The sequence below is a fragment of the Gouania willdenowi genome, chromosome 12, assembly GCF_900634775.1.
Source record: "Gouania willdenowi chromosome 12, fGouWil2.1, whole genome shotgun sequence".
NCBI lineage: Eukaryota > Metazoa > Chordata > Actinopteri > Blenniiformes > Gobiesocidae > Gouania > Gouania willdenowi.
Window position 1 is genome coordinate 14642481 of NC_041055.1, and position 144179 is coordinate 14786659.

The following is a 144179-nucleotide window of genomic DNA, read 5'->3' on the forward strand; positions in this document are numbered from 1 at the left end:
GATTACCTCTGCCTCCCTGGACTGACCATGCCTATGAGAACAATAAATACTGGTACGATGCACCTGAGCTCCGCCTCCGTCCCTGCATTTGGGTCTGCACCCACACATGCCCATGACACTGATACTCTCCAATAATCTGCTCTGTTCCTGAATATTTACAGTATTTTAACATGTGAAAAAATGTATGTGAACAAAGACAGTTAAAACTTTAAAGGTAATATGTTCAGGTTTAATTTATCCAGACAACTGTTACTGAGGAAATCCAATTTGATCTCCTGACATGTTTCAACTGGCAACTGCTAGTCTTCCTCAGAGGCATCTGCTGATTGCTTTGACGGTTCCTTTGAAATTTCCTTGACTTGCGTGTAGTTGCCAGTCGATACATGTCAGGAGATCAGAGTGGATTTCCTAAGTCCCGATGACAAAAATTATCTTGCTGGAATTATTTTACAGGAAAACTTATCTTATTGACTTTTCTAAAATATCTGTTTTACTGGGTTGTCTCCACATTGCAGCGGCAACAGGATCATGGGAGATATGAAAACGCCAAACTTTAATTCCAAAGTCGCTAGTGAATCTGGTCACCAAGATGATAATGCACAACTCAAGCAAACTAGAAGTGAGATGACTATCAGTGAAGCTGTAGCCCCCAATGCCTCAACAGCCCAGAATATTGGTGTTAGCGTCCTTGTTAAGAACTTTTGGACTGCAGATCTAAGCGAACATATTGGACCGATGTCAGAGAAGCATCATCATTTCCTTTCGCACCCCCTTTCTGGTAATGGACATCTAAATGCTTTTGAGCCAAAAGCAGGAAAAGGTAGTGTTTACAAGAAGAATGGATGGAAAGTTTCAGGAACAGAAGGGCAAAAAGCTGACAACCAACTATCAAATATCCATCTGTACAGTCCTACCCCCAGTGCTGAAGAGTTTGATGATGATAATGAGGATGAAATAGTAGTTGATGACCCAACTGATAACCAAGAAAATCATGCTGCTAAATTGTCTGGAAATAATATTGTTTCCAACATCAGATCTCCAGAGGAGCCACAGGACCAAGAATCAGATGATGTCCAACAGGCCTTACCAGCATTCTCTGGGTTGCTGTTATTTACGAGCACTGAGAGTTCTGTTGTAGATGCCTTTAATAAGGTCTTGAGTAGCATAAATCCTGTCCCTGTTTATGTTCCAAACCTTTCCCCACCCAGTGCAGCAAGCATATCTCTTCACTCCAGAGGATTCAAATGCCTGGAGTGTGGAGACTCATTCGCTCTTGAGAAGAGCCTGACACAGCATCACGAATGCCGCAGTGTACAAATCGAGGTCACCTGCAACAAATGCGCCAAAAGTCTGGTATTCTACAACAAGTGCCAACTTTTGTTTCATGCAAGAGATCACAATGACAAAGTAGTTGTTATGTAGGGCTCACATCTAATCCTCAAACCCATCCCTGCTGATAAGATGATCAGTGCCATGAACTCATCAGGTCTTTCCATTGATTTAACCTCTGAAGTAAAGGTGATCACACCGCAAACCCATGGCAAAGTTTCTCAGACAGCATCACAAACTGCAGTCATTTCAGCTCCATGCAGTGCTCCTGTGGTGGCCGCTCTACCCTTGGAGGATGATGCATCAAAGCTTTGCAGGCACAGCCTAAAGTGTTTGGAGTGTAATGTAATGTTCCAGGATGAAAGCTCACTGGCCATGCATTACCAGCAAGCAGTGAAATCCAGAGGGCAGGTAGGTGAACACACTGAGAAACGATAAATTTAAACTTTCTTTAATCCACACAAATCTTTAGAGACAATGTTGACTGATCCTGTTGATGTCCTGTGTTTCTTCCAGAAAACTTGCACCATTTGCCAAATGCTTCTCCCAAACCAATGCAGTTTTCTGTCACACCAGCGAATCCACCAGCACAAGTCCCCGTACATCTGTCCTGAATGTGGTGCTAGCTGCTGCTCTGTTAATTTCCAGTCACATGTTACCAAGACATGTCTGCATTACACCAGGAGAGTCTGTTATTGGTGAGTTTGTATCATTTGACACAAATCATACAAAATCATATTTTACACTATTGCTTATGAAATCCTCATTATTTATGGTTGACTGACATCTGATTAAGATACATTTGGTAAATGTGGGTGGTGATATAGTATATGCTCATTATCGTAACATTAATCAGTTTCAAGAATATTTGAGCATATCATATCAACCTGTACCTAATAAAGTGGTCTGTGGTGACGCTCCTTTAGGTGGGCATATACTCTCTAAAGTATCAAGTCCACACCTTTAAAAGCAATACTTACAATGTTATTGGTAATAATGTTATGTTAATAATATTTGGCATCATCTGGTCAAAAATCCAGTTATTGTTCTGAGTGGACAGTGAATCTCATCTTCTTCTCCTGGCCCTGTAAAATTACATTTATTAATCCAGGAGCGTGAGGCTCCGAGAATCTGGATATCAGCCAATCAGAGATCTTTCTACAAACATGTGTGCTCCATGAACTGTTTTTGGCATTACTATTGGCTGCTCAACTGAAGTCAGATGCGTTCAGGTACCCTCGGTAGTAAAAGTGAAATGACGGACGTCCAAGCAGAAGTCTCCATAACAGCGTTAGACACAACAGTTACACAGCAAATTGAGAGGAAAAAGGCAGACCGATGTGGAGAAGCAACAGTTTAAATCTAAATTTAATCTATAATTTAACAACACAAGATAAAGTTCATACACTTGTCACTAGTCTATCTTGAGAAAAAAGTCACCAAGAGCATTCACAACAGACACCCGTAAGGGAGGTTCAGTTTCGGTTTCAAAATGGAGCGGAGAGAGGATTCTGCAAACTGCAGCTTTAAGCCTAACAGTTGCTTCAAATTAACACTAAAACTGTGAAGATCTGTAGTTCATTGAAAAAAATAATTTCAAATGGGTTACAAATTGTTATAGTTAATGCAATGACATTGGTATTATTTAGAATTCGATCAGAAAAGTTAAAAAGAAACATTTTTCTTTTACATAAATTGTACAATCCACTTTAATCTAACTTTATTCAATGCTATGAGTTAGTATTGTTTAGTGTTAGCTCAGCTTAATTTGATCTAAAATTAGTATTTCTTGTTCATAGTCTTCAACTACTTTATAATACCATGTCATGGACATTCATTTGTTTCTGATGGCATATATTGGCTAACAATATGATGACAAAATGACCGTCAACATATAGTCAAACTAAACAACCATTTCCTTAAATTCACATTTAAACTTAAAACTCACATTTCCTTAAATTAAATATCAAATATTGGATGTTGCTTGCTAACTACATGTTCTGTTTTGGCCTCCAGCTGTGTCCACTGCAGTGTGATCTTTGCTGACTCTTCAACTTTCAAGTCCCACATCTGCAACACTCACTATGCGATCTTCTATAAATGCCCCCTGTGCCCCTTGGCCTTCAAGTCTGCACTTGCACTATACTCCCATGCTAACACACATCATCCAGGAGTGAAGCCTGGACAACCCAAGTAAGTCCTCTGAACTGCATCATTGAAAGATAGCATGATTAGCTGAATTTTGCGTTTTCTCCTCATTTGAACTTCCTGTTTAGTTTATTGCAAAAGTAAATCATTATTTAGATGAACTGTAGACTAGTTGTGAATTATCGAGCTATAAGTCATGTTCTTTCTATCAATCAGCCTCATGCCAGGTCACCTAAAACCTGCCTTTTGTGTTTCCTACGGCCTGCTCAGTAAAATGATTTGTGGGTCTTAGATGTGGTGGATTAACTTGAGTTTATCTTTTCCATGCTGGAACCTTTCAATAACTTCATCATCAGCTGCACTGATGAGGAGCAGCTGTCCTCACAAATTTATGTGGATTTAATGAGTCAAAGGAAATTAAAATGATGAAACTATTTACAATCTTTTTTTTACAGCTTAATTATAAAACAATAATAATCATATCTGCACAGTATGAACTGTAGGTAATTGTTTTGGTGGAAGATGTGGGAGGAAAAACTTCTGCTTTGAGTATTAAAACATTTTTCTTTAGGTTTGTGTTCATTTTTAAATGTTCTGTTTTCCAGGGTAAACTATATGTGCTCCATGTGCAACACAGTGTTCACGATGCAGTCACTCATCGTCTCACACTTGGACCAGCATGTTGGTAATAACAAAGTTTCTGTTTTCAAATGCCCCGACTGCTCCAAGCACTTTGCACATAAGCCGCTAATGCTGGATCATATCAAGGTGAGCATAATGGAAATATAATGGGTGGCTTGATGCAAATAATTACCTGTTTTAATTTCAAATGTTTCAAAAAACAACTCTTTGTGATCACTTTCTGTATTCTATTTTTGATTCTATTCATTTTGGAATAAAATTTGAATACCTTCAGTAGATTTGATTGGTAATATTAAAAGTAGCAGCAATCAATGGTGTTTTTTTCAGTAATGACTCAATTATTAATCATTATTCATGTTTTTATCTTGAACTATTGCAATGCCATCATAACAGGAAACAGGAGCTCCAGTTGTCTGTTGGTTAGAACTGTATAGTCTGCATTAAGAGCTCTAGTTTTGAAAGGCAACACATGAGAGTTGGTGTTAGCAAAGTAAAAAATGTTGTGCCATCTGTTGAATTTAACAAGGCCTTTAAACTTTAAGTGTATTCTTTGTAAATATGTGTTTGTTACTTAAAGTCTTGCCCACACAATTATCAAGTAGCACAAATAATGAGGTGCACAATGTTAAATGCATCAAATGATATTTCTTACACTCTCAATTTGGTTTTCAGGCAATCCATGGAACTCTAAAAACCGTTGAGGGCCCACCAAACTTGGGTATCAATGTTCCTCTCAACACAAAGCCCACAAATTCTATGAGCACCAATGAAAAAGAGGGAGAAGGTGTCAGGAATGAAGACAAAGGGCAAAAGAAATCCAACAGTAACAGCCCGGCTGACTTTGAGAACCCTCCCAGTCCAGGATACATGTGTGTGTACTGTACGAGCGTGTTCAGTACCAGACAGATGTTTGTCTCTCACATGAGGCGAGAGCACAGGAAGGTGGGAGGAGACATCAACCAAGTAGTTCATGTCAAAGAGCTTTTAGTGTACATTGGATGTTTTTACTTCCAAAGTCTGTTTTTTTCTTGTCAAGCATTGATTATATCATCTTTTTTCTTACCGCAGATACTAAAAAAGATGTATCCGTGCCAACTGTGTGACAAGTTTATCAGCTCCCTTCACAGTCTCGGCAGACACAACCGGCTCAAACATAAGGGGCAGGGAAATGTGAACACCTGCTCGTGAGTACAGTCATCACTGCACCTGCACACTGTGCAAATTCAGTTCATATGATTTACTCAAATGAGCTGATTAGGCATACGTATAATCAAGCAAAATGACATGGGTCAATGATGTGACATAAATATTCTGTCCATCTGCATTTCTTACAGTTAAAAACAAGTTTAACTGCATAAAAAGATACCAAATTAGTAGTAACGTAGTGTATATGCATTCACTTTGACTTTTTTTTTTGGTTAATTACTAAATTACTTCTGTAATTTATTTTGTTATTCAAAGTGTCAAAATATCATGTGGTGCGACTGTCTGGCCATGACTGCGTTTTTAAAAAAATCTTTAAAATTACTCTGAATCTATTCAAATTGTTATGGTCCTGCAGTGGCCATTTTGCCCTTAGGTTTTTTGTCAACAACTTCTCCAGATATAATGTATACATAAATTTCTTTAGAAACAGTTGATCTAGTAAACTACTTTTGTACTTCTGTTTGTTTTTAACATTTTCTTGTGTGTGCACTCACTTTGATTTTTTTGTTACTTGCTAAATTATTTCTGTAATTTATTTTGTTATTCAAAGTGTCAAAATATCATGTGCGACTGTCTGGCCATGACTGCTGTTTTGAAAAAAAATCTTATAAAAATCTTATAGTTCTGCAGTGTCAGAAATTAGCAAGGGCCACGGGCCATTTTGCCCTTAATTTTGCCAAGAATGCCCCAAAAACCTGGTTCCACGAGCACAAAATTGCCCTTTAGTTTTTTTGTCAACTTCTCCAGACGTAAACGTAAAAATAAAATAATAGCTACCGTACTATGATACTTCCAAACTTCTCTGAAAAAGAAAGGGTGAACTTTTCCTTAATTTGCATTGTGCATTTTAATCTATAAAAATATCAAAGCTCTAACTATATTTTTTTCCCGTGATCCCAATAATTTTTAAAATGACCACATTTTTTTGACTATGGGGCAAAATTACCTCCATTATGTATTTTCATTACATACCCTATAGTCCTGTATAAGATTTCAAATTATTTCTAGATGCCTTTTTTATTTAATTTCATGCAGTTAAATCCCAATACGTCATTAACCCAAATACAAAAAGTCTCATTGGACGTAAAAGATTGAATTCATTCAATTTTTAACCTAATTAGGAAATATCAAACTATATATGTGTGTACAAGTTGTTTTGGAAAACTGTTTGCAAAAAGTTTAATGTGTGTCATGTCATTCTGCATTAACAGGCCTGTTTGGACTTACAACCATGAAAGAGGCTAAAGCTGAACATACCCAAAGTTTACAGGTGTGCCGTCTACAACTTCACCACTGAAAACATCACCGCCTTCAAAGAACACATCCCTCATCACAAGTCTGACGGCTCCTAAGATCAGTGCAGGGAGTGCGGCCTGTGCTACACCTCCCACTGCTCCCTGGCCCAGCACCTCTTCAGAGACTTAAAAAATTAGTCTCATTCTCAAAAATTGTCACTGAAGCAACTCACCCAGCAGATAATCTGTTACACTATATACTGGATGGAGTGCATATAATCTACTGTAAATTTGCAATATATTTTTATTTTATTTATTCAGTTTATTTCCGACATGGTTACATTCACTTTTTTTTTTTTTTTTTTTTACATTTTTTGTACATGCCGAAAAAGGAGACGAGAGAAGCAGTTTGCTTATCCGGGTCCCGTCCCCTGTTTTACCATCGCAGATTTACATGGGTTTACATGTCTCTCTGGTCAAAACATTCTTGATTTCTTCTGAACGTCCTTTTTTGTGTATTCTCATCTGTAGTCAGTGTTGTCCTCTATCTTTGTTTGTGTTGGCCTTGTTCCCTGCCAGACGTTGTTAGCATTCCTCCAGTTCAAGAATAGTTCCTCTTTCGAAGGTGTTTGGAAGGTTCTTCCCTTTTCATCCACAATGTCACCTTGTTTTGTCTCTACATCAAGGGTAATCCAGCTGTTGTTAGTTCTATTGGCAGTGTTGTATTTTCCACTGTCTGATGATGGGATCAGATCCAACTTGTATAAACACATCACCACATCCCAGTTCACAAGCAAAGTAGTATTTTAATGTAATATATCTTAGTTCATAAGCGTGTTTCTAACTGCTGTTGTTAGTTTTATTGGCAGTGTTGTATTTTCCACTGTTAGATTTAACTTGTATAAACACATTATTATATCTTAGTTCATAAGCAAGGTAGTAATTTCATTGTATATAAAAAAAATCATGTTTCTAACTGCACATATGACAATAAACACTTTGAATTTAAATTTAATGTAATCCTTAATCACCCCACCACCTAGCAATTAAAATGAATAAATGACAGACCTTTTTTACTCTTGGTTTCCACATTTAATTCGGTCTCCGTAAAATAATCACAGTCTGAGTTTTGTTTCCAGTGTTTATATAGATCTGGGTCCATATCCATGATTACCATCAGTAATGTTGTTGTTTAGGTGGATCCTTCGTATTTTCCCAAGTTGTCCATCGTTTTGATGAGAACTGGTTTTCCGTCCTCTTCTTCCTGGATGTAAATCCTGCAGTTTTTTGACCACGTCTTCACTATCTTTCCTTCTTTTTTTATTTGGCGTGCTTTCCATGCAATGCTTGCATTTTGTTTCGTCAGGTTTTCATTGATGTACACCTTCGTTCCCTTGAGTTTGTTTCCTTGCTTGATTATTTCTCCTTTGAATTTTATATTCGTGAAGGTTATTTTTACAGCTCTGTTATCATTTTTCTTTGGCAGGAGATGGCAGGAGTTGATGTTGTCAGGGTTCAGGACAATGTCCTTCGACTTCAGGTAGTCAACGACCTGTTGTTCAATCGATTTTGTTTCTTCGTCACTCCTGGGTTTTATCTTTAGGCCTGTGATGATGACATCTTTCTCTCTTTCCTTTTGTTCCAGCTGTTCAACCCTCGCGTTCAACAATTTTATCTCTTCAGCATTTCTTTCATTCTTTTCTTTCAGTACCTTTGTTTCGCTTTGTAGTCTTTCCAGTGAATTTTCCAGCGTCTTTTCCAACGACTTTATCTCGGCAGATAGGTTTTGTAGACCCTCGCGTATCATCTCCTTGACCTCTTCCAAACCCGAATTGGGTTCTGAAGGGCCTCCCTGCGGTTTTTTCACCATTTTCCTTCAGTCTGGGCCCAGTTTTTCAGGCTGTTCAGGCTGTTCAGCTGTAGCCAGCTGTAGCCAAGGTCGTGTTATCGGAGCAAAGGAAAACACGTCTGCTCTCACCAAAGACCAGAGAATATATATACAGTATGCATTATATGTCAGTGGCAATAAATGTCTTAAAATAAAGGTGATGTTTTTACAGACAAATCATTTTAAAATTTTTATGAGGAGTCCTTTGAATAGAACCAAACGTTGTATGTGTATCAACCCTTACACTATCAGCTGCTACTGCTGGAAGAAATATCAATCAATCAATCTTTTATTTGTATAGCACCAAATCATAACCAATGGTATCTCAAGACAGTTTACAGTAGAACAGTCTTAAGGACGGACTCTTCATTTTATGTCTCCACACATATGCATATATACGTATATACACATACATATGTATCCCACACCCAACATGAATTCATCATGGCGGCAAGGAAAACCATCTGTTAAGCAGCAGGAACCTTGTGTGGATCCCATTCCTATGATGAACAGCCATCCACGTTATGCTGTGTTGGGTGTGTGCAGAGGAAAGGGTGGAGACAGAGTTGTTGAGACTCTGTAACTCCACACTGAGGATCCCACGGACCTACAAGACAAAAGCCAGAAGGAGTACAGGAACAAACACACAAGGGAAGAAGCAGACATACAGTGACGAAAATAAGTATTTGAACACCCATCTATTTTGCAAGTTCTCCCACTTAGAAATCATAGAGGGGTCTGGAATTTTCATGGAAGGTGCATGTCTACTGTATGAGGGATAACCTAAAAAGAAAAATCCAGAAATCACAATCTATGATTTTTTAACAATTTATTCGTGTGATACAGCTGAAAATAAGTATTTGAACACCAACGTTAATAATTGGTAGAGTAGCCTTTGTTTGCAATTACAGAGGTCAAACGTTCCCTGGAGTTCTACACCAGGTTTGCACAGACTGCAGGAGGGATTTTGGCCCACTCCTCCACACAGATCTTCTCTAGATCAGTCAGCTTTCTGGGCTGTCGCTGAGTAACACGGACTTTCAGCTCCCTCCAAAGATATTCAATTGGATTTAGGTCTGGAGACTGGCTAGGCCACTCCAGAACCTTGATATGCTTCTTACGAAGCCACTCCTTGGTTTTCCTGGCTGTGTGCTTTGGGTCATTGTCATGTTGGAAGATCCAGCCACGACCCATCTTCAATGATCTGACTGAGGGAAGGAGGTTTTTGGCCAAAATCTCACAATACATGGCTGCAGTCATCCTCTCCTTAATACAGTACAGTCGTCCTGTCCCATGAGCAGAAAAACACCCCCAAAGCATGATGCTACTACCCCCATGCTTCACAGTAGGGATGGTGTTCTTGGGATGTTACGCATCATTCTTCTTCTTCCAAACACGCATAGTGGAATTATGACTAAAAAGGTCAATCTTGGTCTCATCTGACCACAAAACTTTCTCCCATGACTCCTCTGGATCATCCAAATGGTCATTGGCAAACTTAAGACGGGCCTTAACATGTGCTGGTTTAAGCAGGGGAACCTTCCGTGCCATGCATGATTTCAAACCATGACGTCTTAGTGTAATACCAACAGTGACCATGGAAACAGTGGTCCCAGCTCTTTTCAGGTTGTCTGGGCCAAAATTGTTAGTTATGTTTATTAACATATTTACTCATAGACCTTATTCTTTTATAGGCTTTAAGTTGAGACTTTTCATTTCTGCTGTCTCATGTTTTCTGCTCTCTTCTCGAGGCCAGCTTCCCAAAACACATTTTATCTCTCAGACACGGAGGCATCACACAGTCACATGTCACACATACACACCCCATACACATCCATTCACACACACAAACACATAAACGCACACACCTCCACTCACATAGCAATCAGCAGATGCCAAGAGAACTGGTTGTTTTGACCCAAAGAAGGAACTGTCTCTTTTCTCCCTCCCCTCACCTCCTCCACTCTGTCCTTATCTCCCGGGGGGGAGGAGGGAGGGGGAACTGCAGGGATATACGTGATGTGTCAGAACTGTGTGTCACTCTGCCTTCGAACGTCCGGCCGGACGGTCACTAATTTTTGTTCCACTTTGTTCCATCTTTGTACTTTTTTTACTTAGTTTCATAATAAACCTTTTTTATAAAATCATCAATGCTTCGCCTGGACTCCATCACTCAACCAGAGTAATAAATCATGTCTCCAAATGAGGTCAACCGCAAATTTTGCCGTAACAAGGTCATTGACCAAGTCCTGCCGTGTAGTCCTGGGCTGATTCCTCACCTTTCTTAGCATCATTGAGACCCCACGAGGTGATATCTTGCATGGGGCTCCACTCCGATTGAGATTGTCCGTCTTGTTTAGCTTCTTCCATTTTCTAATGATTGCTCGAACAGTGGACCTTTTTTCACCAAGCTGCTTTGCAATTTCTCCATAGCCCTTTCCAGCCTTGTGGAGTTGTACAATTTTGTCTCTGGTGTCTTTGGACAGCTCTTTGCTCTTAGCCATGCTGACTGTTTGGGTCTTACTGATTGTATGGGGTAGACAGGTGTCTTTATGCAGCTAACGACCTCACACAGGTGCATCTGATTCAGGATAATACAGTAGAGTGGAGGAGGACTTTTAAAGGCGGACTAACAGGTCTTTGAGGGTCAGAATTCTAGCTGATAGACAGGTGTTCAAATACTTATTTTCAGTTGTATCACACGAATAAATTGTTAAAAAATCAAAGATTGTGATTTCTGGATTTTTCTTTTTAGGTTTTCTCTCATACAGTGGACATGCACCTTCCATGAAAATTCCAGACCCCTCCATGATTTCTAAGTGGGAGAACTTGCAAAATAGCAGGGTGTTCAAATACTTATTTTCTTCACTGTAGAGGGAGTGTTAGAGAGAGGAATGGGACCCTCTCTGGTCCCTCTCTAACCTAAATGACCTCTTTCTTAACGCCCTCTCCAACCGAGCATGCCAGACCCCCCCGGCAGTCTATGCCTATTGCATCTTAACTATGAGCTATGAGCTGGTTCCTAACTAAAAGCTTTACCAAAGAGGAATGTTTTGAGCCTAACCTTAAAGGTAGAGAGGGTGTCTGCCCCCCGAACCATGGTTGGTAGATGGTTCCAGAGAACTTAAGTCTAATTGAGAGAATGTACAAATAGGAACATATACTGGTTATAGTGTGAAGTGCACTAATACAAATTGTTACATGATTTAAAAAAAATTTCTAAACTCTAACCTAAAACTCTTTCAGCCTACATCATTAGATCTCAATGGTGAGACTGACATGAAAACTGCATTCATAACTAAAGTAGCTACAGTGTGTTAACGCTGCATGTAAAATAGCGTCAGATAAAGTTTAAAATCACAAATAAAAATGATTAAATGTATGATTTTTTTTTCCACTAAAATACTTTAACTACGATATGCCTAAACTGTGTCGTATTTGACTTTGGAGAAAGGACTTCAGGACTCGAAAGAGTGCAACGGAAGATTATCAGAATGGACATTTTAGCTCGACCTACTGATTGTCACGATGGGGTTTTATTTTGGAGGGCAGGCAGGAGATCTTGGACTCGCTTCCAGCAACTTTCTCCTGCTGATTGGACCAGCTGCATCTGATAACCTGCTGAGTATAAAGGTGGAGGCTTTGCTGCAGTTCAGTGCTGGGACATTGCTACTTTTGCTGTGACTATGGTTCTTGGTTTTTCCTTTTGGTGCTTTCTGATTACCTCTGCCTCCCTGGACTGACCATGCCTATGAGAACAATAAATACTGGTATGATGCACCTGAGCTCCGCCTCCGTCCCTGCATTTGGATCTGCACCCACACATGCCCATGACACTGATACTCTCCAATAATCTGCTCTGTTCCTGAATATTTACAGTATTTTAACATGTGAAAAAATGTATGTGAACAAAGACAGTTAAAACTTTAAAGGTAATATGTTAAGGTTTAATTTATCCAGACAACTGTTACTGAGGAAATCCAATTTGATCTCCTGACATGTTTCGACTGGCAACTGCTAGTCTTCCTCAGAGGCATCTGCTGATTGCTTTGACGGTTCCTTTGAAATTTCCTTGACTTGCGTGTAGTTGCCAGTCGATACATGTCAGGAGATCAAAGTGGATTTCCTAAGTCCCGATGACAAAAATTATCTTGCTGGAATTATTTTACAGGAAAACTTATCTTATTGACTTTTCTAAAATATCTGTTTTACTGGGTTGTCTCCACATTGCAGCGGCAACAGGATCATGGGAGATATGAAAACGCCAAACTTTAATTCCAAAGTCGCTAGTGAATCTGGTCACCAAGATGATAATGCACAACTCAAGCAAACTAGAAGTGAGATGACTATCAGTGAAGCTGTAGCCCCCAATGCCTCAACAGCCCAGAATATTGGTGTTAGCGTCCTTGTTAAGAACTTTCGGACTGCAGATCTAAGCGAACATATTGGACCGATGTCAGAGAAGCATCATCATTTCCTTTCGCACCCCCTTTCTGGTAATGGACATCTAAATGCTTTTGAGCCAAAAGCAGGAAAAGGCAGTGTTTACAAGAAGAAGGGATGGAAAGTTTCAGGAACAGAAGGGCAAAAAGCTGACAACCAACTATCAAATATCCATCTGTACAGTCCTACCCCCAGTGCTGAAGAGTTTGATGATGATAATGAGGATGAAATAGTAGTTGATGACCCAACTGATAACCAAGAAAATCATGCTGCTAAATTGTCTGGAAATAATATTGTTTCCAACATCAGATCTCCAGAGGAGCCACAGGACCAAGAATCAGATGATGTCCAACAGGCCTTACCAGCATTCTCTGGGTTGCAGTTATTTACGAGCACTGAGAGTTCTGTTGTAGATGCCTTTAATAAGGTCTTGAGTAGCATAAATCCTGTCCCTGTTTATGTTCCAAACCTTTCCCCACCCAGTGCAGCAAGCATATCTCTTCACTCCAGAGGATTCAAATGCCTGGCGTGTGGAGACTCATTCGCTCTTGAGAAGAGCCTGACACAGCATCACGAACGCCGCAGTGTACAAATCGAGGTCACCTGCAACAAATGCGCCAAAAGTCTGGTATTCTACAACAAGTGCCAACTTTTGTTTCATGCAAGAGATCACAATGACAAAGTAGATGTTATGCAGGGCTCACATCTAATCCTCAAACCCATCCCTGCTGATAAGATGATCAGTGCCATGAACTCATCAGGTCTTTCCATTGATTTAACCCATGGCAAAGTTTCTCAGACAGCATCACAAACTGCAGTCATTTCAGCTCCATGCAGTGCTCCTGTGGTGGCCGCTCTACCCTTGGAGGATGATGCATCAAAGCTTTGCAGGCACAGCCTAAAGTGTTTGGAGTGTAATGTAATGTTCCAGGATGAAAGTTCACTGGCCATGCATTACCAGCAAGCAGTGAAATCCAGAGGGCAGGTAGGTGAACACACTGAGAAACGATAAATTTAAACTTTCTTTAATCTACACAAATCTTTAGAGACAATGTTGACTGATCCTGTGTTTCTTCCAGAAAACTTGCACCATTTGCCAAATGCTTCTCCCAAACCAATGCAGTTTTCTGTCACACCAGCGAATCCACCAGCACAAGTCCCCGTACATCTGTCCTGAATGTGGTGCTAGCTGCTGCTCTGTTAATTTCCAGTCACATGTTACCAAGACATGTCTGCATTACACCAGGAGAGTCTGTTATTGGTGAGTTTGTATCATTTGACACAAATCATACAAAACCATATTTTACACTATTGCTTATGAAATCCTCATTATTTATGGTTGACTGACATCTGATTAAGATACATTTGGTAAATGTGGGTGGTGATATAGTATATGCTCATTATCGTAACATTAATCAGTTTCAAGAATATTTGAGCATATCATATCAACCTGTACCTAATAAAGTGGTCTGTGGTGACGCTCCTTTAGGTGGGCATATACTCTCTAAAGTATCAAGTCCACACCTTTAAAAGCAATACTTACAATGTTATTGGTAATAATGTTATGTTAATAATATCTGGCATCATCTGGTCAAAAATCCAGTTATTGTTCTGAGTGGACAGTGAATCTCATCTTCTTCTCCTGGCCCTGTAAAATTACATTTATTAATCCAGGAGCGTGACGCTCCGAGAATCTGGATATCAGCCAATCAGAGATCTTTCTACAAACACGTGTTTAGAATTCGATCAGTAAAGTTAAAAAGAAACATTTTTCTTTTACATAAATTGTACAATCCACTTTAATCTAACTTTATTTAATGCTAGGAGTTAGTATTGTTTAGTGTTAGCCCAGCTTAATTTGATATAAAATTAGTATTTCTTGTTCATAGTCTTCAACTACTTTATAATACCATGTCATGGACATTCATTTGTTTCTGATGGCATATATTGGCTAACAATATGATGACAAAATGACCGTCAACATATAGTCAAACTAAACAACCATTTCCTTAATTCACATTTAAACTTAAAACTCACATTTCCTTAAATTAAATATCAAATATTGGATGTTGCTTGCTAACTACATGTTCTGTTTTTGCCTCCAGCTGTGTCCACTGCAGTGTGATCTTTGCTGACTCTGGAACTTTCAAGTCCCACATCTGCAACACTCACTATGCGATCTTCTATAAATGCCCCCTGTGCCCCTTGGCCTTCAAGTCTGCACTTGCACTATACTCCCATGCTAACACACATCATCCAGGAGTGAAGCCTGGACAACCCAAGTAAGTCCTCTGAACTGCATCATTGAAAGATAGCATGATTAGTTGAATTTTGCGTTTTCTCCTCATTTGAACTTCCTGTTTAGTTTATTGCAAAAGTAAATCATTATTTAGATGAACTGTAGACTAGTTGTGAATTATCGAGCTATAAGTCATGTTCTTTCTATCAGCCTCATGCTGTCACGATGGGGTTTTATTTTGGAGGGCAGGCAGGAGATCGTGGACTCCCTTCCAGCAGCTTTCTCCTGCTGATTGGCCTCCAGCTGCAATTGATTAGCTGATGAGTATAAATGTGGAGGCTTGGGGTCACTTCAGGGCTGGGACATTCTGTCATGGGCATGTGTGGGTGCAGACCCAAATGCAGGGATGGAGGCGGAGCTCAGGTGCATCATACCAGTATTTATTTTTCTCAAAGGCATGGTAAGCCCAGGGAGGCAGATGCAAACAAAAAAAAACACAAAAAGCAAAACCAAGAAGCGAGGGTAAACAAGAATGTCCTGTTGGGGCAGAATAATTAGTTATGCTTAATAATATAATTACTTATATATTTTAATCCTTAAGCCTTGGGGTGTAACTTTCCATTGTGTGACTTTCATGTCTTAAACCTTGCTGGGTCAAACTGCCTTGTCAAAAGCACACAATATCTCCCCAAAACAATAAACGCACAAGGACGCATAGGCATTCTGTGTGCGTACTCACATGCTCACACAGTCACATGTCACATAGCACACCCCATACACATTCATTCACACACACAAACACAAACGCACACTCCTCCGTCTCTAAGACAACCGACAGATAACCGAACTGGTTATTTAGACCCAAAAGAACAAACTGTCTTTCTTTTTTTCACCCTCTGTCCTCACCTCCTCCCTCTGCCTCTGCCTCTGTCTCAATCTCGGGGGGGGAGGAGGGAGGGGGGAACTAAGGAGAGATATACGTGGCTTTAATATTGTGTCTCGTCACTCTGTCTTTGGATCGCCTGGCCAGGGGGTCACCATTTTTGTTTCGACTTTGTATTCTTTTATTTAGTTTAGAATAAACTATTTTTTATATAAGATCATCAATGCTTCTCCTGGACTCCATCATTCAACCAGAGCAATGAATCATGTCTTCAAATGAGGTCAACCGTAAATTCAGCCGTAACAATTGGCGATCACAAACAGGACCATCTTCTGTCCACCCCTCGGACAGAGACTGGATCACGAACCATCGGTTGAACCTCAAACACCAATTCGGACTAAGGTAAAGCTGCCTTTATAAATATATATATATATATATATATATGTAAATTTTCATTTACATATATATATATTCGCTCTGTGTTGATTTTTTTTGGAACCAGTCAAGCATTGTATTGATTTTCAGCTTTGAGCTTTGATTTTGATCCTCAGCTGTTCTGTGTTTTGACGCAGTGAATTGCCATGAGAAAGGCTCAAATGGTTGAGGTTCTGTGCTTTTTAATGCTGTAGGTTCCCTCTGTTTTTCTTCGGGCTCGGATATTTTGTTTCGGCATAAAATACGGCTGGTCATTATTTACTTTGGTTTTGTTCGGTCACCCACAGACAGCCTGTGAGGTCCTGACCATAGATAGACGGGCAACCAAAGTTTCCAAAACATCCCAGCGGTGCCATGATCTGAGTTCACCTCTGTACCGAAAGCAAAATAGATTAAAACCCCGAATCTAACCTAAATTGTGTTTCTGTGAATCAAACAGATGAACAACCCAATAAACAAATAATATATGCATACACATATACAATCTTGGTATGATGTGAACTCAGATCATGTGAGTTTTACTTTTTTTTTTTTTTTTTTTTGTAGGTGTTTGGCTTTAAGGCTCTCATTTTGGAGAAAGCCTGCTTTGGGTTTTTTTGTTTTGTTTTTCTCTCGCGGTGAGAAACACACACACACACACACACACACACACACAAACAACAGAGAGAAAGAGAGAGAGCCAAACGCACCCACGCACAGAGAGAGAGAGGGAAGCACGCACAGGCACGCGCACGCACAGAGAGCCACACCCAACAGAGAGAGAGAGAGAGAGGTGGCGCCCCTCACTGGCCAGTTTAGTGCACTACACACTTGTGACACAACATTGTGATTTTTCACCTTGCCCCCTGCCGACAGAATAGTGCCATTACACACAGACACTATTTTTATTTTTATTTTAAATTTTATTTTGATTTCATGTTTGATGGGTTCACTCTAGAATGACTATGAGCAACACACACTCAAACACACACACAGATGAATACAGTATTTCATTTTATTTATTTTTTTAATATTACTGTTATCATTATTATTTATTCTATTGTTGGCTTTGTGGTTGCCCCCTGAAGAAACGACATCTTCAATGAAAGAATGAAATCACCTTCAACTCTTACGCTAATGAAATGTCAACATCATTCAAAGGACCAAGCATCAGAAGGAAAAGGACAATCAAAGGTGTGTGACCTTTCAGGACTCAAGGACTCAACTCCCATTCAGCAAAGCAATGCTGAAATAACTCGTTCAGTCCCAAGTCAACTCTTCATCGTCTATGAATGGGATTAACACATCCTGCCCCATCATCAAAGACTGAGAACCTGTGGGCGTCGGAGTGGACACTCCCCCACCAATGAGTTGCGAGTTAAACGCCACGACTACTGCCTGAATGATGCGCAGCAACTGCAGACTGGTCACACGTCTGCTGGAAATCTTCACCAAAAAAGACACTGTTTCAAAAACCACAAGGATACCAAGCAACAAGAAGTCCACCACAGCCTTTGGTGGTAGTGCTAAATCGCTTTAGCCTTGAACTTTGGCATGGAGGGGGACAACTAGCAAATAGCCAACAAGCTTCTCCTTCGCACAATACTAACCCCTCTATCTTCTGACTGTGCACTAGATTATTTTGTTTTCATTTATTCTCTCACACGCAGACAGACCAGACATACAGTCACACACCCACATTCATAACTATGAGAAACACAGTTTGCCACATGAGATCAAGTGTGCCCATCATTTATCTTTGCTTTTATTCATTATGTTGCTCATTTATTTATTTACACTGCTTTTGCCTTTATGAGAAAAGAACAAACAAAAGGGGAAGAAAATAGTGTTACTGATAAGGTTGTTTTTGTTTGCTTTTCTTTCATTTTATACTCTTGCTGAGGGAGGCCCCCACAATGCAAGATATGGTTACATCCGCTGAAGACAGAGCCCTCTGTTGCCTCAGCTTTTGGAGCTGAAGTTTTAATTTTTATTGGCCATGATTTTTTTTGAGCTTTCACGTTTTTCTCCTTTGTTATTTCTGAACGATTCTTCTTTTTCTCTTTGGTTTTTACTCAATTTCAGGAAAATTGAGACAGAGATTGAGGACTGCAGCCTCAACCAAGTTTAAATTTTGACATTTTTTGACCGATACCCTCGTAAACAATCTGTACCTTACCCTTTTTGAAGCTGCTTGCGACAGACAGCCTAGTTCAACATTCATTGTTTTCATTTTGCGCGCCTCCCCCTTACCGCGTCGTACTGTCTTGCCGGCCCAAAGCCACTCGACAGCAGGGGGGGTACCAAATTTTTCCTGAGAAAAAAAATGTCCCATTAGTTGCTATGAGTACATAGGCAATTACTTTTCAAACAAGAAGTCCTGGTTTAATGTGCAGAAAAAGGATAAACCTTGCTAGGGAAAGCGCTCTTCGGGGGATAGTGGTCCACCTGATTTGATACATGCTTGGTAACCGAAGACCGTTCTGAACAAATTTCTATGTTCCCTTAGAGTGAGGGTTATTAGAGGTTGCGTGCTCCGTTCAATCTTAGAGGTGCCCAATAAAAGTCCTGACAGTCTGCGTTGGTGTTTGTTATTGTTGTTCTCCCCAGTTAGCCGGAGGTTAGAGAGTTGTTCTCCCCAGTTAGCCGGAGGTTAGCGAGTTCTCCCCAGCCCTATATTTTACAGAGCCGGAGGTCGAGAGTTGTTTGTTATTGTTGTTCTCCCCAGTTAGCCGGAGGTTAGAGAGTTGTTCTCCCCAGTTAGCCGGAGGTTAGAGAGTTCTCCCCAGCTTTATCTTTTACAAAGCCGGAGGTCGAGAGTTGTTGAGTTTGTTGAGTTAGACACAGCTGTGCGATTCCTGCCTGATCAGCAGATGAGCAGACTGTCAGTACCTCGGGCGATAATCTAAGTGTAGACTCCGCAAAGGCGGAAGTAAAAAGGAGCGTACCTCTTAGTAATCAGATGATACCAGTAAAAAGCAATTAATTAACACTAAAAGGTTGCCAAGCATGGGGGGGCAATAAGAGCTCATTGACCCCGAGAGACGAGGTGGACTGGCTATCGCCATTGGTGAGTTAGATGAGACCTATATTCTACTTAGACACTATGCAACAAAACCTTGTGAATGCATGGACGTGAAAATTGAGGCATGAACGTGTGCGGTGCATGAGTGACTGAATGATGACACGTTACGTATGCCTGAGAGAACCGCGTTGTGAGTGCGAATGTGCCGTGGACGTGTCATTGAGTGATTGACCGATGAATGGCTGTTTGACTACACATGTTCCTCTGTTTCACCTTCCTTTCCTCCTGGGTTTTGATGCACTGGATCTTCTCCCTGTTTTTGCCAATTATGTAGTGGGGTGTTCAGAAAACACTGCTGCTTGTTAAAAGAACTATGGTTTTAGGCCTTGGGCCTTCTAAAAAGTTTACCAGGTTTTAAAGGGTTTTTTCTGGGTGTTTAAAAACACCAAACGACATTTTTTATATATGATACCACTTTCAGTGGAATGACTGGCTTTGACCTTGACTGACCTTACATGTTCAGTGTCCATGTTTTTTTGTTGTTATATGTGTATACTCGTTGTGGTGTGCACTTGTCTATGTCTTCGTCTTAGTTGTTGTTATTGTGTAGCTTTTTCCAAAATACAGGTCGCTGGCTGCATACTCAAAGGAGACGAATCAGATCCAACTAAAGAAAAGAGATATTTTAAATTATTCATTTAAGTCTTAATGTTTTCCTCTCTTTCTGTTTCTGAGTGTTTCCTAACAGAAAATGCCACCGCCTTCTCGACTCCGATCCTACCTCTTCGCCGCCATGCCTGGTCACTGCTCTTATGATGAAGGATGAGAATTAAAGGGAAGTATTGTCCATAACTGTAACTGGGAAGCAAAGGGGAAATAGAAATAGACACGTGACAATATGACATATTGTGGATGTTCTAACATAATATCTATTCCAGAGACTACAGAGACTTCCAATCCAACTGCAAAAGTGGGGACAGATCTTCAAATTTCCAAAGGGAGCGTACAGTTGACCCTGGCTTTGACCTTTTAAGGCTGAGGAGGAGGAGGTCGAGGAGGTTGAAGGGCACAAAGGCAGGCGGACACAAGAGAGAGGAAAACGGAGACACATCCAAAATGATCAGATAAGTGATTTTCCAATGATATTTATCATATGGTTTTAAGAATCCAAATGTATTCTTATGTAAAAAAGGGAAGGGAGGGGCCAACGTCCCTCTGATTTCTTGATTTATATTTTATCATAGGAAAATATACCTCAAACCCTCCAACCATTTTCTTCTTGTTCCACCAGCACTTAGCGTGCAAGACCATAAAACACCTTAACTGGGTGTAGACACTTTTAAGGGAAAAATTAAGTGTTCTCAACATTGGGTTGGTGGCCCAATCTGGGTCGCCTGAGATTTAAAAAAGGGTCCTCCTGAAATTCTTGATAATTGATTGAAATAAGAGATAGTTTAAAGTTAAGTAACTTCCAAGTATTTAAGGAAGCTCTCCAAACCGTGCTGGGGCTCGTCACCCCTACGAATGGGATAAATACAGAGAGCAAAAGACAATATGATTGTTCGACTCAACTTAACTTTAATTCTGTCTAACCTTAAAGGGCCAATAATCTTGCTAAACTCTGGTTCAGACACAGAATAGGAGACACTTTTGCCACCAATTGACCTTCAAAATTAAGTAAATTACATCTCAAATAATAATTATGAGGGAAATGAATGAAATAAATGAACTAACAAATTCAGCTCTATAAAAGAATTAGGCTATGTGAATAGGTGTGGAGTGTTAACATTATTCAGAATAAATAAAGGATAGAATAAGATTTCTCCTTCACAAATAAGTGATAGCAACGAAAAATGAAACAAACAATTTAAATAAATAAATAACATTATTTATTTATTTGGTTAAACTCATTTAGCTTTCTCACATCTCCATGTCTCCCAATTGTATGTATTCATCTTGAGAAGACATGTAATCACACTCCACACTTCTCCGTCTGACTTGCATGTCCGTCTCCGTCCGACTTGCATGTCCTTGTAAACAGTGGTTCTCAAATTGTTGCTTCTCACCAGGTAAGTAGATGTACCACAGATAATCACTGCAACTCCAGCTATGCTTCTTCTTACTCCAGGAAAAGAAAATCGAATTAATACTTCCTGCTTTTCTTTCAGCCTCATATTTTCCCACTCGCGTGCGAATGCTATAGATAACATTGAGCTAGCATGGCTAAAAGCTCACTAACCCACACCTAACCATTGTGTGATTGTGCAGCAGCACCTTTCAGGATCTGAAAAGCTCTCAGATTCTGACCTCTGACCTGTCTCTGCGTTCCTGGCCATACTAACTATTCATTTAGGTAGTTAACTAACCCTAACACCCCTCATCTACAACGCCGACCTAGAAATGAACGACCGAAGGTGGACCGACACTTTCCGAATTCAACTTACGACCCACACGGCAGAAGGTCGCGGAGCGAGCCACGTGGATTCACGCATCACACTCCAGGAAGGTGCCAACAACACCACTGATCGTGGAACCGCAGTAAGGAGCGTTTCCTCTTTTCTGGATTAGGAGCAGTGTTTTGAGGAGCCTTTGTTTGCCCTGAAAGTTGCAACGAAGGGCAGAAGAAAAGTCCCCGGGGTTACAAGTTAATCTTTCAAACGGGGCATATGGTCTGTTGAAACCTTTGAAATCCAACCTTGAGGACATCGTGGGAGATCACAAGCATTTTCTCGCTGTGATGAAGATGTCACGAGCCCCTCTGTTTATGCCCCAGGAGCAGGCTGGAATTATGCCACTATTCTGTCGTTTCATGTCACTCGTGTTCTGGTCATCGATTGGCGCGATGGTCCTGTCCGCGGTTCCAGTACTCCTCTGGCTCCTGGCCTCCAAGGGGGCAATCGAGGACACTGGACTTGAACCAATGAATACGAGTGTTGTTCCTAATGAATGCTTCTTTTTACAGGGTGACTAATGCAAGCAGAAATAGACGCTGGATAAACGATATCGTCCTGCACAACACTTTAGCTGCGACCAATGTTCACGAACACCTGGTACCGATACGCGCACTATCAAGCTAAAAGTAGGGGCCTATCCAACTGTTTTTGTTCTTACATGCCTGTGTCATCAACACACCCCCGCTTAACCGCGATACCAATGGATGCTTCCGACTCCTTTTGTTATTTGTCTCACTCTAATTTCGGCATGGGGGACCCCAACCGTTGTTCTAAACCGCCAGTAAAAAAAAAAAAAAACTGACTACACTACGCGATGACACATCTTCCGCTATGTATGTAGATTACACGCGATCCACACTTTTTTCCCTTCTGTTTCGCCAGAAACGGAACTCGCAAACTAGGCCAGATTCCCGGTCATAATTGCAATTTTACTTAGTCCTGAATGCGACACCGCACATAATTCGCACACGTGCCCACGTTCATACACCCGGGACTAATAGTTTAATTTAGCGAACGGTTTTGACTATGCTCAACTATTCCTCTTTTGTCACGAAGTAAATGCAAATCCCACACTCCTTTGGACTTTAATCCACACGACAATCTGGGGTACGGCTGCGCGTCGAAACCTTAGAATACAGGTTTAAGTCCTTTGTTAACGCTTAATGGTCCTACAAAGTAGAATGGTCCTAGACCTACAGACCATGGCCAAAAGAGGCGTTTGCGCAATGGTAGGTGCATCTTGCCACGCGACGCCATGAACAAAGACCGCCACGTCCTGTAACCCTTCCGCCGCCGGAAGCCCAGCCTGAAGTGTTTATGATGAGTGTTTTTGATGTCTCAGATGATGACTCTGCTTACTGAGGACACCTACATATATTTTTGTTGCTGTGCCGTGCTGACATTTATACCATGTGTGTTTTTGCTACTAGTGATATATATTCCATATTCATTGATCACCAATGATGTTAGTTGCTAAGGATATTTGATTTTATTGTGCAGATGGTCTTGTCTCACGTAATATTCATTATGTGTTCATGAGGTTCTATGCCTTCTCCTCCTTTTTCTTGCTCCGACTTTGAGGGATGCCTGTGTCCCCTGGAAAAAATAATGCTTATATCCATAGTGTTATAACGGTGTCAATATCATTTGTCCTACGGACCATGAGGTTGCGCTAGAATTACACTAATTTTGATTAATGTTTTATGTGTTTTGGGCTGTGCTCAAGTTAAACAACTTACTAACTAATTTCGCTTTTTTTGTGTTGGACTTTGTCCAAAAAGAGTGGATTGTTGGGGCAGAATAATTAGTTATGCTTAATAATATAATTACTTATATATTTTAATCCTTAAGCCTTGGGGTGTAACTTTCCATTGTGTGACTTTCATGTCTTAAACCTTGCTGGGTCAAACTGCCTTGTCAAAAGTACACAATATCTCCCCAAAACAATAAACGCACAAGGACGCATAGGCATTCTGTGTGCGTACTCACATGCTCACACAGTCACATGTCACATAGCACACCCCATACACATTCATTCACACACACAAACACAAACGCACACTCCTCCGTCTCTAAGACAACCGACAGATAACAGAACTGGTTGTTTAGACCCAAAAGAACAAACTGTCTTTCTTTTTTTCACCCTCTGTCCTCACCTCCTCCCTCTGCCTCTGCCTCTGTCTCAATCTCGGGGGGGGAGGAGGGAGGGGGGAACTAAGGAGAGATATACGTGGCTTTAATATTGTGTCTCGTCACTCTGTCTTTGGATCGCCTGGCCAGGGGGTCACCATTTTTGTTTCCACTTTGTATTCTTTTATTTAGTTTAGAATAAACTATTTTTTATATAAAATCATCAATGCTTCTCCTGGACTCCATCATTCAACCAGAGCAATGAATCATGTCTTCAAATGAGGTCAACCGTAAATTCAGCCGTAAAAGTCAATCCAGGAACTACTGGTAACCAACCAATCCTAGATCACAAGTAACAGTAAGTAGCAATGTCCCAGCCCTGAAGTGACCCCAAGCCTCCACATTTATACTCATCAGCTAATCAATTGCAGCTGGAGGCCAATCAACAGGAGAAAGCTGCTGGAAGGGAGTCCACGATCTCCTGCCTGCCCTCCAAAATAAAACCCCATCGTGACACATGCCAGGTAACCTAAAACCTGGCTTTTGTGTTTCCTACGGCCTGCTCAGTAAAATGATTTGTGGGTCTTAGATGTGGTGGATTAACTTGAGTTTATCTTTTCCATGCTGGAACCTTTCAATAACTTCATCATCAGCTGCACTGATGAGGAGCAGCTGTCCTCACAAATTTATGTAGATTTAATGAGTCAAAGGAAATTAAAATGATGAAACTATTTACAATCTTTTTTTTACAGCTTAATTATAAAACAATAATAATCATATCTGCACAGTATGAACTGTAGGTAATTGTTTTGGTGGAAGATGTGGGAGGAAAAACATCTGCTTTGAGTATTAAAACATTTTTCTTTAGTTTTGTGTTCATTTTTAAATGTTCTGTTTTCCAGGGTAAACTATATGTGCTCCATGTGCAACACAGTGTTCACGATGCAGTCACTCATCGTCTCACACTTGGACCAGCATGTTGGTAATAACAAAGTTTCTGTTTTCAAATGCCCCGACTGCTCCAAGCACTTTGCACATAAGCCGCTAATGCTGGATCATATCAAGGTGAGCATAATGGAAACATAATGGGTGGCTTGATGCAAATAACTACATGTTTTAATTTCAAATGTTTCAAAAAACAACTCTTTGTGATCACTTTCTGTATTCTATTTTTGATTCTATTTATTTTGGTATAAAATTTGAATACCTTCAGTAGATTTGATTGGTAATATTAAAAGTAGCAGCAATCAATGGTGTTTTTTTCAGTAATGACTCAATTATTAATCATTATTCATGTTTTTATCTTGAACTATTGCAATGCCATCATAACAGGAAACAGGAGCTCCAGTTGTCTGTTGGTTAGAACTGTATAGTCTGCATTAAGAGCTCTAGTTTTGAAAGGCAACACATGAGAGTTGGTGTTAGCAAAGTAAAAAATGTTGTGCCATCTGTTGAATTTAACAAGGCCTTTAAACTTTAAGTGTATTCTTTGTAAATATGTGTTTGTTACTTAAAGTCTTGCCCACACAATTATCAAGTAGCACAAATAATGAGGTGCACAATGTTAAATGCATCAAATGATATTTCTTACACTCTCAATTTGGTTTTCAGGCAATCCATGGAACTCTAAAAACCGTTGAGGGCCCACCAAACTTGGGTATCAATGTTCCTCTCAACACAAAGCCCACAAATTCTATGAGCACCAATGAAAAAGAGGGAGAAGATGTCAGGAATGAAGACAAAGGGCAAAAGAAATCCAACAGTAACAGCCCGGCTGACTTTGAGAACCCTCCCAGTCCAGGATACATGTGTGTGGACTGTACGAGCGTGTTCAGTACCAGACAGATGTTTGTTTCTCACATGAGGCGAGAGCACAGGAAGGTGGGAGGAGACATCAACCAAGTAGTTCATGTGAAAGAGCTTTTAGTGTACATTGGATGTTTTTACTTCCAAAGTCTGTTTTTTTCTTGTCAAGCATTGATTATATCATCTTTTTTCTTACTGCAGATACTAAAAAAGATGTATCCGTGCCAACTGTGTGACAAGTTTATCAGCTCCCTTCACAGTCTCGGCAGACACAACCGGCTCAAACATAAGGGGCAGGGAAATGTGAACACCTGCTCGTGAGTACAGTCATCACTGCACCTGCACACTGTGCAAATTCAGTTCATATGATTTACTCAAATGAGCTGATTAGGCATACGTATAATCAAGCAAAATGACATGGGTCAATGATGTGACATAAATATTCTGTCCATCTGCATTTCTTACAGTTAAAAACAAGTTTAACTGCATAAAAAGATACCAAATTAGTAGTAACGTAGTGTATATGCATTCACTTTGACTTTTTTTTTGGTTAATTACTAAATTACTTCTGTAATTTATTTTGTTATTCAAAGTGTCAAAATATCATGTGGTGCGACTGTCTGGCCATGACTGCTGTTTTAAAAAAATCTTTAAAATTACTCTGAATCTATTCAAATTGTTATGGTCCTGCAGTGGCCATTTTGCCCTTAGGTTTTTTGTCAACAACTTCTCCAGATATAATGTATACATAAATTTCTTTAGAAACAGTTGATCTAGTAAACTGCTTTTGTACTTCTGTTTGTTTTTAACATTTTCTTGTGTGTGCACTCACTTTGATTTTTTTGTTACTTGCTAAATTATTTCTGTAATTTATTTTGTTATTCAAAGTGTCAAAATATCATGTGCGACTGTCTGGCCATGACTGCTGTTTTGAAAAAAAATCTTATAAAAATCTTATAGTTCTGCAGTGTCAGAAATTAGCAAGGGCCACGGGCCATTTTGCCCTTAATTTTGCCAAGAATGCCCCAAAAACCTGGTTCCACGGGCACAAAATTGCCCTTTAGTTTTTTTGTCAACTTCTCCAGACGTAAACGTAAAAATAAAATAATAGCTACCGTACTATGATACTTCCAAACTTCTCTGAAAAAGAAAGGGTGAACTTTTCCTTAATTTGCATTGTGCATTTTAATCTATAAAAATATCAAAGCTCTAACTATATTTTTTCCCGTGATCCCAATAATTTTTAAAATGACCACATTTTTTTGACTATGGGGCAAAATTACCTTCATTATGTATTTTCATTACATACCCTGTAGTCCTGTATAAGATTTCAAATTATTTCTAGATGCCTTTTTTATTTAATATCATGCAGTTAAATCCCAATACGTCATTAACCCAAATACAAAAAGTCTCATTGGACGTAAAAGATTGAATTCATTCAATTTTTAACCTAATTGGGAAATATCAAACTATATATGTGTGTACAAGTTGTTTTGGAAAACTGTTTGCAAAAAGTTTAATGTGTGTCATGTCATTCTGCATTAACAGGCCTGTTTGGACTTACAACCATGAAAGAGGCTAAAGCTGAACATACCCAAAGTTTACAGGTGTGCCGTCTACAACTTCACCACTGAAAACATCACCGCCTTCAAAGAACACATCCCTCATCACAAGTCTGACGGCTCCTAAGATCAGTGCAGGGAGTGCGGCCTGTGCTACACCTCCCACTGCTCCCTGGCCCAGCACCTCTTCAGAGACTTAAAAAATTAGTCTCATTCTCAAAAATTGTCACTGAAGCAACTCACCCAGCAGATAATCTGTTACACTATATACTGGATGGAGTGCATATAATCTACTGTAAATTTGCAATATATTTTTATTTTATTTATTCAGTTTATTTCCGACATGGTTACATTCACTTTTTTTTTTTTTTTTTTTACATTTTTTGTACATGCCGAAAAAGGAGACGAGAGAAGCAGTTTGCTTATCCGGGTCCCGTCCCCTGTTTTACCATCGCAGATTTACATGGGTTTACATGTCTCTCTGGTCAAAACATTCTTGATTTCTTCTGAACGTCCTTTTTTGTGTATTCTCATCTGTAGTCAGTGTTGTCCTCTATCTTTGTTTGTGTTGGCCTTGTTCCCTGCCAGACGTTGTTAGCATTCCTCCAGTTCAAGAATAGTTCCTCTTTCGAAGGTGTTTGGAAGGTTCTTCCCTTTTCATCCACAATGTCACCTTGTTTTGTCTCTACATCAAGGGTAATCCAGCTGTTGTTAGTTCTATTGGCAGTGTTGTATTTTCCACTGTCTGATGATGGGATCAGATCCAACTTGTATAAACACATCACCACATCCCAGTTCACAAGCAAAGTAGTATTTTAATGTAATATATCTTAGTTCATAAGCGTGTTTCTAACTGCTGTTGTTAGTTTTATTGGCAGTGTTGTATTTTCCACTGTTAGATTTAACTTGTATAAACACATTATTATATCTTAGTTCATAAGCAAGGTAGTAATTTCATTGTATATAAAAAAAATCGTGTTTCTAACTGCACATATGACAATAAACACTTTGAATTTAAATTTAATGTAATCCTTAATCACCCCACCACCTAGCAATTAAAATGAATAAATGACAGACCTTTTTTACTCTTGGTTTCCACATTTAATTCGGTCTCCGTAAAATAATCACAGTCTGAGTTTTGTTTCCAGTGTTTATATAGATCTGGGTCCATATCCATGATTACCATCAGTAATGTTGTTGTTTAGGTGGATCCTTCGTATTTTCCCAAGTTGTCCATCGTTTTGATGAGAACTGGTTTTCCGTCCTCTTCTTCCTGGATGTAAATCCTGCAGTTTTTTGACCATGTCTTCACTATCTTTCCTTCTTTTTTTATTTGGCGTGCTTTCCATGCAATGCTTGCATTTTGTTTCGTCAGGTTTTCATTGATGTACACCTTCGTTCCCTTGAGTTTGTTTCCTTGCTTGATTATTTCTCCTTTGAATTTTATATTCGTGAAGGTTATTTTTACAGCTCTGTTATCATTTTTCTTTGGCAGGAGATGGCAGGAGTTGATGTTGTCAGGGTTCAGGACAATGTCCTTCGACTTCAGGTAGTCAATGACCTGTTGTTCAATCGATTTTGTTTCTACGTCACTCCTGGGTTTTATCTTTAGGCCTGTGATGATATCTTTCTCTCTTTCCTTTTGTTCCAGCTGTTCAACCCTCGCATTCAACAATTTTATCTCTTCAGCATTTCTTTCATTCTTTTCTTTCAGTACCTTTGTTTCGCTTTGTAGTCTTTCCAGTGAATTTTCCAGCGTCTTTTCCAACGACTTTATCTCGGCAGATAGGTTTTGTAGACCCTCGCGTATCATCTCCTTGACCTCTTCCAAACCCGAATTGGGTTCTGAAGGGCCTCCCTGCGGTTTTTTCACTATTTTCCTTCAGTCTTGGGCCCAGTTTTTCAGGCTGTTCAGGCTGTTCAGCTGTAGCCAGCTGTAGCCAAGGTCGTGTTATCGGAGCAAAGGAAAACACGTCTGCTCTCAGCAAAGACCAGAGAATATATATACAGTATGCATTATATGTCAGTGACAATAAATGTCTTAAAATAAAGGTGATGTTTTTACAGACAAATCATTTTAAAATTTTTATGTGGAGTCCTTTGAATAGAACCAAACGTTGTATGTGTATCAACCCTTACACTATCAGCTGCTACTGCTGGAAGAAATATCAATCAATCAATCTTTTATTTGTATAGCACCAAATCATAACCAATGGTATCTCAAGACAGTTTACAGTAGAGCAGTCTTAAGGACGGACTCTTCATTTTATGTATACACACATATGCATATATACGTATATACACATACATATGTATCCCACACCCAACATGAATTCATCATGGCGGCAAGGAAAACCTTCTGTTAAGCAGCAGGAACCTTGTGTGGATCCCATTCCTATGATGAACAGCCATCCACGTTATGCTGTGTTGGGTGTGTGCAGAGGAAAGGGTCGAGACAGAGTTGTTGAGACTCTGTAACTCCACACTGAGGATCCCACGGACCTACAAGACAAAAGCCAGAAGGAGTACAGGAACAAACACACAAGGGAAGAAGCAGACATACAGTGACGAAAATAAGTATTTGAACACCCATCTATTTTGCAAGTTCTCCCACTTAGAAATCATGGAGGGGTCTGGAATTTTCATGGAAGGTGCATGTCTACTGTATGAGGGATAACCTAAAAAGAAAAATCCAGAAATCACAATCTATGATTTTTTAACAATTTATTCGTGTGATACAGCTGAAAATAAGTATTTGAACACCAACGTTAATAATTGGTAGAGTAGCCTTTGTTTGCAATTACAGAGGTCAAACGTTCCCTGGAGTTCTACACCAGGTTTGCACAGACTGCAGGAGGGATTTTGGCCCACTCCTCCACACAGATCTTCTCTAGATCAGTCAGCTTTCTGGGCTGTCGCTGAGTAACACGGACTTTCAGCTCCCTCCAAAGATATTCAATTGGATTTAGGTCTGGAGACTGGCTAGGCCACTCCAGAACCTTGATATGCTTCTTACGAAGCCACTCCTTGGTTTTCCTGGCTGTGTGCTTTGGGTCATTGTCATGTTGGAAGATCCAGCCACGACCCATCTTCAATGATCTGACTGAGGGAAGGAGGTTTTTGGCCAAAATCTCACAATACATGGCTGCAGTCATCCTCTCCTTAATACAGTACAGTCGTCCTGTCCCATGAGCAGAAAAACACCCCCAAAGCATGATGCTACCACCCCCATGCTTCACAGTAGGGATGGTGTTCTGGGGATGGTACGCATCATTCTTCTTCTTCCAAACACGCATAGTGGAATTATGACTAAAAAGGTCAATCTTGGTCTCATCTGACCACAAAACTTTCTCCCATGACTCCTCTGAATCATCCAAATGGTCATTGGCAAACTTAAGACGGGCCTTAACATGTGCTGGTTTAAGCAGGGGAACCTTCCGTGCCATGCATGATTTCAAACCATGACGTCTTAGTGTAATACCAACAGTGACCATGGAAACAGTGGTCCCAGCTCTTTTCAGGTTGTCTGGGCCAAAATTGTTAGTTATGTTTATTAACATATTTACTCATAGACCTTATTCTTTAAGTTGAGACTTTTCATTTCTGCTGTCTCATGTTTTCTGCTCTCTTCTCGAGGCCAGCTTCCCAAAACACATTTTATCTCTCAGACACGGAGGCATCACACGGTCACATGTCACACATACACACCCCATACACATCCATTCACACACACAAACATATAAACGCACACACCTCCACTCACATAGCAATCAGCAGATACCAAGAGAACTGGTTGTTTTGACCCAAAGAAGGAACTGTCTCTTTTCTCCCTCCCCTCACCTCCTCCACTCTGTCCTTATCTCCCGGGGGGGAGGAGGGAGGGGGAACTGCAGGGATATACGTGATGTGTCAGAACTGTGTGTCACTCTGCCTTCGAACGTCCGGCCGGACGGTCACTAATTTTTGTTCCATCTTTGTACTTTTTTTACTTAGTTTCATAATAAACCTTTTTTATAAAATCATCAATGCTTCGCCTGGACTCCATCACTCAACCAGAGTAATAAATCATGTCTCCAAATGAGGTCAACCGCAAATTTTGCCGTAACAAGGTCATTGACCAAGTCCTGCCGTGTAGTCCTGGGCTGATTCCTCACCTTTCTTAGCATCATTGAGACCCCACGAGGTGATATCTTGCATGGGGCTCCACTCCGATTGAGATTGTCCGTCTTGTTTAGCTTCTTCCATTTTCTAATGATTGCTCGAACAGTGGACCTTTTTCACCAAGCTGCTTTGCAATTTCTCCATAGCCCTTTCCAGCCTTGTGGAGTTGTACAATTTTGTCTCTGGTGTCTTTGGACAGCTCTTTGCTCTTAGCCATGCTGACTGTTTGGGTCTTACTGATTGTATGGGGTAGACAGGTGTCTTTATGCAGCTAACGACCTCACACAGGTGCATCTGATTCAGGATAATACAGTAGAGTGGAGGAGGACTTTTAAGGCGGACTAACAGGTCTTTGAGGGTCAGAATTCTAGCTGATAGACAGGTGTTCAAATACTTATTTTCAGCTGTATCACACGAATAAATTGTTAAAAAATCAAAGATTGTGATTTCTGGATTTTTCTTTTTAGGTTATCTCTCATACAGTGGACATGCACCTTCCATGAAAATTCCAGACCCCTCCATGATTTCTAAGTGGGAGAACTTGCAAAATAGCAGGGTGTTCAAATACTTATTTTCTTCACTGTAGAGGGAGTGTTAGAGAGAGGAATGGGACCCTCTCCGGTCCCTCTCTAACCTAAATGACCTCTCTCTTAACGCCCTCTCCAACCTCTCTCCAAACGAGCATGCCAGACCCCCCCGGCAGTCTATGCCTATTGCATCTTAACTATGAGCTATGAGCTGGTTCCTAACTAAAAGCTTTACCAAAGAGGAATGTTTTGAGCCTAACCTTAAAGGTAGAGAGGGTGTCTGCCCCCCGAACCATGGTTGGTAGATGGTTCCAGAGAACTTAAGTCTAATTGAGAGAATGTACAAATAGGAACATATACTGGTTATAGTGTGAAGTGCACTAATACAAATTGTTACATGAATTAAAAAAAATTTCTAAACTCTAACCTAAAACTCTTTCAGCCTACATCATTAGATCTCAATGGTGAGACTGACATGAAAACTGCATTCATAACTAAAGTAGCTACAGTGTGTTAACGCTGCATGTAAAATAGCGTCAGATAAAGTTTAAAATCACAAATAAAAATGATTAAATGTATGATTTTTTTTTTCACTAAAATACTTTAACTATGATATGCCTAAACTGTGTCGTATTTGACTTTGGAGAAAGGACTTCAGGACTCGAAAGAGTGCAACGGAAGATTATCAGAATGGACATTTTAGCTCGACCTACTGATTGTCACGATGGGGTTTTATTTTGGAGGGCAGGCAGGAGATCTTGGACTCGCTGCCAGCAGCTTTCTCCTGCTGATTGGACCAGCTGCATCTGATAACCTGCTGAGTATAAAGGTGGAGGCTTTGCTGCAGTTCAGTGCTGGGACATTGCTACTTTTGCTGTGACTATGGTTCTTGGTTTTTCCTTTTGGTGCTTTCTGATTACCTCTGCCTCCCTGGACTGACCATGCCTATGAGAACAATAAATACTGGTATGATGCACCTGAGCTCCGCCTCCGTCCCTGCATTTGGATGTGCACCCACACATGCCCATGACACTGATACTCTCCAATAATCTGCTCTGTTCCTGAATATTTACAGTATTTTAACATGTGAAAAAATGTATGTGAACAAAGACAGTTAAAACTTTAAAGGTAATATGTTAAGGTTTAATTTATCCAGACAGCTGTTACTGAGGAAATCCAATTTGATCTCCTGACATGTTTCGACTGGCAACTGCTAGTCTTCCTCAGAGGCATCTGCTGATTGCTTTGACGGTTCCTTTGAAATTTCCTTGACTTGCGTGTAGTTGCCAGTCGATACATGTCAGGAGATCAAAGTGGATTTCCTAAGTCCCGATGACAAAAATTATCTTGCTGGAATTATTTTACAGGAAAACTTATCTTATTGACTTTTCTAAAATATCTGTTTTACTGGGTTGTCTCCACATTGCAGCGGCAACAGGATCATGGGAGATATGAAAACGCCAAACTTTAATTCCAAAGTCGCTAGTGAATCTGGTCACCAAGATGATAATGCACAACTCAAGCAAACTAGAAGTGAGATGACTACCAGTGAAGCTGTAGCCCCCAATGCCTCAACAGCCCAGAATATTGGTGTTAGCGTCCTTGTTAAGAACTTTCGGACTGCAGATCTAAGCGAACATATTGGACCGATGTCAGAGAAGCATCATCATTTCCTTTCGCACCCCCTTTCTGGTAATGGACATCTAAATGCTTTTGAGCCAAAAGCAGGAAAAGGTAGTGTTTACAAGAAGAATGGATGGAAAGTTTCAGGAACAGAAGGGCAAAAAGCTGACAACCAACTATCAAATATCCATCTGTACAGTCCTACCCCCAGTGCTGAAGAGTTTGATGATGATAATGAGGATGAAATAGTAGTTGATGACCCAACTGATAACCAAGAAAATCATGCTGCTAAATTGTCTGGAAATAATATTGTTTCCAACATCAGATCTCCAGAGGAGCCACAGGACCAAGAATCAGATGATGTCCAACAGGCCTTACCAGCATTCTCTGGGTTGCAGTTATTTATGAGCACTGAGAGTTCTGTTGTAGATGCCTTTAATAAGGTCTTGAGTAGCATAAATCCTGTCCCTGTTTATGTTCCAAACCTTTCCCCACCCAGTGCAGCAAGCATATCTCTTCACTCCAGAGGATTCAAATGCCTGGAGTGTGGAGACTCATTCGCTCTTGAGAAGAGCCTGACACAGCATCACGAACGCCGCAGTGTACAAATCGAGGTCACCTGCAACAAATGCGCCAAAAGTCTGGTATTCTACAACAAGTGCCAACTTTTGTTTCATGCAAGAGATCACAATGACAAAGTAGTTGTTATGCAGGGCTCACATCTAATCCTCAAACCCATCCCTGCTGATAAGATGATCAGTGCCATGAACTCATCAGGTCTTTCCATTGATTTAACCTCTGAAGTAAAGGTGATCACACCGCAAACCCATGGCAAAGTTTCTCAGACAGCATCACAAACTGCAGTCATTTCAGCTCCATGCAGTGCTCCTGTGGTGGCCGCTCTACCCTTGGAGGATGATGCATCAAAGCTTTGCAGGCACAGCCTAAAGTGTTTGGAGTGTAATGTAATGTTCCAGGATGAAAGCTCACTGGCCATGCATTACCAGCAAGCAGTGAAATCCAGAGGGCAGGTAGGTGAACACACCGAGAAACGATAAATTTAAACTTTCTTTAATCTACACAAATCTTTAGAGACAATGTTGACTGATCCTGTTGATGTCCTGTGTTTCTTCCAGAAAACTTGCACCATTTGCCAAATGCTTCTCCCAAACCAATGCAGTTTTCTGTCACACCAGCGAATCCACCAGCACAAGTCCCCGTACATCTGTCCTGAATGTGGTGCTAGCTGCTGCTCTGTTAATTTCCAGTCACATGTTACCAAGACATGTCTGCATTACACCAGGAGAGTCTGTTATTGGTGAGTTTGTATCATTTGACACAAATCATACAAAATCATATTTTACACTATTGCTTATGAAATCCTCATTATTTATGGTTGACTGACATCTGATTAAGATACATTTGGTAAATGTGGGTGGTGATATAGTATATGCTCATTGTCGTAACATTAATCAGTTTCAAGAATATTTGAGCATATCATGTCAACCTGTACCTAATAAAGTGGTCTGTGGTGACGCTCCTTTAGGTGGGCATATACTCTCTAAAGTATCAAGTCCACACCTTTAAAAGCAATACTTACAATGTTATTGGTAATAATGTTATGTTAATAATATTTGGCATAATCTGGTCAAAAATCCAGTTATTGTTCTGAGTGGACAGTGAATCTCATCTTCTTCTCCTGGCCCTGTAAAATTACATTTATTAATCCAGGAGCGTGACGCTCTGAGAATCTGGATATCAGCCAATCAGAGATCTTTCTACAAACATGTGTGCTCCATGAACTGTTTTTGGCGTTACTATTGGCTGCTCAACTGAAGTCAGATGCGTTCAGGTACCCTCGGTAGTAAAAGTGAAATGACGGACGTCCAAGCAGAAGTCTCCATAACAGCGTTAGACACAACAGTTACACAGCAAATTGAGAGGAAAAAGGCAGACCGATGTGGAGAAGCAACAGTTTAAATCTAAATTTAATCTATAATTTAACAACACAAGATAAAGTTCATACACTTGTCACTAGTCTATCTTGAGAAAAAAGTCACGAAGAGCATTCACAACAGACACCCGTAAGGGAGGTTCAGTTTCGGTTTCAAAATGGAGCGGAGAGAGGATTCTGCAAACTGCAGCTTTAAGCCTAACAGTTGCTTCAAACTAACACTAAAACTGTGAAGATCTGTAGTTCATTGAAAAAAATAATTTCAAATGGGTTACAAATTGTTATAGTTAATGCAATGACATTGGTATTATTTAGAATTCGATCAGAAAAGTTAAAAAGAAACATTTTTCTTTTACATAAATTGTACAATCCACTTTAATCTAACTTTATTCAATGCTAGGAGTTAGTATTGTTTAGTGTTAGCTCAGCTTAATTTGATCTAAAATTAGTATTTCTTGTTCATAGTCTTCAACTACTTTATAATACCATGTCATGGACATTCATTTGTTTCTGATGGCATATATTGGCTAACAATATGATGACAAAATGACCGTCAACATATAGTCAAACTAAACAACCATTTCCTTAAATCACATTTAAACTTAAAACTCACATTTCCTTAAATTAAATATCAAATATTGGATGTTGCTTGCTAACTACATGTTCTGTTTTGGCCTCCAGCTGTGTCCACTGCAGTGTGATCTTTGCTGACTCTGGAACTTTCAAGTCCCACATCTGCAACACTCACTATGCGATCTTCTATAAATGCCCCCTGTGCCCCTTGGCCTTCAAGTCTGCACTTGCACTATACTCCCATGCTAACACACATCATCCAGGAGTGAAGCCTGGACAACCCAAGTAAGTCCTCTGAACTGCATCATTGAAAGATAGCATGATTAGCTGAATTTTGCGTTTTCTCCTCATTTGAACTTCCTGTTTAGTTTATTGCAAAAGTAAATCATTATTTAGATGAACTGTAGACTAGTTGTGAATTATCGAGCTATAAGTCATGTTCTTTCTATCAATCAGCCTCATGCCAGGTCACCTAAAACCTGCCTTTTGTGTTTCCTACGGCCTGCTCAGTAAAATGATTTGTGGGTCTTAGATGTGGTGGATTAACTTGAGTTTATCTTTTCCATGCTGGAACCTTTCAATAACTTCATCATCAGCTGCACTGATGAGGAGCAGCTGTCCTCACAAATTTATGTAGATTTAATGAGTCAAAGGAAATTAAAATGATGAAACTATTTACAATCTTTTTTTTACAGCTTAATTATAAAACAATAATAATCATATCTGCACAGTATGAACTGTAGGTAATTGTTTTGGTGGAAGATGTGGGAGGAAAAACATCTGCTTTGAGTATTAAAACATTTTTCTTTAGTTTTGTGTTCATTTTTAAATGTTCTGTTTTCCAGGGTAAACTATATGTGCTCCATGTGCAACACAGTGTTCACGATGGAGTCACTCATCGTCTCACACTTGGACCAGCATGTTGGTAATAACAAAGTTTCTGTTTTCAAATGCCCCGACTGCTCCAAGCACTTTGCACATAAGCCGCTAATGCTGGATCATATCAAGGTGAGCATAATGGAAATATAATGGGTGGCTTGATGCAAATAACTACCTGTTTTAATTTCAAATGTTTCAAAAAACAACTCTTTGTGATCACTTTCTGTATTCTATTTTTGATTCTATTCATTTTGGTATAAAATTTGAATACCTTCAGTAGATTTGATTGGTAATATTAAAAGTAGCAGCAATCAATGGTGTTTTTTTCAGTAATGACTCAATTATTAATCATTATTCATGTTTTTATCTTGAACTATTGCAATGCCATCATAACAGGAAACAGGAGCTCCAGTTGTCTGTTGGTTAGAACTGTATAGTCTGCATTAAGAGCTCTAGTTTTGAAAGGCAACACATGAGAGTTGGTGTTAGCAAAGTAAAAAATGTTGTGCCATCTGTTGAATTTAACAAGGCCTTTAAACTTTAAGTGTATTCTTTGTAAATATGTGTTTGTTACTTAAAGTCTTGCCCACACAATTATCAAGTAGCACAAATAATGAGGTGCACAATGTTAAATGCATCAAATGATATTTCTTACACTCTCAATTTGGTTTTCAGGCAATCCATGGAACTCTAAAAACCGTTGAGGGCCCACCAAACTTGGGTATCAATGTTCCTCTCAACACAAAGCCCACAAATTCCATGAGCACCAATGAAAAAGAGGGAGAAGATGTCAGGAATGAAGACAAAGGGCAAAAGAAATCCAACAGTAACAGCCCGGCTGACTTTGAGAACCCTCCCAGTCCAGGATACATGTGTGTGGACTGTACGAGCGTGTTCAGTACCAGACAGATGTTTGTCTCTCACATGAGGCGAGAGCACAGGAAGGTGGGAGGAGACATCAACCAAGTAGTTCATGTCAAAGAGCTTTTAGTGTACATTGGATGTTTTTACTTCCAAAGTCTGTTTTTTTCTTGTCAAGCATTGATTATATCATCTTTTTTCTTACTGCAGATACTAAAAAAGATGTATCCGTGCCAACTGTGTGACAAGTTTATCAGCTCCCTTCACAGTCTCGGCAGACACAACCGGCTCAAACATAAGGGGCAGGGAAATGTGAACACCTGCTCGTGAGTACAGTCATCACTGCACCTGCACACTGTGCAAATTCAGTTCATATGATTTACTCAAATGAGCTGATTAGGCATACATATAATCAAGCAAAATGACATGGGTCAATGATGTGACACAAAAATATTCTGTCCATCTGCATTTCTTACAGTTAAAAACAAGTTTAACTGCATAAAAAGATACCAAATTAGTAGTAACGTAGTGTATATGCATTCACTTTGACTTTTTTTTTGGTTAATTACTAAATTACTTCTGTAATTTATTTTGTTATTCAAAGTGTCAAAATATCATGTGGTGCGACTGTCTGGCCATGACTGCTGTTTTAAAAAAATCTTTAAAATTACTCTGAATCTATTCAAATTGTTATGGTCCTGCAGTGGCCATTTTGCCCTTAGGTTTTTTGTCAACAACTTCTCCAGATATAATGTATACATAAATTTCTTTAGAAACAGTTGATCTAGTAAACTACTTTTGTACTTCTGTTTGTTTTTAACATTTTCTTGTGTGTGCACTCACTTTGATTTTTTTGTTACTTGCTAAATTATTTCTGTAATTTATTTTGTTATTCAAAGTGTCAAAATATCATGTGCGACTGTCTGGCCATGACTGCTGTTTTGAAAAAAAATCTTATAGTTCTGCAGTGTCAGAAATTAGCAAGGGCCACGGGCCATTTTGCCCTTAATTTTGCCAAGAATGCCCCCAAAAACCTGGTTCCACGGGCACAAAATTGCCCTTTAGTTTTTTTATCAACTTCTCCAGACGTAAACGTAAAAATAAAATAATAGCTACCGTACTATGATACTTCCAAACTTCTCTGAAAAAGAAAGGGTGAACTTTTCCTTAATTTGCATTGTGCATTTTAATCTATAAAAATATCAAAGCTCTAACTATATTTTTTTCCCGTGATCCCAATAATTTTTAAAATGACCACATTTTTTTGACTATGGGGCAAAATTACCTCCATTATGTATTTTCATTACATACCCTGTAGTCCTGTATAAGATTTCAAATTATTTCTAGATGCCTTTTTTATTTAATATCATGCAGTTAAATCCCAATACGTCATTAACCCAAATACAAAAAGTCTCATTGGACGTAAAAGATTGAATTCATTCAATTTTTAACCTAATTGGGAAATATCAAACTATATATGTGTGTACAAGTTGTTTTGGAAAACTGTTTGCAAAAAGTTTAATGTGTGTCATGTCATTCTGCATTAACAGGCCTGTTTGGACTTACAACCATGAAAGAGGCTAAAGCTGAACATACCCAAAGTTTACAGGTGTGCCGTCTACAACTTCACCACTGAAAACATCACCGCCTTCAAAGAACACATCCCTCATCACAAGTCTGACGGCTCCTAAGATCAGTGCAGGGAGTGCGGCCTGTGCTACACCTCCCACTGCTCCCTGGCCCAGCACCTCTTCAGAGACTTAAAAAATTAGTCTCATTCTCAAAAATTGTCACTGAAGCAACTCACCCAGCAGATAATCTGTTACACTATATACTGGATGGAGTGCATATAATCTACTGTAAATTTGCAATATATTTTTATTTTATTTATTCAGTTTATTTCCGACATGGTTACATTCACTTTTTTTTTTTTTTTTTTACATTTTTTGTACATGCCGAAAAAGGAGACGAGAGAAGCAGTTTGCTTATCCGGGTCCCGTCCCCTGTTTTACCATCGCAGATTTCCATGGGTTTACATGTCTCTCTGGTCAAAACATTCTTGATTTCTTCTGAACGTCCTTTTTTGTGTATTCTCATCTGTAGTCAGTGTTGTCCTCTATCTTTGTTTGTGTTGGCCTTGTTCCCTGCCAGACGTTGTTAGCATTCCTCCAGTTCAAGAATAGTTCCTCTTTCGAAGGTGTTTGGAAGGTTCTTCCCTTTTCATCCACAATGTCACCTTGTTTTGTCTCTACATCAAGGGTAATCCAGCTGTTGTTAGTTCTATTGGCAGTGTTGTATTTTCCACTGTCTGATGATGGGATCAGATCCAACTTGTATAAACACATCACCACATCCCAGTTCACAAGCAAAGTAGTATTTTAATGTAATATATCTTAGTTCATAAGCGTGTTTCTAACTGCTGTTGTTAGTTTTATTGGCAGTGTTGTATTTTCCACTGTTAGATTTAACTTGTATAAACACATTATTATATCTTAGTTCATAAGCAAGGTAGTAATTTCATTGTATATAAAAAAAAATCGTGTTTCTAACTGCACATATGACAATAAACACTTTGAATTTAAATTTAATGTAATCCTTAATCACCCCACCACCTAGCAATTAAAATGAATAAATGACAGACCTTTTTTACTCTTGGTTTCCACATTTAATTCGGTCTCCGTAAAATAATCACAGTCTGAGTTTTGTTTCCAGTGTTTATATAGATCTGGGTCCATATCCATGATTACCATCAGTAATGTTGTTGTTTAGGTGGATCCTTCGTATTTTCCCAAGTTGTCCATCGTTTTGATGAGAACTGGTTTTCCGTCCTCTTCTTCCTGGATGTAAATCCTGCAGTTTTTTGACCACGTCTTCACTATCTTTCCTTCTTTTTTTATTTGGCGTGCTTTCCATGCAATGCTTGCATTTTGTTTCGTCAGGTTTTCATTGATGTACACCTTCGTTCCCTTGAGTTTGTTTCCTTGCTTGATTATTTCTCCTTTGAATTTTATATTCGTGAAGGTTATTTTTACAGCTCTGTTATCATTTTTCTTTGGCAGGAGATGGCAGGAGTTGATGTTGTCAGGGTTCAGGACAATGTCCTTCGACTTCAGGTAGTCAATGACCTGTTGTTCAATCGATTTTGTTTCTTCGTCACTCCTGGGTTTTATCTTTAGGCCTGTGATGATGACATCTTTCTCTCTTTCCTTTTGTTCCAGCTGTTCAACCCTCGCATTCAACAATTTTATCTCTTCAGCATTTCTTTCATTCTTTTCTTTCAGTACCTTTGTTTCGCTTTGTAGTCTTTCCAGTGAATTTTCCAGCGTCTTTTCCAACGACTTTATCTCGGCAGATAGGTTTTGTAGACCCTCGCGTATCATCTCCTTGACCTCTTCCAAACCCGAATTGGGTTCTGAAGGGCCTCCCTGCGGTTTTTTCACCATTTTCCTTCAGTCTTGGGCCCAGTTTTTCAGGCTGTTCAGGCTGTTCAGCTGTAGCCAAGGTCGTGTTATCGGAGCAAAGGAAAACACGTCTGCTCTCACCAAAGACCAGAGAATATATATACAGTATGCATTATATGTCAGTGACAATAAATGTCTTAAAATAAAGGTGATGTTTTTACAGACAAATCATTTTAAAATTTTTATGTGGAGTCCTTTGAATAGAACCAAACGTTGTATGTGTATCAACCCTTACACTATCAGCTGCTACTGCTGGAAGAAATATCAATCAATCAATCTTTTATTTGTATAGCACCAAATCATAACCAATGGTATCTCAAGACAGTTTACAGTAGAGCAGTCTTAAGGACGGACTCTTCATTTTATGTATACACACATATGCATATATACGTATATACACATACATATGTATCCCACACCCAACATGAATTCATCATGGCGGCAAGGAAAACCTTCTGTTAAGCAGCAGGAACCTTGTGTGGATCCCATTCCTATGATGAACAGCCATCCACGTTATGCTGTGTTGGGTGTGTGCAGAGGAAAGGGTGGAGACAGAGTTGTTGAGACTCTGTAACTCCACACTGAGGATCCCACGGACCTACAAGACAAAAGCCAGAAGGAGTACAGGAGCAAACACACAAGGGAAGAAGCAGACGTACAGTAGAGGGAGTGTTAGAGAGAGGAATGGGACCCTCTCCGGTCCCTCTCTAACCTAAATGACCTCTCTCTTAACGCCCTCTCCAACCTCTCTCCAAACGAGCATGCCAGACCCCCCCGGCAGTCTATGCCTATTGCATCTTAACTGTGAGCTATGAGCTGGTTCCTAACTAAAAGCTTCACCAAAGAGGAATGTTTTGAGCCTAACCTTAAAGGTAGAGAGGGTGTCTGCCCCCCGAACCATGGTTGGTAGATGGTTCCAGAGAACTTAAGTCTAATTGAGAGAATGTACAAATAGGAACATATACTGGTTATAGTGTAAAGTGCACTAATACAAATTGTTCCATGATTTAAAAAAAAACTCTAAACTCTAACCTAAAACTCTTTCAGCCTACATCATTAGATCTCAATGGTGAGACTGACATGAAAACTGCATTCATAACTAAAGTAGCTACAGTGTGTTAACGCTGCATGTAAAATAGCGTCAGATAAAGTTTAAAATCACAAATAAAAATGATTAAATGTATGATTTTTTTTTCACTAAAATACTTTAACTATGATATGCCTAAACTGTGTCATATTTGACTTTGGAGAAAGGACTTCAGGACTCGAAAGAGTGCAACGGAAGATTATCAGAATGGACATTTTAGCTCGACCTACTGATTGTCACGATGGGGTTTTATTTTGGAGGGCAGTCAGGAGATCTTGGACTCGCTTCCAGCAACTTTCTACTGCTGATTGGACCAGCTGCATCTGATAACCTGCTGAGTATAAAGGTGGAGGCTTTGCTGCAGTTCAGTGCTGGGACATTGCTACTTTTGCTGTGACTATGGTTCTTGGTTTTTCCTTTTGGTGCTTTCTGATTACCTCTGCCTCCCTGGACTGACCATGCCTATGAGAACAATAAATACTGGTATGATGTACCTGAGCTCCGCCTCCGTCCCTGCATTTGGGTCTGCACCCACACATGCCCATGACACTGATACTCTTGTTGTGTTTCCCCGGGTGATGATGTGGAGGATGAATAAGGATCGTAGATGAAACTGGCTTGCATAATAATATAAAGTTTATTAACACAAGCAGAATCAGAAGAACAGGGGAGAGACAAAAACCCTGTGAGAGCAGCCGGGGTCAGATTTACTCTGAAGAATCCCAGCCAAAAAAGGCCTATATGACTTGAGACCAACGGGAGGAGTCTAAGGCTTTAGCCTTAGAACAAAGAAAGAAAGCCACAAACTTTCACACCTCAACAAATGGAGGAAGTACCATCCTGGGAACAAGAAACTTTCAGAGTTCACAAATTAATCAACATCCTACAGTCGAGTTACAGAGATAACTGGCGGGGGTCACAAACCCCTATGTATAAAGCCATCTGTTGACATCTTATACTCAGCTTGAAGTGAAGAGGTATATTGCATAGAATGAATAACACTTGTATGAGGATAAGGGTAGTTGACAATGGGTTATATGAATGAGAACATTCTGTTGGTTCTTGAATTATCTGAAGAGTGGCATTGAACAAACTATATTTGCAATCTAGATTTCTGCAAGAACCGTTCTAATAATCCTTCTTTTGTGACTTTTCAAACAAATACATTTTCTTTGATCTCATTTTGAGGGGGAAACAAACAGCTGGTATTCTTCCAACATCCTGAGTAACCTTTGGGGGTGATAAAATCCCCTGGGCTCCGCAGGGGGTCGGAGCCCAGAGTTTGAAAACTTAGCAAGTAAACATTGATTGTTTAATGTAACAAAGAGGTGATAACAGGAACTAACCTGTTCTTTGATTCTACTGTTCCTTTGCTTGGCCAGGAAGGGGAAAGGGTCCCCCCTTGGTCCACATTTGCACTTCACAGAGGGAGACAGACCTTCTGACCCCAATGCTGAGGCTAGTACAGTATCTCAGACAAAGTTCAATTTAGAGCACGAAGCAGTCAATACACCTCACTCTCCAATAATCTGCTCTCTTCCTGAATATTTACAGTATTTTAAAATGTGAAAAAATGTATGTGAACAAAGACAGTTGAAACTTTAAAGGTAATATGTTAAGGTTTAATTTATCCAGACAACTCTTACTGAGGAAATCCAATTTGATCTCCTGACATGTTTCGACTGGCAACTGCTAGTCTTCCTCAGAAGCATCTGCTGATTGCTTTGACGGTTCCTTTGAAATTTCCTTGACTTGCGTGTAGTTGCCAGTCAATACATGTCAGGAGATCAAAGTGGATTTCCTAAGTCCCGATGACAAAAATTATCTTGCTGGAATTATTTTACATGAAAACTTATCTTATTGACTTTTCTAAAATATCTGTTTTACTGGGTTGTCTCCACATTGCAGCGGCAACAGGATCATGGGAGATATGAAAACGCCAAACTTTAATTCCAAAGTCGCTAGTGAATCTGGCCACCAAGATGATAATGCACAACTCAAGCAAACTAGAAGTGAGATGACTACCAGTGAAGCTGTAGCCCCCAATGCCTCAACAGCCCAGAATATTGGTGTTAGCGTCCTTGTTAAGAACTTTCGGACTGCAGATCTAAGCGAACATATTGGACCGATGTCAGAGAAGCATCATCATTTCCTTTCGCACCCCCTTTCTGGTAATGGACATCTAAATGCTTTTGAGCCGAAAGCAGGAAAAGGCAGTGTTTACAAGAAGAATGGATGGAAAGTTTCAGGAACAGAAGGGCAAAAAGCTGACAACCAACTATCAAATATCCATCTGTACAGTCCTACCCCCAGTGCTGAAGAGTTTGATGATGATAATGAGGATGAAATAGTAGCTGATGACCCAACTGATAACCAAGAAAATCATGCTGCTAAATTGTCTGGAAATAATATTGTTTCCAACATTAGATCTCCAGAGGAGCCACAGGACCAAGAATCAGATGATGTCCAACAGGCCTTACCAGCATTCTCTGGGTTGCAGTTATTTACGAGCACTGAGAGTTCTGTTGTAGATGCCTTTAATAAGGTCTTGAGTAGCATAAATCCTGTCCCTGTTTATGTTCCAAACCTTTCCCCACCCAGTGCAGCAAGCATATCTCTTCACTCCAGAGGATTCAAATGCCTGGAGTGTGGAGACTCATTCGCTCTTGAGAAGAGCCTGACACAGCATCACGAACGCCGCAGTGTACAAATCGAGGTCACCTGCAACAAATGCGCCAAAAGTCTGGTATTCTACAACAAGTGCCAACTTTTGTTTCATGCAAGAGATCACAATGACAAAGTAGTTGTTATGCAGGGCTCACATCTAATCCTCAAACCCATCCCTGCTGATAAGATGATCAGTGCCATGAACTCATCAGGTCTTTCCATTGATTTAACCTCTGAAGTAAAGGTGATCACACCGCAAACCCATGGCAAAGTTTCTCAGACAGCATCACAAACTGCAGTCATTTCAGCTCCATGCAGTGCTCCTGTGGTGGCCGCTCTACCCTTGGAGGATGATGCATCAAAGCTTTGCAGGCACAGCCTAAAGTGTTTGGAGTGTAATGTAATGTTCCAGGATGAAAGCTCACTGGCCATGCATTACCAGCAAGCAGTGAAATCCAGAGGGCAGGTAGGTGAACACACCGAGAAACGATAAATTTAAACTTTCTTTAATCTACACAAATCTTTAGAGACAATGTTGACTGATCCTGTGTTTCTTCCAGAAAACTTGCACCATTTGTCAAATGCTTCTCCCAAACCAATGCAGTTTTCTGTCACACCAGCGAATCCACCAGCACAAGTCCCCGTACATCTGTCCTGAATGTGGTGCTAGCTGCTGCTCTGTTAATTTCCAGTCACATGTTACCAAGACATGTCTGCATTACACCAGGAGAGTCTGTTATTGGTGAGTTTGTATCATTTGACACAAATCATACAAAACCATATTTTACACTATTGCTTATGAAATCCTCATTATTTATGGTTGACTGACATCTGATTAAGATACATTTGGTAAATGTGGGTGGTGATATAGTATATGCTCATTATCGTAACATTAATCAGTTTCAAGAATTTTTGAGCATATCATATCAACCCGTACCTAATAAAGTGGTCTGTGGTGACGCTCCTTTAGGTGGGCATATACTCTCTAAAGCATCAAGTCCACACCTTTAAAAGCAATACTTACAATGTTATTGGTAATAATGTTGTGTTAATAATATCTGGCATCATCTGGTCAAAAATCCAGTTATTGTTCTGAGTGGACAGTGAATCTCATCTTCTTCTCCTGGCCCTGTAAAATTACATTTATTAATCCAGGAGCGTGACGCTCTGAGAATCTGGATATCAGCCAATCAGAGATCTTTCTACAAACACGTGTGTTTAGAATTCGATCAGAAAAGTTAAAAAGAAACATTTTTCTTTTACATAAATTGTACAATCCACTTTAATCTAACTTTATTTAATGCTAGGAGTTAGTATTGTTTAGTGTTAGCCCAGCTTAATTTGATATAAAATTAGTATTTCTTGTTCATAGTCTTCAACTACTTTATAATACCATGTCATGGACATTTATTTGTTTCTGATGGCATATATTGGCTAACAATATGATGACAAAATGACCGTCAACATATAGTCAAACTAAACAACCATTTCCTTAAATTCACATTTAAACTTAAAAAACTCACATTTCCTTAAATTAAATATCAAATATTGGATGTTGCTTGCTAACTACATGTTCTGTTTTGGCCTCCAGCTGTGTCTACTGCAGTGTGATCTTTGCTGACTCTGGAACTTTCAAGTCCCACATCTGCAACACTCACTATGCGATCTTCTATAAATGCCCCCTGTGCCCCTTGGCCTTCAAGTCTGCACTTGCACTATACTCCCATGCTAACACACATCATCCAGGAGTGAAGCCTGGACAACCCAAGTAAGTCCTCTGAACTGCATCATTGAAAGATAGCATGATTAGCTGAATTTTGCGTTTTCTCCTCATTTGAACTTCCTGTTTAGTTTATTGCAAAAGTAAATCATTATTTAGATGAACTGTAGACTAGTTGTGAATTATCGAGCTATAAGTCATGTTCTTTCTATCAGCCTCATGCTGTCACGATGGGGTTTTATTTTGGAGGGCAGGCAGGAGATCGTGGACTCCCTTCCAGCAGCTTTCTCCTGCTGATTGGCCTCCAGCTGCAATTGATTAGCTGATGAGTATAAATGTGGAGGCTTGGGGTCACTTCAGGGCTGGGACATTCTGTCATGGGCATGTGTGGGTGAAGACCCAAATGCAGGGATGGAGGCGTAGCTCAGGTGCATCATACCAGTATTTATTTTTCTCAAAGGCATGGTAAGCCCAGGGAGGCAGATGCAAACAAAAAAAAACACAAAAAGCAAAACCAAGAAGCGAGGGTAAACAAGAATGTCCAAAAGTCAATCCAGGAACTACTGGTAACCAACCAATCCTAGATCACAAGTAACAGTAAGTAGCAATGTCCCAGCCCTGAAGTGACCCCAAGCCTCCACATTTATACTCATCAGCTAATCAATTGCAGCTGGAGGCCAATCAGCAGGAGAAAGCTGCTGGAAGGGAGTCCACGATCTCCTGCCTGCCCTCCAAAATAAAACCCCATCGTGACACATGCCAGGTAACCTAAAACCTGCCTTTTGTGTTTCCTACGGCCTGCTCAGTAAAATGATTTGTGGGTCTTAGATGTGGTGGATTAACTTGAATTTATCTTTTCCATGCTGGAACCTTTCAATAACTTCATCATCAGCTGCACTGATGAGGAGCAGCTGTCCTCACAAATTTATGTAGATTTAATGAGTCAAAGGAAATTAAAATGATGAAACTATTTACAATCTTTTTTTTACAGCTTAATTATAAAACAATAATAATCATATCTGCACAGTATGAACTGTAGGTAATTGTTTTGGTGGAAGATGTGGGAGGAAAAACATCTGCTTTGAGTATTAAAACATTTTTCTTTAGTTTTGTGTTCATTTTTAAATGTTCTGTTTTCCAGGGTAAACTATATGTGCTCCATGTGCAACACAGTGTTCACGATGGAGTCACTCATCGTCTCACACTTGGACCAGCATGTTGGTAATAACAAAGTTTCTGTTTTCAAATGCCCCGACTGCTCCAAGCACTTTGCACATAAGCCGCTAATGCTGGATCATATCAAGGTGAGCATAATGGAAACATAATGGGTGGCTTGATGCAAATAACTACCTGTTTTAATTTCAAATGTTTCAAAAAACAACTCTTTGTGATCACTTTCTGTATTCTATTTTTGATTCTATTCATTTTGGTATAAAATTTGAATACCTTCAGTAGATTTGATTGGTAATATTAAAAGTAGCAGCAACCAATGGTGTTTTTTTCAGTAATGACTCAATTATTAATCATTATTCATGTTTTTATCTTGAACTATTGCAATGCCATCATAACAGGAAACAGGAGCTCCAGTTGTCTGTTGGTTAGAACTGTATAGTCTGCATTAAGAGCTCTAGTTTTGAAAGGCAACACATGAGAGTTGGTGTTAGCAAAGTAAAAAATGTTGTGCCATCTGTTGAATTTAACAAGGCCTTTAAACTTTAAGTGTATTCTTTGTAAATATGTGTTTGTTACTTAAAGTCTTGCCCACACAATTATCAAGTAGCACAAATAATGAGGTGCACAATGTTAAATGCATCAAATGATATTTCTTACACTCTCAATTTGGTTTTCAGGCAATCCATGGAACTCTAAAAACCGTTGAGGGCCCACCAAACTTGGGTATCAATGTTCCTCTCAACACAAAGCCCACAAATTCTATGAGCACCAATGAAAAAGAGGGAGAAGATGTCAGGAATGAAGACAAAGGGCAAAAGAAATCCAACAGTAACAGCCCGGCTGACTTTGAGAACCCTCCCAGTCCAGGATACATGTGTGTGGACTGTACGAGCGTGTTCAGTACCAGACAGATGTTTGTCTCTCACATGAGGCGAGAGCACAGGAAGGTGGGAGGAGACATCAACCAAGTAGTTCATGTCAAAGAGCTTTTAGTGTACATTGGATGTTTTTACTTCCAAAGTCTGTTTTTTTCTTGTCAAGCATTGATTATATCATCTTTTTTCTTACTGCAGATACTAAAAAAGATGTATCCGTGCCAACTGTGTGACAAGTTTATCAGCTCCCTTCACAGTCTCGGCAGACACAACCGGCTCAAACATAAGGGGCAGGGAAATGTGAACACCTGCTCGTGAGTACAGTCATCACTGCACCTGCACACTGTGCAAATTCAGTTCATATGATTTACTCAAATGAGCTGATTAGGCATACGTATAATCAAGCAAAATGACATGGGTCAATGATGTGACATAAATATTCTGTCCATCTGCATTTCTTACAGTTAAAAACAAGTTTAACTGCATAAAAAGATACCAAATTAGTAGTAACGTAGTGTATATGCATTCACTTTGACTTTTTTTTTGGTTAATTACTAAATTACTTCTGTAATTTATTTTGTTATTCAAAGTGTCAAAATATCATGTGGTGCGACTGTCTGGCCATGACTGCTGTTTTAAAAAAATCTTTAAAATTACTCTGAATCTATTCAAATTGTTATGGTCCTGCAGTGGCCATTTTGCCCTTAAGTTTTTTGTCAACAACTTCTCCAGATATAATGTATACATAAATTTCTTTAGAAACAGTTGATCTAGTAAACTACTTTTGTACTTCTGTTTGTTTTTAACATTTTCTTGTGTGTGCACTCACTTTGATTTTTTTGTTACTTGCTAAATTATTTCTGTAATTTATTTTGTTATTCAAAGTGTCAAAATATCATGTGCGACTGTCTGGCCATGACTGCTGTTTTGAAAAAAAATCTTATAAAAATCTTATAGTTCTGCAGTGTCAGAAATTAGCAAGGGCCACGGGCCATTTTGCCCTTAATTTTGCCAAGAATGCCCCAAAAACCTGGTTCCACGGGCACAAAATTGCCCTTTAGTTTTTTTGTCAACTTCTCCAGACGTAAACGTAAAAATAAAATAATAGCTGCCGTACTATGATACTTCCAAACTTCTCTGAAAAAGAAAGGGTGAACTTTTCCTTAATTTGCATTGTGCATTTTAATCTATAAAAATATCAAAGCTCTAACTATATTTTTTTCCCGTGATCCCAATAATTTTTAAAATGACCACATTTTTTTGACTATGGGGCAAAATTACCTTTTTTATTTAATATCATGCAGTTAAATCCCAATACGTCATTAACCCAAATACAAAAAGTCTCATTGGACGTAAAAGATTGAATTCATTCAATTTTTAACCTAATTGGGAAATATCAAACTATATATGTGTGTACAAGTTGTTTTGGAAAACTGTTTGCAAAAAGTTTAATGTGTGTCATGTCATTCTGCATTAACAGGCCTGTTTGGACTTACAACCATGAAAGAGGCTAAAGCTGAACATACCCAAAGTTTACAGGTGTGCCGTCTACAACTTCACCACTGAAAACATCACCGCCTTCAAAGAACACATCCCTCATCACAAGTCTGACGGCTCCTAAGATCAGTGCAGGGAGTGCGGCCTGTGCTACACCTCCCACTGCTCCCTGGCCCAGCACCTCTTCAGAGACTTAAAAAATTAGTCTCATTCTCAAAAATTGTCACTGAAGCAACTCACCCAGCAGATAATCTGTTACACTATATACTGGATGGAGTGCATATAATCTACTGTAAATTTGCAATATATTTTTATTTTATTTATTCAGTTTATTTCCGACATGGTTACATTCACTTTTTTTTTTTTTTTTTTTACATTTTTTGTACATGCCGAAAAAGGAGACGAGAGAAGCAGTTTGCTTATCCGGGTCCCGTCCCCTGTTTTACCATCGCAGATTTCCATGGGTTTACATGTCTCTCTGGTCAAAACATTCTTGATTTCTTCTGAACGTCCTTTTTTGTGTATTCTCATCTGTAGTCAGTGTTGTCCTCTATCTTTGTTTGTGTTGGCCTTGTTCCCTGCCAGACGTTGTTAGCATTCCTCCAGTTCAAGAATAGTTCCTCTTTCGAAGGTGTTTGGAAGGTTCTTCCCTTTTCATCCACAATGTCACCTTGTTTTGTCTCTACATCAAGAGTAATCCAGCTGTTGTTAGTTCTATTGGCAGTGTTGTATTTTCCACTGTCTGATGATGGGATCAGATCCAACTTGTATAAACACATCACCACATCCCAGTTCACAAGCAAAGTAGTATTTTAATGTAATATATCTTAGTTCATAAGCGTGTTTCTAACTGCTGTTGTTAGTTTTATTGGCAGTGTTGTATTTTCCACTGTTAGATTTAACTTGTATAAACACATTATTATATCTTAGTTCATAAGCAAGGTAGTAATTTCATTGTATATAAAAAAAATTGTGTTTCTAACTGCACATATGACAATGAACACTTTGAATTTAAATTTAATGTAATCCTTAATCACCCCACCACCTAGCAATTAAAATGAATAAATGACAGACCTTTTTTACTCTTGGTTTCCACATTTAATTCGGTCTCCGTAAAATAATCACAGTCTGAGTTTTGTTTCCAGTGTTTATATAGATCTGGGTCCATATCCATGATTACCATCAGTAATGTTGTTGTTTAGGTGGATCCTTCGTATTTTCCCAAGTTGTCCATCGTTTTGATGAGAACTGGTTTTCCGTCCTCTTCTTCCTGGATGTAAATCCTGCAGTTTTTTGACCACGTCTTCACTATCTTTCCTTCTTTTTTTATTTGGCGTGCTTTCCATGCAATGCTTGCATTTTGTTTCGTCAGGTTTTCATTGATGTACACCTTCGTTCCCTTGAGTTTGTTTCCTTGCTTGATTATTTCTCCTTTGAATTTTATATTCGTGAAAGTTATTTTTACAGCTCTGTTATCATTTTTCTTTGGCAGGAGATGGCAGGAGTTGATGTTGTCAGGGTTCAGGACAATGTCCTTCGACTTCAGGTAGTCAATGACCTGTTGTTCAATTGATTTTGTTTCTTCGTCACTCCTGGGTTTTATCTTTAGGCCTGTGATGATGACATCTTTCTCTCTTTCCTTTTGTTCCAGCTGTTCAACCCTCGCATTCAACAATTTTATCTCTTCAGCATTTCTTTCATTCTTTTCTTTCAGTACCTTTGTTTCGCTTTGTAGTCTTTCCAGTGAATTTTCCAGCGTCTTTTCCAACGACTTTATCTCGGCAGATAGGTTTTGTAGACCCTCGCGTATCATCTCCTTGACCTCTTCCAAACCCGAATTGGGTTCTGAAGGGCCTCCCTGCGGTTTTTTCACCTTTTTCCTTCAGTCTTGGGCCCAGTTTTTCAGGCTGTTCAGGCTGTTCAGCTGTAGCCAAGGTCGTGTTATCGGAGCAAAGGAAAACACGTCTGCTCTCACCAAAGACCAGAGAATATATATACAGTATGCATTATATGTCAGTGACAATAAATGTCTTAAAATAAAGGTGATGTTTTTACAGACAAATCATTTTAAAATTTTTATGTGGAGTCCTTTGAATAGAACCAAACGTTGTATGTGTATCAACCCTTACACTATCAGCTGCTACTGCTGGAAGAAATATCAATCAATCAATCTTTTATTTGTATAGCACCAAATCATAACCAATGGTATCTCAAGACAGTTTACAGTAGAGCAGTCTTAAGGACGGACTCTTCATTTTATGTCTCCACACATATGCATATATACGTATATACACATACATATGTATCCCACACCCAACATGAATTCATCATGGCGGCAAGGAAAACCTTCTGTTAAGCAGCAGGAACCTTGTGTGGATCCCATTCCTATGATGAACAGCCATCCACGTTATGCTGTGTTGGGTGTGTGCAGAGGAAAGGGTGGAGACAGAGTTGTTGAGACTCTGTAACTCCACACTGAGGATCCCACGGACCTACAAGACAAAAGCCAGAAGGAGTACAGGAGCAAACACACAAGGGAAGAAGCAGACGTACAGTAGAGGGAGTGTTAGAGAGAGGAATGGGACCCTCTCCGGTCCCTCTCTAACCTAAATGACCTCTCTCTTAACGCCCTCTCCAACCTCTCTCCAAACGAGCATGCCAGACCCCCCCGGCAGTCTATGCCTATTGCATCTTAACTATGAGCTATGAGCTGGTTCCTAACTAAAAGCTTTACCAAAGAGGAATGTTTTGAGCCTAACCTTAAAGGTAGAGAGGGTGTCTGCCCCCCGAACCATGGTTGGTAGATGGTTCCAGAGAACTTAAGTCTAATTGAGAGAATGTACAAATAGGAACATATACTGGTTATAGTGTGAAGTGCACTAATACAAATTGTTACATGAATTAAAAAAAAATTCTAAACTCTAACCTCAAACTTTAATTCCAAAGTCGCTAGTGAATCTGGTCACCAAGACGATAATGCACAACTCAAGCAAACTAGAAGTGAGATGACTACCAGTGAAGCTGTAGCCCCCAATGCCTCAACAGCCCAGAATATTGGTGTTAGCGTCCTTGTTAAGAACTTTCGGACTGCAGATCTAAGCGAACATATTGGACCGATGTCAGAGAAGCATCATCATTTCCTTTCGCACCCCCTTTCTGGTAATGGACATCTAAATGCTTTTGAGCCAAAAGCAGGAAAAGGTAGTGTTTACAAGAAGAATGGATGGAAAGTTTCAGGAACAGAAGGGCAAAAAGCTGACAACCAACTATCAAATATCCATCTGTACAGTCCTACCCCCAGTGCTGAAGAGTTTGATGATGATAATGAGGATGAAATAGTAGTTGATGACCCAACTGATAACCAAGAAAATCATGCTGCTAAATTGTCTGGAAATAATATTGTTTCCAACATCAGATCTCCAGAGGAGCCACAGGACCAAGAATCAGATGATGTCAGTGGTCCCAGCTCTTTTCAGGTTGTCTGGGCCAACATTGTTAGTTATGTTTATTAACATATTTACTCATAGACCTTATTCTTTTATAGGCTTTAAGTTGAGACTTTTCATTTCTGCTGTCTCATGTTTTCTGCTCTCTTCTCGAGGCCAGCTTCCCAAAACACATTTTATCTCTCAGACACGGAGGCATCACACAGTCACATGTCACACATACACACCCCATACACATCCATTCACACACACAAACATATAAACGCACACACCTCCACTCACATAGCAATCAGCAGATACCAAGAGAACTGGTTGTTTTGACCCAAAGAAGGAACTGTCTCTTTTCTCCCTCCCCTCACCTCCTCCACTCTGTCCTTATCTCCCGGGGGGGAGGAGGGAGGGGGAACTGCAGGGATATACGTGATGTGTCAGAACTGTGTGTCACTCTGCCTTCGAACGTCCGGCCGGACGGTCACTAATTTTTGTTCCACTTTGTTCCATCTTTGTACTTTTTTTACTTAGTTTCATAATAAACCTTTTTTATAAAATCATCAATGCTTCGCCTGGACTCCATCACTCAACCAGAGTAATAAATCATGTCTCCAAATGAGGTCAACCGCAAATTTTGCCGTTATAAGGTCATTGACCAAGTCCTGCCGTGTAGTCCTGGGCTGATTCCTCACCTTTCTTAGCATCATTGAGACCCCACGAGGTGATATCTTGCATGGGGCTCCACTCCGATTGAGATTGTCCGTCTTGTTTAGCTTCTTCCATTTTCTAATGATTGCTCGAACAGTGGACCTTTTTTCACCAAGCTGCTTTGCAATTTCTCCATAGCCCTTTCCAGCCTTGTGGAGTTGTACAATTTTGTCTCTGGTGTCTTTGGACAGCTCTTTGCTCTTAGCCATGCTGACTGTTTGGGTCTTACTGATTGTATGGGGTAGACAGGTGTCTTTATGCAGCTAACGACCTCACACAGGTGCATCTGATTCAGGATAATACAGTAGAGTGGAGGAGGACTTTTAAAGGCGGGCTAACAGGTCTTTGAGGGTCAGAATTCTAGCTGATAGACAGGTGTTCAAATACTTATTTTCAGCTGTATCACACAAATAAATTGTTAAAAAATCAAAGATTGTGATTTCTGGATTTTTCTTTTTAGGTTATCTCTCATACAGTGGACATGCACCTTCCATGAAAATTCCAGACCCCTCCATGATTTCTAAGTGGGAGAACTTGCAAAATAGCAGGGTGTTCAAATACTTATTTTCTTCACTGTAGAGGGAGTGTTAGAGAGAGGAATGGGACCCTCTCCGGTCCCTCTCTAACCTAAATGACCTCTCTCTTAACGCCCTCTCCAACCGAGCATGCCAGACCCCCCCGGCAGTCTATGCCTATTGCATCTTAACTATGAGCTATGAGCTGGTTCCTAACTAAAAGCTTTACCAAAGAGGAATGTTTTGAGCCTAACCTTAAAGGTAGAGAGGGTGTCTGCCCCCCGAACCATGGTTGGTAGATGGTTCCAGAGAACTTAAGTCTAATTGAGAGAATGTACAAATAGGAACATATACTGGTTATAGTGTGAAGTGCACTAATACAAATTGTTACATGAATTAAAAAAAAATTTCTAAACTCTAACCTAAAACTCTTTCAGCCTACATCATTAGATCTCAATGGTGAGACTGACATGAAAACTGCATTCATAACTAAAGTAGCTACAGTGTGTTAACGCTGCATGTAAAATAGCGTCAGATAAAGTTTAAAATCACAAATAAAAATGATTAAATGTATGATTTTTTTTTTCACTAAAATACTTTAACTATGATATGCCTAAACTGTGTCGTATTTGACTTTGGAGAAAGGACTTCAGGACTCGAAAGAGTGCAACGGAAGATTATCAGAATGGACATTTTAGCTCGACCTACTGATTGTCACGATGGGGTTTTATTTTGGAGGGCAGGCAGGAGATCTTGGACTCGCTTCCAACAGCTTTCTCCTGCTGATTGGACCAGCTGCATCTGATAACCTGCTGAGTATAAAGGTGGAGGCTTTGCTGGAGTTCAGTGCTGGGACATTGCTACTTTTGCTGTGACTATGTTTCTTGGTTTTTCCTTTTGGTGCTTTCTGATTACCTCTGCCTCCCTGGACTGACCATGCCTATGAGAACAATAAATACTGGTATGATGCACCTGAGCTCCGCCTCCGTCCCTGCATTTGGATGTGCACCCACACATGCCCATGACACTGATACTCTCCAATAATCTGCTCTGTTCCTGAATATTTACAGTATTTTAACATGTGAAAAAATGTATGTGAACAAAGACAGTTAAAACTTTAAAGGTAATATGTTAAGGTTTAATTTATCCAGACAGCTGTTACTGAGGAAATCCAATTTGATCTCCTGACATGTTTCGACTGGCAACTGCTAGTCTTCCTCAGAGGCATCTGCTGATTGCGTTGACGGTTCCTTTGAAATTTCCTTGACTTGCGTGTAGTTGCCAGTCGATACATGTCAGGAGATCAAAGTGGATTTCCTAAGTCCCGATGACAAAAATTATCTTGCTGGAATTATTTTACAGGAAAACTTATCTTATTGACTTTTCTAAAATATCTGTTTTACTGGGTTGTCTCCACATTGCAGCGGCAACAGGATCATGGGAGATATGAAAACGCCAAACTTTAATTCCAAAGTCGCTAGTGAATCTGGTCACCAAGACGATAATGCACAACTCAAGCAAACTAGAAGTGAGATGACTACCAGTGAAGCTGTAGCCCCCAATGCCTCAACAGCCCAGAATATTGGTGTTAGCGTCCTTGTTAAGAACTTTCGGACTGCAGATCTAAGCGAACATATTGGACCGATGTCAGAGAAGCATCATCATTTCCTTTCGCACCCCCTTTCTGGTAATGGACATCTAAATGCTTTTGAGCCAAAAGCAGGAAAAGGTAGTGTTTACAAGAAGAATGGATGGAAAGTTTCAGGAACAGAAGGGCAAAAAGCTGACAACCAACTATCAAATATCCATCTGTACAGTCCTACCCCCAGTGCTGAAGAGTTTGATGATGATAATGAGGATGAAATAGTAGTTGATGACCCAACTGATAACCAAGAAAATCATGCTGCTAAATTGTCTGGAAATAATATTGTTTCCAACATCAGATCTCCAGAGGAGCCACAGGACCAAGAATCAGATGATGTCCAACAGGCCTTACCAGCATTCTCTGGGTTGCAGTTATTTACGAGCACTGAGAGTTCTGTTGTAGATGCCTTTAATAAGGTCTTGAGTAGCATAAATCCTGTCCCTGTTTATGTTCCAAACCTTTCCCCACCCAGTGCAGCAAGCATATCTCTTCACTCCAGAGGATTCAAATGCCTGGAGTGTGGAGACTCATTCGCTCTTGAGAAGAGCCTGACACAGCATCACGAACGCCGCAGTGTACAAATCGAGGTCACCTGCAACAAATGCGCCAAAAGTCTGGTATTCTACAACAAGTGCCAACTTTTGTTTCATGCAAGAGATCACAATGACAAAGTAGTTGTTATGCAGGGCTCACATCTAATCCTCAAACCCATCCCTGCTGATAAGATGATCAGTGCCATGAACTCATCAGGTCTTTCCATTGATTTAACCTCTGAAGTAAAGGTGATCACACCGCAAACCCATGGCAAAGTTTCTCAGACAGCATCACAAACTGCAGTCATTTCAGCTCCATGCAGTGCTCCTGTGGTGGCCGCTCTACCCTTGGAGGATGATGCATCAAAGCTTTGCAGGCACAGCCTAAAGTGTTTGGAGTGTAATGTAATGTTCCAGGATGAAAGCTCACTGGCCATGCATTACCAGCAAGCAGTGAAATCCAGAGGGCAGGTAGGTGAACACACTGAGAAACGATAAATTTAAACTTTCTTTAATCTACACAAATCTTTAGAGACAATGTTGACTGATCCTGTGTTTCTTCCAGAAAACTTGCACCATTTGCCAAATGCTTCTCCCAAACCAATGCAGTTTTCTGTCACACCAGCGAATCCACCAGCACAAGTCCCCGTACATCTGTCCTGAATGTGGTGCTAGCTGCTGCTCTGTTAATTTCCAGTCACATGTTACCAAGACATGTCTGCATTACACCAGGAGAGTCTGTTATTGGTGAGTTTGTATCATTTGACACAAATCATACAAAACCATATTTTACACTATTGCTTATGAAATCCTCATTATTTATGGTTGACTGACATCTGATTAAGATACATTTGGTAAATGTGGGTGGTGATATAGTATATGCTCATTATCGTAACATTAATCAGTTTCAAGAATATTTGAGCATATCATATCAACCTGTACCTAATAAAGTGGTCTGTGGTGACGCTCCTTTAGGTGGGCATATACTCTCTAAAGTATCAAGTCCACACCTTTAAAAGCAATACTTACAATGTTATTGGTAATAATGTTGTGTTAATAATATCTGGCATCATCTGGTCAAAAATCCAGTTATTGTTCTGAGTGGACAGTGAATCTCATCTTCTTCTCCTGGCCCTGTAAAATTACATTTATTAATCCAGGAGCGTGACGCTCCGAGAATCTGGATATCAGCCAATCAGAGATCTTTCTACAAACACGTGTGTTTAGAATTCGATCAGAAAAGTTAAAAAGAAACATTTTTCTTTTACATAAATTGTACAATCCACTTTAATCTAACTTTATTTAATGCTAGGAGTTAGTATTGTTTAGTGTTAGCCCAGCTTAATTTGATCTAAAATTAGTATTTCTTGTTCATAGTCTTCAACTACTTTATAATACCATGTCATGGACATTCATTTGTTTCTGATGGCATATATTGGCTAACAATATGATGACAAAATGACCGTCAACATATAGTCAAACTAAACAACCATTTCCTTAATTCACATTTAAACTTAAAACTCACATTTCCTTAAATTAAATATCAAATATTGGATGTTGCTTGCTAACTACATGTTCTGTTTTGGCCTCCAGCTGTGTCTACTGCAGTGTGATCTTTGCTGACTCTGGAACTTTCAAGTCCCACATCTGCAACACTCACTATGCGATCTTCTATAAATGCCCCATGTGCCCCTTGGCCTTCAAGTCTGCACTTGCACTATACTCCCATGCTAACACACATCATCCAGGAGTGAAGCCTGGACAACCCAAGTAAGTCCTCTGAACTGCATCATTGAAAGATAGCATGATTAGCTGAATTTTGCGTTTTCTCCTCATTTGAACTTCCTGTTTAGTTTATTGCAAAAGTAAATCATTATTTAGATGAACTGTAGACTAGTTGTGAATTATCGAGCTATAAGTCATGTTCTTTCTATCAGCCTCATGCTGTCACGATGGGGTTTTATTTTGGAGGGCAGGCAGGAGATCGTGGACTCCCTTCCAGCAGCTTTCTCCTGCTGATTGGCCTCCAGCTGCAATTGATTAGCTGATGAGTATTAATGTGGAGGCTTGGGGTCACTTCAGGGCTGGGACATTCTGTCATGGGCATGTGTGGGTGCAGACCCAAATGCAGGGACGGAGGCGGAGCTCAGGTGCATCATACCAGTATTTATTTTTCTCAAAGGCATGGTAAGCCCAGGGAGGCAGATGCAAACAAAAAAAAACACAAAAAGCAAAACCAAGAAGCGAGGGTAAACAAGAATGTCCAAAAGTCAATCCAGGAACTACTGGTAACCAACCAATCCTAGATCACAAGTAACAGTAAGTAGCAATGTCCCAGCCCTGAAGTGACCCCAAGCCTCCACATTAATACTCATCAGCTAATCAATTGCAGCTGGAGGCCAATCAGCAGGAGAAAGCTGCTGGAAGGGAGTCCACGATCTCCTGCCTGCCCTCCAAAATAAAACCCCATCGTGACACATGCCAGGTCACCTAAAACCTGCCTTTTGTGTTTCCTACGGCCTGCTCAGTAAAATGATTTGTGGGTCTTAGATGTGGTGGATTAACTTGAGTTTATCTTTTCCATGCTGGAACCTTTCAATAACTTCATCATCAGCTGCACTGATGAGGAGCAGCTGTCCTCACAAATTTATGTAGATTTAATGAGTCAAAGGAAATTAAAATGATGAAACTATTAACAATCTTTTTTTTACAGCTTAATTATAAAACAATAATAATCATATCCGCACAGTATGAACTGTAGGTAATTGTTTTGGTGGAAGATGTGGGAGGAAAAACATCTGCTTTGAGTATTAAAACATTTTTCTTTAGGTTTGTGTTCATTTGTAAATGTTCTGTTTTCCAGGGTAAACTATATGTGCTCCATGTGCAACACAGTGTTCACGATGCAGTCACTCATCGTCTCACACTTGGACCAGCATGTTGGTAATAACAAAGTTTCTGTTTTCAAATGCCCCGACTGCTCCAAGCACTTTGCACATAAGCCGCTAATGCTGGATCATATCAAGGTGAGCATAATGGAAATATAATGGGTGGCTTGATGCAAATAATTACCTGTTTTAATTTCAAATGTTTCAAAAAACAACTCTTTGTGATCACTTTCTGTATTCTATTTTTGATTCTATTCATTTTGGTATAACATTTTAACACCTTCAGTAGATTTGATTGGTAATATTAAAAGTAGCAGCAATCAATGGTGTTTTTTTCAGTAATGACTCAATTATTAATCATTATTCATGGTTTTATCTTGAACTATTGCAATGCCATCATAACAGGAAACAGGAGCTCCAGTTGTCTGTTGGTTAGAACTGTATAGTCTGCATTAAGAGCTCTAGTTTTGAAAGGCAACACATGAGAGTTGGTGTTAGCAAAGTAAAAAATGTTGTGCCATCTGTTGAATTTAACAAGGCCTTTAAACTTTAAGTGTATTCTTTGTAAATATGTGTTTGTTACTTAAAGTCTTGCCCACACAATTATCAAGTAGCACAAATAATGAGGTGCACAATGTTAAATGCATCAAATGATATTTCTTACACTCCATTTGGTTTTCAGGCAATCCATGGAACTCTAAAAACCGTTGAGGGCCCACCAAACTTGGGTATCAATGTTCCTCTCAACACAAAGCCCACAAATTCTATGAGCACCAATGAAAAAGAGGGAGAAAATGTCAGGAATGAAGACAAAGGGCAAAAAAAATCCAACAGTAACAGCCCGGCTGACTTTGAGAACCCTCCCAGTCCAGGATACATGTGTGTGTACTGTACGAGCGTGTTCAGTACCAGACAGATGTTTGTCTCTCACATGAGGCGAGAGCACAGGAAGGTGGGAGGAGACATCAACCAAGTAGTTCATGTCAAAGAGCTTTTAGTGTACATTGGATGTTTTTACTTCCAAAGTCTGTTTTTTTCTTGTCAAGCATTGATTATATCATCTTTTTTCTTACTGCAGATACTAAAAAAGATGTATCCGTGCCAACTGTGTGACAAGTTTCTGAGCTCCCTTCACAGTCTCGGCAGACACAACCGGCTCAAACATAAGGGGCAGGGAAATGTGAACACCTGCTCGTGAGTACAGTCATCACTGCACCTGCACACTGTGCAAATTCAGTTCATATGATTTACTCAAATGAGCTGATTAGGCATACGTATAATCAAGCAAAATGACATGGGTCAATGATGTGACATAAATATTCTGTCCATCTGCATTTCTTACAGTTAAAAACAAGTTTAACTGCATAAAAAGATACCAAATTAGTAGTAACGTAGTGTATATGCATTCACTTTGACTTTTTTTTTGGTTAATTACTAAATTACTTCTGTAATTTATTTTGTTATTCAAAGTGTCAAAATATCATGTGGTGCGACTGTCTGGCCATGACTGCTGTTTTAAAAAAATCTTTAAAATTACTCTGAATCTATTCAAATTGTTATGGTCCTGTAGTGGCCATTTTGCCCTTAAGTTTTTTGTCAACAACTTCTCCAGATATAATGTATACATAAATTTCTTTAGAAACAGTTGATCTAGTAAACTACTTTTGTACTTCTGTTTGTTTTTAACATTTTCTTGTGTGTGCACTCACTTTGATTTTTTTGTTACTTGCTAAATTATTTCTGTAATTTATTTTGTTATTCAAAGTGTCAAAATATCATGTGCGACTGTCTGGCCATGACTGCTGTTTTGAAAAAAATGTTATAAAAATCTTATAGTTCTGCAGTGTCAGAAATTAGCAAGGGCCACGGGCCATTTTGCCCTTAATTTTGCCCTTGAATGCCCCCAAAAACCTGGTTCCACAGGCACAAAATTGCCCTTCAGTTTTTTTGTCAAGTTCTCCAGACGTAAACGTAAACATAAAATAATAGCTACCGTACTATGATACTTCCAAACTTCTCTGAAAAAGAAAGGGTGAACGTTTCCTTAATTTGCATTGTGCATTTTAATCTATAAAAATATCAAAGCTCTAACTATATTTTTTTCCCGTGAGCCCAATAATTTTTAAAATGACCACATTTTTTTGACTATGGGGCAAAATTACCTCCATTATGTATTTTCATTACATACCCTGTAGTCCTGTATAAGATTTCAAATTATTTCTAGATGCCTTTTTTATTTAATATCATGCAGTTAAATCTCAATACATCATTAACCCAAATACAAAAAGTCTCATTGGACGTAAAAGATTGAATTCATTCAATTTTTAACCTAATTGGGAAATATCAAACTATATATGTGTGTACAAGTTGTTTTGGAAAACTGTTTGCAAAAAGTTTAATGTGTGTCATGTCATTCTGCATTAACAGGCCTGTTTGGACTTACAACCATGAAAGAGGCTAAATCTGAACATACCCAAAGTTTACAGGTGTGCCGTCTACAACTTCACCACTGAAAACATCACCGCCTTCAAAGAACACATCCCTCATCACAAGTCTGACGGCTCCTAAGATCAGTGCAGGGAGTGCGGCCTGTGCTACACCTCCCACTGCTCCCTGGCCCAGCACCTCTTCAGAGACTTAAAAAATTAGTCTCATTCTCAAAAATTGTCACTGAAGCAACTCACCCAGCAGATAATCTGTTACACTATATACTGGATGGAGTGCATATAATCTACTGTAAATTTGCAATATATATATATACAGTATGCATTATATGTCAGTGACAATAAATGTCTTAAAATAAAGGTGATGTTTTTACAGACAAATCATTTTAAAATTTTTATGTGGAGTCCTTTGAATAGAACCAAACGTTGTATGTGTATCAACCCTTACACTATCAGCTGCTACTGCTGGAAGAAATATCAATCAATCAATCTTTTATTTGTATAGCACCAAATCATAACCAATGGTATCTCAAGACAGTTTACAGTAGAGCAGTCTTAAGGATGGACTCTTCATTTTATGTATACACACATATGCATATATACGTATATACACATACATATGTATCCCACACCCAACATGAATTCATCATGGCGGCAAGGAAAACCTTCTGTTAAGCAGCAGGAACCTTGTGTGGATCCCATTCCTATGATGAACAGCCATCCACGTTATGCTGTGTTGGGTGTGTGCAGAGGAAAGGGTGGAGACAGAGTTGTTGAGACTCTGTAACTCCACACTGAGGATCCCACGGACCTACAAGACAAAAGCCAGAAGGAGTACAGGAACAAACACACAAGGGAAGAAGCAGACATACAGTGACGAAAATAAGTATTTGAACACCCATCTATTTTGCAAGTTCTCCCACTTAGAAATCATGGAGGGGTCTGGAATTTTCATGGAAGGTGCATGTCTACTGTATGAGGGATAACCTAAAAAGAAAAATCCAGAAATCACAATCTATGATTTTTTAACAATTTATTCGTGTGATACAGCTGAAAATAAGTATTTGAACACCAACGTTAATAATTGGTAGATTCTACACCAGGTTTGCACAGACTGCAGGAGGGATTTTGGCCCACTCCTCCACACAGATCTTCTCTAGATCAGTCAGCTTTCTGGGCTGTCGCTGAGTAACACGGACTTTCAGCTCCCTCCAAAGATATTCAATTGGATTTAGGTCTGGAGACTGGCTTGGCCACTCCAGAACCTTGATATGCTTCTTACGAAGCCACTCCTTGGTTTTCCTGGCTGTGTGCTTTGGGTCATTGTCATGTTGGAAGATCCAGCCACGACCCATCTTCAATGATCTGACTGAGGGAAGGAGGTTTTTGGCCAAAATCTCACAATACATGGCTGCAGTCATCCTCTCCTTAATACAGTACAGTCGTCCTGTCCCATGAGCAGAAAAACACCCCCAAAGCATGATGCTACCACCCCCATGCTTCACAGTAGGGATGGTGTTCTTGGGATGGTACGCATCATTCTTCTTCTTCCAAACACGCATAGTGGAATTATGACTAAAAAGGTCAATCTTGGTCTCATCTGACCACAAAACTTTCTCCCATGACTCCTCTGGATCATCCAAATGGTCATTGGCAAACTTAAGACGGGCCTTAACATGTGCTGGTTTAAGCAGGGGAACCTTCCGTGCCATGCATGATTTCAAACCATGACGTCTTAGTGTAATACCAACAGTGACCATGGAAACAGTGGTCCCAGCTCTTTTCAGGTTGTCTGGGCCAACATTGTTAGTTATGTTTATTAACATATTTACTCATAGACCTTATTCTTTTATAGGCTTTAAGTTGAGACTTTTCATTTCTGCTGTCTCATGTTTTCTGCTCTCTTCTCGAGGCCAGCTTCCCAAAACACATTTTATCTCTCAGACACGGAGGCATCACACAGTCACATGTCACACATACACACCCCATACACATCCATTCACACACACAAACATATAAACGCACACACCTCCACTCACATAGCAATCAGCAGATACCAAGAGAACTGGTTGTTTTGACCCAAAGAAGGAACTGTCTCTTTTCTCCCTCCCCTCACCTCCTCCACTCTGTCCTTATCTCCCGGGGGGGAGGAGGGAGGGGGAACTGCAGGGATATACGTGATGTGTCAGAACTGTGTGTCACTCTGCCTTCGAACGTCCGGCCGGACGGTCACTAATTTTTGTTCCACTTTGTTCCATCTTTGTACTTTTTTTACTTAGTTTCATAATAAACCTTTTTTATAAAATCATCAATGCTTCGCCTGGACTCCATCACTCAACCAGAGTAATAAATCATGTCTCCAAATGAGGTCAACCGCAAATTTTGCCGTAACAAGGTCATTGACCAAGTCCTGCCGTGTAGTCCTGGGCTGATTCCTCACCTTTCTTAGCATCATTGAGACCCCACGAGGTGATATCTTGCATGGGGCTCCACTCCGATTGAGATTGTCCGTCTTGTTTAGCTTCTTCCATTTTCTAATGATTGCTCGAACAGTGGACCTTTTTTCACCAAGCTGCTTTGCAATTTCTCCATAGCCCTTTCCAGCCTTGTGGAGTTGTACAATTTTGTCTCTGGTGTCTTTGGACAGCTCTTTGCTCTTAGCCATGCTGACTGTTTGGGTCTTACTGATTGTATGGGGTAGACAGGTGTCTTTATGCAGCTAACGACCTCACACAGGTGCATCTGATTCAGGATAATACAGTAGAGTGGAGGAGGACTTTTAAAGGCGGACTAACAGGTCTTTGAGGGTCAGAATTCTAGCTGATAGACAGGTGTTCAAATACTTATTTTCAGCTGTATCACACAAATAAATTGTTAAAAAATCAAAGATTGTGATTTCTGGATTTTTCTTTTTAGGTAATCTCTCATACAGTGGACATGCACCTTCCATGAAAATTCCAGACCCCTCCATGATTTCTAAGTGGGAGAACTTGCAAAATAGCAGGGTGTTCAAATACTTATTTTCTTCACTGTAGAGGGAGTGTTAGAGAGAGGAATGGGACCCTCTCCGGTCCCTCTCTAACCTAAATGACCTCTCTCTTAACGCCCTCTCCAACCTCTCTCCAAACGAGCATGCCAGACCCCCCCGGCAGTCTATGCCTATTGCATCTTAACTATGAGCTATGAGCTGGTTCCTAACTAAAAGCTTTACCAAAGAGGAATGTTTTGAGCCTAACCTTAAAGGTAGAGAGGGTGTCTGCCCCCCGAACCATGGTTGGTAGATGGTTCCAGAGAACTTAAGTCTAATTGAGAGAATGTACAAATAGGAACATATACTGGTTATAGTGTGAAGTGCACTAATACAAATTGTTACATGATTTAAAAAAAATTTCTAAACTCTAACCTAAAACTCTTTCAGCCTACATCATTAGATCTCAATGGTGAGACTGACATGAAAACTGCATTCATAACTAAAGTAGCTACAGTGTGTTAACGCTGCATGTAAAATAGCGTCAGATAAAGTTTAAAATCACAAATAAAAATGATGAAATGTATGATTTTTTTTTTCACTAAAATACTTTAACTATGATATGCCTAAACTGTGTCGTATTTGACTTTGGAGAAAGGACTTCAGGAATCGAAAGAGTGCAACAGAAGATTATCAGAATGGACATTTTAGCTCGACCTACTGATTGTCACGATGGGGTTTTATTTTGGAGGGCAGGCAGGAGATCTTGGACTCGCTTCCAACAGCTTTCTCCTGCTGATTGGACCAGCTGCATCTGATAACCTGCTGAGTATAAAGGTGGAGGCTTTGCTGGAGTTCAGTGCTGGGACATTGCTACTTTTGCTGTGACTATGTTTCTTGGTTTTTCCTTTTGGTGCTTTCTGATTACCTCTGCCTCCCTGGACTGACCATGCCTATGAGAACAATAAATACTGGTATGATGCACCTGAGCTCCGCCTCCGTCCCTGCATTTGGATGTGCACCCACACATGCCCATGACACTGATACTCTCCAATAATCTGCTCTGTTCCTGAATATTTACAGTATTTTAACATGTGAAAAAATGTATGTGAACAAAGACAGTTAAAACTTTAAAGGTAATATGTTAAGGTTTAATTTATCCAGACAGCCGTTACTGAGGAAATCCAATTTGATCTCCTGACATGTTTCGACTGGCAACTGCTAGTCTTCCTCAGAGGCATCTGCTGATTGCGTTGACGGTTCCTTTGAAATTTCCTTGACTTGCGTGTAGTTGCCAGTCGATACATGTCAGGAGATCAAAGTGGATTTCCTAAGTCCCGATGACAAAAATTATCTTGCTGGAATTATTTTACAGGAAAACTTATCTTATTGACTTTTCTAAAATATCTGTTTTACTGGGTTGTCTCCACATTGCAGCGGCAACAGGATCATGGGAGATATGAAAACGCCAAACTTTAATTCCAAAGTCGCTAGTGAATCTGGTCACCAAGACGATAATGCACAACTCAAGCAAACTAGAAGTGAGATGACTACCAGTGAAGCTGTAGCCCCCAATGCCTCAACAGCCCAGAATATTGGTGTTAGCGTCCTTGTTAAGAACTTTCGGACTGCAGATCTAAGCGAACATATTGGACCGATGTCAGAGAAGCATCATCATTTCCTTTCGCACCCCCTTTCTGGTAATGGACATCTAAATGCTTTTGAGCCAAAAGCAGGAAAAGGTAGTGTTTACAAGAAGAATGGATGGAAAGTTTCAGGAACAGAAGGGCAAAAAGCTGACAACCAACTATCAAATATCCATCTGTACAGTCCTACCCCCAGTGCTGAAGAGTTTGATGATGATAATGAGGATGAAATAGTAGTTGATGACCCAACTGATAACCAAGAAAATCATGCTGCTAAATTGTCTGGAAATAATATTGTTTCCAACATCAGATCTCCAGAGGAGCCACAGGACCAAGAATCAGATGATGTCCAACAGGCCTTACCAGCATTCTCTGGGTTGCAGTTATTTACGAGCACTGAGAGTTCTGTTGTAGATGCCTTTAATAAGGTCTTGAGTAGCATAAATCCTGTCCCTGTTTATGTTCCAAACCTTTCCCCACCCAGTGCAGCAAGCATATCTCTTCACTCCAGAGGATTCAAATGCCTGGAGTGTGGAGACTCATTCGCTCTTGAGAAGAGCCTGACACAGCATCACGAACGCCGCAGTGTACAAATCGAGGTCACCTGCAACAAATGCGCCAAAAGTCTGGTATTCTACAACAAGTGCCAACTTTTGTTTCATGCAAGAGATCACAATGACAAAGTAGTTGTTATGCAGGGCTCACATCTAATCCTCAAACCCATCCCTGCTGATAAGATGATCAGTGCCATGAACTCATCAGGTCTTTCCATTGATTTAACCTCTGAAGTAAAGGTGATCACACCGCAAACCCATGGCAAAGTTTCTCAGACAGCATCACAAACTGCAGTCATTTCAGCTCCATGCAGTGCTCCTGTGGTGGCCGCTCTACCCTTGGAGGATGATGCATCAAAGCTTTGCAGGCACAGCCTAAAGTGTTTGGAGTGTAATGTAATGTTCCAGGATGAAAGCTCACTGGCCATGCATTACCAGCAAGCAGTGAAATCCAGAGGGCAGGTAGGTGAACACACTGAGAAACGATAAATTTAAACTTTCTTTAATCTACACAAATCTTTAGAGACAATGTTGACTGATCCTGTGTTTCTTCCAGAAAACTTGCACCATTTGCCAAATGCTTCTCCCAAACCAATGCAGTTTTCTGTCACACCAGCGAATCCACCAGCACAAGTCCCCGTACATCTGTCCTGAATGTGGTGCTAGCTGCTGCTCTGTTAATTTCCAGTCACATGTTACCAAGACATGTCTGCATTACACCAGGAGAGTCTGTTATTGGTGAGTTTGTATCATTTGACACAAATCATACAAAACCATATTTTACACTATTGCTTATGAAATCCTCATTATTTATGGTTGACTGACATCTGATTAAGATACATTTGGTAAATGTGGGTGGTGATATAGTATATGCTCATTATCGTAACATTAATCAGTTTCAAGAATATTTGAGCATATCATATCAACCTGTACCTAATAAAGTGGTCTGTGGTGACGCTCCTTTAGGTGGGCATATACTCTCTAAAGTATCAAGTCCACACCTTTAAAAGCAATACTTACAATGTTATTGGTAATAATGTTGTGTTAATAATATCTGGCATCATCTGGTCAAAAATCCAGTTATTGTTCTGAGTGGACAGTGAATCTCATCTTCTTCTCCTGGCCCTGTAAAATTACATTTATTAATCCAGGAGCGTGACGCTCCGAGAATCTGGATATCAGCCAATCAGAGATCTTTCTACAAACACGTGTGTTTAGAATTCGATCAGAAAAGTTAAAAAGAAACATTTTTCTTTTACATAAATTGTACAATCCACTTTAATCTAACTTTATTTAATGCTAGGAGTTAGTATTGTTTAGTGTTAGCCCAGCTTAATTTGATCTAAAATTAGTATTTCTTGTTCATAGTCTTCAACTACTTTATAATACCATGTCATGGACATTCATTTGTTTCTGATGGCATATATTGGCTAACAATATGATGACAAAATGACCGTCAACATATAGTCAAACTAAACAACCATTTCCTTAATTCACATTTAAACTTAAAACTCACATTTCCTTAAATTAAATATCAAATATTGGATGTTGCTTGCTAACTACATGTTCTGTTTTGGCCTCCAGCTGTGTCTACTGCAGTGTGATCTTTGCTGACTCTGGAACTTTCAAGTCCCACATCTGCAACACTCACTATGCGATCTTCTATAAATGCCCCATGTGCCCCTTGGCCTTCAAGTCTGCACTTGCACTATACTCCCATGCTAACACACATCATCCAGGAGTGAAGCCTGGACAACCCAAGTAAGTCCTCTGAACTGCATCATTGAAAGATAGCATGATTAGCTGAATTTTGCGTTTTCTCCTCATTTGAACTTCCTGTTTAGTTTATTGCAAAAGTAAATCATTATTTAGATGAACTGTAGACTAGTTGTGAATTATCGAGCTATAAGTCATGTTCTTTCTATCAGCCTCATGCTGTCACGATGGGGTTTTATTTTGGAGGGCAGGCAGGAGATCGTGGACTCCCTTCCAGCAGCTTTCTCCTGCTGATTGGCCTCCAGCTGCAATTGATTAGCTGATGAGTATTAATGTGGAGGCTTGGGGTCACTTCAGGGCTGGGACATTCTGTCATGGGCATGTGTGGGTGCAGACCCAAATGCAGGGACGGAGGCGGAGCTCAGGTGCATCATACCAGTATTTATTTTTCTCAAAGGCATGGTAAGCCCAGGGAGGCAGATGCAAACAAAAAAAAACACAAAAAGCAAAACCAAGAAGCGAGGGTAAACAAGAATGTCCAAAAGTCAATCCAGGAACTACTGGTAACCAACCAATCCTAGATCACAAGTAACAGTAAGTAGCAATGTCCCAGCCCTGAAGTGACCCCAAGCCTCCACATTAATACTCATCAGCTAATCAATTGCAGCTGGAGGCCAATCAGCAGGAGAAAGCTGCTGGAAGGGAGTCCACGATCTCCTGCCTGCCCTCCAAAATAAAACCCCATCGTGACACATGCCAGGTCACCTAAAACCTGCCTTTTGTGTTTCCTACGGCCTGCTCAGTAAAATGATTTGTGGGTCTTAGATGTGGTGGATTAACTTGAGTTTATCTTTTCCATGCTGGAACCTTTCAATAACTTCATCATCAGCTGCACTGATGAGGAGCAGCTGTCCTCACAAATTTATGTAGATTTAATGAGTCAAAGGAAATTAAAATGATGAAACTATTAACAATCTTTTTTTTACAGCTTAATTATAAAACAATAATAATCATATCTGCACAGTATGAACTGTAGGTAATTGTTTTGGTGGAAGATGTGGGAGGAAAAACATCTGCTTTGAGTATTAAAACATTTTTCTTTAGGTTTGTGTTCATTTGTAAATGTTCTGTTTTCCAGGGTAAACTATATGTGCTCCATGTGCAACACAGTGTTCACGATGCAGTCACTCATCGTCTCACACTTGGACCAGCATGTTGGTAATAACAAAGTTTCTGTTTTCAAATGCCCCGACTGCTCCAAGCACTTTGCACATAAGCCGCTAATGCTGGATCATATCAAGGTGAGCATAATGGAAATATAATGGGTGGCTTGATGCAAATAATTACCTGTTTTAATTTCAAATGTTTCAAAAAACAACTCTTTGTGATCACTTTCTGTATTCTATTTTTGATTCTATTCATTTTGGTATAACATTTTAACACCTTCAGTAGATTTGATTGGTAATATTAAAAGTAGCAGCAATCAATGGTGTTTTTTTCAGTAATGACTCAATTATTAATCATTATTCATGTTTTTATCTTGAACTATTGCAATGCCATCATAACAGGAAACAGGAGCTCCAGTTGTCTGTTGGTTAGAACTGTATAGTCTGCATTAAGAGCTCTAGTTTTGAAAGGCAAGACATGAGAGTTGGTGTTAGCAAAGTAAAAAATGTTGTGCCATCTGTTGAATTTAACAAGGCCTTTAAACTTTAAGTGTATTCTTTGTAAATATGTGTTTGTTACTTAAAGTCTTGCCCACACAATTATCAAGTAGCACAAATAATGAGGTGCACAATGTTAAATGCATCAAATGATATTTCTTACACTCCATTTGGTTTTCAGGCAATCCATGGAACTCTAAAAACCGTTGAGGGCCCACCAAACTTGGGTATCAATGTTCCTCTCAACACAAAGCCCACAAATTCTATGAGCACCAATGAAAAAGAGGGAGAAAATGTCAGGAATGAAGACAAAGGGCAAAAAAAATCCAACAGTAACAGCCCGGCTGACTTTGAGAACCCTCCCAGTCCAGGATACATGTGTGTGTACTGTACGAGCGTGTTCAGTACCAGACAGATGTTTGTCTCTCACATGAGGCGAGAGCACAGGAAGGTGGGAGGAGACATCAACCAAGTAGTTCATGTCAAAGAGCTTTTAGTGTACATTGGATGTTTTTACTTCCAAAGTCTGTTTTTTTCTTGTCAAGCATTGATTATATCATCGTTTTTCTTACTGCAGATACTAAAAAAGATGTATCCGTGCCAACTGTGTGACAAGTTTCTCAGCTCCCTTCACAGTCTCGGCAGACACAACCGGCTCAAACATAAGGGGCAGGGAAATGTGAACACCTGCTCGTGAGTACAGTCATCACTGCACCTGCACACTGTGCAAATTCAGTTCATATGATTTACTCAAATGAGCTGATTAGGCATACGTATAATCAAGCAAAATGACATGGGTCAATGATGTGATGATAAATATTCTGTCCATCTGCATTTCTTACAGTTAAAAACAAGTTTAACTGCATAAAAAGATACCAAATTAGTAGTAACGTAGTGTATATGCATTCACTTTGACTTTTTTTTTGGTTAATTACTAAATTACTTCTGTAATTTATTTTGTTATTCAAAGTGTCAAAATATCATGTGGTGCGACTGTCTGGTCATGACTGCTTTTTTAAAAAAATCTTTAAAATTACTCTGAATCTATTCAAATTGTTATGGTCCTGCAGTGGCCATTTTGCCCTTAGGTTTTTTGTCAACAACTTCTCCAGATATAATGTATACATAAATTTCTTTAGAAACAGTTGATCTAGTAAACTACTTTTGTACTTCTGTTTGTTTTTAACATTTTCTTGTGTGTGCACTCACTTTGATTTTTTTGTTACTTGCTAAATTATTTCTGTAATTTATTTTGTTATTCAAAGTGTCAAAATATCATGTGCGACTGTCTGGCCATGACTGCTGTTTTGAAAAAAAATCTTATAAAAATCTTATAGTTCTGCAGTGTCAGAAATTAGCAAGGGCCACGGGCCATTTTGCCCTTAATTTTGCCAAGAATGCCCCAAAAACCTGGTTCCACGGGCACAAAATTGCCCTTTAGTTTTTTTGTCAACTTCTCCAGACGTAAACGTAAAAATAAAATAATAGCTACCGTACTATGATACTTCCAAACTTCTCTGAAAAAGAAAGGGTGAACTTTTCCTTAATTTGCATTGTGCATTTTAATCTATAAAAATATCAAAGCTCTAACTATATTTTTTTCCCGTGATCCCAATAATTTTTAAAATGACCACATTTTTTTGACTATGGGGCAAAATTACCTCCATTATGTATTTTCATTACATACCCTGTAGTCCTGTATAAGATTTCAAATTATTTCTAGATGCCTTTTTTATTTAATATCATGCAGTTAAATCCCAATACGTCATTAACCCAAATACAAAAAGTCTCATTGAACGTAAAAGATTGAATTCATTCAATTTTTAACCTAATTGGGAAATATCAAACTATATATGTGTGTACAAGTTGTTTTGGAAAACTGTTTGCAAAAAGTTCAATGTGTGTCATGTCATTCTGCATTAACAGGCCTGTTTGGACTTACAACCATGAAAGAGGCTAAAGCTGAACATACCCAAAGTTTACAGGTGTGCCGTCTACAACTTCACCACTGAAAACATCACCGCCTTCAAAGAACACATCCCTCATCACAAGTCTGACGGCTCCTAAGATCAGTGCAGGGAGTGCGGCCTGTGCTACACCTCCCACTGCTCCCTGGCCCAGCACCTCTTCAGAGACTTAAAAAATTAGTCTCATTCTCAAAAATTGTCACTGAAGCAACTCACCCAGCAGATAATCTGTTACACTATATACTGGATGGAGTGCATATAATCTACTGTAAATTTGCAATATATATATATACAGTATGCATTATATGTCAGTGACAATAAATGTCTTAAAATAAAGGTGATGTTTTTACAGACAAATCATTTTAAAATTTTTATGTGGAGTCCTTTGAATAGAACCAAACGTTGTATGTGTATCAACCCTTACACTATCAGCTGCTACTGCTGGAAGAAATATCAATCAATCAATCTTTTATTTGTATAGCACCAAATCATAACCAATGGTATCTCAAGACAGTTTACAGTAGAGCAGTCTTAAGGACGGACTCTTCATTTCATGTATACACACATATGCATATATACGTATAGACACATACATATGTATCCCACACCCAACATGAATTCATCATGGCGGCAAGGAAAACCTTCTGTTAAGCAGCAGGAACCTTGTGTGGATCCCATTCCTATGATGAACAGCCATCCACGTTATGCTGTGTTGGGTGTGTGCAGAGGAAAGGGTGGAGACAGAGTTGTTGAGACTCTGTAACTCCACACTGAGGATCCCACGGACCTACAAGACAAAAGCCAGAAGGAGTACAGGAACAAACACACAAGGGAAGAAGCAGACATACAGTGACGAAAATAAGTATTTGAACACCCATCTATTTTGCAAGTTCTCCCACTTAGAAATCATGGAGGGGTCTGGAATTTTCATGGAAGGTGCATGTCTACTGTATGAGGGATAACCTAAAAAGAAAAATCCAGAAATCACAATCTATGATTTTTTAACAATTTATTCGTGTGATACAGCTGAAAATAAGTATTTGAACACCAACGTTAATAATTGGTAGAGTAGACTTTGTTTGCAATTACAGAGGTCAAACGTTCCCTGGAGTTCTACACCAGGTTTGCACAGACTGCAGGAGGGATTTTGGCCCACTCCTCCACACAGATCTTCTCTAGATCAGTCAGCTTTCTGGGCTGTCGCTGAGTAACACGGACTTTCAGCTCCCTCCAAAGATATTCAATTGGATTTAGGTCTGGAGACTGGCTTGGCCACTCCAGAACCTTGATATGCTTCTTACGAAGCCACTCCTTGGTTTTCCTGGCTGTGTGCTTTGGGTCATTGTCATGTTGGAAGATCCAGCCACGACCCATCTTCAATGATCTGACTGAGGGAAGGAGGTTTTTGGCCAAAATCTCACAATACATGGCTGCAGTCATCCTCTCCTTAATACAGTACAGTCGTCCTGTCCCATGAGCAGAAAAACACCCCCAAAGCATGATGCTACCACCCCCATGCTTCACAGTAGGGATGGTGTTCTTGGGATGGTACGCATCATTCTTCTTCTTCCAAACACGCATAGTGGAATTATGACTAAAAAGGTCAATCTTGGTCTCATCTGACCACAAAACTTTCTCCCATGACTCCTCTGGATCATCCAAATGGTCATTGGCAAACTTAAGACGGGCCTTAACATGTGCTGGTTTAAGCAGGGGAACCTTCCGTGCCATGCATGATTTCAAACCATGACGTCTTAGTGTAATACCAACAGTGACCATGGAAACAGTGGTCCCAGCTCTTTTCAGGTTGTCTGGGCCAACATTGTTAGTTATGTTTATTAACATATTTACTCATAGACCTTATTCTTTTATAGGCTTTAAGTTGAGACTTTTCATTTCTGCTGTCTCATGTTTTCTGCTCTCTTCTCGAGGCCAGCTTCCCAAAACACATTTTATCTCTCAGACACGGAGGCATCACACAGTCACATGTCACACATACACACCCCATACACATCCATTCACACACACAAACATATAAACGCACACACCTCCACTCACATAGCAATCAGCAGATACCAAGAGAACTGGTTGTTTTGACCCAAAGAAGGAACTGTCTCTTTTCTCCCTCCCCTCACCTCCTCCACTCTGTCCTTATCTCCCGGGGGGGAGGAGGGAGGGGGAACTGCAGGGATATACGTGATGTGTCAGAACTGTGTGTCACTCTGCCTTCGAACGTCCGGCCGGACGGTCACTAATTTTTGTTCCACTTTGTTCCATCTTTGTACTTTTTTTACTTAGTTTCATAATAAACCTTTTTTATAAAATCATCAATGCTTCGCCTGGACTCCATCACTCAACCAGAGTAATAAATCATGTCTCCAAATGAGGTCAACCGCAAATTTTGCCGTTATAAGGTCATTGACCAAGTCCTGCCGTGTAGTTCTGGGCTGATTCCTCACCTTTCTTAGCATCATTGAGACCCCACGAGGTGATATCTTGCATGGGGCTCCACTCCGATTGAGATTGTCCGTCTTGTTTAGCTTCTTCCATTTTCTAATGATTGCTCGAACAGTGGACCTTTTTTCACCAAGCTGCTTTGCAATTTCTCCATAGCCCTTTCCAGCCTTGTGGAGTTGTACAATTTTGTCTCTGGTGTCTTTGGACAGCTCTTTGCTCTTAGCCATGCTGACTGTTTGGGTCTTACTGATTGTATGGGGTAGACAGGTGTCTTTATGCAGCTAACGACCTCACACAGGTGCATCTGATTCAGGATAATACAGTAGAGTGGAGGAGGACTTTTAAAGGCGGGCTAACAGGTCTTTGAGGGTCAGAATTCTAGCTGATAGACAGGTGTTCAAATACTTATTTTCAGCTGTATCACACAAATAAATTGTTAAAAAATCAAAGATTGTGATTTCTGGATTTTTCTTTTTAGGTTATCTCTCATACAGTGGACATGCACCTTCCATGAAAATTCCAGACCCCTCCATGATTTCTAAGTGGGAGAACTTGCAAAATAGCAGGGTGTTCAAATACTTATTTTCTTCACTGTAGAGGGAGTGTTAGAGAGAGGAATGGGACCCTCTCCGGTCCCTCTCTAACCTAAATGACCTCTCTCTTAACGCCCTCTCCAACCGAGCATGCCAGACCCCCCCGGCAGTCTATGCCTATTGCATCTTAACTATGAGCTATGAGCTGGTTCCTAACTAAAAGCTTTACCAAAGAGGAATGTTTTGAGCCTAACCTTAAAGGTAGAGAGGGTGTCTGCCCCCCGAACCATGGTTGGTAGATGGTTCCAGAGAACTTAAGTCTAATTGAGAGAATGTACAAATAGGAACATATACTGGTTATAGTGTGAAGTGCACTAATACAAATTGTTACATGATTTAAAAAAAATTTCTAAACTCTAACCTAAAACTCTTTCAGCCTACATCATTAGATCTCAATGGTGAGACTGACATGAAAACTGCATTCATAACTAAAGTAGCTACAGTGTGTTAACGCTGCATGTAAAATAGCGTCAGATAAAGTTTAAAATCACAAATAAAAATGATTAAATGTATGATTTTTTTTTCACTAAAATACTTTAACTATGATATGCCTAAACTGTGTCGTATTTGACTTTGGAGAAAGGACTTCAGGACTCGAAAGAGTGCAACGGAAGATTATCAGAATGGACATTTTAGCTCGACCTACTGATTGTCACGATGGGGTTTTATTTTGGAGGGCAGGCAGGAGATCTTGGACTCGCTTCCAACAGCTTTCTCCTGCTGATTGGACCAGCTGCATCTGATAACCTGCTGAGTATAAAGGTGGAGGCTTTGCTGGAGTTCAGTGCTGGGACATTGCTACTTTTGCTGTGACTATGTTTCTTGGTTTTTCCTTTTGGTGCTTTCTGATTACCTCTGCCTCCCTGGACTGACCATGCCTATGAGAACAATAAATACTGGTATGATGCACCTGAGCTCCGCCTCCGTCCCTGCATTTGGATGTGCACCCACACATGCCCATGACACTGATACTCTCCAATAATCTGCTCTGTTCCTGAATATTTACAGTATTTTAACATGTGAAAAAATGTATGTGAACAAAGACAGTTAAAACTTTAAAGGTAATATGTTAAGGTTTAATTTATCCAGACAGCTGTTACTGAGGAAATCCAATTTGATCTCCTGACATGTTTCGACTGGCAACTGCTAGTCTTCCTCAGAGGCATCTGCTGATTGCGTTGACGGTTCCTTTGAAATTTCCTTGACTTGCGTGTAGTTGCCAGTCGATACATGTCAGGAGATCAAAGTGGATTTCCTAAGTCCCGATGACAAAAATTATCTTGCTGGAATTATTTTACAGGAAAACTTATCTTATTGACTTTTCTAAAATATCTGTTTTACTGGGTTGTCTCCACATTGCAGCGGCAACAGGATCATGGGAGATATGAAAACGCCAAACTTTAATTCCAAAGTCGCTAGTGAATCTGGTCACCAAGATGATAATGCACAACTCAAGCAAACTAGAAGTGAGATGACTACCAGTGAAGCTGTAGCCCCCAATGCCTCAACAGCCCAGAATATTGGTGTTAGCGTCCTTGTTAAGAACTTTCGGACTGCAGATCTAAGCGAACATATTGGACCGATGTCAGAGAAGCATCATCATTTCCTTTCGCACCCCCTTTCTGGTAATGGACATCTAAATGCTTTTGAGCCAAAAGCAGGAAAAGGTAGTGTTTACAAGAAGAATGGATGGAAAGTTTCAGGAACAGAAGGGCAAAAAGCTGACAACCAACTATCAAATATCCATCTGTACAGTCCTACCCCCAGTGCTGAAGAGTTTGATGATGATAATGAGGATGAAATAGTAGTTGATGACCCAACTGATAACCAAGAAAATCATGCTGCTAAATTGTCTGGAAATAATATTGTTTCCAACATCAGATCTCCAGAGGAGCCACAGGACCAAGAATCAGATGATGTCCAACAGGCCTTACCAGCATTCTCTGGGTTGCAGTTATTTACGAGCACTGAGAGTTCTGTTGTAGATGCCTTTAATAAGGTCTTGAGTAGCATAAATCCTGTCCCTGTTTATGTTCCAAACCTTTCCCCACCCAGTGCAGCAAGCATATCTCTTCACTCCAGAGGATTCAAATGCCTGGAGTGTGGAGACTCATTCGCTCTTGAGAAGAGCCTGACACAGCATCACGAACGCCGCAGTGTACAAATCGAGGTCACCTGCAACAAATGCGCCAAAAGTCTGGTATTCTACAACAAGTGCCAACTTTTGTTTCATGCAAGAGATCACAATGACAAAGTAGTTGTTATGCAGGGCTCACATCTAATCCTCAAACCCATCCCTGCTGATAAGATGATCAGTGCCATGAACTCATCAGGTCTTTCCATTGATTTAACCTCTGAAGTAAAGGTGATCACACCGCAAACCCATGGCAAAGTTTCTCAGACAGCATCACAAACTGCAGTCATTTCAGCTCCATGCAGTGCTCCTGTGGTGGCCGCTCTACCCTTGGAGGATGATGCATCAAAGCTTTGCAGGCACAGCCTAAAGTGTTTGGAGTGTAATGTAATGTTCCAGGATGAAAGCTCACTGGCCATGCATTACCAGCAAGCAGTGAAATCCAGAGGGCAGGTAGGTGAACACACAGAGAAACGATAAATTTAAACTTTCTTTAATCTACACAAATCTTTAGAGACAATGTTGACTGATCCTGTGTTTCTTCCAGAAAACTTGCACCATTTGCCAAATGCTTCTCCCAAACCAATGCAGTTTTCTGTCACACCAGCGAATCCACCAGCACAAGTCCCCGTACATCTGTCCTGAATGTGGTGCTAGCTGCTGCTCTGTTAATTTCCAGTCACATGTTACCAAGACATGTCTGCATTACACCAGGAGAGTCTGTTATTGGTGAGTTTGTATCATTTGACACAAATCATACAAAACCATATTTTACACTATTGCTTATGAAATCCTCATTATTTATGGTTGACTGACATCTGATTAAGATACATTTGGTAAATGTGGGTGGTGATATAGTATATGCTCATTATCGTAACATTAATCAGTTTCAAGAATATTTGAGCATATCATATCAACCTGTACCTAATAAAGTGGTCTGTGGTGACGCTCCTTTAGGTGGGCATATACTCTCTAAAGTATCAAGTCCACACCTTTAAAAGCAATACTTACAATGTTATTGGTAATAATGTTGTGTTAATAATATCTGGCATCATCTGGTCAAAAATCCAGTTATTGTTCTGAGTGGACAGTGAATCTCATCTTCTTCTCCTGGCCCTGTAAAATTACATTTATTAATCCAGGAGCGTGACGCTCCGAGAATCTGGATATCAGCCAATCAGAGATCTTTCTACAAACACGTGTGTTTAGAATTCGATCAGAAAAGTTAAAAAGAAACATTTTTCTTTTACATAAATTGTACAATCCACTTTAATCTAACTTTATTTAATGCTAGGAGTTAGTATTGTTTAGTGTTAGCCCAGCTTAATTTGATCTAAAATTAGTATTTCTTGTTCATAGTCTTCAACTACTTTATAATACCATGTCATGGACATTCATTTGTTTCTGATGGCATATATTGGCTAACAATATGATGACAAAATGACCGTCAACATATAGTCAAACTAAACAACCATTTCCTTAATTCACATTTAAACTTAAAACTCACATTTCCTTAAATTAAATATCAAATATTGGATGTTGCTTGCTAACTACATGTTCTGTTTTGGCCTCCAGCTGTGTCTACTGCAGTGTGATCTTTGCTGACTCTGGAACTTTCAAGTCCCACATCTGCAACACTCACTATGCGATCTTCTATAAATGCCCCATGTGCCCCTTGGCCTTCAAGTCTGCACTTGCACTATACTCCCATGCTAACACACATCATCCAGGAGTGAAGCCTGGACAACCCAAGTAAGTCCTCTGAACTGCATCATTGAAAGATAGCATGATTAGCTGAATTTTGCGTTTTCTCCTCATTTGAACTTCCTGTTTAGTTTATTGCAAAAGTAAATCATTATTTAGATGAACTGTAGACTAGTTGTGAATTATCGAGCTATAAGTCATGTTCTTTCTATCAGCCTCATGCTGTCACGATGGGGTTTTATTTTGGAGGGCAGGCAGGAGATCGTGGACTCCCTTCCAGCAGCTTTCTCCTGCTGATTGGCCTCCAGCTGCAATTGATTAGCTGATGAGTATTAATGTGGAGGCTTGGGGTCACTTCAGGGCTGGGACATTCTGTCATGGGCATGTGTGGGTGCAGACCCAAATGCAGGGACGGAGGCGGAGCTCAGGTGCATCATACCAGTATTTATTTTTCTCAAAGGCATGGTAAGCCCAGGGAGGCAGATGCAAACAAAAAAAAACACAAAAAGCAAAACCAAGAAGCGAGGGTAAACAAGAATGTCCAAAAGTCAATCCAGGAACTACTGGTAACCAACCAATCCTAGATCACAAGTAACAGTAAGTAGCAATGTCCCAGCCCTGAAGTGACCCCAAGCCTCCACATTAATACTCATCAGCTAATCAATTGCAGCTGGAGGCCAATCAGCAGGAGAAAGCTGCTGGAAGGGAGTCCACGATCTCCTGCCTGCCCTCCAAAATAAAACCCCATCGTGACACATGCCAGGTCACCTAAAACCTGCCTTTTGTGTTTCCTACGGCCTGCTCAGTAAAATGATTTGTGGGTCTTAGATGTGGTGGATTAACTTGAGTTTATCTTTTCCATGCTGGAACCTTTCAATAACTTCATCATCAGCTGCACTGATGAGGAGCAGCTGTCCTCACAAATTTATGTAGATTTAATGAGTCAAAGGAAATTAAAATCATGAAACTATTTACAATCTTTTTTTTACAGCTTAATTATAAAACAATAATAATCATATCTGCACAGTATGAACTGTAGGTAATTGTTTTGGTGGAAGATGTGGGAGGAAAAACATCTGCTTTGAGTATTAAAACATTTTTCTTTAGGTTTGTGTTCATTTTTAAATGTTCTGTTTTCCAGGGTAAACTATATGTGCTCCATGTGCAACATAGTGTTCACGATGCAGTCACTCATCGTCTCACACTTGGACCAGCATGTTGGTAATAACAAAGTTTCTGTTTTCAAATGCCCCGACTGCTCCAAGCACTTTGCACATAAGCCGCTAATGCTGGATCATATCAAGGTGAGCATAATGGAAATATAATGGGTGGCTTGATGCAAATAATTACCTGTTTTAATTTCAAATGTTTCAAAAAACAACTCTTTGTGATCACTTTCTGTATTCTATTTTTGATTCTATTCATTTTGGTATAACATTTTAACACCTTCAGTAGATTTGATTGGTAATATTAAAAGTAGCAGCAATCAATGGTGTTTTTTTCAGTAATGACTCAATTATTAATCATTATTCATGTTTTTATCTTGAACTATTGCAATGCCATCATAACAGGAAACAGGAGCTCCAGTTGTCTGTTGGTTAGAACTGTATAGTCTGCATTAAGAGCTCTAGTTTTGAAAGGCAAGACATGAGAGTTGGTGTTAGCAAAGTAAAAAATGTTGTGCCATCTGTTGAATTTAACAAGGCCTTTAAACTTTAAGTGTATTCTTTGTAAATATGTGTTTGTTACTTAAAGTCTTGCCCACACAATTATCAAGTAGCACAAATAATGAGGTGCACAATGTTAAATGCATCAAATGATATTTCTTACACTCTCAATTTGGTTTTCAGGCAATCCATGGAACTCTAAAAACCGTTGAGGGCCCACCAAACTTGGGTATCAATGTTCCTCTCAACACAAAGCCCACAAATTCTATGAGCACCAATGAAAAAGAGGGAGAAAATGTCAGGAATGAAGACAAAGGGCAAAAAAAATCCAACAGTAACAGCCCGGCTGACTTTGAGAACCCTCCCAGTCCAGGATACATGTGTGTGTACTGTACGAGCGTGTTCAGTACCAGACAGATGTTTGTCTCTCACATGAGGCGAGAGCACAGGAAGGTGGGAGGAGACATCAACCAAGTAGTTCATGTCAAAGAGCTTTTAGTGTACATTGGATGTTTTTACTTCCAAAGTCTGTTTTTTTCTTGTCAAGCATTGATTATATCATCGTTTTTCTTACTGCAGATACTAAAAAAGATGTATCCGTGCCAACTGTGTGACAAGTTTCTCAGCTCCCTTCACAGTCTCGGCAGACACAACCGGCTCAAACATAAGGGGCAGGGAAATGTGAACACCTGCTCGTGAGTACAGTCATCACTGCACCTGCACACTGTGCAAATTCAGTTCATATGATTTACTCAAATGAGCTGATTAGGCATACGTATAATCAAGCAAAATGACATGGGTCAATGATGTGACATAAATATTCTGTCCATCTGCATTTCTTACAGTTAAAAACAAGTTTAACTGCATAAAAAGATACCAAATTAGTAGTAACGTAGTGTATATGCATTCACTTTGACTTTTTTTTTGGTTAATTACTAAATTACTTCTCTAATTTATTTTGTTATTCAAAGTGTCAAAATATCATGTGGTGCGACTGTCTGGCCATGACTGCTGTTTTAAAAAAATCTTTAAAATTACTCTGAATCTATTCAAATTGTTATGGTCCTGTAGTGGCCATTTTGCCCTTAAGTTTTTTGTCAACAACTTCTCCAGATATAATGTATACATAAATTTCTTTAGAAACAGTTGATCTAGTAAACTACTTTTGTACTTCTGTTTGTTTTTAACATTTTCTTGTGTGTGCACTCACTTTGATTTTTTTGTTACTTGCTAAATTATTTCTGTAATTTATTTTGTTATTCAAAGTGTCAAAATATCATGTGCGACTGTCTGGCCATGACTGCTGTTTTGAAAAAAATGTTATAAAAATCTTATAGTTCTGCAGTGTCAGAAATTAGCAAGGGCCACGGGCCATTTTGCCCTTAATTTTGCCCTTGAATGCCCCCAAAAACCTGGTTCCACAGGCACAAAATTGCCCTTCAGTTTTTTTGTCAAGTTCTCCAGACGTAAACGTAAACATAAAATAATAGCTACCGTACTATGATACTTCCAAACTTCTCTGAAAAAGAAAGGGTGAACGTTTCCTTAATTTGCATTGTGCATTTTAATCTATAAAAATATCAAAGCTCTAACTATATTTTTTTCCCGTGAGCCCAATAATTTTTAAAATGACCACATTTTTTTGACTATGGGGCAAAATTACCTCCATTATGTATTTTCATTACATACCCTGTAGTCCTGTATAAGATTTCAAATTATTTCTAGATGCCTTTTTTATTTAATATCATGCAGTTAAATCTCAATACATCATTAACCCAAATACAAAAAGTCTCATTGGACGTAAAAGATTGAATTCATTCAATTTTTAACCTAATTGGGAAATATCAAACTATATATGTGTGTACAAGTTGTTTTGGAAAACTGTTTGCAAAAAGTTTAATGTGTGTCATGTCATTCTGCATTAACAGGCCTGTTTGGACTTACAACCATGAAAGAGGCTAAATCTGAACATACCCAAAGTTTACAGGTGTGCCGTCTACAACTTCACCACTGAAAACATCACCGCCTTCAAAGAACACATCCCTCATCACAAGTCTGACGGCTCCTAAGATCAGTGCAGGGAGTGCGGCCTGTGCTACACCTCCCACTGCTCCCTGGCCCAGCACCTCTTCAGAGACTTAAAAAATTAGTCTCATTCTCAAAAATTGTCACTGAAGCAACTCACCCAGCAGATAATCTGTTACACTATATACTGGATGGAGTGCATATAATCTACTGTAAATTTGCAATATATATATATACAGTATGCATTATATGTCAGTGACAATAAATGTCTTAAAATAAAGGTGATGTTTTTACAGACAAATCATTTTAAAATTTTTATGTGGAGTCCTTTGAATAGAACCAAACGTTGTATGTGTATCAACCCTTACACTATCAGCTGCTACTGCTGGAAGAAATATCAATCAATCAATCTTTTATTTGTATAGCACCAAATCATAACCAATGGTATCTCAAGACAGTTTACAGTAGAGCAGTCTTAAGGATGGACTCTTCATTTTATGTATACACACATATGCATATATACGTATATACACATACATATGTATCCCACACCCAACATGAATTCATCATGGCGGCAAGGAAAACCTTCTGTTAAGCAGCAGGAACCTTGTGTGGATCCCATTCCTATGATGAACAGCCATCCACGTTATGCTGTGTTGGGTGTGTGCAGAGGAAAGGGTGGAGACAGAGTTGTTGAGACTCTGTAACTCCACACTGAGGATCCCACGGACCTACAAGACAAAAGCCAGAAGGAGTACAGGAACAAACACACAAGGGAAGAAGCAGACATACAGTGACGAAAATAAGTATTTGAACACCCATCTATTTTGCAAGTTCTCCCACTTAGAAATCATGGAGGGGTCTGGAATTTTCATGGAAGGTGCATGTCTACTGTATGAGGGATAACCTAAAAAGAAAAATCCAGAAATCACAATCTATGATTTTTTAACAATTTATTCGTGTGATACAGCTGAAAATAAGTATTTGAACACCAACGTTAATAATTGGTAGATTCTACACCAGGTTTGCACAGACTGCAGGAGGGATTTTGGCCCACTCCTCCACACAGATCTTCTCTAGATCAGTCAGCTTTCTGGGCTGTCGCTGAGTAACACGGACTTTCAGCTCCCTCCAAAGATATTCAATTGGATTTAGGTCTGGAGACTGGCTTGGCCACTCCAGAACCTTGATATGCTTCTTACGAAGCCACTCCTTGGTTTTCCTGGCTGTGTGCTTTGGGTCATTGTCATGTTGGAAGATCCAGCCACGACCCATCTTCAATGATCTGACTGAGGGAAGGAGGTTTTTGGCCAAAATCTCACAATACATGGCTGCAGTCATCCTCTCCTTAATACAGTACAGTCGTCCTGTCCCATGAGCAGAAAAACACCCCCAAAGCATGATGCTACCACCCCCATGCTTCACAGTAGGGATGGTGTTCTTGGGATGGTACGCATCATTCTTCTTCTTCCAAACACGCATAGTGGAATTATGACTAAAAAGGTCAATCTTGGTCTCATCTGACCACAAAACTTTCTCCCATGACTCCTCTGGATCATCCAAATGGTCATTGGCAAACTTAAGACGGGCCTTAACATGTGCTGGTTTAAGCAGGGGAACCTTCCGTGCCATGCATGATTTCAAACCATGACGTCTTAGTGTAATACCAACAGTGACCATGGAAACAGTGGTCCCAGCTCTTTTCAGGTTGTCTGGGCCAACATTGTTAGTTATGTTTATTAACATATTTACTCATAGACCTTATTCTTTTATAGGCTTTAAGTTGAGACTTTTCATTTCTGCTGTCTCATGTTTTCTGCTCTCTTCTCGAGGCCAGCTTCCCAAAACACATTTTATCTCTCAGACACGGAGGCATCACACAGTCACATGTCACACATACACACCCCATACACATCCATTCACACACACAAACATATAAACGCACACACCTCCACTCACATAGCAATCAGCAGATACCAAGAGAACTGGTTGTTGTGACCCAAAGAAGGAACTGTCTCTTTTCTCCCTCCCCTCACCTCCTCCACTCTGTCCTTATCTCCCGGGGGGGGAGGAGGGAGGGGGAACTGCAGGGATATACGTGATGTGTCAGAACTGTGTGTCACTCTGCCTTCGAACGTCCGGCCGGACGGTCACTAATTTTTGTTCCACTTTGTTCCATCTTTGTACTTTTTTTACTTAGTTTCATAATAAACCTTTTTTATAAAATCATCAATGCTTCGCCTGGACTCCATCACTCAACCAGAGTAATAAATCATGTCTCCAAATGAGGTCAACCGCAAATTTTGCCGTAACAAGGTCATTGACCAAGTCCTGCCGTGTAGTCCTGGGCTGATTCCTCACCTTTCTTAGCATCATTGAGACCCCACGAGGTGATATCTTGCATGGGGCTCCACTCCGATTGAGATTGTCCGTCTTGTTTAGCTTCTTCCATTTTCTAATGATTGCTCGAACAGTGGACCTTTTTTCACCAAGCTGCTTTGCAATTTCTCCATAGCCCTTTCCAGCCTTGTGGAGTTGTACAATTTTGTCTCTGGTGTCTTTGGACAGCTCTTTGCTCTTAGCCATGCTGACTGTTTGGGTCTTACTGATTGTATGGGGTAGACAGGTGTCTTTATGCAGCTAACGACCTCACACAGGTGCATCTGATTCAGGATAATACAGTAGAGTGGAGGAGGACTTTTAAAGGCGGACTAACAGGTCTTTGAGGGTCAGAATTCTAGCTGATAGACAGGTGTTCAAATACTTATTTTCAGCTGTATCACACAAATAAATTGTTAAAAAATCAAAGATTGTGATTTCTGGATTTTTCTTTTTAGGTAATCTCTCATACAGTGGACATGCACCTTCCATGAAAATTCCAGACCCCTCCATGATTTCTAAGTGGGAGAACTTGCAAAATAGCAGGGTGTTCAAATACTTATTTTCTTCACTGTAGAGGGAGTGTTAGAGAGAGGAATGGGACCCTCTCCGGTCCCTCTCTAACCTAAATGACCTCTCTCTTAACGCCCTCTCCAACCTCTCTCCAAACGAGCATGCCAGACCCCCCCGGCAGTCTATGCCTATTGCATCTTAACTATGAGCTATGAGCTGGTTCCTAACTAAAAGCTTTACCAAAGAGGAATGTTTTGAGCCTAACCTTAAAGGTAGAGAGGGTGTCTGCCCCCCGAACCATGGTTGGTAGATGGTTCCAGAGAACTTAAGTCTAATTGAGAGAATGTACAAATAGGAACATATACTGGTTATAGTGTGAAGTGCACTAATACAAATTGTTACATGATTTAAAAAAAATTTCTAAACTCTAACCTAAAACTCTTTCAGCCTACATCATTAGATCTCAATGGTGAGACTGACATGAAAACTGCATTCATAACTAAAGTAGCTACAGTGTGTTAACGCTGCATGTAAAATAGCGTCAGATAAAGTTTAAAATCACAAATAAAAATGATGAAATGTATGATTTTTTTTTTCACTAAAATACTTTAACTATGATATGCCTAAACTGTGTCGTATTTGACTTTGGAGAAAGGACTTCAGGAATCGAAAGAGTGCAACAGAAGATTATCAGAATGGACATTTTAGCTCGACCTACTGATTGTCACGATGGGGTTTTATTTTGGAGGGCAGGCAGGAGATCTTGGACTCGCTTCCAACAGCTTTCTCCTGCTGATTGGACCAGCTGCATCTGATAACCTGCTGAGTATAAAGGTGGAGGCTTTGCTGGAGTTCAGTGCTGGGACATTGCTACTTTTGCTGTGACTATGTTTCTTGGTTTTTCCTTTTGGTGCTTTCTGATTACCTCTGCCTCCCTGGACTGACCATGCCTATGAGAACAATAAATACTGGTATGATGCACCTGAGCTCCGCCTCCGTCCCTGCATTTGGATGTGCACCCACACATGCCCATGACACTGATACTCTCCAATAATCTGCTCTGTTCCTGAATATTTACAGTATTTTAACATGTGAAAAAATGTATGTGAACAAAGACAGTTAAAACTTTAAAGGTAATATGTTAAGGTTTAATTTATCCAGACAGCCGTTACTGAGGAAATCCAATTTGATCTCCTGACATGTTTCGACTGGCAACTGCTAGTCTTCCTCAGAGGCATCTGCTGATTGCGTTGACGGTTCCTTTGAAATTTCCTTGACTTGCGTGTAGTTGCCAGTCGATACATGTCAGGAGATCAAAGTGGATTTCCTAAGTCCCGATGACAAAAATTATCTTGCTGGAATTATTTTACAGGAAAACTTATCTTATTGACTTTTCTAAAATATCTGTTTTACTGGGTTGTCTCCACATTGCAGCGGCAACAGGATCATGGGAGATATGAAAACGCCAAACTTTAATTCCAAAGTCGCTAGTGAATCTGGTCACCAAGATGATAATGCACAACTCAAGCAAACTAGAAGTGAGATGACTACCAGTGAAGCTGTAGCCCCCAATGCCTCAACAGCCCAGAATATTGGTGTTAGCGTCCTTGTTAAGAACTTTCGGACTGCAGATCTAAGCGAACATATTGGACCGATGTCAGAGAAGCATCATCATTTCCTTTCGCACCCCCTTTCTGGTAATGGACATCTAAATGCTTTTGAGCCAAAAGCAGGAAAAGGTAGTGTTTACAAGAAGAATGGATGGAAAGTTTCAGGAACAGAAGGGCAAAAAGCTGACAACCAACTATCAAATATCCATCTGTACAGTCCTACCCCCAGTGCTGAAGAGTTTGATGATGATAATGAGGATGAAATAGTAGTTGATGACCCAACTGATAACCAAGAAAATCATGCTGCTAAATTGTCTGGAAATAATATTGTTTCCAACATCAGATCTCCAGAGGAGCCACAGGACCAAGAATCAGATGATGTCCAACAGGCCTTACCAGCATTCTCTGGGTTGCAGTTATTTACGAGCACTGAGAGTTCTGTTGTAGATGCCTTTAATAAGGTCTTGAGTAGCATAAATCCTGTCCCTGTTTATGTTCCAAACCTTTCCCCACCCAGTGCAGCAAGCATATCTCTTCACTCCAGAGGATTCAAATGCCTGGAGTGTGGAGACTCATTCGCTCTTGAGAAGAGCCTGACACAGCATCACGAACGCCGCAGTGTACAAATCGAGGTCACCTGCAACAAATGCGCCAAAAGTCTGGTATTCTACAACAAGTGCCAACTTTTGTTTCATGCAAGAGATCACAATGACAAAGTAGTTGTTATGCAGGGCTCACATCTAATCCTCAAACCCATCCCTGCTGATAAGATGATCAGTGCCATGAACTCATCAGGTCTTTCCATTGATTTAACCTCTGAAGTAAAGGTGATCACACCGCAAACCCATGGCAAAGTTTCTCAGACAGCATCACAAACTGCAGTCATTTCAGCTCCATGCAGTGCTCCTGTGGTGGCCGCTCTACCCTTGGAGGATGATGCATCAAAGCTTTGCAGGCACAGCCTAAAGTGTTTGGAGTGTAATGTAATGTTCCAGGATGAAAGCTCACTGGCCATGCATTACCAGCAAGCAGTGAAATCCAGAGGGCAGGTAGGTGAACACACTGAGAAACGATAAATTTAAACTTTCTTTAATCTACACAAATCTTTAGAGACAATGTTGACTGATCCTGTGTTTCTTCCAGAAAACTTGCACCATTTGCCAAATGCTTCTCCCAAACCAATGCAGTTTTCTGTCACACCAGCGAATCCACCAGCACAAGTCCCCGTACATCTGTCCTGAATGTGGTGCTAGCTGCTGCTCTGTTAATTTCCAGTCACATGTTACCAAGACATGTCTGCATTACACCAGGAGAGTCTGTTATTGGTGAGTTTGTATCATTTGACACAAATCATACAAAACCATATTTTACACTATTGCTTATGAAATCCTCATTATTTATGGTTGACTGACATCTGATTAAGATACATTTGGTAAATGTGGGTGGTGATATAGTATATGCTCATTATCGTAACATTAATCAGTTTCAAGAATATTTGAGCATATCATATCAACCTGTACCTAATAAAGTGGTCTGTGGTGACGCTCCTTTAGGTGGGCATATACTCTCTAAAGTATCAAGTCCACACCTTTAAAAGCAATACTTACAATGTTATTGGTAATAATGTTGTGTTAATAATATCTGGCATCATCTGGTCAAAAATCCAGTTATTGTTCTGAGTGGACAGTGAATCTCATCTTCTTCTCCTGGCCCTGTAAAATTACATTTATTAATCCAGGAGCGTGACGCTCCGAGAATCTGGATATCAGCCAATCAGAGATCTTTCTACAAACACGTGTGTTTAGAATTCGATCAGAAAAGTTAAAAAGAAACATTTTTCTTTTACATAAATTGTACAATCCACTTTAATCTAACTTTATTTAATGCTAGGAGTTAGTATTGTTTAGTGTTAGCCCAGCTTAATTTGATCTAAAATTAGTATTTCTTGTTCATAGTCTTCAACTACTTTATAATACCATGTCATGGACATTCATTTGTTTCTGATGGCATATATTGGCTAACAATATGATGACAAAATGACCGTCAACATATAGTCAAACTAAACAACCATTTCCTTAATTCACATTTAAACTTAAAACTCACATTTCCTTAAATTAAATATCAAATATTGGATGTTGCTTGCTAACTACATGTTCTGTTTTGGCCTCCAGCTGTGTCTACTGCAGTGTGATCTTTGCTGACTCTGGAACTTTCAAGTCCCACATCTGCAACACTCACTATGCGATCTTCTATAAATGCCCCATGTGCCCCTTGGCCTTCAAGTCTGCACTTGCACTATACTCCCATGCTAACACACATCATCCAGGAGTGAAGCCTGGACAACCCAAGTAAGTCCTCTGAACTGCATCATTGAAAGATAGCATGATTAGCTGAATTTTGCGTTTTCTCCTCATTTGAACTTCCTGTTTAGTTTATTGCAAAAGTAAATCATTATTTAGATGAACTGTAGACTAGTTGTGAATTATCGAGCTATAAGTCATGTTCTTTCTATCAGCCTCATGCTGTCACGATGGGGTTTTATTTTGGAGGGCAGGCAGGAGATCGTGGACTCCCTTCCAGCAGCTTTCTCCTGCTGATTGGCCTCCAGCTACAATTGATTAGCTGATGAGTATTAATGTGGAGGCTTGGGGTCACTTCAGGGCTGGGACATTCTGTCATGGGCATGTGTGGGTGCAGACCCAAATGCAGGGACGGAGGCGGAGCTCAGGTGCATCATACCAGTATTTATTTTTCTCAAAGGCATGGTAAGCCCAGGGAGGCAGATGCAAACAAAAAAAAACACAAAAAGCAAAACCAAGAAGCGAGGGTAAACAAGAATGTCCAAAAGTCAATCCAGGAACTACTGGTAACCAACCAATCCTAGATCACAAGTAACAGTAAGTAGCAATGTCCCAGCCCTGAAGTGACCCCAAGCCTCCACATTAATACTCATCAGCTAATCAATTGCAGCTGGAGGCCAATCAGCAGGAGAAAGCTGCTGGAAGGGAGTCCACGATCTCCTGCCTGCCCTCCAAAATAAAACCCCATCGTGACACATGCCAGGTCACCTAAAACCTGCCTTTTGTGTTTCCTACGGCCTGCTCAGTAAAATGATTTGTGGGTCTTAGATGTGGTGGATTAACTTGAGTTTATCTTTTCCATGCTGGAACCTTTCAATAACTTCATCATCAGCTGCACTGATGAGGAGCAGCTGTCCTCACAAATTTATGTAGATTTAATGAGTCAAAGGAAATTAAAATGATGAAACTATTAACAATCTTTTTTTTACAGCTTAATTATAAAACAATAATAATCATATCTGCACAGTATGAACTGTAGGTAATTGTTTTGGTGGAAGATGTGGGAGGAAAAACATCTGCTTTGAGTATTAAAACATTTTTCTTTAGGTTTGTGTTCATTTGTAAATGTTCTGTTTTCCAGGGTAAACTATATGTGCTCCATGTGCAACACAGTGTTCACGATGCAGTCACTCATCGTCTCACACTTGGACCAGCATGTTGGTAATAACAAAGTTTCTGTTTTCAAATGCCCCGACTGCTCCAAGCACTTTGCACATAAGCCGCTAATGCTGGATCATATCAAGGTGAGCATAATGGAAATATAATGGGTGGCTTGATGCAAATAATTACCTGTTTTAATTTCAAATGTTTCAAAAAACAACTCTTTGTGATCACTTTCTGTATTCTATTTTTGATTCTATTCATTTTGGTATAACATTTTAACACCTTCAGTAGATTTGATTGGTAATATTAAAAGTAGCAGCAATCAATGGTGTTTTTTTCAGTAATGACTCAATTATTAATCATTATTCATGTTTTTATCTTGAACTATTGCAATGCCATCATAACAGGAAACAGGAGCTCCAGTTGTCTGTTGGTTAGAACTGTATAGTCTGCATTAAGAGCTCTAGTTTTGAAAGGCAAGACATGAGAGTTGGTGTTAGCAAAGTAAAAAATGTTGTGCCATCTGTTGAATTTAACAAGGCCTTTAAACTTTAAGTGTATTCTTTGTAAATATGTGTTTGTTACTTAAAGTCTTGCCCACACAATTATCAAGTAGCACAAATAATGAGGTGCACAATGTTAAATGCATCAAATGATATTTCTTACACTCCATTTGGTTTTCAGGCAATCCATGGAACTCTAAAAACCGTTGAGGGCCCACCAAACTTGGGTATCAATGTTCCTCTCAACACAAAGCCCACAAATTCTATGAGCACCAATGAAAAAGAGGGAGAAAATGTCAGGAATGAAGACAAAGGGCAAAAAAAATCCAACAGTAACAGCCCGGCTGACTTTGAGAACCCTCCCAGTCCAGGATACATGTGTGTGTACTGTACGAGCGTGTTCAGTACCAGACAGATGTTTGTCTCTCACATGAGGCGAGAGCACAGGAAGGTGGGAGGAGACATCAACCAAGTAGTTCATGTCAAAGAGCTTTTAGTGTACATTGGATGTTTTTACTTCCAAAGTCTGTTTTTTTCTTGTCAAGCATTGATTATATCATCGTTTTTCTTACTGCAGATACTAAAAAAGATGTATCCGTGCCAACTGTGTGACAAGTTTCTCAGCTCCCTTCACAGTCTCGGCAGACACAACCGGCTCAAACATAAGGGGCAGGGAAATGTGAACACCTGCTCGTGAGTACAGTCATCACTGCACCTGCACACTGTGCAAATTCAGTTCATATGATTTACTCAAATGAGCTGATTAGGCATACGTATAATCAAGCAAAATGACATGGGTCAATGATGTGATGATAAATATTCTGTCCATCTGCATTTCTTACAGTTAAAAACAAGTTTAACTGCATAAAAAGATACCAAATTAGTAGTAACGTAGTGTATATGCATTCACTTTGACTTTTTTTTTGGTTAATTACTAAATTACTTCTGTAATTTATTTTGTTATTCAAAGTGTCAAAATATCATGTGGTGCGACTGTCTGGTCATGACTGCTTTTTTTAAAAAATCTTTAAAATTACTCTGAATCTATTCAAATTGTTATGGTCCTGCAGTGGCCATTTTGCCCTTAGGTTTTTTGTCAACAACTTCTCCAGATATAATGTATACATAAATTTCTTTAGAAACAGTTGATCTAGTAAACTACTTTTGTACTTCTGTTTGTTTTTAACATTTTCTTGTGTGTGCACTCACTTTGATTTTTTTGTTACTTGCTAAATTATTTCTGTAATTTATTTTGTTATTCAAAGTGTCAAAATATCATGTGCGACTGTCTGGCCATGACTGCTGTTTTGAAAAAAAATCTTATAAAAATCTTATAGTTCTGCAGTGTCAGAAATTAGCAAGGGCCACGGGCCATTTTGCCCTTAATTTTGCCAAGAATGCCCCAAAAACCTGGTTCCACGGGCACAAAATTGCCCTTTAGTTTTTTTGTCAACTTCTCCAGACGTAAACGTAAAAATAAAATAATAGCTACCGTACTATGATACTTCCAAACTTCTCTGAAAAAGAAAGGGTGAACTTTTCCTTAATTTGCATTGTGCATTTTAATCTATAAAAATATCAAAGCTCTAACTATATTTTTTTCCCGTGATCCCAATAATTTTTAAAATGACCACATTTTTTTGACTATGGGGCAAAATTACCTCCATTATGTATTTTCATTACATACCCTGTAGTCCTGTATAAGATTTCAAATTATTTCTAGATGCCTTTTTTATTTAATATCATGCAGTTAAATCCCAATACGTCATTAACCCAAATACAAAAAGTCTCATTGAACGTAAAAGATTGAATTCATTCAATTTTTAACCTAATTGGGAAATATCAAACTATATATGTGTGTACAAGTTGTTTTGGAAAACTGTTTGCAAAAAGTTCAATGTGTGTCATGTCATTCTGCATTAACAGGCCTGTTTGGACTTACAACCATGAAAGAGGCTAAAGCTGAACATACCCAAAGTTTACAGGTGTGCCGTCTACAACTTCACCACTGAAAACATCACCGCCTTCAAAGAACACATCCCTCATCACAAGTCTGACGGCTCCTAAGATCAGTGCAGGGAGTGCGGCCTGTGCTACACCTCCCACTGCTCCCTGGCCCAGCACCTCTTCAGAGACTTAAAAAATTAGTCTCATTCTCAAAAATTGTCACTGAAGCAACTCACCCAGCAGATAATCTGTTACACTATATACTGGATGGAGTGCATATAATCTACTGTAAATTTGCAATATATATATATACAGTATGCATTATATGTCAGTGACAATAAATGTCTTAAAATAAAGGTGATGTTTTTACAGACAAATCATTTTAAAATTTTTATGTGGAGTCCTTTGAATAGAACCAAACGTTGTATGTGTATCAACCCTTACACTATCAGCTGCTACTGCTGGAAGAAATATCAATCAATCAATCTTTTATTTGTATAGCACCAAATCATAACCAATGGTATCTCAAGACAGTTTACAGTAGAGCAGTCTTAAGGACGGACTCTTCATTTCATGTATACACACATATGCATATATACGTATAGACACATACATATGTATCCCACACCCAACATGAATTCATCATGGCGGCAAGGAAAACCTTCTGTTAAGCAGCAGGAACCTTGTGTGGATCCCATTCCTATGATGAACAGCCATCCACGTTATGCTGTGTTGGGTGTGTGCAGAGGAAAGGGTGGAGACAGAGTTGTTGAGACTCTGTAACTCCACACTGAGGATCCCACGGACCTACAAGACAAAAGCCAGAAGGAGTACAGGAACAAACACACAAGGGAAGAAGCAGACATACAGTGACGAAAATAAGTATTTGAACACCCATCTATTTTGCAAGTTCTCCCACTTAGAAATCATGGAGGGGTCTGGAATTTTCATGGAAGGTGCATGTCTACTGTATGAGGGATAACCTAAAAAGAAAAATCCAGAAATCACAATCTATGATTTTTTAACAATTTATTCGTGTGATACAGCTGAAAATAAGTATTTGAACACCAACGTTAATAATTGGTAGAGTAGACTTTGTTTGCAATTACAGAGGTCAAACGTTCCCTGGAGTTCTACACCAGGTTTGCACAGACTGCAGGAGGGATTTTGGCCCACTCCTCCACACAGATCTTCTCTAGATCAGTCAGCTTTCTGGGCTGTCGCTGAGTAACACGGACTTTCAGCTCCCTCCAAAGATATTCAATTGGATTTAGGTCTGGAGACTGGCTAGGCCACTCCAGAACCTTGATATGCTTCTTACGAAGCCACTCCTTGGTTTTCCTGGCTGTGTGCTTTGGGTCATTGTCATGTTGGAAGATCCAGCCACGACCCATCTTCAATGATCTGACTGAGGGAAGGAGGTTTTTGGCCAAAATCTCACAATACATGGCTGCAGTCATCCTCTCCTTAATACAGTACAGTCGTCCTGTCCCATGAGCAGAAAAACACCCCCAAAGCATGATGCTACCACCCCCATGCTTCACAGTAGGGATGGTGTTCTTGGGATGGTACGCATCATTCTTCTTCTTCCAAACACGCATAGTGGAATTATGACTAAAAAGGTCAATCTTGGTCTCATCTGACCACAAAACTTTCTCCCATGACTCCTCTGGATCATCCAAATGGTCATTGGCAAACTTAAGACGGGCCTTAACATGTGCTGGTTTAAGCAGGGGAACCTTCCGTGCCATGCATGATTTCAAACCATGACGTCTTAGTGTAATACCAACAGTGACCATGGAAACAGTGGTCCCAGCTCTTTTCAGGTTGTCTGGGCCAAAATTGTTAGTTATGTTTATTAACATATTTACTCATAGACCTTATTCTTTTATAGGCTTTAAGTTGAGACTTTTCATTTCTGCTGTCTCATGTTTTCTGCTCTCTTCTCGAGGCCAGCTTCCCAAAACACATTTTATCTCTCAGACACGGAGGCATCACACAGTCACATGTCACACATACACACCCCATACACATCCATTCACACACACAAACACATAAACGCACACACCTCCACTCACATAGCAATCAGCAGATGCCAAGAGAACTGGTTGTTTTGACCCAAAGAAGGAACTGTCTCTTTTCTCCCTCCCCTCACCTCCTCCACTCTGTCCTTATCTCCCGGGGGGGAGGAGGGAGGGGGAACTGCAGGGATATACGTGATGTGTCAGAACTGTGTGTCACTCTGCCTTCGAACGTCCGGCCGGACGGTCACTAATTTTTGTTCCACTTTGTTCCATCTTCGTACTTTTTTTACTTAGTTTCATAATAAACCTTTTTTATAAAATCATCAATGCTTCGCCTGGACTCCATCACTCAACCAGAGCAATAAATCATGTCTCCAAATGAGGTCAACCGCAAATTTTGCCGTCACAATTGGCGTCACGCACAGGATCCATCTTCTGCTCTGTGGGACTTCTGCCGTGACCAGCACTGAGTGGCACTTAAAACCCCAAGGCTGCCTCACGGTGGTCTGCCCCTCGGACAGAGACTAGATCACGAACCATCTGTTGATCCTCAAACACCAATTCGACTATTAAGGTAAAGATACTTTTTTATATATATATATAAATTTTCATTTACATATATATATTCGCTCTGTGTTGATAGAAAGACAAACCAGTCGAGCACTGTATTGATTTTCATCATTCTGGAGATTCTCTCCTCCTTCAGCTGTTCTGTGCTTTGATGCAGTTAAAGGACTGCCATGAGAAAGGCTCAAATGGTTGAAGTTCTTTGCTTTTTAATACTATAAGTTCACTCTATTTTTCTTCGGGCTCGGATATTTTTGTTTAGGCATCAAATACGGCTGATCATTATTTACTTTGGTTTTGTTCAGGCACCCACGGACAGCCCGTGAGGTCCTGACCATAGGATAGACAGGCAACCAAAGTTTCCAAAACACCCCGCTGCCATGTAACGAGTTCACCTCTGTACCGATATAAAAATAGATTAAAACCCCAAACCTAACCTAAACTGTAGTGAAGACTACAGGGAGTAAAACACTGATAATGGGAATCAAACAGATGAACAACCCAATAAACAAATAATATATGCATACGCATATACAATCTTGGTATGATGTGAACTCGATCATCGGCTTTCGGTGAGTTTTACTTCTTTTTTTATCTTTGTTTTTATTTTGTTTAAACGTGTGAATGGAATTAGATTTCTCCCTTTGGTTGTTTGGCTTTAATGCTCTCATTTTGGAGAGAGTCGGCTTTGGTTTTTTTTTGTTTTTCTCTCGCAGTGAGAGAGACTCACACCCGCACACGCACACGCACAGAGAGGGAGCCAAACACACACACGGGGAGACACACACACACGCACGCACAGAGAGAGAGAGAGCCACACACACACACTCAAAGGACAGAGAGAGAGGGAAGCACACCCACACACACTCAAATGAGAGAGAGAGGTAGCGCCCCTCACTGGCCAGTTTAGTGAAAGGTCACATGCCTACAGAATAGTGCCATTACAACACAGACACTATTTTTATTTTTTTATTTATTTTTTATTTTAAATTTCATTTGATTTCATGATATCTGGGGTCCACTCTAAAATGAATATGAGCAACACACACTCAAACACACAAACAGATGAATACAGTATTTCATTTTATTTTATTTTAATATTACTGTTATCATCATTATCATTTTTTATTATTTTGTTAGTTTCTGTTGGCTTTGCGGTTGTCCCTGAAGAAACGACATCTTCAATGAAAGCTCTTAATGAATGAAATCACCTTCAACTCTTATGCTAATGAAATGTCAACATCATTCAAAGGACCAAGCTTCAGAAGGAAATGGACTATCAAAGGACTCAACTCCCCCATTCAGCAAAGCAATGCTGAAATAACTCGCTCAGTCCCAAGTCAACTCTTCATCGTCTATAGAATGGGCCGCATGCCAATGCTGGGATTACCATATCCTGCCCCATCATCAAAGACTGAGAACCTGTGGGCGTCGGAGTTGGTTGGACACTCCCCCACCAATGAGTTGCGAGTTAAACGCCACGATTACTGCCTGAATGATGGGCAGCAACTGCAGACTGATCACACGTCTGCTGGAACATCTTCACCAAAAAAAAAAAGACACTGTTTCAAAAGCCACGAGGATACCAAGCCAAAAGAAGTCCACCACAGCCTTTGGTGGTAGTGCTATATCACCTTAGCCTTGAACTTTGGCATGGAGGGGGGCAACTAGCAAATAGCCAACAAGCTTCTCCTTCGATAGGACAATACTAACCCCTCTATCTTCTGACTGTACGCTAGATTATTTTGTTTTCATTTATTCTCTCACATGCTTTGAGATACACGCTTTGAGAAGGTGTGCTCTAAGCAGACAGACTGAATTGTTATCCTTGAATGCTTTTAAAATGAAACTGAGAGAATTTGAGACTGCCTCAGTTGTCTGTAATTGTTTTATTTGAGTCTTATGTTATCCTGTCATTTTAATGTAATGTAAATGTATTTCTGTTCAGTGTTGTAACTTTGCTGCCTCTTGGCCAGGACTCCCTTGAAAAAGAGGTTTTTAATCTCAACGGGATTTTTTTCCTGGTTAAATAAAGGTTAAATAAAAAAAAATAAATAAGACCAGACATACAGTCACACACCCACATTCATAACTATGAGCTGAAACACAGGACCACCAGAACTTCACACAGAACCCTTCTGTTTGCCACATGAGACCATGTGTGCCCATCATTTATCTTTGCTTTTATTCATTATGTTTCTCATTTATTTACACTGCTTTTGCCTTTATGAGAAAAGAACAAACAAAAGGGAAGAAAATAGTGTTACTGATAGGTTTGTTTTTGTTTGCTTTTCTTTCATTTTTTTTTCTTGTTGAGGGGAGGCCCCCCACAATGCAAGATATGGTTACATCCGTTGAAGAAAGAGCCCTCTGTTGCCTCAGCTTTTGGAGCTGAAGTTCTAATTTTTATTCTTTTATTGGCCATGATTTTTTTTGAGCTCACTTTTTTTTTCTCCTTTGTTATTTCTGAACGATTCTTCTTTTTTTTACTCTTTTGTTTTCACTCAATTTCAGGAAAATTGAGACAGAGATTGAGGACTGCAGCCTCAACCAAGTTTACATTTTGACATTTTTTGACCGATACCCTCGTAAACAATCTGTACCTTACCCTTTTGAAGCTGCTTGCGACAGACAGCCTAGTTCAACATTCATCGTTTTCATTTTGCGCGCCTCCCCCTTACCGCGTTGGACTGTCTTGCCGGCCCGAAGCCACTGGACAGCAGGGGGGGGGTACCAAATTTTTCCTGAGAAAACTGTCCCATTAGTTGCTATGAGTACATAGGCAATTACTTTTCAAACAAGAAGTCCTGGTTTAAGGTGCAGAAAAAGGATAAACCTTGCTAGGGAAAGCGCTCTTTGGGGGATAGTGGTCCACCTGATTTAATGTGCAGCTTGGTAACCGAATACCGTTCTGAACAAATTTCTACGTTCCCTTAGAGTGAGGGTTATTAGAGGTTGCGTGCTCCGTTCAATGTTGAATAATCTTAGAGGTGCCCAATAAAGTCCTGACAGTTGTGCGAAATTTTCCCTCGGTTGGGTACTGAGGATTGTATTCTCCCAAGCTCTTTTTTTCAAGAGTGGTGGTTGAGCCCTGCTGATTCAGAGATTCTTTTTTACATTTCTGGAGACGGACAGCGGTTGAGTTTCCCCCGGTTGGGTACCGGGGTTGAGTTTGTTAAGTGCACGACCGTGCCATTCCTGCCTGATCCGCAGATGAGCAGACTGTTAGTACCACGGGCAATGATCTAAGTGAAGACTCCGCCAAGGCGGAAGTAAAAAGGAGCGTACCTCTTAGTTAGATGGCGCCTATGTTTGGTTCTGCCGCTGGTTGTGTTGCTGCTTCTCTGCTACAGTGTCTGCTACAATGTCGTTTCCCTTCCTCGCTACTGATCATCTCTGCCATCATATCTGCTCTGATGGCCAGCGATTGTGCTGGTGCTGTATGGTCATATGATCGCCACTCTCTTTTTAATATTAAAGCGGCAATGGAACACCGCTTTAATGACTGGGACAGCTACAGGAACATTTTCCCCCCTCCGTTCGTGTGCGCCCCAAATTCCCAGGATTACCTGTTACTGCTGCGACCTCCAGGTAACCCCAAAAAAAGAGCAAGACGCAGAGGTTGCAGGGCTGGTATCCAGGTCCAGTTCCGACGAGCCACATGGAACAGCCTGGTTTCGCTCGTCCTCCGAGAGGCTGCCGGTGGCTCCGTCCCATTCCGCTCCAGCAGCAGGGTGGGAGCGGCGGTGCTGCCTTTCCGCCGCTCCGCGTGTCTTCATCCATAAAGGAGGGGTCCCGGTTCCGAGCTGGAGGTGATCCCTGGACCCTGACGCCGCGCTGGTCTTCCGTGTCTGCTTCGGCAGAGCGTCATCTGAGCAGTCGCTACACCTGGATGTCATGTGATCGCCCGAGATGCCTCCAGCCAATCCCAGAGCACTCGGATGGGACAGCCCCTCCGGCTTCCAGCCGCTTTGGATTACTCAACGCGCGCTCCATTGCAAATAAGGCATTCTCCTTGAATGAATTATTCTCCTCAAAACATTTGCAGTTCCTTTTCCTCGTCGAGACGTGGCAAAAGGAAGGAGAATTCATCCATCTGAACCAACTGTGTCCGGTCGACTGCTCGGCTGTGGGTGCGCCTCGCCCCTCCCGCCGCGGTGGGGGCCTCGCTACCGTGTATAGTGATGCGTTCAAGTGCAGAGTGTTAAAAACGGAGAACTTTTGCACCTTTGAGTCTCACATGATGCAAATTGGTTCTAAAAACTCGTTTTATTGTGTTTTAATTTATCGTCCCCCTGGCCCTGCTGGTGCATTTTTGTCTGATTTTTCTGACTTTTTATCATCTATCATTAGGCTGGAAAAGGTTTTAATCCTAGGAGATTTTAACTTGCACATTGATAATGTCTCTGCCCCAGCAGCTGATCTTTTAGCTATGACTGAAGCTTTTAACTTTATCCAACATGTCTCAGGCCCCACCCACCATAAAGGGCACACCCTGGACCTGATCTTCTCACTTGGTTTGAAGGTGGAAAACGTGAGTGTCGAAGACGTCTACCTAAGCGACCACAGTGGTGTCTTCTTTAACATGGTGGTCCATCCTGAGCCCCGTCCTCTACCCGTGAAAGTAGAGAGGAGGATTATTACAGAGTCAACAGCAGATAGATTCTGTATTAGTTTTGATCCCTCTGTTTTTAATGACTGCACTGAAACCAATGAATTCCTGCATTGTTTTAATAGTCACTGTGCTATTATCCTGGATCAAGTGGCCCCTTTTAAAACTAGTAACACGGCTTGTCGACAGTCGTCTCCCTGGATTAACGACAAGATTGTGACTCTGCGGAGATCGTGCCGTAAAACCGAGCGCCTTTGGCACTCCTCCAGGCTGGAGGTCCATAGGCTCCATTTAAAGGAACTGGTCGCCTCCTTAAATGGACAAATCGAGGAGGCTAGATCTAATTACTTTTGCCAGCTGATAGCCTCTAATAAGAGAAACCCAAAGATGCTATTTGATACAATAAGCACTATTGTCTCGCCTGCTGTAACCGCTGTCACCGCACAGTGCAGGGCTGGTTGCAATGAGTTTCTCAACTTTTTTATTGATAAGTGGCAGAGCTCATTTGTATTGTTTTGGTTTTATTGTTGTGGTCGCATGTTCAGCACTTTGGAAACGTTTTGTTGTTTAAATGTGCTATATAAATAAAGTGGATTGGATTGGATTGAAGGTCGGAGAAATAAAAGATAATATTTCTTCTCCTCCTTCCGGCAGTCAAGTCTGTGTTGACCCCCCTCCTCATGTTTGGTCATCCTTTAAGTCCGTCACTCAAGTGGATGTTCTCTCTTCCATAAAAAGCATGAAAATGTCATGGTGTTGTCTTGACGTTGTCCCGGCTAGACTTTTTATCAACGTTTTAGAATCAATCGGTCCATTGATCACTAAAATGTTCAACATTTCACTCTCGGCTGGTGTGTTCCCATGTTCCCTTAAACATGCTGTGGTGGAACCCCAACTGAAAAAACCCAGCTTGGACCCATCAGAACTTCAGAATTTCAGGCCAATTTCCAAGATCCCGTTCCTGGCTAAAGTTCTAGAAACGCTAGCCTGTAAACAACTGACATCATTCTTGGAGACCAACAACACATTTGATACTTTCCAGTCCGGCTTCAGAAAGTTTCACTCCACTGAGACAGCACTGCTGAAAGTGTCAAGTGACATCATGATGGCTGCAGACTCTGAAAAATGTTCCGTCCTGGTCCTGTTGGACCTGTCTTCTGCCTTTGACACGGTGGATCATCATATCCTGGTTGGCAGACTGCGGGATGTGGTTGGCTTGTCGGGCCCTGTGTTGGAGTGGTTCAGATCGTACCTGACCGGTAGAACATTCTCTGTGTACTACAACAACGAAACGTCAGAAACTGCTGATTTAAAGTGGGGTGTACCTCAGGGCTCGGTCCTTGGGCCGCTTTTGTTCCTGATTTATTTACTCCCTCTCGGTGAGCTGATCCAGCAGTGCCCTGATGTCTCCTATCACCTATACGCAGATGATCTCCAGCTGTACTGCAGTTTTAAGCCCTCCGAACCCCAAAACGTGCTTTCCCTCACAAACTGTCTGGTAAAGGTAAAACAATGGCTGAATGAAAATAGCCTCCAACTGAACTCCAGTAAAACGGAAACCGTAGTCGTTGCCCCGGACATTATTGCTCCTCTTATCAAACAGCACCTTGGCGCCCTAAGTAGCACTGTTAAAAGTTCTATAAGGAACCTTGGAGTAACTTTTGATGAAGGGATGTCCCTAGAATGTCACTCTAAGCAGCTCATCAGGAACTGTTTCTTCCACCTGAGAAACATCTCAAAGCTGAGACACATAGTCTCTGGTCCTGAGCTTGAGATGGTCATCCACGCGTTTGTTTCCTCACGGTTGGACTATTGTAACAGTCTGTTTACATGCCTTAGCAAAAAGGATCTGGCTCGTCTTCAAGTGGTCCAGAACTCTGCTGCACGCCTCCTGACCCGTACCTGTAGGAGAGCCCATATCACTCCTATTTTAAAAACTCTACATTGGCTCCCTGTCATCTACAGGATGAATTTTAAAATCCTTGTGCTGACTTTCAGGGCCCTTCATGGCCAGGCGCCTGAATACATTGAGGGTCTGATCCAGCCCTATGTTTCAAACAGGAGCTTGAGGTCTTCTTCTCAAAACCTGCTGATGGTCCCCCGCACCCGCTTTAAAACACGAGACTCACTTTTTTATGGAGGCTTTCTTGACACACTCCTGTTTGTGAATGGACTCTTTTATACATTGTAGCATCATTGTAGTGGACTTTTATATGCATTGTGCCCTTTTTAAACTGTAAATTGTGAAGCACTTTGTGACCCTGGTCTGAAAAAAGCGCTATATAAATAAACTTTACTTACTTACTTACTTACTTAGTAATCAGATGATACCAGTGAAAAGCAATTAATTAACACTAAAAGGTTGCCAAGTATGGGGGACAATAAGATTTCATTGACCCCGAGAGAGGAGGTGGACTGGCTATCGCCGCTGGTGGGTTAGATGAGGCCAATATTCTACTTAGACACTATGCAGCGAAACCTTGTGAATGCATGGACGTGAAAATTGAGGCATGAACATGTGCGGTGCATGAATGACTGAATGATGACATGTTACGTGTGCCTGAGAGAACCGCGTTGTGAGTGCGAATGTGCCGTGGACGTGTCATTGAGTGATTGACAGATGAATGGCTGTTTGACTACACATGTTCCTCTGTTTCACCTTCCTTTCCTCCTGGGTTTTGATGCACTAGATCTTCTCCCCGTTTTTGCCAATTATGTAGTGGGGTGTTAAGAAAACACTGCTGCTTGTTAAAAGAATTATGGTTTTAGGCCTTGGGCCTTCTAAAAAAGTTTACCAGGTTTTAAAGGTTATTTTTCTGGGTGTTTAAAAACACCAAACGACATTTTTAATATATAATACCACTTTCAGTGGAATGACTGGCTTTGACCTTGACTGACCTTACTGTTCATGTTCAGTGTCCATGTTTTTGTTGTTGTATGTGTATACTCGTTGTTGTGTGCACTTGTCTATGTCTTCGTCTTAGTGTTGTTAATGTGTTTTTTTTTTCAATATACAGGTCGCTGGCTGTAAAATCAAAGGAGACGAATCAAATCCAACTAAAGAAAAGGGATATTTTAAATTATTCATGTTATTAATGTTTTCCTCTCTTTCTGTTTCTGAGTGTTTCCTAACAGACAACGCCACCGCCTTTTCGACTCCGATCCTACCTCCTCCAGCTGTCATGCCTGGTCACTGCTCTTATGAGGAAGGATGAGAATTAAAGGGAAGTATTGTCCATAACTATAACTGGGAAGCAAAGGGGAAATAGATTGAAATAGACATGTGACAATATGACATATTGTGGATGTTCTAACCTAATATCTATTCCAGAGACTACAGAGACTTCCAATCCAACTGCGAAAGTGGGGACAGATCTTCAAACTTCCGAAGGGAGCGTACAGTTGACCCTGGCTTTGACCTTTATGGCTGAGGAGGAGGAGGTCGAGGAGGCTGGAGGGCACAAAGGCAGGCGGACACAAGAGAGAGGAAAACGGAGACACATCCAAAATGATCAGATAAGTGATTTTCCAATGATATTTATCATATGGTTTTAAGAATCCAAACGTATTCTTATGTAAAAAAGGGAAGGGAGGGGCCAACGTCCCTCTGATTTTTGATTTATATTTTATCATAGGAAAATAATATACCTCAAAACCCTCCAACCATTTTCTTCTTGTTCCACCAGCACTTAGCGTGCAAGACCATAAAACACCTTCACTGGGTTTAGACACTTTTAAGGGAAAAATTAAGCGTTCTCAACATTGGGTCAGTGGCCCAATCTGGGTCGCCTGAGATTTAAAAAGGGTCCTCCTGAAATTCTTGATAACTGATTGATATAAGAGATAGTTTAAAGTTAAGTAACTTCCAAGCATTTAAGGAAGCTCTCCAAACCGTGCTGGGGCTCGTCACCCCTACGAATGGGATAAACACAGACAGCAAAAGACAATATTGATTGTTCGACTCAACTTAACTTTAATCCTGTCTAACCTTAAAGGGCCAATAATCTTGCTTAACTCTGGTTCAGACACAGAATAGGAGACACTTTTGCCACCAATTGACCTTCAAAATTAAGTAAATTACATCTCAAATAATAATTATGAGGGAAAATAATGAAATAAATGAACTGACAAATTCAGCTCTATAAAAGAATTAGGCTATGTAATTACAGTGGTATGCAAAAGTTTGGGCACCCTTGTAAATGTTCATGATTTTCCTTAATAAATAATTGGTTGTTTGGATAACAAATTCCAGTTAAATTTATCATATAGGAGACAAACACAGTGATATTTGAGAAGTGAAATAAAGTTTATTCGATTTACAGAAAGTGTGCTAGAATTATTTAAACAGAATTAGGCATGTGCATAAGTTTAGGCACCACAAAAGAAAAACAATACTTAATATTTTGTAGATCCTCCTTTTTCTGAAATAACAGCCTCCAAACGCTTCCTATAGCTTCCAATTAGGGTCTGGATTCTGGTGGGAGGTATTTTGGACCATTCTTCTCTGCAGATCATCTCTAGTTCAGTCAGGTTTGATGGTTTCCGAGCATGGACCGCCCGTTTTAAAGCACACCATACATTTTCAATAATATTCAGGTCTGGGGACTGAGACGGCCATTCCAGGATGTTGTACTTGTTCCTCTGCATGAATGCCTTAGTAGATTTTGAGCAGTGTTTAGGATCATTGTCTTGTTGAAAGATCCAGCCCCGGCGCAACTTCAACTTTGTCACTGATTCCTGGACATTGTTCTCCAGAATCTGCTGATATTGAGAGGAATCCATGTGCCCCTCAACTTTAACAAGATTCCCAGTGCCTGCACTGGACACACAGCCCCACAGCATGATGGAACCACCACCAAACTTTACTGTAGGTAGCAAGTGCTTTTCTTGGAATGCTGTGTTCTTTTTCCGCCATGCATAACGCCCCTGGTTATGCCCAAATAACTCTATTTTAGTTTCATCAGTCCACAGCACCTTGTTCCAAAATGAAGCTGGCTTGTCCAAATGTGCTTTAGCATACCTCAAGCGACCCCGTTTGTGGCGTGTGCAGAGAAAAGGCTTTTTCCGCATTACTCTTCCATACAGCATCTCCTTGTGTAAAGTGCGCTGAATAGTGGAACGATGCACAGTGACACCATCTGCAGCAAGCTGATGTTGTAGGTCTTTGGAGCTGGTCTGCGGGTTGACTGTGACTGTTCTCACCATCCTGCACCGCTGCCTTTCGGAGATCTTTCTTGGTCTTCCACTTCGGGCCTTAACTAGAACTGTGCCTGTGGTCTTCCAATTCCTCACAATGTTCCTCACAGTTGAAACTGAAAGCTTAAATCGCTGGGATAGCTTTTTGTATCCCTCCCCTAAACCATGATGTTGAATTATCTTTGTTTTCAGGTCATTTGAGAGGTGTTTTGAGGCTCCCATGTTGCCACTAATCAGAGAAGATGCAAAGAGGAAACACCTAGAATTTTCCTACTTAAATACCCTGACTCATGATTGGATTCACCTGTGTATGGAGATCAAGGATCACTGAGGTTACCAAAACAATTTTGAGTTCCAATAATTAGTGCTAAGAGTATTAAAATCAATAAGATGCAAGGGTGCCTAAACTTATGCACATACCTAATTTTGTTTAAATAATTCTAGCACACTTTCTGTAAATCATATAAACTTTATTTCACTTCTCAAATATCACTGTGTTTGTTTCTATATGATAAATTTAACTGGAATTTGTTATCCAAACAACCAATTATTTATTAAGGAAAATCATGAACATTTACAAGGGTGCCTAAACTTTTGCATACCACTGTAGGTGTGGAGTGTTAACATTATTCAGAATAAATAAAGGATAGAATAAGATTTCTCCTTCACAAATAAGCGATAGCAAAGAAAAATAAAACAAACAATTTAAATAAATAACATTATTTATTTATTTGGTTAAACTTATTTAGCTTTCTCACATCTCCATGTCTCCCAATTGTATGTATTCATCTTGAGAAGACATGGAGTCACGCTCCACACTTCTCCGTCCGACTTGCATGTCCTTCTCCGTCCGACTTGCATGTTCTTGTAAACAGTGGTTCTCAAATTGTTGCTTCTCACCAGGTATCAGCGTACCACTGGTAGTAGACGTACCACAGTTTGAGAATCACTGCAGCTATGCTTCTCCTTGCTCCAGGAAAGGAGAATCGAATTAATACTTCCTGCTTTTCTTTCAGCCTCATATTTTCCCACTCACGTGTGAATGGGCTACAGATAACTTTGCTCACTAACCCACACCTAACCATTGTGTGATTCTTTTAGGATCTGAAAAGCTCTCAGATCCTGACCTCTGACCTGTCTCTGCCTTCCTGGCCATACTAACTATTCATTTAGTTAGTTAACTAACCCTAACATCCCTAAACTTTTATTTTATTTTATTTTGTTTTGTTTTGCCTGGACTCCATCACTCAACCAGAGTAATAAATCATGTCTCCAAATGAGGTCAACCGCAAATTTTGCCGTAACAAAGTCATTGACCAAGTCCTGCCGTGTAGTCCTGGGCTGATTCCTCACCTTTCTTAGCATCATTGAGACCCCACGAGGTGATATCTTGCATGGGGCTCCACTCCGATTGAGATTGTCCGTCATGTTTAGCTTCTTCCATTTTCTAATGATTGCTCGAACAGTGGACCTTTTTTCACCAAGCTGCTTTGCAATTTCTCCATAGCCCTTTCCAGCCTTGTGGAGTTGTACAATTTTGTCTCTGGTGTCTTTGGACAGCTCTTTGCTCTTAGCCATGCTGACTGTTTGGGTCTTACTGATTGTATGGGGTAGACAGGTGTCTTTATGCAGCTAACGACCTCACACAGGTGCATCTGATTCAGGATAATACAGTAGAGTGGAGGAGGACTTTTAAAGGCGGACTAACAGGTCTTTGAGGGTCAGAATTCTAGCTGATAGACAGGTGTTCAAATACTTATTTTCAGCTGTATCACACGAATAAATTGTTAAAAAATCAAAGATTGTGATTTCTGGATTTTTCTTTTTAGGTTATCTCTCATACAGTGGACATGCACCTTCCATGAAAATTCCAGACCCCTCCATGATTTCTAAGTGGGAGAACTTGCAAAATAGCAGGGTGTTCAAATAATTATTTTCTTCACTGTAGAGGGAGTGTTAGAGAGAGGAATGGGACCCTCTCCGGTCCCTCTCTAACCTAAATGACCTCTCTCTTAACGCCCTCTCCAACCTCTCTCCAACCGAGCATGCCAGACCCCCCCGGCAGTCTATGCCTATTGCATCTTAACTATGAGCTATGAGCTGGTTCCTAACTAAAAGCTTTACCAAAGAGGAATGTTTTGAGCCTAACCTTAAAGGTAGAGAGGGTGTCTGCCCCCGAACCATGGTTGGTAGATGGTTCCAGAGAACTTAAGTCTAATTGAGAGAATGTACAAATAGGAACATATACTGGTTATAGTGTAAAGTGCACTAATACAAATTGTTACATGATTTAAAAAAAACCTCTAAACTCTAACCTAAAACTCTTTCAGCCTACATCATTAGATCTCAATGGTGAGACTGACATGAAAACTGCATTCATAACTAAAGTAGCTACAGTGTGTTAACGCTGCATGTAAAATAGCGTCAGATAAAGTTTAAAATCACAATTAAAAATGATTAAATGTATGATTTTTTTTTTCACTAAAATACTTTAACTATGATATGCCTAAACTGTGTCGTATTTGACTTTGGAGAAAGGACTTCAGGACTCGAAAGAGTGCAACGGAAGATGATCAGAATGGACATTTTAGCTCGACCTACTGATTGTCACGATGGGGTTTTATTTTGGAGGGCAGGCAGGAGATCTTGGACTCGCTTCCAGCAGCTTTCTCCTGCTGATTGGACCAGCTGCATCTGATAACCTGCTGAGTATAAAGGTGGAGGCTTTGCTGCAGTTCAGTGCTGAGACATTGCTACTTTTGCTGTGACTATGGTTCTTGGTTTTTCCTTTTGGTGCTTTCTGATTACCTCTGCCTCCCTGGACTGACCATGCCTATGAGAACAATAAATACTGGTATGATGCACCTGAGCTCCGCCTCCGTCCCTGCATTTGGATGTGCACCCACACATGCCCATGACACTGATACTCTCCAATAATCTGCTCTGTTCCTGAATATTTACAGTATTTTAACATGTGAAAAAATGTATGTGAACAAAGACAGTTAAAACTTTAAAGGTAATATGTTAAGGTTTAATTTATCCAGACAACTGTTACTGAGGAAATCCAATTTGATCTCCTGACATGTTTCGACTGGCAACTGCTCGTCTTCCTCAGAGGCATCTGCTGATTGATTTGACGGTTCCTTTGAAATTTCCTTGACTTGCGTGTAGTTGCCAGTCGATACATGTCAGGAGATCAAAGTGGATTTCCTAAGTCCCGATGACAAAAAAAGAACTCGTTGGAAATACTTCAAAGGAAACTTCAAAGCCATCAGCAGACTTCAGTGGAACATGTCATCAGAGCAGAGTGGATTCCCTAAGTAAGAGTCGTCTTAAATGAGAGCTTAACATACTATTGAAAAAGAAGACAAAAATAATCTTGCTGGAATTATTTAACAGGAAAACTTATCTTATTGACTTTTCTAGAATATCTGTTTTACTGGGTTGTCTCCACATTGCAGCGGCAACAGGATCATGGGAGATATGAAAACGCCAAACTTTAATTCCAAAGTCGCGAGTGAATCTGGCCACCAAGATGATAATGCACAACTCAAGCAAACTAGAAGTGAGATGACTACCAGTGAAGCTGTAGCCCCCAATGCCTCAACAGCCCAGAATATTGGTGTTAGCGTCCTTGTTAAGAACTTTCGGACTGCAGATCTAAGCGAACATATTGGACCGATGTCAGAGAAGCATCATCATTTCCTTTCGCACCCCCTTTCTGGTAATGGACATCTAAATGCTTTTGAGCCGAAAGCAGGAAAAGGTAGTGTTTACAAGAAGAATGGATGGAAAGTTTCAGGAACAGAAGGGAAAAAAGCTGACAACCAACTATCAAATATCCATCTGTACAGTCCTACCCCCAGTGCTGAAGAGTTTGATGATGATAATGAGGATGAAATAGTAGTTGATGACCCAACTGATAACCAAGAAAATCATGCTGCTAAATTCTCTGGAAATAATATTGTTTCCAACATCAGATCTCCAGAGGAGCCACAGGACCAAGAATCAGATGATGTCCAACAGGCCTTACCAGCATTCTCTGGGTTGCTGTTATTTACGAGCACTGAGAGTTCTGTTGTAGATGCCTTTAATAAGGTCTTGAGTAGCATAAATCCTGTCCCTGTTTATGTTCCAAACCTTTCCCCACCCAGTGCAGCAAGCATATCTCTTCACTCCAGAGGATTCAAATGCCTGGAGTGTGGAGACTCATTCGCTCTTGAGAAGAGCCTGACACAGCATCACGAACGCCGCAGTGTACAAATCGAGGTCACCTGCAACAAATGCGCCAAAAGTCTGGTATTCTACAACAAGTGCCAACTTTTGTTTCATGCAAGAGATCACAATGACAAAGTAGTTGTTATGCAGGGCTCACATCTAATCCTCAAACCCATCCCTGCTGATAAGATGATCAGTGCCATGAACTCATCAGGTCTTTCCATTGATTTAACCTCTGAAGTAAAGGTGATCACACCGCAAACCCATGGCAAAGTTTCTCAGACAGCATCACAAACTACAGCCATTTCAGCTCCATGCAGTGCTCCTGTGGTGGCCGCTCTACCCTTGGAGGATGATGCATCAAAGCTTTGCAGGCACAGCCTAAAGTGTTTGGAGTGTAATGTAATGTTCCAGGATGAAAGCTCACTGGCCATGCATTACCAGCAAGAGGTGAAATCCAGAGGGCAGGTAGGTGAACACACCGAGAAACGATAAATTTAAATTTTCTTTAATCCACACAAATCTTTAGAGACAATGTTGACTGATCCTGTGTTTCTTCCAGAAAACTTGCACCATTTGCCAAATGCTTCTCCCAAACCAATGCAGTTTTCTATCACACCAGCGAATCCACCAGCACAAGTCCCCGTACATCTGTCCTGAATGTGGTGCTAGCTGCTGCTCTGTTAATTTCCAGTCACATGTTACCAAGACATGTCTGCATTACACCAGGAGAGTCTGTTATTGGTGAGTTTGTATCATTTGACGCAAATCATACAAAATCATATTTTACACTATTGCTTATGAAATCCTCATTATTTATGGTTGACTGACATCTGATTAAGATACATTTGGTAAATGTGGGTGGTGATATAGTATATGCTCATTATCGCAACATTAATCAGTTTCAAGAATATTTGAGCATATCATATCAACCTGTACCTAATAAAGTGGTCTGTGGTGACACTCCTTTAGGTGGGCATATACTCTCTAAAGTATCAAGTCCACACCTTTAAAAGCAATACTTACAATGTTATTGGTAATAATGTTATGTTAATAATATTTGGCATCATCTGGTCAAAAATCCAGTTATTGTTCTGAGTGGACAGTGAATCTCATCTTCTTCTCCTGGCCCTGTAAAATTACATTTATTAATCCAGGAGCGTGACGCTCTGAGAATCTGGATATCAGCCAATCAGAGATCTTTCTACAAACACGTGTGCTCCATGAACTGTTTTTGGCGTTACTATTGGCTGCTCAACTGAAGTCAGATGCGTTCAGGTACCCTCGGTAGTAAAAGTGAAATGACGGACGTCCAAGCAGAAGTCTCCATAACAGCATTAGACACAACAGTTACACAGCAAATTGAGAGGAAAAAGGCAGACCGATGTGGAGAAGCAACAGTTTAAATCTAAATTTAATCTATAATTTAACAACACAAGATAAAGTTCATACACTTGTCACTAGTCTATCTTGAGAAAAAAGTCACCAAGAGCGTTCACAACAGACACCCGTAAGGGAGGTTCAGTTTCGGTTTCAAAATGGAGCGGAGAGAGGATTCTGCAAACTGCAGCTTTAAGCCTAACAGTTGCTTCAAACTAACACTAACTGTGAAGATCTGTAGTTCATTGAAAAAAATAATTTCAAATGGGTTACAAATTGTTATAGTTAATGCAATGACATTGGTATTATTTAGAATTCGATCAGAAAAGTTAAAAAGAAACATTTTTCTTTTACATAAATTGTACAATCCACTTTAATCTAACTTTATTTAATGCTAGGAGTTAGTATTGTTTAGTGTTAGCCCAGCTTAATTTGATCTAAAATTAGTATTTCTTGTTCATAGTCTTCAACTACTTTATAATACCATGTCATGGACATTCATTTGTTTCTGATGGCATATATTGGCTAACAATATGATGACAAAATGACCATCAACATATAGTCAAACTAAACAACCATTTCCTTAATTCACATTTAAACTTAAAACTCACATTTCCTTAAATTAAATATCAAATATTGGATGTTGCTTGCTAACTACATGTTCTGTTTTGGCCTCCAGCTGTGTCCACTGCAGTGTGATCTTTGCTGATTCTGGAACTTTCAAGTCCCACATCTGCAACACTCACTATGCGATCTTCTATAAATGCCCCCTGTGCCCCTTGGCCTTCAAGTCTGCACTTGCACTATACTCCCATGCTAACACACATCATCCAGGAGTGAAGCCTGGACAACCCAAGTAAGTCCTCTGAACTGCATCATTGAAAGATAGCATGATTAGCTGAATTTTGCGTTTTCTCGTCATTTGAACTTCCTGTTTAGTTTATTGCAAAAGTAAATCATTATTTAGATGAACTGTAGACTAGTTGTGAATTATCGAGCTATAAGTCATGTTCTTTCTATCAATCAGCCTCATGCCAGGTAACCTAAAACCTGCCTTTTGTGTTTCCTACGGCCTGCTCAGTAAAATGATTTGTGGGTCTTCGATGTGGTGGATTAACTTGAGTTTATCTTTTCCATGCTGGAACCTTTCAATAACTTCATCATCAGCTGCACTGATGAGGAGCAGCTGTCCTCACAAATTTATGTGGATTTAATGAGTCAAAGGAAATTAAAATCATGAAACTATTTACAATCTTTTTTTTACAGCTTAATTATAAAACAATAATAATCATATCTGCACAGTATGAACTGTAGGTAATTGTTTTGGTGGAAGATGTGGGAGGAAAAACATCTGCTTTGAGTATTAAAACATTTTTCTTTAGGTTTGTGTTCATTTTTAAATGTTCTGTTTTCCAGGGTAAACTATATGTGCTCCATGTGCAACATAGTGTTCACGATGCAGTCACTCATCGTCTCACACTTGGACCAGCATGTTGGTAATAACAAAGTTTCTGTTTTCAAATGCCCTGACTGCTCCAAGCACTTTGCACATAAGCCGCTAATGCTGGATCATATCAAGGTGAGCATAATGGAAATATAATGGGTGGCTTGATGCAAATAATTACCTGTTTTAATTTCAAATGTTTCAAAAAACAACTCTTTGTGATCACTTTCTGTATTCTATTTTTGATTCTATTCATTTTGGTATAAAATTTGAATACCTTCAGTAGATTTGATTGGTAATATTAAAAGTAGCAGCAATCAATGGTGTTTTTTTCAGTAATGACTCAATTATTAATCATTATTCATGTTTTTATCTTGAACTATTGCAATGCCATCATAACAGGAAACAGGAGCTCCAGTTGTCTGTTGGTTAGAACTGTATAGTCTGCATTAAGAGCTCTAGTTTTGAAAGGCAACACATGAGAGTTGGTGTTAGCAAAGTAAAAAATGTTGTGCCATCTGTTGAATTTAACAAGGCCTTTAAACTTTAAGTGTATTCTTTGTAAATATGTGTTTGTTACTTAAAGTCTTGCCCACACAATTATCAAGTAGCACAAATAATGAGGTGCACAATGTTAAATGCATCAAATGATATTTCTTACACTCTCAATTTGGTTTTCAGGCAATCCATGGAACTCTAAAAACCGTTGAGGGCCCATCAAACTTGGGTATCAATGTTCCTCTCAACACAAAGCCCACAAATTCTATGAGCACCAATGAAAAAGAGGGAGAAGATGTCAGGAATGAAGACAAAGGGCAAAAGAAATCCAACAGTAACGACCCGGCTGACTTTGAGAACCCTCCCAGTCCAGGATACATGTGTGTGGACTGTACGAGCGTGTTCAGTACCAGACAGATGTTTGTCTCTCACATGAGGCGAGAGCACAGGAAGGTGGGAGGAGACATCAACCAAGTAGTTCATGTCAAAGAGCTTTTAGTGTACATTGGATGTTTTTACTTCCAAAGTCTGTTTTTTTCTTGTCAAGCATTGATTATATCATCTTTTTTCTTACTGCAGATACTAAAAAAGATGTATCCGTGCCAACTGTGTGACAAGTTTATCAGCTCCCTTCACAGTCTCGGCAGACACAACCGGCTCAAACATAAGGGGCAGGGAAATGTGAACACCTGCTCGTGAGTACAGTCATCACTGCACCTGCACACTGTGCAAATTCAGTTCATATGATTTACTCAAATGAGCTGATTAGGCATACGTATAATCAAGCAAAATGACATGGGTCAATGATGTGACACATAAATATTCTGTCCATCTGCATTGCTTACAGTTAAAAACAAGTTTAACTGCATAAAAAGATACCAAATTAGTAGTAACGTAGTGTATATGCATTCACTTTGACTTTTTTTTTGGTTAATTACTAAATTACTTCTGTAATTTATTTTGTTATTCAAAGTGTCAAAATATCATGTGGTGCGACTGTCTGGCCATGACTGCTGTTTTAAAAAAATCTTTAAAATTACTCTGAATCTATTCAAATTGTTATGGTCCTGCAGTGGCCATTTTGCCCTCAAGTTTTTTGTCAACAACTTCTCCAGATATAATGTATACATACATTTCTTTAGAAACAGTTGATCTAGTAAACTACTTTTGTACTTCTGTTTGTTTTTAACATTTTCTTGTGTGTGCACTCACTTTGATTTTTTTGTTACTTGCTAAATTATTTCTGTAATTTATTTTGTTATTCAAAATGTCAAAATATCATGTGCGACTGTCTGGCCATGACTGCTGTTTTAAAAAAAAATCTCATAAAAATCTTATAGTTCTGCAGTGTCAGAAATTAGCAAGGGCCACGGGCCATTTTGCCCTTAATTTTGCCAAGAATGCCCCCAAAAACCTGGTTCCACGGGCACAAAATTGCCCTTCAGTTTTTTTGTCAACTTCTCCAGACGTAAACGTAAACATAAAATAATAGCTACCGTACTATGATACTTCCAAACTTCTTTGAAAAAGAAAGGGTGAACTTTTCCTTAATTTTCATTGTGCATTTTAAACTATAAAAACATCAAAGCGCTAACGATATTTTTTTCCCATGATCCCAATAATTTTTAAAATGACCACATTTTTTCGACTATGGGGGCAAAATTACCTCCATTATGTATTTTCATTACATACCCTGTAGTCCTGTATAAGATTTCAAATTATTTCTAGATGCCTTTTTTATTTAATATCATGCAGTTAAATCCCAATACGTCATTAACCCAAATACAAAAAGTCTCATTGGACATAAAAGATTGATTTCATTCAATTTTTAACCTAATTGGGAAATATCAAACTATATATGTGTGTACAAGTTGTTTTGGAAAACTGTTTGCAAAAAGTTCAATGTGTGTCATGTCATTCTGCATTAACAGGCCTGTTTGGACTTACAACCATGAAAGAGGCAAAAGCTGAACATACCCAAAGTTTACAGGTGTGCCGTCTACAACTTCACCACTGAAAACATCACCGCCTTCAAAGAACACATCCCTCAACACAAGTCTGACGTTCCTAAGATCAGTGCAGGGAGTGCGGCCTGTGCTACACCTCCCACTGCTCCCTGGCCCAGCACCTCTTCAGAGACTTAAAAAATTAGTCTCATTCTCAAAAATTGTCACTGAAGCAACTCACCCAGCAGATAATCTGTGACACTATATACTGGATGGAGTGCATATAATCTACTGTAAATTTGCAATATATATATACAGTATGCATTATATGTCAGTGACAATAAATTTCTTAAAATAAAGGTGGTGTTTTTACAGACAAATCATTTTAAAATTTTTATGTGGAGTCCTTTGAATAGAACCAAACGTGTGTATGTGTATCAACCCTTACACTATCAGCTGCTACTGCTGTAAGAAATATCAATCAATCAATCTTTTATTTGTATAGCACCAAATCATAAACAATGGTATCTCAAGACAGTTTACAGTAGAGCAGTCTTAAGGACGGACTCTTCATTTTATGGATACACACATATGCATATATATGTATATACACATACATATGTATCCCACACCCAACATGAATTCATCATGGCGGCAAGGAAAACCTTCTGTTAAGCAGCAGGAACCTTGTGTGGATCCCATTCCTATGATGAACAGCCATCCACGTTATGCTGTGTTGGGTGTGTGCAGAGGAAAGGGTGGAGACAGAGTTGTTGAGACTCTGTAACTCCACACTGAGGATCCCACGGACCTGCAAGACAAAAGCCAGAAGGAGTACAGGAGCAAACACACAAGGGAATTAGCAGACATAGAGGGAGTGTTTGAGAGAGGAATGGGACCCTCTCCGGTCCCTCTCTAACCTAAATGACCTCTCTCTTAACGCCCTCTCCAACCTCTCTCCAACCAAGCATGCCAAACCCCCCGGCAGTCTATGCCTATTGCATCTTAACTATGAGCTATGAGCTGGTTCCTTACTAAAAGCTTTACCAAAGAGGAATGTTTTGAGCCTAACCTTAAAGGTAGAGAGGCTATCTGCCCCCCGAACCATGGTTGGTAGATAGTTCCAGAGAATTGGGGCCCGATAACTGAAAGCTCTTCCTCCTATACTACTTCTAGAGACAAATGGAACAATGAATAGGCCAGCATTTTGAGAGCGTAGTGTTCTCTGGGGATTGTATGGCACTACAAGCTCCTTGAGATAGACTGGTGCCTGTCCATTTAGGGCTTTATAAGTGAGAAGAAGAATCTTGAATTCTGTTCTATATTTTATGGGAAGCCAATGCAGAGAGGCTAATACAGGAGCAATGTGATCTCTTCTCCTAGTTTTAGTCAGTACACGTGCTGCAGCATTTTGAACCAGCTGAAGTGTCTTAAGCGACTTGCTCGGGCAGCCTGCTATAAGAGAATTACAATAATCCAGTCTAGAGGTAACAAAAGCATGGACTAGCTTTTCGGCGTCGCTCTGAGACAGGATAGATCTGATTTTAGCAAGAAAGAAGGCAGTTCTTGAAGTTTGTTTTATGTGAGAGTTGAAGGATAAATCCTGATCAAATAGAACCCCAAGGTTTCTAACCGTTGTGCTTCGTGCCAGAGTAATGCCATCTAGGGCAGTTAGGCTAGCATAGGTTTCTCTAAGGTGTCGTGGGCCTAGTACAATGACCTCAGTCTTGTCTGAGTTGAGAAGAAGATAATTTTGGTCCTTCCAGTCCCTAATGTCCTTTAGACAGGCCTCAAGTTTAGATAGCTGATTTGTCTCACCTGGCTTCATTGATACATACAGTTGGGTATCATCAGCATAGCAGTGCGGCGCGTTAGTGCACCGCCCCTTTGAGAGTTACGTGCGTACGTTTTACATGCCTGCACAGATACAGATACACCACAAAAACTAATATAAAGTGCATGGAAATTTTTACTCACCATAATGCCAAATCAATGGGAGCCCTGCGCTTGTTTTTCTGCACAGAGACGGTCCCATCTGGGAGTGATGGGAGACAATGACACCCGAAGTGTGTTGCTTATATCCAGTCTACTCCGTTGTTTTGTTTTGGTTGCTGTCACTGCAGAAAACCCCGCTTCACACAGATAGGATGTCGGAAATGGCAACAGGGTTTTCAGTGCGGTGGTGGCGATATCAGGGTATTCTGCCATGACTTTAATCCAGAACACCGGCAGAGTTGTTGTCTCGAACATAATTTTAAAGCCGCCGTCATTTGCGATCTCCAGCAGTTGATCATCTTCTTGCACAGATATGCTAGATTCACCTGGTTTGTTGACAAATGGGTTGCGGATCCATTCCTTGCCACTTCGTGGGTCCTTTGTGGTTGGGAAGTAGCGCTCGAACTCCTTTAAAAGCAAAGACAGGTGATCGTGCACCAGCTGGGAGAATGAAGGCTCAGGCTCAGTCTCACCCAAAATCCCCGATAATGTTTGAAACATGTCCAATACGCCTCTGTTCACTCGCCGTCCCCACAAATCCAATTTGGCTTTAAATGCAGCTACTTTATCTGCCAACTTGAAGACAGTTGTCATTTTTCCTTGAAGTGACAGATTGAGTTCATTGAGCAGGTTGAATATATCGCACAGGTAAGCCAGTTTTGCGACCCATTCCTCGTCACTGAAATGTGCTGCTAGCGGTGACTTCTTTTCTGAGAGAAATCTTTGCAGCGGCTCTCGTAATTCAAAAACTCTGGCCAGCGATTTCCCTCTGGATAACCATCTTATTTCTGTGTATAAGAGAAGGCATCTGTGCTCTGCGTCCATCTCCTCACAAAGCTGCTCAAACAGGTGCGAGTTAAGGGCATGTGCTTTGACATGGTTAATAACTTTAACGACGTCAGTCAATACGCTGTTCAATTCCGGTGGCATTTTTCGGCTTGCCAGCATTTCCCTGTGAATGATACAATGCGTAGATTCACACTCAGGTGCAACCTCCTTAATCCGAGCAGTTAAACCAGACAGCCGTCCGGTCATGGCAGCAGCTCCGTCTGTGCATATGGCGATACAAAAGGACCATTTCATTTTTCCTGATATATAACCATCCAGCGACTTGAACAGTTCTGCGGCTGTGGTGTTGGTTGGCAACGATAGTGCACATAACATGTCCTCATGCACATCCTCCTGATAAAGATATCGCACATAAACAAGTAGTATTGCCTTGTTGTCAACATCTGTAGATTCATCAACCTGGAGGGCGTACCACGGTGATGTATTAATCCTCGCCAACAATTGTGTCTCAATGTCTTCGGCTATTTCCTCAATGCGCCGAGTCACGGTACTAGCCGACAGAGGCACCTGTGCTATCTTTTTAACAGCGGCCTCCCCTAGAAGTTCACGGCAAATGTCTTTAGTGGAGGGCAAGATCAATTCTTCACCAATAGTGAATGGCTTTTTAGCCTTAGCAATACGGTTAGCCACTAAGTATGACGCTCTAAGTGCATTCGCATTTACTGATGTGGTGGCCCTCAGTAATTTCTTCTGTCCTTCGTGTTCCTGTTTTTTTCTTTCAAAATACTCCAGGGGCTTGTCTTTTAATCCAGGGTGCCTGGTCTCCAAGTGCCGAAGCAGTTTTGAAGGCTTCATTGCCTCATTAGCAAGCCGGTCGCCGCATATTATGCAGAGCGGGCTTGGAATATGGGAATCACCTGCCGCGATAAACCCATATTTTAAGTAGGTCTCCTGGTATTGTCTGGTAAAAGTTTTCTTTTTCTTTGAAGTCGTAGGCTCTTCTTCTGTCTCTTCACTAGGCCTTTTCCCTTTCGCAAAAAAAATATCCAAAGACGTCTGTTTCTTACTCATTTTGCTAGCTTGTGGGTTAAAATTTGGCGCACAAGTGACCGGGATGCAAACGAGTGAATCCGGTCATTTTTCAAAATAAAAGTTTTTTCAAAATAAAAGATCGTTCATACTCTGATAATAAATAAAACGGAAATTATTAATTATTTCTTGTGCGGCCCGGTACCAATTGATCCACGGACCGGTACCGGTCCGCGGCCCGGGGGTTGGGGACCACTGCTTTAAAGGACTGTGGCACGTAGCCTATTGATAGGGATATATTTATTGTCTCCAACAAAGATGGGCAGACGAGGGGAATAACTTCTTTAAACAGCTTAGTTGGGATCGGATCTGAAAGGCAGGTCGATGGTTTGGAGGATGAAATAATAGAGTTAAGTTCCTGAAGTCCTATATGTGTGAAACAGTTTAGGTTAGGCCTATTTACATTTTTCTTTTTTTTTACTTTTTATTTTATAATTTCAGCATACATCAAAACAAAGACAAAAAAAAATAAATAAATAAATAAATACAGTCTGTGGGGTACTACAAAATAAAACTACAACTTGAAATTAGCTTTATAATGAGTCCACTTGAGCCAACATTTTTTAAATTTACTAACTGTCAATCTCAGATGAAAGGTAATTTTTTCCATCACATAAATTTCCTCCACAATGTCTCTCCATTGATTCAGTGTCGGAGGGTCACTTTTTAACCAGGTTCTTGTTATAGCTTTCTTGCTAGCCATCAGTATTATTTTAAACAAATATAAGACCTGCTTTTGGACAGCAGTCTCCGACAACATGCCGAGATACATGATATGTGATTCCGCCGGTATTTTATATGCAAAAACCTTTTCCATTTAGAATACAATTTTTTGCCAAAAAGGTTGAATTTTTACACAATTCCAAAATACATGGGAATGATTGGCACTCCAACTGCCACAAAGTCTCCAGCACTGTTGAGGAATTTTCAATTGTTTACTTTTAATGTGTGGAGTGAGAAAGAATCTCATCAAGTTTTTCCATCCAAATTCTCTCCATTGTCTCGAACTGGTTGAAGTGTGCTGTAATAGACATGCAGAATGCCAATCCTCCTCTGACAATTCAATTTGTAATTCATTTTCCCATTTTTGTCTAACATACCACAAATTATTCTGGGGGTCATTTTGCAGGCATTTATAGAGTTTAGAAACAATTTTAGAGGGTAAACATCTATATGCTCCAATCATGATTTCTATTATATCACTTCCCTCCTGTGAGATCGTCTCCTTTTTCGGCATGTACAAAAAAGAAAAAAAAAAAAAAAAAAAAAAGTGAATGTAACCATGTCGGAAATAAACTGAATAAATAAATAAATAAATAAATTTCTGTATTAAAAAATGTCTCAATTGGAAATATCTAAACAAGTCTGTTTTATCAAGATCAAATTCCCTCTGTAGTTTTTCAAAGGGTTTAAATACTTTTCCATCTGTTAGTGTACACATGGCTGTAATTCCTCTGTTAGTCCACTTTATAAATGTACTATCCAATTGGCCACTTCTAAATTTTGGACTAAATGCTGGCCACACCAATAATTTACAGTCACCTTCAATTTTACGTTCACTCACTATTTTTCACCAGACTTTTAAAGTTGTTTCAATAATTAGATTACCTTGATCACACGGTTTACTAGTTTTATCCCCCAATCTAGTTTGCGGGTGACAAATTGAATAGTTCAGCTCAATACGTTTCCATTTGGAATCATATTCTGGTGAACACCATTGAACAATGTTTCTCAACTGGGCAGCTCAAAAATATTCTTTAAAATTAGGAAGAGTAAGCCCCCCTCTTTTTTTGTCCAGCTGTAATGTTTTTAATCTTACTCTGGGTTTGGCGCCTTTCCAAATGAATCTGCTAACTAATTTGTTCCATTTGACGAATTGTGAGTCTGGTATTTGTATTGGTACAGACATGAACAGATAAAGTAATCGAGGTAATATCTTCATTTTTATGGCCTCTATTCTAGAACTGAGCTCCATAACTAGGGCAGACCATTTTGCCAAATCTTTTTGGATTATGTCATTAATCTTTGAATAATTTACTTCATACAGTGAACTTATTTCTCTTGTCAAGTAAACACCCAGATATTTTACCTTGTCTGAGTCCCATTTCAATTTGTATTTCTGTCTGATTGAGTCTAAGGGGTGATAGTTAAGACAGAGAACTTGAGTCTTTGATATATTTAGTTTATACCCTGATTTTCCTCCAAAGTGTTTTAGGATTTTCATTAATTGGGGGAAAGTAGAATTAGGGTTCTGGAGGTATAATATTATATCATCGGCAAAAAGTCCTATTCGATGCTCCTCCTTGGAAATTGTGACTCCTAGTGTTGTGTTCAAGACCGCACTATCCGAGACCAAGACTTGCCCGAGACCAGAATGCACCGAGACCAAGACAAGACCAAGACTTTCGGGAGCCGAGACCGAGTCAAGACCAAGACCGAGACAAACCGAGACCAAGACCAAGACCAAGACCATAAACATTTTTTTTTCAATTTAAAAAAATAAATAAATAAATAAAATTATGGCAAGGTTCAACAGTTAAATAACATCTCTCTTTAATTTTAGTTTATTTTAAATACATTTGACGGACAAAAAAAAAGGTGCCTGCAAAAAATTAACTAAAATATTAAAACTACTACTGCTACTGATAAATTCACAATTATTCTACATATTTGAAAACAAGATTTTTATGTCAGCTGAATGTACAGCAAGTGTTTAAAAGCATTTCTGCCAAGAAATAATGATTCTTTATTCTGATTCTTTCAGTTGTTCAGGTTTAACAGGTCACAGATTTCACAAGATAAGATTTTAGTTTGAAAAAGCCTTCACACAGGCCATTTTTATTAATTCACTTAGTTGATATAGTTTAATTTGGTTGCTGTAATATAACTAGGATATTCAATTCACAAAGATTTCCAACTGTAACTGTAAAAGTGAAACTTTCTGAAATAAAACTACAAACAAGTTGTCATCAGTGTAAAAAACATAGAGCTACAGGTAGATGTGAAACTAAATAAAACAAACTCAAACCCTGGAACAGTCATGTAACAAATTAATCAATAGTTATTAGTTATTATATATATATATATATATATATATATATATATAATTATTATTATTCTGGATACAGTGGAAACAGAAACTATAAAAAATAATTATATTTTGAACCTGTTTATATTGTGGGGAACATATTATATACATACATGTAATTGGAGTCTAAAGTCACAAAAAAAACACCACTTTAAAAATATTTAATATTATTTGAGTGCAACTCTGCGGCGATGACGCGCTGGTGACGACATAAACCAAGATGGCGGAGGCCCGGACTACAGCCGACATTATGTAATAAAGCCTTAAAAGACATGGATATAATGAAAAGAGTGGATGGACAGATGCATAAACATGCAGACTTTCACACGGACTTATTAAACACACACAGACTTATTAAACACACACGGACCTCAGTAAACACGGTAAATGGAACAGGCTTCTCCGGTCGGCTGGCACTAGGACCCAGAAGCAGAGTAAGTGCGTCCCCTATCTAGCTTTCACAGGCTGTAATATCATCAGTTTATCATTTTACCAGTTATTAGAGCTACTGTCTTTACCAGGGAGATAATATTTATTACTGGTGATTGTTTTCAGGAGTTTTACTGGGATTTTTACCGGTGATTAGTTCATATCTCCCTTGCGCTCCGCGGTCCAAACTGACACCGGAGCCACACACACGTCACTCAGTCACATTAAGGAAGGTTGTGGTCATTATACAGGGTGGATTAAATAATGAATAAAGGATTGTTTTATCCTTTTCTTCTCCGTGTTATTATCACATTATAAAAAAGTTTAAAAATAGCAGGAATTAGTGCTGGTCTCGAACGGTCTTGACGGAAAATCCCGAGTCCGGGCAGCCCGAGTCCAAGACAAGACCGAGTCAAAATGCTTCAGAGTCCGAGACAAGACCAAGACCTTTAAAATTTGGTCTCGAGACCAGTCTCGAGACCAAGACCGGTCTTGACCACCACAACACTAGTGACTCCTTTAATGTCAGTACTTTGCCGTATATGCTGGGCCAATGGTTCAATAAACAGTGCAAAGAGGGCGGGGCTAAGGCCGCAACCCTGCCTTGTACCTCTGGAAAGTTCAAATCTATCTGTTAAGTCACCATTTATTTTTATTCTTGCCATTGGCCTGTGGTATAAGGCCTGGATACACTTAATGATAGCATCATTAAAACCCATTCTTTTCAGAGTAGCAAAGAGAAAGGTCCATGAAACCCTGTCAAATGCCTTTTCGGCATCGAGACTTACTAAAGCTGTTGGCATGTTTTGATTTTTTTTATCTCACTTATTATGGGTAATGTGCGTCGTATGTTGTCTTGTGTTTGCCGACCTTTTATAAATCCTGTCTGGTCTTCATCAATCAGTTCTGAAAGAAAGGGCTCGATTCGTTTAGAGATTTTAGAGGTGAATAGCTTATAGTCTACGTTTAAAATAGAGATGGGACGATAGGACTCACAATACTCCTTATTTTTACCTTCTTTTAATATAATCGATATTATGGCCTCCTTCCAAGATGGAGGGGTTTTTGCATGGGTAATTGTCCAATTGAAAGAGTTTAACATTATATGTGTCAGATCTTCTTTAAAAACTTTATAGAATTCATTAGGGTAACCATCGCTCCCTGGGCTTTTGATTTTGATTTTCAATCTCTTAATAGCCTTGTCCAATTCTTCTCTGGTAATTGGTTTAGTTAAAGCCATATTTTGAGTGTTTCCGATACAAGGGAGATCCAAATCAGCCAAATAGTCTTCTATTTCCTCTACTTTTATTTGTTGTTTCTGGTCAAACAGAGTTTTATAGTAGTTTAGGAAAGTATTTTTAATTTTTTCTGGTTCAGTATTGATTTCTTTGCTTATTGGATCTCTAATCTTATTAATCGAATTCCGTATTTGTAGTGATCTCAGACATTTTGCCAATATTTTAGCCGCTCTAGGGCCAGAATCATAAAAAGTTTGTTTGGTTAATCTCATTTTCTTTTCAATCTCTTTAATCGCCAGGTCAGTCAATTGTTTTTTTACATCTCTTATACGTTCTGCCATGGTTTCACTAATATCTATATGTTGTTGTTTTTCTAATTGCCTCAGCTGTGTCTCCAATTTAGATTGTCTTTGTCTCTTCATCTTATTGATATGGGCAGTCCGTGCTATCAAGTTCCCCCGCATTACTGCCTTAACAGTGTCCCATGTAATTCTTGGTTCTATTTGAGAATCTTTGTTATCATTAATGCATTCTTGTATTTCTTTTTTAATTTCCTGTACAACTGTTTCGTTGTTAAGAATGCCAATGTTCATTTTCCATAATGTCTTTCTGTTGTCATTATGCAAATTAATAGTTGAGTGTATGGCATTATGATCTGACACATCCGCTGTTCCAATATTACAATCTGTTATTCGATATCTATATCAATTATTGAATGAACCTTGTGAGCTGCTGAGAAATGAGTGAAGTCTCTCTCCAGACATCACAAAGCCCAGCCTCCTTTATTAATAAATTTAGGACTTTTGATTTATTATTTTTTGAGCTTTTTATGCTCATTGAGTCTTTATTATAATTTAGAACTGTGTTCCAGTCTCCGCCGCAAATTAATATTCCCTCATTCAGGCTGGAGATTTTGTCAAATATTAGTTGATAAAAGGTTTGATCATCCTCTGGAGGAGCATATACATTTATTAAATTGACCAATACATTGTCAATTCTCCCCTTAACAACCACATACCGACCCTCTTTATCACAGTCTTCCTCCAGCCTCTCAAAGTTAACCGCATTTGATAATAAGGTTATCACTCCCCTTCTCCTACTATTTTTGTGTGAGCTATAGAATTAATTTGTGTAACCAAACTTTTTGAATTTCTCATGTTCTTCTTTAGACATATGGGTTTCTTGAATAAATATAACTTGTGCTTTGTCCTTCTTTAACTTTGTTAATAATCTGCTCCTCTTTATAGGATTACCCAGACCATTTATATTTATTGACACAACTTTCAGTTTAGCTCCACCACTCATATCTTGCAGTATGTAAAGCAGTAGACCCCACAGATAAACAGAAAACAAAAATAACAATCAACCTAAATGTGGTATACAGAGAATACCTGTGACTCCCATTAGGTGGGGAAAGAGTCCTTTCCTCCTCTACCCCGTTGGCAGGTCTGGGGTATCTCCCTCTTTGCTGGAGGGGCCCTAAAGAAGGTTTGGAAGCCAATGAACATGCTTCCATCTTGATTGTCCAACGTCTTTTCTTCTGGTGCTGCTCCTTTCGTGTGAATTTAAGAGGCTATTGTGATGCTGTGTTAAATACTGGGGAACATAAAGCCTGTCGAGTTAATTTTCCTCGCTTCTTTGAAATCCCCTCAGTCTTTCTTTAGCCCTCTGCGCTGTTGAGGTCGTTTGCTCTCTCCGTGGGCTGCCACTCCGCGCACCTTTGGACCCGGGCCGCAGTTTCCTCCTCGCTGGTCGCTGGCACCTCCACATCGTATCCCTGCTTCTGCAGCTCAATCCTCGCATTGTGCGCGCTGCTGTAGATCCTGACGCCATCCTGCCAGTGAACTCGTATGCTCGTGTATGACGTTTGGAAGCGCACACCTTTCTCCTTCAGGGCTTTCTTTATCACTTGATACTCTTAGCGTAATCATGGTCGAAATTCTTTCGTGGTGAACTCCTGAAAGTTAACTATGATCGGTCTTGGCGGAGCACCGGAGCGAGGGTTCTGTACGGGGATGCGGTGAGCTCGTTGTATCTTTAGCTCTATGCCGGTCAAAGGCAACTCACGCTGGAGGAAGTCCGCTATGAATTGCGTTACAGATGTCTTCTCCTCTCCTTCCTCCACTCCAAAAAGACGAATATTATTTCTGCGAGATCTGGACTCGAGGTCAGTAACCTTGGTTTGGAGGTTCTTTTGTTGCTTGAGACAGTCGGATAATGCTTCTGTCAGCAGCAGTGTCGCATCCTCCACATGAGCCACTCGAGTTTCCGCAGTCCCCACTCGCTCTTTCAAATCTTGTATGTCCTCAGTTACTACATCCAGTTTATTGCACAGTTCCTGCTGCATTGTGTTGATGTTTCTTCTCAGCTTTTCGTTGTCTTCTTTCATTTCGGATTTGAGCGACTCTATAGCCTGAAGCAGATCACTCGTCGTAACTCCATGGCTGGTGTTCGCGTTTACTTGATCTGGTGCCGCTCCTGCTCTGGCCGATGACAAGGTCTTTTCTTGTGTTCTTGTGTTCATTTTGGAACTTCTTTGCCTCCTCACGTTCCCTTCCCGCCGGTCACAAATCTTTGCTCAGACCGAGTCGTTTATTGTCGAGTTTCGGTGGGTATTTCATCAAAATTAGGAAGCAGTCACCACGCTTCAGTCCGTCTCACATCGCCATGACACCGGAAGTTGCCTATTCAGGCCTATTTACATTTAATGGTACAGCAGGCCCAGGTGAAGGCAGGGAGTGGCTATTATCTCTAATCTTATGAATTTTATTGTTAAAAAATGTCATAAAGTCCTCACAGCTGAGGGCTAGAGGAATCATGGGCTCAATAGAGCTCTGACTTTGTGTTAGCCTGGCTACAGTGCTGAAAAGGTACCTCGGATTATTTTTATTTTCTTCAATTAGTGAGGAGTAGTATGTAGATCGAGTATGTCGTAAGGCTGTCATGTATTTACTATGGCTTTCTTGCCAGAGTATTCGTGACTCCTCTGTTTTATTGGAGCGCCACATTCTCTCTAATTTACGGGTTGTTTGTTTGAGCTAAACCACGGAGCTTTCCTCTGACGTTTGATAATTTTTTCCCTCAATGAGGCAATTGAGTCCAAGGTGGATTTTAGTAGACTAGCAGAGCTATCGACAAGCAGATCCAGTTGAGAGGGGTTATAATTAATGTCATAGTTATTTATTGGATGGTGCACTGAGTTTAAGGCAGCAGGAATGGCCTCTTTAAATTTAGCCACAGCACTATTGGACAGATTTCTACTCGTAACTATTTTATTGCACAGTGCGAGATCCTCTAGGATAATGTTTAAAGATATTAAAAAGTGATCTGATAGCAGAGGATTTTCAGGGTAGACTTTTAGTTCATTAATATCAAGGCCATATGCTAGAACAAGATCAAGAGTATGATTTAAATGATTAGTAGCTTCATTAATAGTTTGAAAAAAGCCAACTGAGTCTATTAGGGACATAAAGGCTGAGCTCAGGCTATCACTATCTTTGTCAACATGGATATTAAAATCTCCTACTATCAGTATTTTATCAGAACTGAGGACTAAGTTTGATATAAACTCAGAGAATTCTGATAGAAATTCAGAATAAGGGCCTGGAGGACGGTAAATTATCTTAAATAAGACTGGCTGGCAGGTTTTTGATTCGGTATGAGATAAATTTAGAACCAGGCTTTCAAGGCCTTTGGTTTAGGATAGATTAGGAGAGAGGAATGATAAATAGCTGCTACACCACCTCCACGGCCTATGTCTCGTGGCATATGAGTATTTAAATGACTGGGAGGAGTGGCTTCATTTAAACTAACATATTCATCTTGATACAGCCATGTTTCAGTTAAACAGAATAAATCAAAGTTATTTTCTGAGATACAGTAAGGCCATTTACTAGTAGAGATTTGGATCTCAGTGATCTAATATTTAATAGAGCACATCTAATGGTTTTATGTTTTGGTGTTTCTATATTTGAGATTTTAATTTTTTTCAGATTTTTATAATTGATAGCTCTTTTATTTGATAGCTCTTTTATTTGATTATATATTAAATTATATGAAATTTGGGTCGGGGGACAGACACCGTCTCTATAAGATAATATTCATCACCATCACAACAGTTGTCATGGTGATGAACACAGCTATCATAATAGCAGTGGGAGGGAAACTGTCCTAAGGCAAGCGCAGAGGGGCGTGGAGGACTCCACCTCTGTAACATGGTCTCATTCATGAGATGTCATAACAGTGACTGTGCCATGTTTTCTGACAGTAGAGATGCTCCCGCCAAAGTAGGGTGGATTTCATCTCTTCCTATCAGGTTCGGTTTTCCCCAGAAGGATCTCCAATAATCAATGAAGCCCACCTTGTTTTCTGGACACCACCTCGATAGCCAGCGGTTAAATGATGACATGTCATCACTGGTCAGATTTGGTAAGGGACCAGAGAAAATTACGGAGTCCGACATTGTTTTAGCATAAACACAAACTGATTCAATGTTCACTTTGGTTGCTTCCGACTGACGACGTCGGGAGTCATTAGTGCCGACATGGAGGACTATCCTATCAAACTTACGGTTACTATTTGCCAGCAACTTTAGATTTGATTCTATGTCACCCGCTCTGGCCCCTGGGATGCACCTCAGGATGCCGGCTGACTTTGCTAGCTTCACGTTTCTCACTATGGAGTCGCCAATTATCAGAGTTTGTTCCCCGGTGAGTGTGTTGTCCTCACGGAGGGGGGAGAACCTGTTTGAGACGTGAACATGGTGGTGTCCCGAGCGGCTTTTTGACCTTCGACTATGCTTACCACGGACAGTAACCCAGTCATTGCTGGGCGGGGGGGAAGCTAAGCTAGAGCTAGTGCACGGTCCGCACCGGCTAGGTCCTGCTTGCTAGCTTTGGGTTTGGTATCAGGGGTGCGGAACCGCTTCTTCAGATTGTTGATCCTCACCTCCATATCTAACAGTACGCTACACTTTATGCAACTACCATTGTCCCTAAAGGAGGACGAGGAGTAACTAAACATCTGACACACCGGGCAGGAGAGCGGAGGAGAGGAGAGAGAAGCCATAAGTGCTAAATTTAAGCTAAGTAAGCTAAGGACAAAAAGGAAGTTTAAAGGAGATTACACTGCCTCTAAAGTAAAAAATGAAAACAAGTGTTTTCAAGGCAAGAATATCAATGACAACAAGTTTGATTAGCGTTGGCAGAACACAGTAGTAGAGCGCTGCAAGTAGCGGTAGAGCGTAAACAGGAAATGATCGATACGTCACCACGTCACCACAAATATCTTGTCTTTATTTTACTCCAAGAATCTATATTTGGCCATTTAACAGCAAAAACTGCTAAAATAGTCCTGAACATTAGTTTACATCTTATAGACATTTGATAAATTTCTACGATTTGAGGATTTGATGATTTGTTGTCACCTAAAATCAGATTTCAATCTCATAGTCTGTGAAAATTATTATTTTAAGGGATTGTGAAACTGTTTCATTCGTCTCAGTATTCCAATAATGGCAGCTCTTTGAAATTACAATTCCCCTCTAAAGTATGTGCCTAGATACTGGTAATATGACATATGAAGCACTTTCCACACTTCTAACAGCACTCGGCCTAAATCTGTTACAGCACAATTAAAAAATCTATATTTCATAACGATACCCATTTTTGACCAAATTCATGGTTTGATGTGGAATAAAAACGTATAGTATGTTATTTACTCCCTGGTGCAAAAGCAATGATTAAGGAAAACCCTCTTTGAATGTATAAACTTGGTTTTTTAGTCTAGATTTATGATGACAATCTGAGGAACGTCATTCAGCACTCTCTTCATTCCAAGCAACAAAAAAGACAAAAAAAAAACAAAACATAACTTGACAGAGAATAAGATAATCTGTGTATCATTCATTTTTCATTATGTAACAAAAATATGAAAAAAAAACTGTTGCTTCGGTACAGAAAATGAAAAACGGAAAATGAACACCTTTATCCATTTCCTCCATTACCGATTTGCCAAAGTACGTGACCCGGAAGTGTACTCTCATCCGACGCTAATGCTATGCTAACGGCAGTTCGGCATGACAAGATTGCTGCTTCCAACTGTGCATCCAAAACGTGTCCTTTTCGCTTTAGCTGGTGTTGGGCACAGAACCTCCTTACGGACAATTCGGAGAGCTAAAGATATCTCGGAATGTGTAACGCTTCACTTCTGGGTCACGTACTTTGGCAAATCGGTAATAAGCATTTTCAACAGCAGAATGTGCACCTGGAATACGCACAGCTTGTTTTACATTACTGTGCTAAGGCTGAAAAATTACTGTTTTAATTTTTGAGCAGCTGTTTTGTGCTTTATATGCAGATCATTTATTGATTGTTTCATTGCAGGGTTTTTTTACACTTGTTTGCACATGCTGTCTAAGGTCAACACTACAAGAAGAGCAATCATTATGAGACAGCAATGCATGTTTTGTTATTGCAATGAAATAAATTAATTTATTTTATTGCTTAATTGTGACCATCACCAGCCCTCCCTAAGGAAGGGTAAGAAACATTTTATTAAAGGGAGGATATAAAAAGGGCGAGCAGTGTTACACCTAGGTGGAAGGGGAAGGGAGCAGGGAGGAGAGACTCAAGGCAGGAAATAGACGGTGGGGAAGAATAGAGTATTTTATAGTGAGAGGTGAAGTTGTAGTAGAACATATTGTGCTTATTATGTATGTAATCAAGCCAGTCTGGTGACAAGTGTGAAGCTTAGCTATAATGGTGGTGGCTGTGGACAGAGGGAAGGAGTGAGTGGTAATACCTATAGCTGGTGGGGGGCAAAGAGCCCCAGGCCACCCCCCCACGACCGAGCAGCCTCCCAGATGCCCCCGAGATCCCAGGCTGAGAAGCAGCCACCAGCCCCCACACACACATCCGAAAAAGACCCAAGGAGCCGAGCACCGAGCGCATCCCGCCACCTCTCGCAACCCTCAACCCCAAGGCCCCCCGCCAGCATCTTGCCCATCTCAGCCCACAAACCGGCCACAGCCCAGCAGGACCGCACATCCCCAGCAGGCGAAAGAACAGCAGCACAGGCCCTGCCCCCCACCGGACAGCGCAAGCCATGGAGCAATGCCCCCCACCGGTGCACGGGCGACTGGCGGTGGCCACCGCGGGAAGGAGGCACCCCAACAGTGGACAACCGGTGCCAGTTAAAGGCGCCCTGGACCCACCCATCAGTCCACAGATAGCAGGACAGACCTACCAAGCGGCCGGTACGATCTCAACCACAGGAACAGCTCGAACCGCCCTCCAGCAAAGAGCATCATCCCGGAGCGCCAAGCAACCCTGCCCCAACCCCGGGACAGATGGTGAACCTGGTGGCCTGGTGAACATGCATGCGCAGTTCGCCAGGTGTACCGTTGGAAACTCACTGTAGGTTTATTCTACACTACAACGGTTTCTGATCAGGATCTGGGCTGCTGTGTGTGTGTGTGTGTGTGTGTGTGTGTGATCTTGGTGAGTTCATTAAATAAATCTCTCCCAGCCAGCGCTGGTGGAATCTGGGCTCTGTGGTTTCCCTCCTGCTACTGCTGCGTGATGGTCATCCCACCGTTCCGGTAAGGACGCTTTTAACACAACTGACATTGTTCACTTATTTTATGTTTACTCCTAAACACTAAATGTTTATATTGGTTTCTTTTACAGTGCACGGCTATCTTCTGTCGCTGCTTCTGGGCTGACACTGCTGTCTGGGCTTATGATAAGTGCTGCTAACGGTGGTTTGACTGAAACCTTTGTACTGACTTTAGCTTTAACTACATTGTTTGATTTATTTGTGTGCTGTTTTCTGTAGAGCTGTAATCATAGTTATATTTTCTATATATCTTTCTGTGTTATTTTCTTTGGATTTATTATAATTCCTTTATTTGTTGTAACGTTTTTCATTGACTGTGTGTGTTTAGTGTGTTTATTTTTGGTATTTGGGTTTCCCTTGTTTGTTTTGTTTTCTCTGATTTGTTCTATTGTTTGTGTGGCATATGTGTGACACATTTAGTGCTTGCATTGTGGGACATTTTATGTGTATGTGTTTTGTTTGACAGGTGCTGAGGGCTCCAGAGCGACAGCGGCCCAGGTGGTGGTCCCCGCTTTTGTTGCTGTGACATGGGTGCTGTGTAGTTTTGGAAATTGGACATTAATATAAACAGTATCAGGAATAAATGATCAGAAATCTCAGATATCCTGTCCTGTAATAATCTGAATGTACTTGCGGTCTCTGAGACTCACTTAGATGAAACATTTAAGGATTGTGAACTGAGCATTCAAGGATATAACATCTTCAGATGAGAGAAATAAATATGGAGGTGGCCTTCTATGTGCAAGCTGTAAAGATGAGGATGAGAAATGACACGATGAACTACAACATTGAAGTCATATGGGTGTAGATATATATACCTCATGTAAAATCCCTACTGGTTGGATGGTGTTACCGTCCTCCAAATGCAAATAGCAAATATTTCACTACAATGAGTGAAATTTTGGGTTCAAAGATACTTAATGGGAGACCTTAACATTGACTGGTTCTCAAAAAACTGTTAATTGAGAGCAAAGCTATCTGATGCCACAACTGTAAACGCTCTCGCACAATGAGTGAACTTACCAACCAGAACTCATCCTAGAAATGATGGTACAATTACATCAACTTGTATTGATCACATCTTTACTAATGCTCCAGAACTGTGCACAAATATGGTTTCTGTTCCAATAAGTTGCAGTGACTGTTAGGAGAGCTACAATGGACAAGGTGGGGCCTAGAATTAATTATAAGAATCTTTTAAAAACTTTTAATCAAGATGATTTGGGGGAGGTTGTCAGAAATATAAGCTGGTCTAATGTATTTGCAGAAACAAATGCGAATGATGCACTAAATGAATTTAGCAAGGAATTTCTGAGTATAGTAGACAAACATGCGCCACTTAAAGGGTTTACATGTTAAGGTTAGGTAGTTGGACCCCCAAAGCAGAGACTGAGAAGTGGAGGATTTGCACAAAAAAAAGATTTATTTCCAAAAAGGGTAGATGGCTGTGGTAGCAGGGAGCTGGCTGGCAGGCTTGTAGACGGGATTTGAGACATGGAATAATCTGGCACTGAAGCAGAGTCAGCCCAAGTGCTTTAAAGCCCACTGATTGGCTAATCACACCCAGGTGTGAGACTCCAGGAGCAGCAGAGGAGCCAGCCACGCCCCCTGACACACACAGCCCTGGAAACAAACAGAAAGGGAGGGGGAGGCAGAGCAGGCAAAACACAGGGACCTAACAGTACCCCCCCCTCAATGGACGCCACCCGGCGTCCTCCCAGGCCGGTCAGGATGCAGGGCGTAGAAATCCCGGAGTAGATCCGGGTCCAGGATCAAGGACCGGGACACCCAAGAACGGTCCTCTGGCCCGTAGCCCTCCCAATCCACCAGATACTGGAAACCACGCCCACGACGCCGTACATCCAAAATCCTGCTCACATCAAAGGCAGGACCACCGTCAATGATCCGGGGGGGAGGAGGGGGCTCGGCTGGAGGGCTGAAAGGACTCAGAGCCACCGGTTTAAGCAGCGACACATGAAACACCGGGTGAACCTTCAAAGACTGGGGCAACATGAGTCTCACCGCAGCAGGATTGATCACCCGATCAATCTCGTAAGGCCCTATATATCTGGGGGCCAGCTTACGAGAATCCACCTGGAGGGGGAGGTCCCTGGTGGAGAGCCAAACTCTGTCACCAGGCTTGTAGTCCGGGGCCTCAGACCGACGGCGGTCGGCAATCCTCTGGTTCCGAGCGGCAGTCCGAGAGAGGGCGGCCCGGACCTCTTGCCAGACCCGCCTGGCCCGACGAAGATGGTGTTGAATGGATGGAACAGAAACCACTGACTCCTGGGACGGGAAAACTGGGGGTTGAAAACCATTAGCAGCCATGAACGGAGACATACCCGTAGCAGATGAAACCAGAGAATTATGGGAGTATTCAATCCACGGAAGATGTGTAGACCAGGAGGCTGGGTAACGCGCTGTGACACATCGCATGGCCGACTCAAGGTCCTGGTTGGCCCGCTCCGTCTGGCCATTGGTCTGTGGGTGAAATCCTGACGACAAACTTGCAGAAGCTCCCAAGGCATGGCAAAAGACCTTCCACACCCGGGAGGCGAACTGGGGACCTCGATCAGAAACAATGTCCTGGGGTATTCCGTGCAGTCTGACAACATGCAGAACAAGCAGATTGGCCGTCTCGAGGGCAGACGGCAATTTAGGCAATGGAATGAAATGTGCACATTTAGAGAAACGGTCCACAATAGTTAAGATGACAGTGTTACCTCCCGACGGCGGCAGGCCGGTAACGAAGTCCACTGCTATATGAGACCACGGGCGACGAGGAATGGGGAGTGGCCGGAGCAGCCCAGCTGGAGCACGGTGAGAGGCTTTGCTGCGTGCACAGACAGAACAGGCAGCGACGTAGTCCTTAGTATCTGAGGAAATCGAGGGCCACCAGAAGCGTTGCTGGACAAGGGTCAAGGTGCGATGAAATCCGGGATGGCATGCCAACTTCGAGTCATGTCCCCATTGAAGCACCTTAGACCGAGCAGAAGGGGGTACAAACAGGAGACCTGGTGGACAAGCCTCGGGTGTGAGGTGACCAACCTGAGCCTCCTGAACGTCCCTCTCCACATCCCAACTGGCTGCACCAACAATACAGGCGGGTGAGATAATTTCCCCACACTTATCTTCCACCGGTGCAGAAAACCTTCGAGAGAGAATGTCCGGTTTGACATTACTTGATCCTGGGCGGTAGGTAAGGGTGAAGTTAAATCGACCCAAAAAGAGTGCCCACCGTGCCTGGCGGGCGTTCAATCTGCAGGCAGAACGAAGGTAAGACAAATTCTTATGGTCAGTCCATACCACAAAAGGCTGGGCCGAGCCCTCCAGCCAGTGTCTCCACTCCTTCAGCGCCAGAACCACGGCCAGTAGTTCACGATTGCCCACATCATAGTTTCTCTCCGCAGGATTGAGCTGACGGGAAAAGAAGGCACAGGGATGGAGCTTGTGGTCTGAAGTGGAACGCTGGGAGAGGACAGCACCGACGCCAGAATCGGATGCATCAACCTCAACGATGAACTGAGCTGTGGGATCAGGATGGGAGAGGACAGGTGCAGAACAGAAAAGGTTCTTTAAACGAACAAAAGAAGCCTCTGCTTCAGCTGACCAAACAAAGGGGACTTTAACAGATGTCAGTCGAGTTAAAGGTGCAGCGACTCTACTGTAGTCGCGAATAAATCTCCTATAAAAATTAGCAAACCCTAAAAATCTTTGTAGAAGCTTGCGACTTGTAGGAGTGGGCCAGTCATTTACTGCCTCGACCTTGGCAGGATCGGACCTAATCTGTCCTTTCTCAATAACAAAACCAAGAAACTGAACAGAAACGGCATGAAAATCACATTTCTCCGCTTTAACATAGAGTCTGTTCTCAAGAAGGCGCTGAAGGACTAGCCTAACATGCTGGATATGTTCTTCAGGTGTGCGAGAAAAGATCAAAATATCGTCCAAATAAACAAAAATAAATCTGTTTAACATGTCTCTTAAAACATCGTTAATCAAAGCTTGGAAAACTGCTGGAGCGTTAGTCAATCCGAAGGGCATTACTAAATACTCAAAATGTCCCAAGGGAGTATTAAAGGCAGTCTTCCACTCATCTCCCTCTTTAATCCTAACTAAATGATAAGCGTTGCGAAGGTCCAGCTTAGTAAAAATAGAAGCCTCCTGCAAGGAACAAAAGGCAGAGTCTAAGAGAGGGAGAGGATACTTGTTCTTCACAGTAATGTCATTTAGACCCCTGAAGTCAATACAGGGGCGGAGTGACTTGTCCTTCTTGTCCACAAAAAAGAACCCAGCACCCACAGGAGAGGAAGAGGGCCGAATCAGTCCTGCAGCTAACGATTCAGTGATATATGTCTCCATTGACTCCCTTTCTGGTTTTGAAAGATTATAGAGTTTACTAGTGGGTAAAGGTGCACCTGAAACCAGTTCTATGCTGCAGTCATAGGGTCGATGAGGAGGCAATGATACGGCTTTGTCCTTGGAAAACACCTCCTGGAGGTCGTGGTATTCACTAGGAACAGATGAAAGATCAACAGGCTTAGGGCTTTCATAGTGTGTTTTAGTAGAGGGAATGGCAGAATGGAGACAGTGTATATGGCAGAACAGACTCCAATTGATAATAGATAACTTGGACCAGTCTATGTGCGGATTATGCATCTTTAACCACGGGAGACCTAAAACTAATGGGGTTGAAGGAGAGTCAAGAACATAAAGGGAGACAGTCTCATGATGGTTACCAGACAAGAGGAGGGACACCGGAACAGTACGGTGAGTCACAGTGGCAAGCGACCGGCCATCTAAGGCAAAAACAGACTTAGGACTAGGGAGGGGCTCCACGGGAATGTTGCACTGGGAAACAAACAAACAGTCAATGAAATTGTCATCAGCCCCTGAATCGACTAAGGCGAGGAGAGGAAAAGAGTCCTTGTTAATGGTGACAGTACCTGGAAGCTGAATACGTCGGGTGGAGGGATCAGTGGGTGTGTGGCTCACCAGGACCCCCCCTGTGGCTGATGAGCAACCTCTTTTGGCCGAGTTGGACAGTTTGCCCGAATGTGTCCTGCCTGACCACAGTACATGCAGAGGCGTTGATCCAACCGACGTTGACGCTCCTCTGGACTGATAATCCTACCCAGCTGCATGGGCTCCCCAGGGAAGACGGGAGTAGAACTCTGAGCAGGACCTGCAGGGAATAGCTCTGCAGAACGGGGAGAGACTGGGGCAGCTTGAAAAGGTCTTGAGTTGGGGAAAAAACTACATCTGCCTGACCTTTCCCTACGTCTCTCTCGCAGTCGGTCATCTAATCTTATGGCTAAAGATATAAGCTCATCTAAAGTGTCAGTCTCATCACGCGCTGCCAGTTCGTCCTTGACCTCTTCACTTAAGCCCCTAAGAAATACCCCCTGAAGGGCCCTCTGATCCCAACCACACTCTGCAGCTAAGATGCGGAAATCAATAGAGTAGCTAGAAACGGAACCTGAACCCTGGCGTAGAGAAAGGAGACGGCTACTAGCCCCTTTACTCAGTAATGGGTGTTCAAACACCTTACGCATCTCAGCGGTAAATGAATGAAGAGACTGACAAACTACTGAGCCACTGTTAGCTACAGCCACTGCCCAAGCAGAGGCCTTCCCAGCTAGCAGACTCATTATAAAAGCTACTCTAGCTTGGTCCGTAGAATACGTTAATGGTTGTTGATCAAAAACAATCATGCACTGATGAAGAAATTGACTACATGTCCCTGGCTCACCTGAATACCTAGACGGAGTGGGGATGAATGGTTCACAGGGCTGGGCAGGTGGGTTGTGTGGTGGAGCCGGAATCAAGGCAGGATCTGAAGCAGATGGCGGAGCAGAAGCCTGGGCAGGAATTGGAGCAGGTGCGGTGATTGAGGTCAGGTGAGTAGCCATTTGTCCAACCTGATTGTAGAGTTCTGAGACGTTTGTAGAAAGTCTGGAAATGGCGTCCATGATTTCTTTAAGAGCCGTCTCATGCTGTCCAACTCTCAGACCCTGCGAACTGAGGGCCTTTTTGAAGCGTTCAGCCTCTGCGGGGTCCATATTTGGCCAGATTATTCTGTTAAGGTTAGGTAGTTGGACCCCCAAAGCAGAGACTGAGAAGTGGAGGATTTGCACAAAAAAAAAAAATTATTTCCAAAAAGGGTAGATGGCTGTGGTAGCAGGGAGCTGGCTGGCAGGCTTGTAGACGGGATTTGAGACATGGAATAATCTGGCACTGAAGCAGAGTCAGCCCAAGTGCTTTAAAGCCCACTGATTGGCTAATCACACCCAGGTGTGAGACTCCAGGAGCAGCAGAGGAGCCAGCCACGCCCCCTGACACACACAGCCCTGGAAACAAACAGAAAGGGAGGGGGAGGCAGAGCAGGCAAAACACAGGGACCTAACATTACAGTTAAGAATGTCAAAACACCATGGTTAGATAAAGATATAAAGCAACTGATAAAACAAAGAAATCAAGCTAAAGAAACAGCAATTTTAACTGGAATCAAAAAGACTATAATGTTTATCGTAATCTACGCAACTGTTAGGTCTAAATACGTTAAGACCGTTGCTCAATCACAACTCAAGGAGAAAAACACTATCTGACTTAAAAGGCGACCAGAGGCAGAGAGGTGCGAGCTGCAGCTCGGAGAAAAACCCAACAAAAAGAGACACAAAAGTCCGATATAAGTTGGATTGCTCTGATGGTGATGCCTCAGAACTAGGTATTTATTATAGAAAACATAGACCACACCCAGAGGGCTGTGCAACAGCGCTCTGGGTGCAGGATTAATACCATATATGGTAACACAAAAACTTTGGGGGAGAAAAACAGCTCATATGTCCATTCAGTGGGTCACATACCCACACTGGCCCAAACTAGTTTAAACCAGCTATGGTGGACAATAGATATGTTTTCCAAACACACACACACACACACACACACACACACACACACACAGTTAATCATGGATAATTTCATATTCTAACTATCGTTTAATCATTTAACTATAACTAATAAAGTAATAAAAACCACACAGACTATAACATATCTTACATATCCGCCCTGTTGTGGGTTTGGAAAACATCAAGCAGACGGGCGTCTTCACAGGTTTACCCGGTGCCATCATAGGACCAAAACAACAGGGATGACCACCGTGAGGTGGGGCGAAAACCCGACAGCTAGTACGGGAAAAATTCCCCACCGTCCCCCCCTGCTGGGGCGAACATCGATTCTGATCCACGGTGATCTGGAGACAGTTCAGAGTGTATGTGCAAATGATGACCCAAAACCATGGTGTCGAAAATGGGGCTTTAGGTCTCAGTGTGTTTTTGGAGTTGGTAAGGGAGGGTCAGAGGTTACTAGCACATGACCCTCAGTAGCAGTGAACCTTTACCGCTCACTGTGATGATGGGAAGGTGTGGCAGGGTCTTAGTCCATCAATGGGGCAGAAGGGGAGAGACCCATAACATGGAGTTGGTACTCTGGGGAGGCCTGAACCTGCATAGCACCGATGATCATGTTGTCTATGCCTTTCTTCACACAGGGGACGATGCAGCAGCAGGCAAGACCAACGACCAGCAGCACAGCCAGAAGAGGGAGACCCAGACGTAGCAGAGATTGGAACCAGGAGCCTTGGAACAGCCAGTCCCACCCGGATGAATGGACATTGGACTCGTCAGCTGACATGGCACCTTCCAGGTTGCGGAGTGTTTGCAGGGCGTCCTCGATGGACTCCGAGGAGTTATTAGGGATGTATGTACAGCAGGTAGCACCCACCATAGCACACACACCACCTGTGGAAGCTAAAATCGTATCTAAGGCCATACGGTTCTGAATAGCCATTTGCGCGGTGGCCGCTGTTCTAGCATTCATTTTGTTATTAACAGCTAAAGATGCATTAAGAAGCATGTGAAGGCGGTATTGGAGGGTCTCTACCATAAGGGAATTCTTACCCACGCCTATATTAGGAAAAAGAGCATGAACGATTTTTTGACTAGTTGACCAATATCTATGTTCGTGAGGGACGTCTGAGCCCCATATTGCATCATGAGGTGTGAAGGTTATAATCTCACGACGAGAACGACTAGGCATTGTCATATGAACTATGAAAGACCCATCTGTGACTGCTACTGGTACACAAACGGCTGACATATTAGTTGGAGGGGAAGGATAAACTTTATCACCGCACTTCAACCAAACACCGTCTCTAGCAAACATTGGGACAACCGTACTGACGTTCCGAACGGTAGCACAATGGTTTATGTCTACTGATGGTAGACCTTTGGTGTTAGTTGGTGGACCAATAAATCGTACGCATAAAGGATAGCAGTGAGTATAATTACCACAAGGGACATCATTCGTGTTTAGGTGTTTAGCAGCCTGACCTAGGGGTTCGAGGGTCTTTAGCACTGGTAAAACAGGAGGGCACGAGGTCATGGACTTATTTTGTAAACAATCTAGTACATTCTTTGAGTCAGGGGCTGGAAGGGACGCAGACAACAAAGTTGGGGATGTTACAGCATGCGGCAGATGTGAGCAAACATAGCAACTATCAGTAGTTACTGTTCGTGCAGATAGTTCTACCATACGGTACCAAGAATTAGCGCGCAGACGATGATGGACGTGATTATTATGTTCAAACAGTAATGCGAGTAACGAGTCAGGTTCTTCAGTTGACATAGGTTTTGCATTGATAACTCGTATATTCTGTTTAGCCTCAGGAGACAACACTATGTCCGTGCGTGGTTTAATTACAACGGGAGTGGCCGGAGGTGTAATACACATATCCATCCAAAAAATGGGATCTATTCCTTGTACGTCAGGGCGGAATCCTATAAATAAACAAGAAGGAGGTACCGCAGTGGTGTTAACGGTTAGGAGTAGGATGTTTTGTTTCTGGACAATTGTTTTTCGCAATGACAGATATGCCGCTGTAACAGTACGTGTAGATGATGTGATGGGCCAGGTAATAGGGGTGTAGCTTGTATGTAGGGGTACCTCAGACCAACCATGATCAGCCCATATTCGGTCTGCCCTCAGGACTTGCATGTACCAATCATAATTTGCATAGTCCTTACCATGTTTCTATGGCTCGTAGCCTTTATTAATCAGGGCCTCTAGTGGAATTGTAACGTCACTTAAAATGTCCGGTATTTGTGGTATGCACATAACGAGGTTAAGGCCCTTGGGGCATCTACCTGTGTACTCATACCAAGGTGAGCTTAGAGCCCCTGTTATCACTTCCTGGGATCCCACGAGGAGGAGGAGGAACAACAGATCCATCTCTGTGTTATACTAGGGCGTAGCACCTGCTGTGGTGGGTTTCTGTACCTTTTTCCCGTGTGATTGGTGTATCCACGTCTGCCTTTCAGCTATCTTAAATGCAGTTGGTGTGGTTAGCAGAACTGTGTAAGGACCATCCCACCGTGGAGTACACCAGTGCTTTCTCTTAATCACCTTGATGAGGACCCAATCACCAGGACGTAGGGGATCTGAAACAGGTAAAGAGAGACTAGGCAGTGTATTAGCTTTAACAATTTCAGCATCTGTGAATAATTTAACCATCCATTTTGTTATTGGATCCAACTCTCCCTCCTGATCCTGCACCCACTTAGAACTGGTGAGGGGTAGGTGAAAAGGTCGTCCTGTGACAACCTCAAAGGGGGTCAAACCCTGTGTGTTTGGTGTTATGCGCATGTACATTTCTACCAGGTTAACACACTCTGGCCAGGGCCTGTTTGTTTGTTCTACAGCCTTTTTTAATCTGTTTTTAATGGTACCATTGTTGCGTTCTACCAATCCAGCACTGGCCGGGTGGTAGGAGCAGTGATGTTTTAATTCAATGCCCATGGCCTCTGTCAGCAGGAGTATTACTCTGTTAACAAAATGGGGTCCATTGTCGCTCCAAATCTGTCGTGGGATGCCATGTTGAGGTACTATACGTGTCAAAAGGGCCTTTGCCACTGTCATTGCATCATTTGTTTTAGCGGGCACTATGGTGACCCATTTTGAGAATGAGTCCACCAGAACCAAACAATACGTATACCTCTGAATAGTGTGCAGTGTTATGAAATCCATCATAATGACCTCAAAAGGATATGTACCAGCTGGTGTCTTACCCCGAGGGGGCCTAACATTACCCTGAGAGTTATGACGACAACAGATGATACACTGACGACAAAAGTTTTTAAAATGGGTTTGGAGTCCTAGTGGTATATGAAATGACTGTTTGACTATGTCTACCATCCCTCCTGTTGAGACATGGGTCGACCCATGGCTCATTCTAGCAACGACGTCAAACAAACATCTAGGCAAACACGGCTTGTCATTTAACATATATACTCCAGAGTCATTTTTAACAGCACCTTCAGTAACCCATTTTGTTTTTTCATTTTCAGGAGCATTAGCATGCATATCAATCAGGACTTCATCTGGCAAGCCAAGTGGTACAACATCAACAGGCAACAACTGAACAGTAAGTGCTTCAGTAAAAGCAGCTTTTTTAGCTTCAACATCAGCTTTCGCGTTACCCAGAGAGACAGCATCAGTGGCGCCAGTATGTGCTTTGCATTTACATATCGCCAATGATGTAGGTAAGAGGACTGAAGCAAGAAGGTCTTTTAACAGGGAGGCATGTTGTACAGTCTTACCACTAGATGTCTTCATACCTCTCCTAGCCCACTGAGCAGCAAACACATGAACTGTGGAAAAAGCATACTGGCTATCAGTGTAAATTGTGACTTTCTTGCCTTTGAAAAGTCTACAGGCTTCTGTCAAGGCCACGATTTCAGCTGCCTGTGCAGACTGATTTCCAGCCAATTTGCCTGATTTCAACACAGTGTCACATGTAACTACTGCATAACCAGTATGATTTGTTCCATCAGGTGCTTTGGAGGAGGAGCCATCTACAAAAACTACATCTCCGTCTTCCAATGGAATGTCTGTCAAATCTGGACGTGGCTTGCATGTCACCGACACTAACTGTCCACAGTCATGCGGTGTCCCATCGTCAGCTGTTGGTATCAATGTAGCTGGGTTAAAAGCAGCACAGCGCTTTAGAATGAGGTTAGCTGGGGACAACAAGGTGTTAGTAAGATGTAAAAACCTGGCAGGAGATAAGAATGACATTTTTGTTTGTGTTAACAGGATGTCAACTGCATGGCTGACTAACAGTGTCAAGGGATGGAACAACACTACTTCAGCAGACGCGTGCACAGCCATGGCTGCGGCGCAAACCGCCTGAACGCAATGGGGAAGTGCCCTAGCCACATCATCTAATCGTTTAGAGTAATAGGCTATTGGTCGTTGCTTCTCACCATATTGCTGTAGTAGTACTGATGTCATGTAACCGTTCTTACAGTCAACAGACTGTGTAAATGGCTTGTTGTAATCTGGCAGCGCCATCACCCCTGTTCCTGTTATGATTTGTTTCACTTTTGTAAATGCTTCTTCCGCTTCAGGTGTCCACTGCAAAGGTGCGCTTAAAGTTTGATGTGTATCTAACATTAGATTCTGTAATGGGGCAGTTATGATAGCATAATCAACGATCCACGACCTGCAATAATTCGCTAGGCCTAAAAAGGCCATCATTTGTCTGACGGTAAGCGGTTTTGGTGCCATTTGTACTGCTTCCTTACGTGATGTAGTAAGTTCTTTCCCTTCAGCTGAAATGTTATGACCAAGGAATGTTACTTTTTCCTGTGTAAATTGTAGTTTTTCCAATGAGGCCTTATTTCCTGTTTTTGCCAAATGTGTGAACAGTCTGATTGCCTCTGTTTCATTTTCCGCTTTGGTGGGACTTGCCAATAAAATGTCATCAACATAAACAATTATCTGTGTGGTCTCTGGCCACGTGTGGTGGCTGATGCATCTGTTAATCTCCGCTGTAAAAATCGTAGGGCT

The 144179-nt window shown here is 40.6% G+C and overlaps 8 protein-coding genes and 1 pseudogene across 8 annotated transcripts; all 9 read left to right on the plus strand.

The window, feature by feature from the left end:
* The first annotated feature begins 723 nt into the window (after positions 1-723).
* On the plus strand, positions 724-6789 carry LOC114473511 (zinc finger protein 532-like; annotated as a pseudogene).
* Positions 6790-12901: 6112 nt separating this feature from the next.
* LOC114473691 (zinc finger protein 532-like) lies at positions 12902-27642 on the plus strand. The gene is made up of 7 exons (XM_028463458.1): positions 12902-13876; positions 13971-14152; positions 14997-15173; positions 24938-25100; positions 25647-25916; positions 26043-26158; positions 27390-27642. The coding sequence occupies exons 1-7, from the start codon at positions 12902-12904 to the stop codon at positions 27421-27423; spliced, it is 1917 nt and encodes a 638-aa protein (XP_028319259.1). The 3' UTR covers positions 27424-27642.
* A 5173-nt stretch (positions 27643-32815) lies between these two features.
* LOC114473693 (zinc finger protein 532-like) lies at positions 32816-39784 on the plus strand. Its single transcript, XM_028463459.1, has 8 exons — positions 32816-32920; positions 34113-34745; positions 34851-35032; positions 36350-36526; positions 37087-37249; positions 37796-38065; positions 38192-38307; positions 39532-39784. The coding sequence occupies exons 1-8, from the start codon at positions 32816-32818 to the stop codon at positions 39563-39565; spliced, it is 1680 nt and encodes a 559-aa protein (XP_028319260.1). The 3' UTR covers positions 39566-39784.
* A 4873-nt stretch (positions 39785-44657) lies between these two features.
* Positions 44658-50697, plus strand: LOC114473694 (zinc finger protein 532-like). The gene is made up of 7 exons (XM_028463460.1): positions 44658-45662; positions 45757-45938; positions 46788-46964; positions 48058-48220; positions 48767-49036; positions 49163-49278; positions 50445-50697. Exons 1-7 carry the CDS (start codon positions 44658-44660, stop codon positions 50476-50478), a joined length of 1947 nt encoding a protein of 648 aa, XP_028319261.1. The 3' UTR covers positions 50479-50697.
* A 5973-nt stretch (positions 50698-56670) lies between these two features.
* On the plus strand, positions 56671-62755 carry LOC114473695 (zinc finger protein 532-like). Its single transcript, XM_028463461.1, has 7 exons — positions 56671-57770; positions 57865-58046; positions 58893-59069; positions 60163-60325; positions 60870-61139; positions 61266-61381; positions 62674-62755. The coding sequence occupies exons 1-7, from the start codon at positions 56766-56768 to the stop codon at positions 62753-62755; spliced, it is 1995 nt and encodes a 664-aa protein (XP_028319262.1). The 5' UTR covers positions 56671-56765.
* Positions 62756-67161: 4406 nt separating this feature from the next.
* Positions 67162-73358, plus strand: LOC114473481 (zinc finger protein 532-like). The gene is made up of 7 exons (XM_028463130.1): positions 67162-68261; positions 68356-68537; positions 69384-69560; positions 70654-70816; positions 71361-71630; positions 71757-71872; positions 73106-73358. Exons 1-7 carry the CDS (start codon positions 67257-67259, stop codon positions 73137-73139), a joined length of 1947 nt encoding a protein of 648 aa, XP_028318931.1. The 5' UTR covers positions 67162-67256; the 3' UTR covers positions 73140-73358.
* A 4309-nt stretch (positions 73359-77667) lies between these two features.
* LOC114473696 (zinc finger protein 532-like) lies at positions 77668-83663 on the plus strand. Its single transcript, XM_028463463.1, has 7 exons — positions 77668-78783; positions 78878-79059; positions 79906-80082; positions 81176-81338; positions 81885-82154; positions 82281-82396; positions 83630-83663. The coding sequence occupies exons 1-7, from the start codon at positions 77668-77670 to the stop codon at positions 83661-83663; spliced, it is 2058 nt and encodes a 685-aa protein (XP_028319264.1).
* A 4498-nt stretch (positions 83664-88161) lies between these two features.
* LOC114473489 (zinc finger protein 532-like) lies at positions 88162-94374 on the plus strand. Its single transcript, XM_028463139.1, has 7 exons — positions 88162-89277; positions 89372-89553; positions 90400-90576; positions 91670-91832; positions 92377-92646; positions 92773-92888; positions 94122-94374. The coding sequence occupies exons 1-7, from the start codon at positions 88162-88164 to the stop codon at positions 94153-94155; spliced, it is 2058 nt and encodes a 685-aa protein (XP_028318940.1). The 3' UTR covers positions 94156-94374.
* A 15479-nt stretch (positions 94375-109853) lies between these two features.
* On the plus strand, positions 109854-116270 carry LOC114473467 (zinc finger protein 532-like). Its single transcript, XM_028463108.1, has 7 exons — positions 109854-111227; positions 111322-111503; positions 112819-112995; positions 113556-113718; positions 114265-114534; positions 114661-114776; positions 116013-116270. The coding sequence occupies exons 1-7, from the start codon at positions 110016-110018 to the stop codon at positions 116050-116052; spliced, it is 2160 nt and encodes a 719-aa protein (XP_028318909.1). The 5' UTR covers positions 109854-110015; the 3' UTR covers positions 116053-116270.
* The last annotated feature ends 27909 nt before the right edge of the window (positions 116271-144179 follow it).

What these genes read in the sequence shown, in the direction of transcription:
- LOC114473691 (XM_028463458.1), top strand. Translation starts at nt 12,902, where the DNA reads ATGTCAGAGAAGCATCATCATTTCCTTTCGCACCCCCTTTCTGGTAAT. An exon ending in CAGTGAAATCCAGAGGGCAG is followed by an intron (nt 13,877 to 13,970) that starts GTAGGTGAACAC and finishes TGTTTCTTCCAG; the next exon opens with AAAACTTGCACCATTTGCCA. An exon ending in GGAAATGTGAACACCTGCTC is followed by an intron (nt 26,159 to 27,389) that starts GTGAGTACAGTC and finishes CTGCATTAACAG; the next exon opens with GCCTGTTTGGACTTACAACC.
- LOC114473693 (XM_028463459.1), top strand. Translation starts at nt 32,816, where the DNA reads ATGGGGTTTTATTTTGGAGGGCAGGCAGGAGATCTTGGACTCGCTGCC. An exon ending in ACCAGGAGAGTCTGTTATTG is followed by an intron (nt 35,033 to 36,349) that starts GTGAGTTTGTAT and finishes TTTGGCCTCCAG; the next exon opens with CTGTGTCCACTGCAGTGTGA. An exon ending in TAATGCTGGATCATATCAAG is followed by an intron (nt 37,250 to 37,795) that starts GTGAGCATAATG and finishes TTTGGTTTTCAG; the next exon opens with GCAATCCATGGAACTCTAAA.
- LOC114473694 (XM_028463460.1), top strand. Translation starts at nt 44,658, where the DNA reads ATGTCAGAGAAGCATCATCATTTCCTTTCGCACCCCCTTTCTGGTAAT. An exon ending in GTGAAGCCTGGACAACCCAA is followed by an intron (nt 46,965 to 48,057) that starts GTAAGTCCTCTG and finishes TCTGTTTTCCAG; the next exon opens with GGTAAACTATATGTGCTCCA. An exon ending in GGAAATGTGAACACCTGCTC is followed by an intron (nt 49,279 to 50,444) that starts GTGAGTACAGTC and finishes CTGCATTAACAG; the next exon opens with GCCTGTTTGGACTTACAACC.
- LOC114473695 (XM_028463461.1), top strand. Translation starts at nt 56,766, where the DNA reads ATGTCAGAGAAGCATCATCATTTCCTTTCGCACCCCCTTTCTGGTAAT. An exon ending in ACCAGGAGAGTCTGTTATTG is followed by an intron (nt 58,047 to 58,892) that starts GTGAGTTTGTAT and finishes TTTGGCCTCCAG; the next exon opens with CTGTGTCTACTGCAGTGTGA. An exon ending in GTGAAGCCTGGACAACCCAA is followed by an intron (nt 59,070 to 60,162) that starts GTAAGTCCTCTG and finishes TCTGTTTTCCAG; the next exon opens with GGTAAACTATATGTGCTCCA.
- LOC114473481 (XM_028463130.1), top strand. Translation starts at nt 67,257, where the DNA reads ATGTCAGAGAAGCATCATCATTTCCTTTCGCACCCCCTTTCTGGTAAT. An exon ending in CAGTGAAATCCAGAGGGCAG is followed by an intron (nt 68,262 to 68,355) that starts GTAGGTGAACAC and finishes TGTTTCTTCCAG; the next exon opens with AAAACTTGCACCATTTGCCA. An exon ending in GTGAAGCCTGGACAACCCAA is followed by an intron (nt 69,561 to 70,653) that starts GTAAGTCCTCTG and finishes TCTGTTTTCCAG; the next exon opens with GGTAAACTATATGTGCTCCA.
- LOC114473696 (XM_028463463.1), top strand. Translation starts at nt 77,668, where the DNA reads ATGACTACCAGTGAAGCTGTAGCCCCCAATGCCTCAACAGCCCAGAAT. An exon ending in GTGAAGCCTGGACAACCCAA is followed by an intron (nt 80,083 to 81,175) that starts GTAAGTCCTCTG and finishes TCTGTTTTCCAG; the next exon opens with GGTAAACTATATGTGCTCCA. An exon ending in TAATGCTGGATCATATCAAG is followed by an intron (nt 81,339 to 81,884) that starts GTGAGCATAATG and finishes TTTGGTTTTCAG; the next exon opens with GCAATCCATGGAACTCTAAA.
- LOC114473489 (XM_028463139.1), top strand. Translation starts at nt 88,162, where the DNA reads ATGACTACCAGTGAAGCTGTAGCCCCCAATGCCTCAACAGCCCAGAAT. An exon ending in CAGTGAAATCCAGAGGGCAG is followed by an intron (nt 89,278 to 89,371) that starts GTAGGTGAACAC and finishes TGTTTCTTCCAG; the next exon opens with AAAACTTGCACCATTTGCCA. An exon ending in ACCAGGAGAGTCTGTTATTG is followed by an intron (nt 89,554 to 90,399) that starts GTGAGTTTGTAT and finishes TTTGGCCTCCAG; the next exon opens with CTGTGTCTACTGCAGTGTGA.
- LOC114473467 (XM_028463108.1), top strand. Translation starts at nt 110,016, where the DNA reads ATGGGAGATATGAAAACGCCAAACTTTAATTCCAAAGTCGCGAGTGAA. An exon ending in GTGAAGCCTGGACAACCCAA is followed by an intron (nt 112,996 to 113,555) that starts GTAAGTCCTCTG and finishes TCTGTTTTCCAG; the next exon opens with GGTAAACTATATGTGCTCCA. An exon ending in GGAAATGTGAACACCTGCTC is followed by an intron (nt 114,777 to 116,012) that starts GTGAGTACAGTC and finishes CTGCATTAACAG; the next exon opens with GCCTGTTTGGACTTACAACC.